Source organism: Bombyx mandarina, chromosome A1 (genome assembly GCF_030267445.1).
Source record: "Bombyx mandarina strain Sakado chromosome A1, ASM3026744v2".
Classification (NCBI taxonomy): Eukaryota; Metazoa; Arthropoda; class Insecta; order Lepidoptera; family Bombycidae; genus Bombyx; species Bombyx mandarina.
The window spans coordinates 18,763,142-18,880,672 of record NC_143234.1 but is presented as its reverse complement, the minus strand read 5'-3'; the positions used below and the strand labels follow the sequence as shown (position 1 = coordinate 18,880,672).

General features: G+C 37.8%; 1 protein-coding gene across 1 annotated transcript; it reads right to left on the bottom strand.

The window, feature by feature from the left end:
- Nucleotides 1-1,858: 1,858 nt before the first annotated feature.
- On the bottom strand, nt 1,859-114,141 carry Gycalpha99B (guanylate cyclase 1 soluble subunit alpha 2). The gene is made up of 15 exons (XM_089739822.1): nt 113,902-114,141; nt 78,703-78,991; nt 50,391-50,464; nt 49,272-49,354; nt 45,401-45,561; nt 44,988-45,199; nt 44,715-44,899; nt 31,123-31,301; nt 16,137-16,316; nt 14,976-15,114; nt 12,944-13,110; nt 9,766-9,909; nt 8,935-9,089; nt 7,852-7,993; nt 1,859-7,103 (listed from the first exon to the last, which is right to left on the bottom strand). Exons 2-15 carry the CDS (start codon nt 78,895-78,897, stop codon nt 7,014-7,016), a joined length of 2,106 nt encoding a protein of 701 aa, XP_089595948.1. The 5' UTR covers nt 78,898-78,991; nt 113,902-114,141; the 3' UTR covers nt 1,859-7,013.
- Between the last annotated feature and the right edge of the window lie 3,390 nt (nt 114,142-117,531).

Sequence of the window (117,531 nt, the reverse complement as noted above, 5' to 3'; positions counted from 1 at the left end):
CAAGTGGGCTGTCTCCAACCAAGCTCGTCCACCCATCTAAGCAATAAAAAAAAAATTGTACGATAAATGTTTATTTTTACTTTTACCTATTCATATACTTCCTTTTGATATTGAATCTGGAGTTTGTGTTCAAATTTTGTTTTCATACATCAAAATCCCGGCATCATGAAAATCAAATATTGATCAAGTCAATGTAAGCAAACAGGAAATATATTAAATTCTCGTAGATAATATTGAATAGCATGTACCGTGAAGCTGGAAGGGAGATAACTTCAAATATAATTTCGTTAGCTTGACAGCCAGTCATGGCTTCACGTTTAGGAGATCGCGGTTTTAAGCCCCGCTATATAAATAAAGATTTTTAACAAAAATAACCGACTCAGACTAGAATTCGAGTTTGGGAGACAGCTATTAAGGTAATTCACCACTAGAACAGCGAAGCGATTGTTATATAGCTTTTATCGATTTCATTTATCGGCGGTTTTGAATGTAAAAAATAATAGGCAAGAATGATAAGTATGATCGACACAGTGCGTAAGTTATTAGTTAGTACGTAATAGTAATTTTTTTTTATTGCCCTTGTAGGCAGACGAGCATACGGCCCACCTGATGGTGAGTGGTTACCGTCGCCAATGGACTTCAGCAATGCCAGGGGCAGAGCCAAGCCGCTGCCTACCGCTTAATACTCTCCACAAGCCTCGTTTGAAGAAGGACATGTCATAGCGCTCGGGAAACACCGTGGAGGGGAGCTCATTCCATAGCCGGATGGTACGTGGCAAAAAAGACCTCTGGAAATGCACTGGATGAACTCTACTCCGGTGGCGGGCGGTGCGATGGTAAAAACGAGATGCCGGTATCATCTCGAACAATTCCTCAGAGCACTCCGCCTTCCTCGCGTATAAATTTTGAGGCCTTCTTATAATTCAATAGAGGTCAAATTTATCGCATGCACTCCTTCTTATTTAGCGGAATGGTGACTAATCAGAATATACACTAAATTTCAACACTTTTAACGACAACGTCGATATATAGACTTAATTTTTAAAGGTGAATTTTGGTGTTTTCCCAATTCTGGTTTTAGTTTCAATAGGCTCAGGCTTCAGATAGTCAGGTAGTCCTGTCCACCTATGTCCTGTATCTAACACGTAGTCTTTTTAAGGTCCTATTAGTTATGTTTTTATCATTATGCTTGTTTATAGTACCTCTACATGTATACGTTGGTCGATTACTGGTGGTAGAAGCTCTTGTGAGCTCGCACGGTAAGTACCTCCACTCTGCCTATTTCTGCCGTGAAGCATTAATGCGTTTCGGTTTGAAGGGTGGGGCAGCCGCTGTAACTATACTTGAGACCTTAGAACTTATTTACATTATAGATGTCTATGGGCTCCAGTAACCATTTAACACCAGGTGGGCTGTGAGATCGTCCACCCATCTAAGCAATAAATAAAAAAGGATTGATGGTTTCATGCGCGATTTTAATTTATTACGTATTTTAATGCTTGGATAATAACACTAGCTATTTTTGCAGGAAGAATATCTATCTCTATCAAGTTAATTTTTTTTAAAACAAAGCATACTTTTTAAATAATTCTGAACAAAATACTAAAATCGGTACGGTTTTGAAGGAAAAATTCTGGAATCAAAATAGCACAGGTATTTTTAATCTGGCTTTCTTGTTTTATTGTACATAGGTTCGGCTAAGCAAGGAAACGGGAATTAAGAAAAATAAAGCCTTTCTTTAAATTTGGAGCTTGCGTTGTCTCTCAATGCGTATACCCAATAGTGTGAAGTCTGGAAGTCATTTGGCTAGTTTTCACGTCAGTTAAAAAAGGCTTTTAAATAAAAAACAATAATTTTATGAAAGAAACATTTTATTTCGTTTTCCACTAATAGTGCATTCACAGTTTAAATTTAACTTACAGCGAGAATCCAAACAAACATATAATAATATTATTACATCAATTTCGAGATAGCGTGAAGTACAAACAGCTTACACTTAGTGAATTACGTCAAAGATCAGTTATTTTGTAAGAGAAGCCGTTCTTGGCTTTCGTACATACATACATACATACATATACATAAAAAATAACTTGAAATATATAAATTCAAAACTACAAAAAACTACCATACGAATAGCCGAAGGTAAGTCTAGATTTAAAATTTCTTGGGTGAATATTTACACCTTAAAAACGACATGTGACGGTATGACAGTACAACAAAGACAAGCTTAGTTAAAATACTAATCACCTTTTTATACTTTGTTTGTTTGTTTCATAATATACTTTAGGCTTTTTGTATAGAACCCCTTTGAGGCATTTCGATGGATATATGCCTTAATATTTAAGACGTTAATTGCTTTCACAGAGTAACCGTTAGCCTCTAACTATTAGTGGCTATAGGAGTAATATAGTGTTCTATTTCTTTTATATTTTCAAACGGCCTAGGTCGGCGCCATTATCCGCCCTATTGCTGCGAAGTAACATTCCGCCTTCAATTAAGTGCCTTTAAGACCTCGATGTCATATTTCAATATGGCCGCCGGTAAATACGATTTTGTTATTTTACCTACATTTCCTGGCGATCTAATAACTAATCGCATCAATAATGGCCACAGCTCCTGATTCGATGAATTTGAAAGTGAGTATTGCAACTTATATTTAAATAAAGCCAACTACATACTTAGACGACATATACAATAGTATTATCACAACATAATATATTATGGAATTCGTCGATGCCAAACCAATACCTACTCTGTAGAGAGTAATTTGGTTATGAAACTAGTATTGATAGTCTAAATGTCGAAATCTCCAAAAAGTAATTATAGTAAATGTTTATCTGACAATGACGAAGCTTAAATTATTTTTTTGTAAGCTTGTCACTGAACTCTTTTAAAATGGCGGGACCAAATTCGATAATTATTTTTCGTGTTCAACTGGGTCAACCTGCATAGTTCAAATTTACATCTAAACCCGATAGGACGAACGAGTTCTAAATTTTATTTTGTATTTTATAGGTTGAATTTGAGGTTGATTTTGAGGTTGAATTTACAAGTGGACCCGTAAATGTCTGTCCGGTTCACCGGTATACTCAAAGAATATAACGTAGACATAATTTCCACATACATATACTAAGTATGCATTGACATATAAGTGTTATAGTATTTCAAGAGTTAAATTATAGTTTACTTTTACGTTCAACAAACTTTGCCAAAAAACAAATTCAATTCGTTTTATTTTAAAACTAGCGGACCCGGCTGAGTTCGTAGTGCCTCAATTGATAAATAAAAGACCTAAGTTTTTTATAAAATAAACTTAAAACAAACAAAATGAATACGTCCGACGGGCGACACATCAAATGAAAAACAAAATTTTTATTTAATTCCAAGCATTTTCATATTTATCTACCTTTTAAACCTTTTCTGGACTTCCAAAAATAATTCAAGACCAAAATTAGCCAAATCGGTAGTTTTCGAGTTTTAGCGAGACTAACGAACAGCAATTAATTTTTATACATTTAAGATAATATAAAGAAAAGGCATACTGATCTATCAGCGAATCTAAATTTTATAAACTATTATAATAGCCAAACTTATCTACGATTCTACTATCTAATAGAATACAAAGACTAGTATATTTTCATACTCACAAAGCAGTCAACTAACAATGAGATCAAAAGATTCCTTTAAGTCTGTTATTTACGTCCATTTTTATTTACTTAATACATATAATAGCAATGGTAGCGAATTAGTGGATTCTAGAACATATTTAGTGAATGCTGACGGACTCGCCATATCCTGATACACTTTTTGCGCCCGTTGCCAAATTGCTCACAGAAATTTCAGTAAAATGCTAACAATCTGGGCAAAGTACATATTTAGCATTTCGGAGTCGTTGGTGGTCAATAGAGTTAGAACGAAAATCTTATTCCAATGAATTTGTGGTTAAAAGATATTTTTCGCTTAATTTGGTCTAAAAATTAAGATTTTCATGTTTAATTAAGAACAAATCATTAATTTCGGGAATCGTATTAAATAAAATTATAATTTATTCTTCTATAATTAATTGAAACAATTATAAACCCGTATTAATAAATAAATCATTAATATTGCTATATAGTATGTGATTATAATAAAACAATTGAAATAACTTTTAATCGAATTTTGATTACGTATTTAATTTTAGCTATAAAACTCAATTAATACAATTGTATATATTCATGATCAACTATTACTGACACAAAAATAGTATTAATTTTAAAGGTTTGTGATAAGTAAAGCAGACTTTTAAATTCTTATAATTTTCTATAGAAATATAAATTGTATAGAATAATAATTCTACTAATTCTAATAACTAATTCTGCAGAATTCTTATAATTTTCTAGTTATTTCAATTGTTTTATTATAATCACATACTATATAGCAATGTTAATGATTTATTTATTAATACAGGCTTATAATTGTTTCAATGATTTATAGAAGAATGAATTAAATATTTATTTAATACGATTCCCGAAATTTATAATTTTATTTTAAGTTCTTCTTTAAAGAATTTTACATAGAATTAAATTAGTAGAATTTTACATAGAATTATAATTCAAAATTTTTACTTACGGAAAACATTTTATGTAATTCTTTGTCGACGACGGTAAGAGGTTTAGATCAAATTAACTACACACGATGTTAGATTTAAAGATTGGCGTAAATCATTTTATAACGTGGCTTTAACTATATTCGTTTGTTCAAAGTAAACAAAATAAGATTTTATCAAAACATTCTCTAAGGTTCATTTTCATTCGATCGACATAAAATGTAGAAAGAAAATCGCAAAGTCACCACGTGTGCCTGTATTTTACGTGACTTTCGTTCGCTTCAAACATACCTACCCATTTTTTTCCAGACAAATAATATCGTGGAAAAGAAACTAAATCCCAAGTTATCGTCTCGAATCTCACATTGATATTTGAAGCCTCAACTCAGCGACGTCAGAGCAAAACTACATTTAATATAATATATTTTCCTAATTAATGGAATGCTAAGTAATGAGAATCTAAAGCACTATCCAATATCGAGTATTATCATATACATAATATATTATATTATCAATATATTCTTAATTATCGACTAGATCATAAACTCATTACGCGATGTACTTAAACGTAAGCGTAATTAATTACTATGAATTGTGTTTCATTAATACTAATGACTATAATTTCACTAAACTAATCTAAATCACAACACTGAAAAATGTTTAATAGAAAGTTAAAATAGGTTTTTTTTTTATTATACGTTCTGTATAAATGTTCTAGAGTTGGAAATATTTAAATAGCTCCCGAATAATTTAAATAAAACTATTATTTCATTATAAATAAAAAGTCTACAATTCATCTAATGTACTTTTACTTTTAAATAACTATTTTTATAATTTTGAGATTAACGTGAGAAGAAGGCACAGCAAGGATTTCCGAAAAGAGAAATTATTTTTTCTTTTTAATCCAAGTTTTGAAATTGTAACAATTTCATTGCACTTAACAAACAGAATGGAAAAAAATATAGAAATATAAATTTTAATCTATCACTTACTTATTGCCAAGTACACCTACAAGCATAGTTTTTATTTAGACAATAGCCATTTATACATTTCTTCCGATATTCACATTTATAAAATGAATGTATCTCAAAATAATTATCTGTAGGTATTCTTAGAGTATTCACGCGAACATGATTACATTTTCGAGGAGGATTTTTTTGCAATGAGTGCATCATAATAAAAATTTCGCGAAATCTAGAAGACAGCGTGAACGAAGTCGTGGACATTGGCTGGAAAGGTATAAAGACATTTAAAGTACATAACATTCATATTTACTTACCTTAATTCATTTTTTACTGAAATTCGAAAAGAATACCTCGGAGTAATTTAATTTTGAAAAAATTAAGGTTCTTTTAACGTGTAAATCAGAGATTTATTGGATTTAAATTTATGTTCAAGGGAATATCGAGGATTAAAAAAATATACTTAAAAAAAATTTACAAAATTAAATTCCAAGACCTTTTAGTTGATTTATATGGTGTATCTTATTAAAACCAATCTAGGAATGTACCCTTGGTCGGCTGCTCCTTGAAATCGATTACTAAAATTATTTTAACTTAGAATTACATGATAGACATTCCGAAAAGTCAACAATATACTAAAGCCCATTACCTATTTTAGAACGTACGCTTTTGTTTTTATAGAATCGAAATTTATTTACAACGTCTAAGATGTGAATTACACATGTATGAATTTTATCACTAAATAGTTAAATTAAATCGATAACGTGAGATTACGATACAGTTCTTTATAAACAGTGATTCTACAAATTCGCCATTAACTCGTTACACAATATTATGCCTAATAAAATAGTAATCTAATCGTAGCGAAATTTTAACATTATTTTGCTTTATTTTTAAGCAATTCGCATTAACTCTAAGTAAGTCGTAATTATCCCGGATTCAATTTATTTACATTCCCTTACATTTTATTAGTAAAGCTTCATAAAGATTCTATTCTATTTCTAAAGAAAAAACTTAGAAACATTTATTCCCAAAGGCTGCTTATTTTCTTACAAACAATGACTAGAACTATTTTATAGCTAAAGGTTTGGATTGTAATCATAATACGCTCTACATTATTGGGCATAATATAACTCCAAAAAAGTGTTTTATTCTATTTTATTAACGAATAGATTCCTTTGTAAAGCTGAAAGTATTTCTATGCCGTGATATAGACGAACACTTAAACATTGAACATCGACACTTATTATAATGTGTTTTTATTTTATTTGAACAGCAAGTACAACGATCCCGTGATACACTAATTAAAATTACAAATAAATGTTTAATGGTAGTACTAACTTCAATTGATTCTCGTAACAAGACAAATACGAAAATATCTAAAACAATAACAAACGAAGCTCTAATTAAAGCTATGTACATTGTAGATAATATTAAAATTATCAAAACCGCTCGTGTCGTGACTATGTTGGCTCCGGGTCATTTTCAACTGGATTATTTTGTCCGAATTGTCCAATTTCATAATATTTTAACGCATCCTGTATATGTTTGACCTGTCAAACACAATGATCGCATTTTTTACAATTTCAATTAGGTAGAGAATGTTACGATGAATGACAAAAAAACTCCGAACTATTGATACATTCCTCAATATATTTCTTTTATTATAAGTTTTCTTGGAGCTGTTCATTTTTTATTACTAGTAAACAAATTTTGAAAAGTATTATATAAAAGAAATTATCACGTATTGGAGATACGTTCCAAACATTACGAAACTAACGTAAAAATATTATTTGAAACTTGTGCAACAGCTGTGTTTTGTCATTCATTTTAAGTGGTAATGAATATTCGAGACATGCTCCGGCTCGACCCAGCTTAATGAACACACTGCCCCAATTACTTGTTCAGTATTCAAGTGCTCAAAGTTTGGAGACGGTAAACCTAATATACAGCCTCTACATTTTGCCCGATAATTTGACGGGAAGAATCGTTGGGCCCGGTTAAAAATGGTTAAAATTGATTAGACTTAGATAAACAAAATTTCTGTACTGATCTATAAATGTAATGGAATCTTTGAGCGTTATTTTATTTTTCCACTGACTAACAGTAACACTTTTTCTTAGTACATTCTGTACAAAATAATAAGAAATGTTTCTGTTACATCAAATCTTGCAAAAAACAATAATCATGTATGTCACCCTTTTATTTATAGTCACAATTCCACTGCACGTATAATGTGAAACAGCAACTGTCACAGATCTCTAAATTATTACCTCACATTGTCCAGTGGGAACATCTTACCTGGGACGCCGCAGGGTCCGTTCCCGGGTGTACGTACTTGTGAAGGAAATAACATGTTCCCGGGATGTCCTTGGGGAATGAATTTGGGAGACAGGAACGGTCTCGCGATTCCATTTCGAAGCCCGGGAATTGTATTAGCCACCTGCGAGAGAATTTAGTTTTTTTTTATTCCGGCCCAATTCCTTTGTATTCCAGAGATTCACTCCAGCATCGGTTCATTGTGAGTATATCCGTGGGAGTTTAAGATCATTATTAAATAAGGGCCTGTGGAAAACTATTTTTACAGATAAACATTTTGCGTGGGTGATGACCTTTCATAAAAGAAGTGACTTCTAAGTAACCCCATATAATTTGAGGCACAAGCTACACAAAGAATCCCAATTGGGCTCCTTGTACGTTATGATCCATTAGTGTCCATGCTCCGTACTTGAAAAGGGCAATCTTTATAATATTACACGTCCTACATTTTTAAGGGCGTTTAAGTTCAGGTGGCTGGTCTCTATCAGGAATGTATAGCACGTTTCAAGAGGTCCATTTTTCACAAAATTCTGGTACAATATAAAAAGCGCTGGTCAGACCGCGTGAAGTTGGAAAATATTAAATATATTCTAGGTAATATTTCTATTGATATTTGTTAGATCTTTCAATGTAAAGTACTTAAGAATGATTTTTTTCCGCTGGTAATATATGAGATATCTATACAAATAAATAAAATTGGAGTGTCTGTTTGTAATATTGAAATAACCGCTTTTTGCTACATACATATGAATATATATAAGGTCCATACACCAAAATATTTTTTTTTACAATTTTTGTCTGTCTGTCTGTCTGTTTGTTCCGGCTAATCTCTGGAACGGCTAGACCGATTTTGACGAGACTTTCACTGATAGGTAGCTGATAATATAAGGAGTAACTTAGGTTTTTTAGACTAGCTTCGTCCCGCTTCGTCATCCGCGGTACGACAATAAACGCGGGTAGATAACATCGCGGGACTCAGCTGTCAATAATAAAACTTAACGTTTCCGAAGCGAAGCGAGGGCGGGTCGCTAGTCTACAATAAAATTAGCATTAGGAGTCACTTACTCGTAAGTGGTGGGACTGACGTTGATCTTCAGTGGCTCTGAGCCGGATTCAAATTTATTTGCAAGGGTCACGTTATGACCGAAAAGGCAGTATTTCTGCATAGTTTTACCGACGACTCCGGCTAGTACTGTACCGGTATGCAGTCCTAAGCGCATCTAAATAGAAAAATTATATTATCAGTTAACCATTGAACACTAAATAGCCCAACGATTTATGCAAGACTCTCTCTCATTTCACTTTACTATTTTGCGATTTGCAAACCTAAGCTTAAGCTTGTGCTATAGTAATTTAGGTTTTTTGAGAGCTAATACAGGCATATAATATACTGATAATCATTTTATATAAGTCACCTTAAAAGTTTTTTTACAGGTAATAACATAATACAAACAACGATATGGAAAAAATCATAAATGCATGTTCTAAGGTACGATATTTAGATTGTTGATCTATTGAGTAATAAAAACCGTCTGTTAAAGATTTTATTACGCAGGAAGATGGAAAAGTTTTGATGCCAGAATAAACTAAAAAAATGAATTTCCTATAATGAAAATCAATACGAGTAAGAAAATTATTGAATTTGAAATTGTGTTATCTAGTACAGGCTTCGCGAGTCGTAAGCATTATTACGCCTTATTTTATGGCTTGATCTCCTTTTGATTATATTCATTTCATTATTTTTGAAGTTTCAAATATTCCCCATTTTTGCGGTCATGGATGACATCATAGTCTGCAGACGCAAGATTTTACAATGAAACTGATTTTAATTATCACATAATCTCTTTTGAAATACTAAATTTTAAATACAAATGAAAATCTAATATTGCAACTTGCCTTGATGGGATTTCCTTCATGCGTCAAATGCTGTGCGCATGTTTCGACCATGCGTAACGCCATCCATGCGATCTGGGGTGCGTGCGTCTCGATTTTGCGGTGTAAGCCACTTGCAACGCAATATGCATCACCTATTGTTTCCACCTAAAGATAAAGCGATATTCGATTTAATCATATCCGTAGATTCTGATATTTTTGTAGGTCTCATTCTGCAATTTAACTTCGTTAGCTTATAAAGGATTGACTGCCTTATTTCTATTAGTAATAAGGGTAAATATTCTTCAAAATTTTAAATTATTGATCGTTATCGGATATATTAGACGTACATTAATCCACCGTATACATTTTTTACTTTGGGAAACGACGAAATTCAAATTGACTTAAACACTAATGCATGTACTTTTAAACATGGGATCAAGAAGGCACTTTATCTGCACATCAATTACAAGCTTCGTTAAGTGTCTTACTAATTCAGAAATTGTAATTTCATGAGCTTCCTTTGACGTGGGAAAGTTTTGTTTCATTCTGTTTGTGTCGAGAGCCACATTAAGCGTTAATTCCACAACGACTTAACTTCAAGCCGCCTAAATGAGTGTTTTCTAATTAATAAGAATATGTCACTCAAAGTTAATTTACCTCTTGAATAACAAACCTAATTAAAGTATAAATATAGAGTTTGTATGCTGTTTTAGTGAAACTTGTATCTTTTAATGATTCTTTATAAATTGGTAATTGATCGTTGGCAATACATGTATATATTGTAGTAATTATAGTCAACGCCAATATATTAAAGCCATTCTTAACAATAGCGATACTGCTAGACGACTTTTGACATGATAACTCTAAAAACGACAAATAGTATTTTAGCATATCAAGCAATTTACCTAAAAATAATAGGCAAACGCATGAGATGCACATTCTAGCATGACAATAATATGTCGTATCTTTGTAACAAGAATTTCTCTAGCAAAATTTGAATTTTAAAAGTATAATATTATCTAGTTTAACAAAATCAATATTTATATTTGATCTTTATCCTGAACTTTATCCAACTGAAAAAAATTTATTATTTAGTCTATCGCTACAATCAATAGATGATGTCAAGGGGCCGACACCTCAACAAGATCAAATAAATAATGATGGAACCAAACAAACAGCTTCCTATTTGTCCGAAGTAATTAAATTCTCGAGTATCTTCAATGAAGATAGCAGAATCGAGGTTCCTGTAAGCGTTCATTCAATTATAACGATTAATGACCCTGTTGCTTCGGTTATTGAGAAGACTTAAAAATAATTGGATTCAATTTATATAATGTTACCGTTTAAATTTATATAATGTTACCGTTTTTACTGGTGGTAGGACCTCTTGTGAGTCCGCGCGGATAAGGTACCACCGCCCTGCTTATTTCTGCCGTGAAGCAGTAATGCGTTTCGGTTTGAAGGGTGGGGTAGCCGTTGTAACTATACTGAGACTTTAGAACTTGTATCTCAAGGTGGGTGGCGCGTCTACGTTGTAGATGTCTATGGGCTCCAGTAACCACTTAACATCAGGTGGGCTGTGAGCTCGTCCACCCATCTAAGCAATAAAATTAAAATGTTGCTACGGAGATAATTTGATGTTTCATTGGAACTTGCTAAATTGAATGGATATTTGAAACTTATTAAATCTATACTATCTGATATTAACCTAGATGATTTAGTATTGTAACACGAATTAACCGGTTTTTATTGATATGCCCAAAGTGTTAAAAACAGTGATGTGACTTTTGTTAATACCAATCAAAAACAATTTCGAAATTTTTATTTTTATTTTTTATTAACGTATGCTTTCTCGAACGCTATTAAATCAACATAAATTTACCAGCAAATTTAAATGGGCTTACTCTTTTACTCCAAATATTTGAAATCAGTACATAATAAAATAAGTATTATAATAGAATCAGAAAATTCTGATCTTACCTGATTTTGAACATATAAACAACCTTAGGACCAAAATTCCAGAATAATGGATTCAATTCGTCAGAATTCACAAAAGGTGTCATCATCAGTACTCACAGGTATTTATCCCTATCCTATCCTATTCGCCAGCCCACAGACGTTCATTGCTGTAAACAACCTTAGGACCAAAATTCCAGAATAATGGATCCGATTCGTGAGAATTCACAAAAGGTGTCATCATCAGTACTCACAGGTATTTATCCCTATCCTATCCTATTCGCCAGCCCACAGACGTTCATTGCTGGATATAAGCCCCCAATTTTTCAGCCCCAGCGGCCACAGTTCTACGAGCAGTGTACCCTGACCACAGCCCCTTCAACGTCGCAACCCTTTGGGCTATATTGGTAACCGTGGTTTTAGTGCAAATCTCCTCATTCCTGATTTGATCTCGCATTGCTCATTGGGTAACCTTGAGTCTTCTGATAAGGCTCATTGTGAGCGACCAGTATATGAATCAAATGGTACACACAAGGTGTGACATCACTCCTTGCAAGAATAAGATATGTCTAGAATAAAATGAAAACGTATTTAACTTTAGAACTTCACTGATTCGGATCTGTTTCTTGCTAACTTTTATATGAAGCCATAAAACTCAGACATCCACGATATTCAGTACTTCATCTCCTACATCATAATATTATATGTTAATAGTATAGTAAAAGTTTTGCGGTTTCCTAGACCAGTTATTCCTACTGTGTGTCACCATTATCCGTAGAAGTGTTTTTTATTATTATAGGTTACTATTATTACTTTCTAGTTCACCTTAAATCTCCAACAGGAAGAAGGTGGAAACTATAAGCAACAAATCCATGCTATGTTGACTTGACCAAGGTGCATGAGAGCAAGATGAAAAATATCCTTGATGAAATTTATTATTTTATATTACTGGTGGTAGGACCTCTTGTGAGTCCGCGCGGGTAGGTACCACCGCCTTGCCTATTTCTACCGTGAAACAGTAATCCGTTTCGGTCTGAAGGGTAGGGCAGCCGTTGTAACTATACTGAGATCTTAGAACTGATATCTCAAGGAGGGTGGCGCATTTACGTTGTAGATGTCTATGGGCTCCAGTAACCACTTAACACCAGGTGGTCTGTGAGATCGTCCACCCATCTAAGGAAAAAAAAAATAAAAATAAAAAAAATACTCACTTAAATAAAATACCCAAAAATAAAATGATTACCTTATAAACGTCAAGCTCCTCACAGAATATATCAAATACGCTGTACAAATCCTCCAGCATCGCAATAACCATCATCGGTGTTGCAGTAGCACAGATGGATGTGAAGCCGACGATGTCACTGAACAGCATTGTGACGTCATCGTGGCTTTTCGCCTCTATCTTCTCACCTATGCAACATAAAAATGTTCTATTCAGTATAAAAAAAAATATGTTCATTAGATTATGACGTGTTTCCTCAGTCCGAAGGTATTTTTTGTAGATTAAACAAGCAAACTATAATACGTGGTTTTAAATTGCTATATTTTTACATAGCATTGTGTAAAATATAAAAAAAACACGTGTGGTACTCGGGGACTGCCACGGTAAAAATATTGCATAGCATTTTTTACAAACTTACGCAATTATAATTAGACAATAATAATTGAATATTAAAACAATAATAAAATAAGACCACGCTTTATTTATAAACATTAACAAAAGCAAAACATTAACTGTCCCCTTCACACTCATATGCTAGACCGCGCGAGAGAGAAATAAGCAGATTTTTATGATGAGCATGCAGTACGACGTCACGCCGCGCGTTTATTCACCAACACTAGATACACAAGCGCAACGTGTGAATGTGTTGAACGCAAGCTACACGGTAGGCGGAGTGCGGGGTGTTAGGTTTTGTTTTCGTTACGGAATTTCTTGATTTGGTCGCCGCGCTCAAAGCCCGCGATAAAAGCTATGCAATAGCTTAAAAATAACATGTATCCGTACCTGTATTATTATTTGTCCTATAGAAATATTTTTGTAAGTGTCAAAAGCAGTACTAATTGTAATAAATTTTCGAATACCAAATACCTAGGTTTCTTTCTACCTTATTCGATTTGGATTGGTTTATGTCGACTCCGAATGATCTAAATATGTAGATCTAAACCAAACAAATCCAAAAACCATTCGTTTTAATTACTCAAACCATAACTCAAATTGCGCTCTACTTACCCGATGGAATGATTTTATGACGTCAATTAATTCCGCGATGAGCAAATACAAAGTTACGAGTCTCCTGCTGCGTATTATCTAATCTATCTTAATTATTAAACGTCCCACGCCTTCTTTCCCTAATAAAAGTTTATGGAATTATAAAAGTTTTTACCGCACCTGTCGCTAGAGGTACCGAACATGTTGCGGCCCCGACTGCGATTAAAGTTCGTAATTAATTGGTTGACGAGCTTGTAGGTCGCTTAACTACTTTGTTAGAGGAACGTTTCAGGGCTACGTAGCTATTGGATATTCCTTTAAGAAGATTTATAGTATCTTCTAAATGCGACAGTTCAAAATTTCACAATATTTATGCCTACGAGATTCCCATTTCAGTTATGAAATGAAATAACTATCTTATGCCTATTTAATACATTTTCTAGTTATATTTGGGTCGCGAAACTATAGACTAAGTAGATCTGATAATGGCTTCAGGTGAAACAATTTTGTTGATAAACAACAAAGTAAAAGACACTTTTTTTAAATGAATAATAGCTCGAGTGTGGGTTTAACTAGACGCTGTTGCAATTCCCGTGAATCGTTATTAACATAATATTTTGTAACAATCCCAAGTTTCTCGCGTAGGCATTTATTTATTTATTTAATATATTTTGTACAAACAGCTGTTAGAAGAAACACAACAATAGGTATACAGAGTACAAGAGCACTACTTTTTTTTTTTTTTTTTAACACAACGCAAAGATGACCAAAAATTGTTTTTTTTTTTAATCATATTTCCTTATTATAAAGATCAATAACCAAGACTGACTCGGCGGTGTTTTAACTAGCACTCCTGACTGCTGAACTGAGAGCTCAATACCGACCCACACTGGGAAGACATATGGGTGTCGAAAAGGCTTCTTTGTGTTCCGTGTCTCTAATTAAGAATATTATTAATATCTAGTTCCCACAGAACAGAGAACCATAGTTTGGGGCTAAGTGACCATGTGTGATTTGTCCTCGTCTTTATTACTTATTTACACTCTATAAAATAAGCAGGACTTACCTAGCCACAGCCTTTTAGCGATGTGAGGTGGGAATATTAAATGCAGAAGACTGACATTCTTCTCGCGTTCTTTGTCTACCGCTTTACTTGCTTCTTCGATTGAGTTCTTAAGTTTGTCCATACGCCTTCGAAGTCCGTCCTGGTCGATAATTTTTGTTTATGTTATCCTCTTAGCAAATAGGCATTTCAAAGGAGCCTTTGATCAGTTTCTTAGAATTTATTGTCAGCGAATCGTGTTCAGACTAACAGCGTGATATTTAAGACAGTAATTTTACTACAATCGAATGAATACAGGATGGTGGAATGAGTGCTTTATTTTAAATGAGCTATTATCTGTAAAAAAGGGTCTCTATATTCAGTTTTTGGCTTCGTTGACTTTTTTTTTCTTTTCAGCACTCCAAAAAGCTCAGATACAAATCTGAACAAACATATTGCAACAGCTTGATAAAAAATCCTGTGATAAAAACCAAGCCAGGTACAGTTAGAGAAACTTCATCATCTAACAAAACACCGACATCCTTGTGAACAATCTAATAACTCTCACAAAGCGAGTCTCTAGTGTTGTGATATCGACATTCAGTCAAGTCTCGGTTCGATGCTGTTCAACAAGTGCACACATATGAAGCGAAGTTGTACAATTGCTCTTGAGCTACGAAGTGAGTATTTCGGCCAACGTTCTCAAAGAAATAGTGTTTATTCGTCTCGATTTATAGATGTGGAGAAATATAGATAGGTATCTACTCGTAGAACTATTCAAAAAAATTCTTCTCATAATGGCAGAGTGAAAGAAGATAGATTTAGTCGTTGGTGATTAGTTATAGTCATTAGAAACACTGAAGGTAGCTTAACTCATAGACACAGCCCACTGAGTTTCTCGCCGGATCTTCTCAGTGGGTCACGTTTCCGATCCGGTGGTAGATTCTGCGAAGCACTGCTCTTGCTAGGGCCAGTGCTGGCAACACTCCGGTTTGAGCCCCGTGAGCTCACCTACTAGTCAAGGTTACGCTGAAATAGCCTCTCAAGGCTATCGGCTTAGGTAGAAAAAAAAAAGAAGGTAGAGGAAGACAATTTCAAAAAGAACGAATTTTTACGTGAACGCTGTTTTTACAGCCAAAGACTTACTGAAATAAAATCTATTGAAAATCACGCTAGTAAATTTACCTGTGCCCGAGCCTGTTCTCCCACTAGAATGACATCCCTTGTTGCATCGTGGAGTGGAATATCTGATATGAAGAGGCCTCTCCCAGTTAAGCCTTCAAGTCCATCAAGGAACGGAGAGCCCACGAAGAGAAGGGAATCCGATTCAGAGCAGAACACCATTTGGCCCTTTATCTCTAAGCCCTGTAGGAGAAAACAGAACATAGGGAACACCATGATATATATAATTTAAAACAACGGTAATGTATTATTCATATTAAACAACACACACATCATTCTTCTCATAAAAAATTTTGCGGGTTACAATTTATTTACACAACTTATACAAGTACATGAACATTTAAATAGCATACGCTCCGAATCGATAGCCTCATCTTTCTTTTGTTTGAAGTTATTAATAAAAATACCAGAACTGCTCGGAAATTATTTATTTTAAACTCTTCGAGGCTAAATTCACTAAAAATTTCACTGGTGCTAGGACCTCTTGTGAGTCCGCGCAGGTAGGTACCACCGCCCTGCCTATTTCTGCCGTGAAGCAGTAATGCGTTTCGGTTTGAAGGGTGGGGCAGCCGTTGTAACTATACTGAGATCTTAGAACTTATATCTCAAGGTGGGTGGCGCATTTACGTTGTAGATGTCCATGGGCTCCAGTAACCACTTAACACCAGGTGGGCTGTGAGGTTATCCACCCTTCTAAGCGATAAAAAAAAAAAAACAGAGCTTTACCGGCAATTAAATTAAACTTAAAATTGCCTGCGGTCTAATTTCATTTCAGTTGTTTATTGAAGACTTAAGAAGATAATTCAAGCATAAAATGTATATTCAATCGTAATTTGAAACGTCTAAGTCGAGTTGTGTGGTGATACAACAAATCGAAACCGCTTCAAAGTGATTAAAACCTGTTTCTCAATCGAATCAAGAACTCGGTAACCTCTAAGGGTTGTGTCCAGCATAAATTAATTCAATCTCGAAATTTTAAAATTTTAAATTTTACTGGTGGTAGGACCTCTTGTGAGTCCGCGCGGGTAGGTACCACCACCCTACCTATTTCTGCCGTGAAGCAGTAATGCGTTTCGGTTTGAAGGGTGGGGCAGCCGTTGTAACTATACTGAGATCTTAGAACTTATATCTCAAGGTGGGTGGCGCATTTACGTTATAGATGTCCACGGGCTCCAGTAACCACTTTACACCAGGTGGGCTGTGAGTTCGTCCAGCCATCTAACCCATAAAAAAAAAACTGAGCTTTACCGGCAATTAAATTAAACTTAAAATTGCCTGCGGTCTAATTTCATTTCAGTTGTTTATTGAAGACTTAAGAAGATAATTCAAGCATAAAATGTATATTCAATCGTAATTTGAAACGTCTAAGTCGAGTTGTGTGGTGATACAACAAATCGAAACCGCTTCAAAGTGATTAAAACCTGTTTCTCAATCGAATCAAGAACTCGGTAACCTCTAAGGGTTGTGTCCAGCATAAATTAATTCAATCTCGAAATTTTAAAATTTTAAATTTTACTGGTGGTAGGACCTCTTGTGAGTCCGCGCGGGTAGGTACCACCACCCTACCTATTTCTGCCGTGAAGCAGTAATGCGTTTCGGTTTGAAGGGTGGGGCAGCCGTTGTAACTATACTGAGATCTTAGAACTTATATCTCAAGGTGGGTGGCGCATTTACGTTATAGATGTCCACGGGCTCCAGTAACCACTTTACACCAGGTGGGCTGTGAGTTCGTCCAGCCATCTAACCCATAAAAAAAAAAACTGAGCTTTACCGGCAATTAAATTAAACTTAAAATTGCCTGCGGTCTAATTTCATTTCAGTTGTTTATTGAAGACTTAAGAAGATAATTCAAGCATAAAATGTATATTCAATCGTAATTTGAAACGTCTAAGTCGAGTTGTGTGGTGATACAACAAATCAAAACCGCTTCAAAGTGATTAAAACCTTTTTCTCAATCAAGAACTTGATAACCTCTAAGGGTTGTGTCCAGCATAAATTAATTCAATCTCGAAATTCCAAAATAAGTTAGCGGCAGGTTCGTATAGTTGAATACATTATTTTCAATGTATTTTATTTGGTTTTCGCGAGACGTAAACATAATTAATAGTATTTTTACGGTTTATAATCGCGTTTTTTTTAATTATCTTTACATTATTTCCGAAGTTTCGGATACAGTTTTCGGGATCACGGACGACAGAAATAATATATCAGTCTATATATACTATATCGTGGTCGGTTTTTTTTTTCTTTCTTTTTATTGCTTAGATGGGTGGACGAGCTGACAGCCCACCTGGTGTTAAGTGGTTACTGGAGCCCATGGACATCTACAACGTAAATGCGCCACCCACCTTGAGATATAAGTTCTAAGATCTCAGTATAGTTACAATGGCTGCCCCACCCTACAAACCGAAACGCATTAATGCTTCACGGCCGAAAAAGGGAGGGCGATGGTACTTAAACGCGCGGACTCACAAGAGGTCCTACCACCAGTAACTCATAAGAGTTCCTACCACCAGTTACTACATTTTGTAGTAAAAACTTCACGAATTAAAGTTAATTTAATACCTTTTTCTTCTTTTTTACGCCTTATACTGTTTTTCAGAATTCCGTTGAAAACTTGTGCACTGGACAAAAAGCTACCAACAAACTAAGAAATAAATTAACGGAGTTCGCTTGACCAAGTTGGCGACTTCAAGAAGCTTCTCAAGTCTAAGTGAACTTGAGTACAAGTGGACACAAGGGTATGTTTCCATTGATTAAGAAATGATACCTTTAAATATTTATTGACAACAACTTTATTGCGTTTTTTTATTGATAGACGCGTGCACGAGCTCACAGTCCATCTGGTGTTAAGTGGCTACCGGAGCTCATAGACATATACAACGTAAATGCCGCCACCCACCCTCAGATATGAGGTCTAAGCTATTGTTACAACAGCTGCCACACCCTTCAAACCGAAACGCATTACTGCTTCACGGCTGAAATAGGCAAGGTTGTGATACCTACCCGTGCGGAATCACAAGACGTTCTACTACCAGTAATTACGCAAATTATAATTTGGTGGGTTTGATTTTTATTACACGACGTTATTCATATTTGTTGAGTACGTATTTCATTAGGAAAATTGGTACCCGCCTGCGGGATTCGAAGACCGTCGCAAGATACGAATGCACCGGACGTCTTTTCCTTTAGGTCACGATGACTTCAAAGTGAAGTGACTATGAAGTCGTCGTGTCGTCTATTGTATCTTCTAATAATATCTCTATAATGATAAAATGATCTCATTTTTCACTTGGTGCGAAACGATATCCGATACCAATAGATCTTATAACGTAAATGTCGCTACTAAGCTCGAGAAACGATATAAAAATTGGAATATGATTGCAACGACTATAATGATAGCCCGCTAATCCTTTGTGTCAGCGATATGAAGGATAGGAGCACGTATCCGTGGTGGTTAGCATATGGACTTATGATCACTATATCCGCACGTAGCAAGATAAAGATAATTGAAGAAAAAATACCACAACTATGGCTAGTGTAGATAATAATAAACGCATATAATAAAGTAACCAGGAAAAGAATTTACGGACTCCTAGAGTTAAATAATTACCTAAAATAAACAGAACAACAATCGTGACAATATAATTTACATTTGAACAAAAATAATCGTTAATCAACCCATATGGGTTGCGCCATAATGATCATCAAAATTGACATACGACAAAGCAAAAGCTGACCGAAAGACTATCGTGGTGTAACGCGAACGAGCTTCTAAATTATGTCACGTGTACATCCAAGTGCTGAGGGCTGAGTTTCCGGGTCACTCTTATTTATAAAGTGAAACACCTGAGGGATTTCTATAGGGCTGCTTCAACGGCACATTAACTTTTATCATTCGGTTGTACCATATTCATTACAAGTGTCATTTTTATGAACGTAAAATTTGATAAATATTCATCTTCCACATATTCGTCTTTAGTTATAATCAATCAGTAACTAACTAAACGTGACTTATTGAACTCTCTTCGACTATAAAAAAATGACCTGTTGTAAAAGCGTTTGTCCATGGAAAACAAAAATTAGAAGATAAAAGGACGACACTGACTTGATTATTTAGATTGTAGTAAAGAATGACGAACGAAGATAGATAACAGAAGATTAAAGAGGTAATATTGTAATAACGCAACAAGTCTATTAAAAAACCATAAACTGTAACTGTAACGGTAATTACTGTAAAATTGGTTAACCAGCTTTAGTGATTTATCTTAATAAAGAATACAATAAGTTCCATTCAATTAGAGAATAGTTTAAAATTATTACTATTAACAGATATACCTCGACAAGAGAAATTATATAAGTCTAATAAGCCTGACAAGTAGATTCGTACCAACAGTAGATATAAATATGTAGGGAGATATAAAATTAGAAATTTACTATTGTGATTTTGCTTAACAGTAAAATTTGTTCTCATATGTATATTCCAACTTGCAGGATTATTCAAAATCACTAACTTTGTTTTCGAAAAGGCTACCATATATATGTCGGAGGCGGCGCCATGGATGGCTGAGCGGTAGTTTCGTCATCACTCGTATTCGATTGAACTCAGTTTAGTCAATAAAACTTTTCAATAATAATTAGTGAAACTCAACACACACAACTTTCACAATGACAGGATAAACCGACAGTTTCGTTGCACATACCGACAGACCGACTGACTGACTGACTGACTGACAGAGACTCACTGACTGAGACGGACGGAATGACTGTCTGATACGGAATGCCACGACTCTGTCCACGTACCGCCATTTTATACTGTGGCGTTACGGAGTCTACCCTTCATTTTGTGATATTTATCAAAACAACATTTCATCATTTAAAATAATAATCAAAACCACCGTCTTAGTATTATTAAAAGTCGTTATCCACGACACGGCCATTCTGACACGTCACACGTCCTCGTGTGATGGTTAACCTACAATCAAAAACATCCACGAGAACACTTGTTCCGCTCGATCACTCCTGACTACACTTTACGACTTATCGGAAAATTTTAAAAGTCATCAAATAATTTTTATTCTAAACACAAATTCTATAACGACATTGAAAGATTACACAAACGAAAATAAGTGATTTACTACTGCTGCAAGTTCTCCCCGTACAATTCATGTACACAGTAACTAAGTCATCCCTGTGACTACAAGTGTTCAATGATAGTCATCCCTGTGACTACAAGTGTTCAATGATAGTCATCCCTGTGACTACAAGTGTTCAATGATAGTCATCCCTGTGACTACAAGTGTTCAATGATAGTCATCCCTGTGACTACAAGTGTTCAATGATAGTCATCCCTGTGACTACAAGTGTTCAATGATAGTCATCCCTGTGACTACAAGTGTTCAATGATAGTCATCCCTGTGACTACAAGTGTTCAATGATAGTCATCCCTGTGACTACAAGTGTTCAATGATAGTCATCCCTGTGACTACAAGTGTTCAATGATAGTCATCCCTGTGACTACAAGTGTTCAATGATAGTCATCCCTGTGACTCTAATCGACAGTCATCCCTGTGACTCTAATCGACAGTCATCCCTGTGACTCTAATCGACAGTCATCCCTGTGACTCTAATCGACAGTCATCCCTGTCACTCTAATCGACAGTCATCCCTGTCACTCTAATCGACAGTCATCCCTGTGACTCTAATCGACAGTCATCCCTGTGACTCTAATCGACAGTCATCCCTGTGACTCTAATCGACAGTCATCCCTGTGACTCTAATCGACAGTCATCCCTGTGACTCTAATCGACAGTCATCCCTGTGACTCTAATCGACAGTCATCCCTGTGACTCTAATCGACAGTCATCCCTGTGACTCTAATCGACAGTCATCCCTGTGACTCTAATCGACAGTCATCCCTGTGACTCTAATCGACAGTCATCCCTGTGACTCTAATCGACAGTCATCCCTGTGACTCTAATCGACAGTCATCCCTGTGACTCTAATCGACAGTCATCCCTGTGACTCTAATCGACAGTCATCCCTGTGACTCTAATCGACAGTCATCCCTGTGACTCTAATCGACAGTCATCCCTGTGACTCTAATCTACAGTCATCCCTGTGACTCTAATCTACAGTCCTTTTATGAGAACCATCGCATATAGATTTCTCGACAAGAGAACATTCGGCACCAAAATCCAAATAAAAATAATACGACTCACCAGATTGTTCTCATTTACCAAAAATACTCGATATTACACAGCTACCGGCATGTCGCTCCGCTCGGCCGGTGAATAGTTGACCCATCGAGCGCCGACAGACGGCGCTTGCGTCCCATATCTCGTATTGGCTGCAGCAATCACGTGTTGATTGCGACATGGTCTTCCTGGCTGTACACGTCCTTACCCACGAGAACGTCGCCGCGCTGTGACGCCGGCAGCGCGCGATCGCAGTCAGAGCTATTCAAGGATACCTCACAGTCTCCTACGAGGCGGCGCGCCCTAGCGCAAGTGTAGCCGGAGCGCGGGGGCTCCAATCTCGGCAGTCCGTGCTAGAGGCGTGGTGTCGTCGTTTGGCGGACCCGTCGGCCGGCCTCCGTACCGTTGAGGCGATCTGCCCGGTTCTCGCAGACTGGGTAGGCCGCGACCGCGGAAGACTCACCTCCGGCTACCTGTGCAGACTCACAAGACATTTTACCACCACGCAAACTTTTTACCACAGCAAATCTTACCAGCCACCACGCAAACTACAATTTGGCGGGTTCCACCTCTCCTACACGATGTTACTCCCACACTGCGGAAACCAACCGCAAACACTTGTCAAGCACGCACAAGCACGCACTTCACCAGAAAAACTTGCATCCGCCAGCGGGACCCGAACACCGCCGCGTCGCCAGACACGAACGCACCGGACGTCTTATCTTACAGGTCACGACGACTTCAGATGTGTCAATTTTTCTTCCCCACGGAAACTTGCTTGCTTTCTTGTTTGCTTGCTTGCTGGAGCTCGACGTCATCGAACGTGTAATGTTATTGGTATTGAATCTAGTAGATTCTAAAATTTCAGCGACGATTCACAGTCTCATGTCCTGGTTTACTGCACTAGTGCCATGTAACTCTAGCAGTAGTCATTGGCTTAAAAACGATTCGTGTCGGAACTACCCACTCGTCATGACAGATCCATTATTGCGATCGAAGTTTCACTTGAGACTTGCACTTGCCTTAATTTCTTGTAATAGCTTGTTACGTGTCGTATTTCCGCTAGTAAATGCGATGTGATAAATCGAGAGTCAACTGGGCAACATGAGCCAGAACGTAAGATGTGACGATTTATTCGTGGCTCAGATCTTCCATCGAGGTAGCAGACGTTATGACACGACTTACGTATGCTGCATTCACGCTCTTGTGGCGTACCACTACTAGTATTCTGATCTGCATCATGTTTTTTTGCTGTACTTCGAACATGTTCAAACACGTCACGCCAGTGAGAGTAGAGTCCTGATCTCACTTCTGATGTCGGAGGCGGCGCCATGGATGGCTGAGCGGTAGTTTCGTCATCACTCGTATTCGATTGAACTCAGTTTAGTCAATAAAACTTTTCAATAATAATTAGTGAAACTCAACACACACAACTTTCACAATGACAGGATAAACCGACAGTTTCGTTGCACATACCGACAGACCGACTGACTGACTGACTGACTGACAGAGACTCACTGACTGAGACGGACGGAATGACTGTCTGATACGGAATGCCACGACTCTGTCCACGTACCGCCATTTTATACTGTGGCGTTACGGAGTCTACCCTTCATTTTGTGATATTTATCAAAACAACATTTCATCATTTAAAATAATAATCAAAACCACCGTCTTAGTATTATTAAAAGTCGTTATCCACGACATATATATTTTTATTCTGAGTTATTTGTGGTTACATACCTACTATTAAGACAACAGCGTGTCTTCTAACAGGCTTAATTTTAGTGCAAGAGGATCTTTCTAAACAATAATTTTTCGCTATTGTTCAACAGTACTTGGGATGCGACCTTGGCTTCCAAACAACGTACTGTATGCGGTTACCTCTCCGCAGTGGTAATATCTTTTATCATAATTTTATGTCTGGCTATCTCTTTTCTGAGTATTTTGTCATACATATATATAGAATATGATTAAGTTTCAACCCTATCCAATTGTTCAGAATGGTCATTTAGTGACTTTTCAGAAATTTTGTAAATTACGCATCCCTTTTCTTTTAATCTTTTTGGTGATGACACTGTTTCATAAAACTGGACCCAATTATTTGAAAATCTTGGCAAGTTATTGTTCTATTATGCCGATATTTTATAGTTATAGGCAGGATATTGTATACTGAGCCGCTTATTGGCTAAGTCATAATTATAATTAAACATAAAGTAACTTAAAGAAAAAAATAATTAGGTAGTCTGTTTACTTTTCATTTTTGAAATTTGAAGTTTAACTCTTGACATCGCAAACCTTAATACTTATTAAAGGTAAACAAGTACCCGTGCAGAAAACTTTTGATTATAATATTCCCCAATTTCTAAGAATTATCAACTAATTTCAGCCAATTCAGTGCGAGAAATGACTAACTTTTGCAAAATGTTTAATTTGGATAACAATACGGACCTCATTAGAAGAACGAAGCTTCAAACTAAACTTTCGGTGAAACTTTCTCTGTCTGATTTTATGGAATTATGGAAGTCTATTAAAACATTTTTTTTTAATTCGACTTCTGTATAGGAGAGCCCAAGACCGGGTTCCGTGGTTTAAATTAGGAGAGGTATATAATAATATCCAGCTTTGGACGACTACAGGCTAGTAATATGATTATGACACCTTGTGTTAGTCATTATAGGCTATTTTTTTATTGCTTAGTTGGATGGACGAACTCACGACTACCCTGATGTTAAGTGGTTACCAGAGTTCATAGACATCTACAAAGTAAATTCCGCCAACTACTTTGAGATATGAGTTCAAAGCTCATCTCACTATTAATAAGACCAGGATTGTATTAACCCCTTAATACTTAAGGGAGAGTAAACTAAGTTATGCCCAAAAAATAGGTATTAATGTATCAATAACAATCTACAATTAAAATTTTAATTGCATTTGACTATCTTAATAATTGTCTTGTATTGTGCCTTTATTATTTTATTCCACAAAATATATTTTTTACTTTCTTTTTCCCAAAAGAAACTTCATTTTCACTACTCTCTTAACATTCAAATAGAATTGGAAACGCCCGTTGTAAATGGAATTAAATAACAAGGAACCTATAAAAACATTTTGTGGTATTACACGCAAAAAAGGGTTTTCCATTGAAAGATAAAGGGCTCTGATTTAAAAGTAAGCAATACTGTTTTATTGGATTTGTTGTTTGCCTGGACATCGTCACTCGACGTTTCTCGTTATTTTGAATTAGAATCATTTATTTTTGGTATTGTTATGATTTGGTAAATCAGGTTGTCTCGATATACGGTTACGTATTATTTTTTTATAATATATAAAAACAATTTTAATTTAGTTCAGTCATTTTAGTTAATCATGTTGCTTGCAAACACCGCCGAAATACTGGGAACTCATTAAATGCGAAAATCTTAATAAGAACCCGTTCAATAATAGTATGTGTGTGTGTGTACAGGCGTGCATATATAATTTAATAAATTTATCAGTTTGATAGGTAACATCATGGATATGCCCTTAATGGCTCTATGCCCGATTTTCATTAGTTTATAGTAGATTTTAAACGGTAGGTGGCGGCTTGACTCTGGTGGGTCGTATATCCCGGACGGAGATAGGACGTCGGGTGTAATAGTGCAGGGGAGTTGTTTAGTGCGGTAGGGTCCTAAAATTCCTCGAGCCTGCGGTCTGCTCCCAATACCTGCAGATCGTCAAGTCCCACATACCCCGCGCGACCCCTAGGCGCGGAGACCTCGTAGGAGGTTCGGCCCCCGGCCCGAAAAAAAATGGTGGTTCGTATACTCGTCTGCCTAAAAGCGCAAAAAATATAAAAATTGCACGTAATCCATCTGATGGTTCGATGTCCGGAAAATCTAATTTATTTCTTTTGATTTACCAAGCATTTATTTCTTTCTCAAGGAAACAGCGATGTTCTTAACATTGTTGATTTCCCAAGGGAACTTTCTTTTGTCCCTTGATGACTTATTAATTTGCTAAAAAAATTTGATCAGTTTAATCGAGTATGGTTCCCCGTAGTTCACGAATATAAGCAAAACTTTCTTCGCGACTAAGAGCTCCTTTCAAACCCAGTTTGAAAAAGTCATTAACATCACAGTTGTGGAGGCTTGCGTCACTGATGGAATTTAATTTGTGAATTTCACAACATCGCTGTATGTCTATATAAATACAAAACAAATGCACTCACAGTGGAAATAAATAAGTGTAATAAAAATATATAAATGTACTCCATTGTTTTGGTCTACGCTTCCTATGGTAAAAGTCGTATTATCAAACATTACGAAGAAATGTACAAACTTTTTTTTTATTGCCCTTGTAGGCAGACCAGCATACGGCCCGCCTGGTGGTGAGTGGTTACCGTCGCCCTTGGACTTCAGCAATGCCAGAGGCAGAGCCAAGCCGCTGCCTAAAAACTTCTAGAACAATACTCAAAATACTATATATTTTATACACGTATATATTTTGTAAATCAAATGGCTATGTACCTGTACTTTATTTAATTCGCGGCGCCACATGCAGACCAACATAATCCCGGGGCAAACGTTTTCTGGGAACCTGTTCAATTCCTTGGTCAAACATAGTTAAGGGGCTAACAAACGGACCGAATGTTTACATTCCCTTACAAATCTAAGTTAACGAGCTCATTTTGATACGGGTTTTACTTTTCGAACATTCTCTTCGCTTCAGAAAAGGTTTGTTTAAGTTGGGCGTTATATGATCGTCTTATATGGCATGAAAAGTTAATTCTGAGTAGTATAACGCAAAAAAAACAAGTCTAACTGCGGATCATTATATTTTAAATTAAATTGATGCCATTAAAGAATCGAAATACCTATTACTTTTTTATTCAACTTACATGTGTACGTTAATATTACGTTTTGTCAATAAAACAAACATTATTATATATCCCGTTATGTATATTAAATCTGGCTGTAGTGTTTCCCATTTTGCTCCCTTCTTGTGAATCCTCTACGAGTTCCAGTTTGAAGAGTAGAACGGCAAATAAAAAATGCAATTGAGACTATAACATAATTTTTCAAAATGTGTGACTGCGTTTTAGATTTGAAGTCTATTGGCTCCAGTACCAAAATAAAAACAATAAAAACAAGACACTAAATTACACTAAAAGCAATTAACACAAACAAAACGGAAAACACCAATAAACAACATTCCTTATCAGATCAATATTTGAACACGTACCATCGGAGTATATTTATCTTGTACTTATCCATGAAACACCTAAACCAATTTGGGCTTAATGTAAATAATTCTGTCGCCATCCACTTGGTAATATTGTTGTGTACACAAGTACAAAGGCCCCTCTTGAAATGGAAGTGTTTTGAAGTCCACTAAGAACGTTGGACCACAAAGGGATGAAGACGACCGGGCAAATTGCTGACATAGCTTCAGGGGATTGCTGGATGTGTGATGTAAGTGTATTGTAGTGGGAAATTATGTTATTTGAGTACGAAAACTATGTGTGAAAAATAGCCGTCTGCTATCATATTTTACGGGTTGCTATGTCTTTGAGTTGCCAGTCCTCTTGATGAAGATCACTTTGTGATACAGCCGTTCGTTGAGCTGGCTTAGTTATTTTGTTTGAGTTTAATATTATAGTTTTTACAACATAAAACCTTTTCTTATCTGCTATTATATCCAGATTATTATTATACTATGATTGGATCTTACCATTCACATAGTATAGTATAGTATAGATTGTAATTAATTCCTGTTTGAAGTTTAATAGATTTTTAAAGCTATTGCTTTGCTTGCTAAGATACAAGCAAGTTCTTTCTCAACATGCTGTTAACTAATTATGATTACTAGAATGTTTGTATCTTGTGCTTATTACCGCTCACCGTGAGGTGTAAAGTGGTGAGTGCCACTGGCAATCCCTTAAACTAATACGCATAATTAAGTCATGGCAGAAATAAAATGAACGCTTATACCAACAAATCTGAAATTAAAACCCAAAAATCTTAACGTTAAATATGTTGTATAGTTAATAATACGAACAAACATGAATTGGAATTAATTTTAAATTGATTGTTGTCGGCTGTGTAATTTTGATTCTACAATATTCCGAGCTTGGTTTTGATTTTAATGTCGTAAATTATGTGCCATAATTTCATATTTCATATTTTTGTAAATTACAAGAATCAAATATTCTGCTCTAAAAATGTTAAAAAGATTCTTTCGCAATTCATTCGCAAAGTTCTGAGTAATCCCGTAATTCGAGAAGCAATTACAAAAACTTGGAAACTTGAATTAATCTAATCTATAACTAAAAATTTTAATGTGATAAGTTGAAAATTTACACGAACTTGTAATTAATGGAGTGAACAATGATTAAGTACATAAAGTTTCGACAGCTAATGAAACAAGGGCTTATAGGTTAACTTTGAATACACTTCATTATGATTTATCACGTGACAATGTTGATGATAAAAATGAAGCTTTCGCGACTTAATGTTATTTTGAGTCCAACCACAAGAACGCTACTTTGAAACTGGACCCACAAGAGTACGTAAGTTAACGATAGGCCTACTTCTTTTGGGATTAATTTACATTTATATTTGTAGCTGACGAGGAAGAATCTCAAGAAAATCTCAAAGATCATAAAGGTCAAGCTTAGGACATTGAAAGCTGTAGCACCAATTATTTAGATAAATAATGTAGTGAAATAAGTTTTACTTGTACAATGATATTAAAGCGGTCACCCAAATAAAGACTCATAAATTCAGAGGAGTTATCTTAAATTGTAACTGAAAACATTTTCATAGTGTCAGACGGTGAGAGATTAACCAAAATAATGCCATTTTTATTCAAAGATTACATTTTCTTGGCGAATATTACTTATTCAGTAAGCTAGCGGGCGGAGAATGTCTTCATTCCGTGTCGTAACTGGAGGTAATGACAGTGGCTTAAGTGCCGCCGAGGCAAAAAGTAAATGCCTGATATTACAATATTTCTGATGTGGTTCTGGAAATTTTAATTCGTGTCGTTACTCTGGTATTAGGTTCGTTTTGTGCAACGAATATATTTTTTCATAGAAAGGTCAATCAAGTAAATACATTGGCCTATTTCTTCTGCATTATAATATTGACAAAAAATGCTATAAATATTTTTTGAGGCAATATTTGGTAGGTTTCAAATTTCGGCAATTTGGCATAGCCGTCTTTAAGGAGCAAATGAATGAAAAAATATTGTTCTGTTATATGATACATTGTATTTGTTATTGAACAACTGGATTATAACTAAGATTTTAAAATTCGCAAACCTGAGTATTACTCATTGAGAACGAGTAAAACTCGCCCTCTGAGGTTTCCGGGTGCAAGCTAAATTTCTTCGCATATGAATTGACGCAATCCTGCACAACTAATATTATTAATATTTTTTGAATGTGAAACAAGCATACCAAATATTAATTATAATTTTGTTATTATTACAAGATCAGCCTGTGCTTTCTATGTATTTTAATTTAAATTATCTAAATGGAGGGATGGAAACGAAATAAAATTTATAAGGAGCGTAACAGGAAAAACCAAATACCGAACAATAATAAGTAATATTATGAGTACCGAAGAATTCAGGACTTTAATTTTAATGAAATTCTTTTTAATTAAGAACCGAAATTACTGCATTAGATATAAACGATTTAGGCATTCTTATTTTGCATATTAGAATAATAGCATTTACTATTTATGACATAGTTGTTAGGACATTTTATTTTTACCATAATCGAAAATTTTACTCTTCTTTGCTCATTTTAAATGTGGATCTGGCGTATCAATATCACTTACCTTTTCGATAGTACTATACCTATAAATACATATTATCATAAGGTCTTATCATTTTCTCAAAACGAAAAAAATCAACTTAAGACACGAAACATTGACTTGGTTGAAAACAAACTCCACACATATAAATGCTCTTGGAACAAAATATTAAATCGAATTACTAAAGGTAATAATAATAATAAAGCTGAAAATCTTCTTGAAATTTCACAATCAAAGCTACCTAAAATAGGATTCCGAAGAAATAGCCTTTTTGTACACATCAAAGAGCTGACAAAATTAAACCTTATGATTAATCAAGATCTTATCAGGTTTTTGTTTTGATAACGAGATCTCTGCAACCTTTGAACCGTCTGAATATCCTTTGATTCAAAGCTCTGCTTCGTATTGGCTATTGAATTAAAAGATAGGAAATTCTTGTTCCATAATATTAACGATCATGCAAATTGTATTATTGTTTAGTCATATTATTTTCACACAGTTCATTATAGTGTTCAGATGTACAAAGCAAGTAGAAAATAACTTGTTATAATCATCACGTTAATGGTTAGAAATATACATACTACATAGGTATAGGTATGTATGTATCTTTCTAACAAACATAACCTAAAAATGATGTCTCTTTTTTTCCCTACCTATGCTAAGAGCCTTCAGAGGCTATTTCAGCTTCACCCTAACATGTAGGTGAGCTCACGGGGCTCAAACCGAAGTGTTGGTAACACTGGCCCTAGCAAGAGCAGTGCTTCGCAGAATCTACCACCGGATCGGAAACGCGACCCACTGAGAAGATCCGGCGAGAAACTCAGTGGGCTGTGTCTGTGGGTTAGTTCGCTCGTCGAGCCCTTCGTCGCAAGCGACGGGTTCGACGAGGACGGTGACCGGATTATGTCTCATGAAATCTCCGATGTAAGGGATCTTTAAATTGCTTGCAGAAATTTTTTATAATTTGTTTTGAAATTAATTTTCACTTACCTCAGCCAAAGAAGTGGACCCCGGTATCTTCAAGCAAAACATGAAGGGAGTATTGACCCTTTTCAGTATCTCACGGAAATCTAAGGGGACTCCACGAGGACGAAGCAGCCTGAAGAACGTGTTGAGAGAGGAACCATGAGAGGCGAGGTGCATTCCGAAGAGACGCATGAAACCTCCACCTGAGCAACCATAATCAAATCAGTCATGGATGTAAATATTTTAGGGAAAGAAATTAACATGGAAAGAACTTCTTCAAACGAGGCTTGCGGAGAGTACGGCAAGCGGCTTGCCTCTGTCTCTGGCATTGCTAATGTCCATGAACCATGATAACTACTCAACATCCGATGGGCCGTCATCATCATCAGCCTGCGGCAGTCCACTGCTGGACATAGACCTCCCCCAAAACTCGCCACTGAACCCGCTCTTTGGTTCGGATCTCAACTATCTGACTATAGAGGCAATAAGAAAAGACAAAGGGAATATCTTTCACCCAGCAAATGAAAGCGATTGGCTTTCAATTATGGCAGATATTCTAGGGCGGATATTTTAGAGGAATCCACAAAGGGAATATCTTCCACCCAGCGAATAAAATTACTTAGTTCTGAACTGACGAGTAACGGCCAGTATTTCATTATTCGGAACTTTTTTTTTTTTCAAAAATCTTCTTTCCTATAACAGGTACCGCCATAATGGTTTTAATAATATGGAAATATTATTAAGTAAATGTAAAGCTGGAAGATCATACATGTTTATTATCTTAAATGTTAAAGTAAAAAAGGGTGCGTGTACTTAAGTACGCGCGTAAGAAATTATACTTTATTTTCATTAAATTTATTTCTTTTTTTTTTTTTATTAAAATTTTAATCAATTTGAAAAAAAATCGATTAAACAACATCTTCAAAAACGCATATTGGACATCCCTTTTCTTGACATCGTATAAATTCAGTAATTCTCGGTACGGTTCGAAAATCATTCCGATAGAGGCACCCGTCACGTGCGGACGTGCTCATCGTCCACTCGATCGCCCGGTCTTTGTTCGCCCGGCTTTTGTTAGCCCGGCCATTGTTCGCGCGGCCTGTGTTCGTGATACATCTGCCGACCAAGTGTGTTTCCTGGAAGCTTTTATTTGTTTTGTTTTAGTTATTTTTGTGTTCGTGGAACATTTGCCGACAAAGTGTTTTCCTGCAAGTATTTATTTGTTTTGCTTCTTTTTGTAATTTCTGTTTTGTTGTGCTTTTTCTTTGTCCTGTAGTAATCGCGCCGCATTGCCACCTGTGTTCAATAGAACCGCTCAGGTCCGAGAAGTTGGGGCCTCGCCGCAAGGCGAGTGTTTTCAAGACCCGGGGCCGCCCCACCTGGGTACTCAGCGATCATGGACGCTGTATTCGTGGAATTCCTCCGACTTCGTCACCCACAGCTCGCCTCAGAGTTTCTGGCTTTCAAGGCCAATCACACTGCGAGCTCTCTCGAAGACTCCGCCGTGCTCGCTGCTCCTGCGTCGCCTTCGTGCAAAGCGTCTACATCGAGCACCGCAGCCTCCGTCGTGCCTGCCGTTCCTGCGTCGCCTATACTGGCGAGTAAAACTACTGCGTCGTCCGCCGTGGCCACCGTTCCAGCAGCGCGATCATCCGCGGCCTCCGTCGCGCCCTCCAAAACTCCTGCTTGTAGGTCACCTGCGCCCGCCTCCTCGTCCTCCGACTCTGACTCGGAGATGGAGGTCGACCTCGCCCCCGCCTCATCGACGGATGGATTCACCCTGGTACAAAAGGGTAAGAAGCGTGCCGCGGAGTCTCGAGCTCTCGCGGCCGCTAAAATTAGCAAAGCCGCGAACGCGTCGCGCCCCCGCCCTCAGACTCCCGTTGCGCCTCCAGCCCGTGCCACTCCGTCGCCGCGACCGGTGGCGCAATCTAAAACTCAGACCCCTCCCCCGGTTATCCTTCAAGAGAAGGCAGCTTGGGACCGAGTTTCCCTGGCCCTTAAGGCCAAAAATATTAATTTTGCCAGCGCCCGTAATCTCGCCAACGGGATTCAAATAAAAGTAACGACACCCGACGACCATAGGGCCCTCTCAAGTTACCTCCGAAAGGAGCGTATAAGTTTCCACACTTATACGCTCCAGGAGGAGCGCGAACTCCGCGTTGTCATACGTGGAATCCCGAAGGAGCTAGATGCCGATCTCGTCAAGGCAGATCTGATAGAACAAGGCCTACCAGTAAATTCCGTGCACCGCATGCACACCGGCCGCGGTAGGGAGCCATACAATATGGTTTTAGTCGCCCTCCAGCCTACCCCCGAGGGTAAGCAAATTTTTAACATTCGGACCGTCTGTAGGCTCTCCGGTATTGCCGTCGAAGTCCCCCATAAAAAAGGCACTCCTAGTCAGTGCCATAACTGCCAACTGTACGGGCACTCTTCCCGTAACTGTCACGCGCGCCCCCGATGTGTTAAGTGTTTGGGCGATCACGCCACGGCCCTCTGCGCTCGCGACCAAAAAACCGCGACGGAACCGCCTAGCTGTGTCCTGTGCCGAACACAAGGTCACCCCGCGAACTACCGTGGATGCCCCCGAGCTCCAAAAATAAATCGCCGCGTCGCCCGTCAAAACCGCCTCCGAGCTTCCGGCCCAGACATCAAAGCCACGGTACCCTCTGTGCCGAAGGCTAAACCTGCTTTCGTGCCGGCGTCGGTGCCCAGCGTCTCGGCTTGGGCTAAACCGTTGCCGTACACGAACACGGCTACAACTCTCTCCCCGACTCGTCCCACCCCCGCGACACGTCCCTCCCCCGCGACCTGCCCTCCGACCGCGTCCGAAAATCTCGCTCTAGCGATTGACTTTTTTCAGTCGATCAACTTTGAGCGTGTTAACGCTTTGGGTGACGCCATTCGCGCCGCCTCCACTGCACAACATTTCATCGCCGTTGTGCAAGAATACGCTGACGTATACGCGTCGTTAAATACGTACGTCCTCCCCTCACTCCGCCGGTAATCAATGGCGTACATTAGTAGAATAAAACCCTTATCCGTAACAATAGGATTTTTTTAACGCTTACGGTCTCGCAAATCAACGTGATCAGGTTTGTGATTTTTTGCGTGACCATCAAATTGACATTTTCTTAGTGCAGGAGACCCTACTTAAGCCCGCGCGCCGTGACCCTAAAATCGCGAACTATAACATGGTCAGGAACGACAGGCTCTCTGCCCGTGGTGGTGGTACCGTTATTTACTATAGAAGAGCCCTGCATTGCGTCCCGCTCGATCCTCCCGCGCTCGCTAATATCGAAGCATCAGTGTGCCGAATCTCACTGATGGGACACGCGCCGATCGTTATCGCGTCCGTTTATCTTCCACCGGATAAGATCGTTCTAAGCAGTGATATTGAGGCGCTGCTCGGTATGGGGAGCTCTGTCATTCTGGCGGGCGACCTAAATTGTAAACACATCAGGTGGAACTCACACACCACAACCCCGAATGGCAGGCGGCTTGACGCGTTAGTCGATGATCTCGCCTTCGATATCGTCGCTCCGTTAACCCCGACTCACTACCCGCTAAATATCGCGCATCGCCCGGATATACTCGACATAGCGTTATTAAAAAACGTAACTCTGCGCTTACACTCGATCGAAGTCGTTTCAGAGTTAGATTCAGACCACCGTCCCGTCGTCATGAAGCTCGGTCGCGCTCCCGATTCCGTTCCCGTCACGAGGACTGTGGTGGATTGGCACACGCTGGGCATCAGCCTGGCTGAATCTGATCCACCATCGCTCCCGTTTAACCCGGACTCTACCCCGTCTCCTCAGGATACCGCTGAAGCCATAGACATCTTAACATCACACATCACCTCGACATTAGATAGGTCATCGAAACAAGTTGTAGCGGAGGACTTCCTTCACCGCTTCAAATTGTCCGACGATATTAGGGAACTCCTTAGAGCTAAGAACGCCTCGATACGCGCCTACGACAGGTATCCTACCGCGGAAAATCGTATTCGAATGCGTGCCCTACAACGCGACGTAAAGTCTCGCATCGCCGAAGTCCGAGATGCCAGATGGTCTGATTTCTTAGAAGGACTCGCGCCCTCCCAAAGGTCTTACTACCGCTTAGCTCGTACTCTCAAATCGGATACGGTAGTAACTATGCCCCCCTCGTAGGCCCCTCAGGCCGACTCGCGGCCTTTGATGATGACGAAAAAGCAGAGCTGCTGGCCGATACATTGCAAACCCAGTGCACGCCGAGCACTCAATCCGTGGACCCTGTTCATGTAGAATTAGTAGACAGTGAGGTAGAACGCAGAGCCTCCTTGCCACCCTCAGATGCGTTACCACCCGTCACCCCGATGGAAGTTAAAGACTTGATCAAAGACCTACGTCCTCGCAAGGCTCCCGGTTCCGACGGTATATCTAACCGCGTTATTAAACTTCTACCCGTCCAACTCATCGTGATGTTGGCATCTATTTTTAATGCCGCTATGGCGAACTGTATCTTTCCCGCGGTGTGGAAAGAAGCGGACGTTATCGGCATACATAAACCCGGTAAACCAAAAAATCATCCGACGAGCTACCGCCCGATTAGCCTCCTCATGTCTCTAGGCAAACTGTATGAGCGTCTGCTCTACAAGCGCCTCAGAGATTTCGTCTCATCCAAGGGCATTCTCATCGATGAACAATTCGGATTCCGTACAAATCATTCATGCGTTCAACAGGTGCACCGCCTCACGGAGCACATTCTTGTGGGGCTTAATCGACCAAAACCGTTATACACGGGAGCTCTCTTCTTCGACGTCGCAAAAGCGTTCGACAAAGTCTGGCACAATGGTTTGATTTTCAAACTATTCAACATGGGCGTGCCGGATAGTCTCGTGCTCATCATACGGGACTTCTTGTCGAACCGCTCTTTTCGATATCGAGTCGAGGGAACCCGCTCCTCCCCACGACCTCTCACAGCTGGAGTCCCGCAAGGCTCTGTCCTCTCACCCCTCCTATTTAGCTTATTCGTCAACGATATTCCCCGGTCGCCGCCGACCCATTTAGCTTTATTCGCCGACGACACGACTGTTTACTATTCTAGTAGAAATAAGTCCCTAATCGCGAAGAAGCTTCAGAGCGCAGCCCTAGCCCTAGGACAGTGGTTCCGAAAATGGCGCATAGACATCAACCCAGCGAAAAGTACTGCGGTGCTATTTCAGAGGGGAAGCTCCACACGGATTTCCTCCCGGATTAGGAGGAGGAATCTCACACCCCCGATTACTCTCTTTAGACAACCCATACCCTGGGCCAGGAAGGTCAAGTACCTGGGCGTTACCCTGGATGCATCGATGACATTCCGCCCGCATATAAAATCAGTCCGTGACCGTGCCGCGTTTATTCTCGGTAGACTCTACCCCATGATCTGTAAGCGGAGTAAAATGTCCCTTCGGAACAAGGTGACACTTTACAAAACTTGCATAAGGCCCGTCATGACTTACGCGAGTGTGGTGTTCGCTCACGCGGCCCGCACACACATAGACACCCTCCAATCCCTACAATCCCGCTTTTGCAGGTTAGCTGTCGGCGCTCCGTGGTTCGTGAGGAACGTTGACCTACACGACGACCTGGGCCTCGAATCAATTCGGAAATACATGAAGTCAGCGTCGGAACGATACTTCGATAAGGCTATGCGTCATGATAATCGCCTTATCGTTGCCGCCGCTGACTACTCTCCGAATCCTGATCATGCAGGAGCCAGTCACCGTCGACGCCCTAGACACGTCCTTACGGATCCATCAGATCCAATAACCTTTGCATTAGATGCCTTCAGCTCTAATACTAGGGGCAGGCTTAGGGACCCCGGTAACCGTACTCGTCGAACTCGACAAAGAGGTCGACGTGCAACCTAACCCATGCATCAGCCCGCTGAGTTTCTCGCCGGATCTTCTCAGCGGGTCGCGATTCCGATCCGGTAGTAGATTCATTCGCGAAACAATTGCTCTTGAGTTGTTAGGTCTCCTTCGGAGGCGCTCGGGCAGTTGTTAGCAAATCCCACCCCTCTTGGCTGAGCCTTAGCTCGCCCACCTATCCTGGTGAAACTGGAAAGGCCTTCGGGCCACCAGTAAACTTTCAATCATAAAAAAAAAAAAAAAAAAAAAAAAAAAAAAAAAAAAAAAAAAAAAAAAAAAAAAAAAAAAAAAAAAAAAACGGTTCGAAAAGTTCACCTGCGGTTATATTCAGACTCGCCAAGTTACGTCGGTCGTATTGTAATGAGCGATTTAGTGGGCAACTTCATTCTGTTAATTTTGTGTCACGGTGCGCGCGCATCGTAAAATTTCACTCTCATAAATTTTTCATAACGCGCTTAAAGAAGTATAACTTCAAAAATATTTTCAGAAACTCGATGATGGCTTGTCTTGGTTATTTATTTCGGAACCAATATACTGAAAAAAATTGGCTGTTGCTGTCAATAATTATTCCACCGAACAATAATTTTAATAGTTCATTATGTATTTTTAAATAGTATAATTACATCCGAAGTAAAGCGACTGTGTCAACGTTATTATTCATCTTGATAAGTATCTGCATTTGTAATGGAAGTTTGATTAAGCTTCGTCTGATCCATTAACGGTGCTTTTAGGCACCACAAGCACCGGTCACCGTCCTCGTCGAACCCGTCGCTTGCGACGAAGGGTTCGACGAGTGAACTAACCCATAGACACAGCCCACTGAGTTTCTCGCCGGATCTTCTCAGTGGGTCGCGTTTCCGATCCGGTGGTAGATTCTGCGAAGCACTGCTCTTGCTAGGGTCAGTGTTAGCAACTCTCCGGTTGAGCCCCGCGAGCTCACCTACTAACGTTAGGGCGAAGCTGAAATAGCCTCTCAAGGCTATCAGCATAGGTAGGAAAAAAAAAAAAAAAAAAAAAAAAAAAAGCTTCGTTCGTTGACCCCCGTCTAAAAATTCCCGTTTCTGCTCAATCATCACTTGGCTCGTTAATTATAATGCTATTATCTAGGTCAGAAGGAAACACTAATGAACATTTCTAAAACAGTATGAAACGAGCAAAAAAGCCAAGTTAGTTTTGTTAGCTACCGATATTTTTCGGATCTTCAATACATCATCACGGAAAACTTTTAAATAAATTTTGTTGTGGCAAAACACTAATCAGTAACAGTCTTCCAGATACTGTATTTAACGATAGTTTAATTACATATTTAATTCATCTAACATGTACTAAAAAATAAAGGTTGTAATTATAATTGATTTTTCATACTCGACGTTGTTGAGATTTTTTAGATTAACGATATTTACTGTGTTCTTAAATTTAGAAAATATACGATAGTGAATTCAAAATACTTTTATAAATTACCAAATAACATGAATGTCACACAATATTAATCCTGTCAAAGTGAGAGCGAAAAGTATACAAGCTAAATCTTTCTATAACCTATTAAAAGTCCTAGGCTTGTCAAGAACTTCCGTAAATTGTATACTTGAATGAACATTTAAAACCAGAATTGTAGGCGCCTATCAAGTTTGGATAGGCAGGGAGAAGAACACGGGGAACACGGGGACTCAAACCAGGGTCGCAATTTTGTGCGATGAAGGTATTACCAAGGTATTTATCGCTGTCAGTCAAGGGTCTATCTTTAAAATTTCATGGTTTCCTGGACATTATTCTAAGAGGTTCTTTGAAAAGTTCCATCGTGATTAACGAAGGAGCTGATAGCTCATCAGATGCAATCATAACCAGCAGACGTCACTTGAGTATCAATTGCGTTGTTAAGTATCACAAAAACTGTTGTGCTCTTCAAATTGTATTCCATGGTTGGTAAGATAAAAAAGGATATAAATGCCCTCCAATGCGGGTTGTAACATGCTACCCCACGAAAATTAGTAACATAGTTAAAATATCAAAAGTCAGCTCGGAAAATAGATCAAGTATAAACAGGGAGACGATAGAAGTAGCCTTTTTGTTTTCTTCTCCTCTTACATGCCATACGAAACCTAGTGTTTTCATTTGAACTATCACAGTTTTTTTGGACTATGTGATGTTGACCTAAAATGCACCACCCCATTCCTTTCGTGGGTAAAGAGCGAATAAGATTAACTAGAGACGCAGCAGCATTTATACAATACAATCCTTGTTTTAAAGTGGGTGGTGGCAATCCTGTTGTGATCTCTAGGATTCCCGGCAACTATAAAACCGCGAATGAACTCAGATCTCATTCACCCATGTACGTAGTAAATAAACAAAATAAATTCGTGATAAAAAGAAAAAATGTGAACAGCATTCCAGATTTCTATCTCTACATCTTTTAGTTTTCAAGTAACTTTTGAATAAATCGCTCAACGATTTGTTCTGAGTAATGTCTTCACATTAATGTCCCATTCTATACCGAAACCAGCTGATTCAACTGACGTGACTGTGATGTATGTAAATGTTCGCAAAAAGTTGGAACACCCACATTTATTTTATCGTATTTTAGCTAATGGCGAGATATTTGCAACCTCGTAAAAAATGCTTGTAATTTATTTTGTGTTATTGAAGGACTTAATGTCGAATCGTGCGTACATTTAATAATATTTAATGCGTGAGTTAGTTTTTAGTGTGCATGATGAACATGTTTTTAATTTCGCCATAAAACGTAATGTAGGTATTGTTTTTTTTTTAGATAAGAATACAGTGCATTTCCTCTCCAGAATATCAATCCAAATAATATATAATTACTTATGTTTCTCCATTTTAGTCATACGAAAATTTAACAATCAACATTAATATGGTGATGAAGCCAAAAGTGGCTCTAAAGACCAATAAGTAGGGAATAACAAAGGAGTGTATAGCCCGTCTTTGATATAGTGGATATCAGATGCCATAGCCATCAGAGCGTAAACGCCAACTTCCTTAAGAGACCAAGTCGAAGTTTGTATGACAGTGTGAACGAAAGCAGATAGTATGCGATTTTCAGAACGCACCACCAGCTTTGAAGATAGACTTAAGGGCATAATTCGATAGATAGGTAGATAAATCCTTACTGATCTATATTACTATCTATTAAGCTGTAGTACCTCATAACAGCTACTACTACGGAGAGATAGTGTGGGATTATTAACCTTAGCACCAAATAAATTTAACATTTGCACAGAAATCATATTATAGGAACAAGGCACACGCTGATAATTTTTTTTTTTTTTTTTTTTATTGCTTAGCTGTGTGGACGAGCTCACAGCCCACCTGATGTTAAGTGGTTACTGGAGCCCATAGACATCTACAACGTAAATGCGCCACACACCTTGAGATATAGTTCTAAGGTCTCAGTATAGTCACAACGGCTGCCCCACCCTTCAAACCGAAACGCATTACTGCTTCACGGCAGAAAATAGGCGGGGCGGTGGTACCTACCCGTGCGGACTCACAAGAGGTCCTACCACCAGTAATTACGCAAATTATAATTTTGCGGGTTTCATTTTTATTACACGATGTTATTCCTTCACCGTGGAAGTCAATCGTGAACATTTGTTGAGTACGTATTTCATTAGAAAAATTGGTACCCGCCCGCGGGATTCGAACACCGGTGCATCGCTTCAACACGAATGCACCGGACGTCTTATCCGTTAGGCCACGACGACTTCAAAGCAAGTCAACTTACATACAAGTATTCACCCAGAAGCAATTTATAATTTTATACATATATTGCTTGTGCCATAATCAGATTGGAAAATTTTAATAACCCATGATCAGGTCATAAGGTTCAACAAAAGCTTCATTGCAATTTATCTATGATGAAATTCAAATCGAATCTCTGTGAACAGCGCAGAGTTGCCGCTATCGTTAAAATAAACGGTTACATCATCGTCTAAGAAAATGGCATAGACGTAAAAACCCTTCGATAATCACCTGCCAACATTACCGGCGAATTTAACGGCCCTATTTCAACATCATTAAGAAACGTCTGAGGTGGGAAGGAAAAGAATGGTCCCAGATGGGTTGAGGTGGTCAAAGTGGAATTAGGGGGTTGGGTTGATTGTTATGTTTCGTTCAATTTTTTTTATAGAGATAGACTTTGTAAGAATTTCACAAGATGTAGGTAGTCTCAGATATTTGAAATTTTCTCGGTCTGATACCGGGCATATTTCGCATTCTTTTAAATTGCGTAATGTTTTAATATTTTTTTTAATAATTTACATATAGAAGTAAATCCGGCAAACGCATTGTGGTTAGGCCAGGCCAGCCACCAGGTGGAACCAGGACCTGGTAAAAATCGCGGTAACCCGCTTGATCTAGACTGCGTAGGACCGATTATTGAGGCGGACTTTGGGGGTGACCTATGTCCAGCACGAGACTTTTGTTGGCGTCTAAAAAAAATTAAGAAACCTAGTATTTTGTTGTTTTTGTGTTTCAGCGATATTTTCAAATTTGTCATACATTTGGGTTTGAAAGGCCACATGTCTCGAGGTAGGTAGCGAATTGGCGTTTATCAGATTTTGATGAAAAACATAAATCAAATGATACTGTTGCTTGGGTTATTTGTAGAAAAAAATATCATAGTGGAGCCTGAGAACATGGCCCAGTCCTTTCTTCAAATATCAAATTACTTTAAAGGGACACTTATGCGATAGTTTTGTAGCATCTTTAGACATCCGTCAAACATATTCTGTTTTGGGACTCCTACACAACCCAAGCCATAGACTTGTTCCAGAGCAAGGGTTGTCAGATAACAAAGTCTTAAGGGCTCTCTTATTTATTGGTAGTAGATAGCCGGATAAGCTACACGAAACTATTTAGAGACACACCACCCGCCTTGAGACATGAGTTCGAATACAAAAACGGACGTCCTACTTTTCAAAGCCAGACCAAGCGAATGCTTTAAATAAACTTTGCATTGCCTAAATAATGCAAGCGTATATTTAATTAATTAGGAATAAAGAGAGAGAGAAATAGAGAGAGAGAGAGAGAGAGAGAGAGAGTATTCTTTATTGTACACCAAAAAACAAATAAACAGTGCGATACATTAAACACAAAAAGTACAATTGGCGGTCTTATCGCTAAGAGTGATCTCTTCCAGCCAACCATCAGGTGGACAAGAATCATTTATAAACTCCAATTAGGTTTACTTAATGAAGAGTAAATTATCTGTGAGACAGTAAATAATAAGGGCTTAACGTAAAGTGAATCGTAAATTCAAGGAGCCTATTTAATGTGATGTAATGGAGGTGAGGCGAAAATAATGCTTAACGAAGGGATTTCATTTAATGGTACATTATCAAGGAAAAAAGCTTTCAGTACGGAATAATACTAAACCAAAATGCTTAATCGAGTCATTGGCGCATAGTGAGAATAATACACTGAATTCCTGAAATTACCCACGATTTTGGTTTTCAATCTTGTTTTCACTGCGCCTCTCCAAAATAAGTCAGACAAAATTGACACAAAATCTTTTGAGATATCGAATGCAGCAGTTTCAAAAGCATTAATTAAGTTGACATTTCACTAGTAAAAGTCTGCTCTGACTATCGTTAATGTCTCGCATGCCTTCCTTCATTTTTCACTGGTGGTAGGACCTCTTGAGTCCGCGCGGGTAGGTACCACCACCCTGCCTATTTCTGCCGTGAAGCAGTAATGCGTTTCGGTTTGAAGGGTAGGGCAGCCGTTGTAACTATACTTGAACTCATATCTCAGGGTGGGTGGTGCATTTACGTTGTAGATGTCTATGAGCTCCAGTAAACACTTAACACCAGGTGGGCTGTGAGCTCCTCCACCCATCTAAGCAATAAAAAAAAATCTCCTTTTTCATGTCACATTAACTTTGGCCATTACCATTGGCGGACACTTAGCCTAGTCAACCTGGATGTCTCAATTTAATCGGAGAAGCGATGCCTCAATAAATACGAGTAGATACATAACATCCATATATTCAATTTGATATTTAAAGTTATTATTCCTAATATAATAAATAATGAATGCTGATTTAATTATTAATCTTTTATGATTTTTATGCTATAAGAGCATTTATATATAAAGTCACTTCTGCCTTAAACTAATTCATAAACTTCAAAAATTCAATGTCAGCTTGGATCTTTAAGGATTTCTGATTTATTCATTATATTATCTATATATGATGGTAAGGTCTAAAGTATTATAATGTATTATGTATATTTCAGTTAAAATTACAACAATAAAATAAAATATATAAAAACCGACACTACTAGACTGCTTTGCTTATAAACTCCTTGTAGGATTCAATAGTATTGAATTAACCCTGTAAACTTAATACGAGTTGGAATAGTTTAAACAAATTTTTTATCCCTAATCAGTTTTTTACTCATTTTTCTTCATTTAAATAGGTAAATTTAAATCTGCGTTCATTCAACAGTCTTTTAGGCTTACGCTGGTAAATAAGCTGAAGTTTTAACGCTAAGTGGTTGCCAATTAACTGAATGTTAAAGCTACACGTGTCCAGCATCGAACCTACAGACTCGCGAATAAGAGGCACATATATGATGCCGCTGTGTCTTGTGGTGATGGAAACTTATTATTATCGACATAGAACAAGCAGATATTGAATAAATTATAAACGAGAATTCTAATTTTGTAGGTACTCTTGAATCTTGAATGTAGATAGTAAGTCTCGTCTTACATAATACAAAGCCTTTCTAGGTCAGCCAGAAATAGTTCCAGCTTGGAATTAGAATTCTATTCACAAGTTCAGATTTCGAATCCTATGCAGCGGTTTGCGATTGCATTCGACATTTATTCATAGTTCTACATTTCTATTCATTTTTTAGCATAATATAGGTAATTAGTGTTTAGAGAAAAAATATGACAGTGTGTGATATATCACAGTAAAATTTTGAACAAAAAATTCAAACCGCCTACGTTATCAGCAGACTTTTTTTATTTTTTTTTATTGCTTAGATAGGTACACGACCTCACAGCCCACCTGGTGTTAAGTGGTTACTGGAGCCCACAGACATCTACAACGTAAATGCGCCACCCACCTTGAGATATCAATTCTAAGGTATCAGTATAGTTACAACTGCCCCACCCTTCAAACCGAAACGCATTACTGCTTCACGGCAGAAATAGGCAGGGTGGTGGTACCTACCTGTGCAAACTCACAGGAGGTCCTGCCACCAGTAATTACGCAAATTATAATTTTGCGGGTTTGATTTTTATAACAGGATGATATAATTCCTTCACCGTGGAAGTCAATCGTGAATATTTGTTGAGTACGTATTTCATTAGAAAAATTGGTACCCGCCTGGGATTCGAACACCGGTGCATCGCTCAACACGAATGCACCGGACGTCTTATCCTTTAGGCCACGACGACGTCAAATCAGCCGATTTTTTTTGAAACAATTGTGTGGTTTATTTCCAAAAAGCGTTTTCATTTTAACAGTAAAGCTGTTGAAATGTTAAATAAATATATAAAATGTACAATTTCAAATACTGCTGGCAGAATAAACTGTTATTTCATTGGACAGTGAAAAACATAATTAAATAATTCGAGTCACATTAAACAAAAAAGGTACTTTGGAACAACGAAGATGCCAAGACTAAACCACATTCCGATAAAATCTATTTGGCTTTCCAAAAAAAATTATACCGAAAACAAAGATACGTACCGAGCTGGACGAGTTCCAAACGCTTATCTGTAACAAAATGCCAAGGGAAGGCCTTGCAGAAACTGGCGACGCCTATCTTCAGATCTGTCACTTTGGTTGACGTGGCAATTGGAGCAGGTTCATTCGTTGTATCGCAGTTTTCCTCTTTGGTTTTAAGGTTTAGCGGGGCAGCGTTTATTTCGTATCTGCAATTAATATTAACAATATAATACCACGACAAGCTTGGTAACTTACCATGAAAGCCTTGATTTCACCATCGTGAAAGTTCAGTACCTAAATCTTCTTGGGTCGTTGGTGTAGCTCATCAGTCTTATATCTGTCTGTGTATCGTACAGCCTTCGGGCTATCGCTCTAAGACTTCCCACCAGTAGGTAAGCGACCGGCTCGCTTTCTGTTGTGAGATGAAGTTGTATCTTCCCCTCTTGTGATGTTGTGCATACGAAATTAGCTTCGTACTCAATAGTTTCGTCTTTGAGTGAATCGTCCTAAAAGAAAATGAAAATATCACTATTACTATTTCTTCCTCATTGGTACTCTTCCGTTTAACTTTTACAATTAATTACACAGACCTACTATAAAACAAATTCTATAAATCAATACTAAAATTTGAAATAAAATTCAAGTAATTCAACCCGCTCTTGCTGCAAATGTAAACAACTAATTTGAATTACAAATTTTAAGCTAACCTGGTCGTGCAATACGTCATGTACACTGTCTAATGTGGTCAGGAATTCAGTCAAATTGGTGCCTAAACATTTGAAAGCCCTCTCCAATCGGCAATTGTGCGAGAACGCTGTTAATATTAAATATTCTCCTAATTTCGCCATAAAATCTTTAGTGCTAACACCTGTAACAAAATTTCCATTATGATACGACACCTCGCCAAAAGACGAATTTAACTTAATTAATTTTAACAAAAGATATTATCCAGAGATTGTAATTAACGAAGTTATTCAATAAGGCTTTTGGAAATCTTCGCGTTAATTTTGCTTTGTTTAATTTTCTGTTTGATTTACAGGGTGACTGATTTGACAGGGAAACTGGTGAGTAGATTTATAGGCCTGAATTTAATGGATCAGAACATATTTTAAGATTAAACGTTCTATTAATAGTGAAATCTCGTTAGTGTCAATAGTCCTTAAGTTTTAAGAAACTAAGCTAATACTATGTTTAGTGCATAATTGGAACGAAGTTCCTTATCGCGCGTTGTGAAAGGGGGCTAGACGGAAAAAATTCTTACGAAAAGTTGTCACGACACTTTTTGCTACAAATTCTTACGAAAAATTGTCACGACACTTTTTGCTATAGTAAGCTATTGTAAGCTGTGCGGCGTCGCATGTTTCTCTGTCTGTCTGTCTGTCTCTCTCTCTCTTTCTTTCTTCATACCTCGAATAGAACTTTAAATTAATATTTTTATAATTGGGAACTTCGTTTCTATCCGGTGTCCCACGACACCACACATCTTTTTTTATTAATACTAAGTATCTTAATTACGTAACAAGGATTTCAGTAGTTTTTTGTTACTATTATAGATAGAGTAGAGTAGAGGGTAGAGTTCACGGTCCAGTCGGTGTAAAATTATTGTGAATTTCAAAGCTCCCTTCAAGACCTAGTCTTAAAATTCGACCGAGCCTCAGTTACATTGGAATGTCATCATAGTACTGACCTTCAAAAACGAAATATATTTTGAAGCTATTTTGAAATTGTTCTCGAACTGACCTTCTCTATTTTTAGTAAACTCAATTTTTAGTAAAAAAAATACAAATAAGACAATCTAATGTTCGTGGTAATTTTTTGTCCATTTTGCAAAACACGTTATTGGAAAAAATATCACTAAGATTCAAATTATCCATTAAAATGTTCCAACCATAAGTATTCATAAGAAATAAAAAGGATCGCATCTAAAAGTTAAATACACCTTGAGAAGGGTTCAAAGAAGTCAAGCGTTCATGATATAAATGAACTTTTTTGTTGCTCTTTCGGAAATCTTCTTAGGCTGTGTCAGAGAAATTGCTATTGTGAGATTTATTAATGACATCAATCTATTCAGTTGGAAATCTGAGGCCATCGAAAAAATTCATATTACATTTGAATAGATTTTTTTATATCATTTAGATTGAGACCTATAAAAAGAAGATCAATAACGCTGAAACCTTTGGAATTCAACTTAAGGGATTTTTCCCAGTATTTTAACTTTCCTCAATATACGCCTCTGTCATTAAAACACAATAATAAAGTACATAGAGTAATTAAGTAAAATAGCAGTAAATTAATGCCAAATAATATGCAGCAGAGGACACACACTTTATTTAGAATACAATGGCATTCAAAGATCAATGGAAATGTACTCTCCGATGATTAATTATACAATTAAATTTAAAATACAAGCATGAGGTCTACAGTTTTTACTGTGTTTGGATACCTCCGGAAGTATAGTAATAACAATGGCAAAGGTTTACTTGATGAAGGTCGCTGCATGATAACTGACAACTACTACTCGAGCGATCCTTTGACAGAATTTATGCTTTCTCGCAATACAGACCTCTGTGGCACAAGCATATTGCGTTGTTTGTTTTTCTAAACTTTTAGTTCACCAATTAAAATTTGTATCTTTTTTTCTAAGTTTTTTTATGTCGTGTTGCTATACTAAGAATTTAAAAAAAATATGACATGTTTTCGACTTTTTCCATTTATTAGATCCTTGGCCACAAGTTCACAAAGAAAACACTAACTAATTTGACAAGTCCGTGGATCTAGGCCCCGTAGAGAAACACATCGGCTCGTGTACCTCTTAAGGAACACGAACTCGGCGGCACCGCTCACCGTGTACCACATACGTAACACCGGACTGTTAACGTGTTAATTGGCTCAATGATCGTCTGAATCGACGTTCTTGGTGAAAAATGGTGCTGCTGAGCATTAAGATTAATTTGAAGAAGCAGAAGAAGAAACTATTAAAACTATTTTAGCGGTAGGCAGCGGCTTGGCTCTGCCCCTGGCATTGCTGAAGTCCATGGGAGACGGTAACCGCTCACCATCAGGTGGGCCGTATGCTCGTCTGCCTACAAGAGCAATAAAAAATAAAATAAAAACTATTTTTACGGTTTAATCTCCGGTTTCATTATTCATTTATTTTATAATATCCAACATTTCAATTTTCTTCATCGTAAAGATTTTCAAAGACGGAAGATTTTTTTGATATTTTATTGTTGCACTAATGATATATTAATTTTTATTTTCGGTGCAATTTCACGCCACGTCTAAACGTAAATCCTTCCTAACATCCGTTTTGTTCCCAACAAGGTCTACATCAACCCGCGTCATATACAATTTGTAAGTATTTCAAAGCCGTCTAGAAACCCTAATCTGGCCGACCCATTTACGTCTGTGAGATAAATTTTCCTTAAGATTACACCGCTCTTGTTTTGCTATACATCTTAATAAGTTCTGTAGTTTGGTGTTTCTTTAATTAATATTTTACGACGATCTCTCCCTACTCTATCACTCCCTAATCCCATTCAGGATCTTGGAACTCTTTAAAGTAACCAAGTTTCAGTTTCCTTTTGTGTCTCAAATCTAGTCATCAAATTAAATTATTAATATTAACATCTATTTTGGCTTATTTATTAGTTCTGTGGTTTATCTATTAGATTTATTTAACGCTGGAATAGCCTGGATGATACAAAAGTATGTGAATAATGAATCAATTATTTATTTGTTACAGATCAAATAATAAGATCTGTTTTAACATCTTGAACAACTGCTCATTGATAAAATCGAGGATTCCGAATAATGAGCACTAACAAATATTTCAAATAAAATCTAATTAGGACATGCAAGGTTATTTTTATTATAAATATTCTAAAATTGGTAGGTAAATATAATCATCTTATTTGAGCCTTGTGGGTAGACTGAAATTATAGGCATTGTGACATGTAGGCCGCTATCACATTTGAGACATGAAAGATCCTTTACTAGATAACGGTAAATCAGTAGACATATCTTGAATAAGTGATAGTCGTATATTCTAATATAAAGCCTTTATAATAAAAAGATATATATATTCGTAAAAACTATATTCATAACTAGCGACCCGCCCTCGCTTCGCTTCGAAAACATATTTTATTATTGATAGCTGAGTCCCGCGATGTTACCCGCGGTTATTGTCGTACCGCGGGTGAAGCCGCGGGGCGAAGCTAGTCTAAAAAAGTAGCCTAAATTACTCCTTATATCATGAGCTACCTATCAGTGAAAGTCCCGTCAAAATCGGTTCAGCCGTTCCAGAGATTAGCCGGAACAAACAGACAGACAAAATTTGTAAAAAATGTTATATTGGTGTATGTACCGTATATATATTCATATGTGCATGTAGTAAAAAGAGGCTATTTCAATATTACAAACAGACACTCCAATTTTATTTATATGTATAGATTTCATAAGATACGTATGTATATTACAACAACCAGAATTCCCAGCAAACTCATTCACTCGGTTTAAATTAAATAATCACTAAAACCGCGCGTAAACTCAACATGCGATGAATTTTGTAACACTTACTGTCTGTCGCTCGCACCGCGTCGTAAATTTCTTGGAGATACGCATAATTTCTACAGGTCTTCACTTCATCGGGTAATCTGCGTCTGTGAACAAATCAATTTTGGTTTCACTCGTGAATTCCCACCACAATGAACCACTGTAAACATCCTTATATATTAACTCGTCTGGTCATAAATACTATTACAAAAATAAAAATATTTGTTTCAAACTTTTTAATAAATTTGAATTTTTAACAAAACTTATGGCTGGACTTGACAAATTTGGAAATACAGCCTTCTCTTTTAAGCCCATGTGGCCATATAGCCCATATATGCAGACGAGCATACATCCTAACTTATGGTGTGTGGTTACTATCGCCCATAGACGTTATCAATGCCAGGCACGGACAAGTCGCTAACTACCGCTAAGAATTTTCCGAAAGCCTAGTTTGGAGAAGGATCTGGCGTCATGTTTACTTTTCATCTCACGGTTGAGCTCGGTTACACACGATATAGTTGAAGACGGGAAACTAGTAACCTATTTCTTTTACATAATATGTCTGAGAAGAAAAAAAAAGTTGCACCTGGCTGTGAGATTTTTGAAGTCGTCGTGGCCTAAAAGATAAGACGTCCGGTGCATTCGTATCTAGCGATGCAACGGTCTTCACATTCCGCAGGCGTGTATCAATTTAACAAATGTTCACGATTAGCTTCCATAGTGAAGGAATAACATCGTGTAATAAAAATCGAACTCGCAAAATTATAACTTGCGTAATTGCTGGTGGTAGGACCTCTTGCGAGTCCGCACGGGAATGGTACCACCACCCTGCCTATTTCAGCCGTGAAGCAGTAATGCGTTTCGTTTTGAAAGGTGAGGCAGCTGTTGTAACTATACTGCCACTTTAGGACTCATATCTCAAGGTGAGTGGCGACATTTACGTTGTAGATATCTGTGGGCTCCGGTAGCCACTTATCACCAGGTGGGCTATGAGATCGGCTATCTATTTAGGCCATGAAAAAAGAGATTTGAAAATTGACATAGTCGCATAGTTCGATACGAATAGAATACATTCAGATTTATTTTAGGTCACGACCTCTTCAAATATGTCGAATTTGCTAGTAGTATCATTATTGTACTTACAAACAATTGTATTTGTCGTAATGTTCCGCTTGGTTCTTCGTAAGAGATGTTACCGCAGCGTGTAAGCACTCATTCTGTCGACAAAGAAATACACATAGTACAATCTCTCTGTTAAAATCATTTAAAAAATATGTGATTTCTCTTTCCGTGAGTATGTTATTGAACTTCTAAACGGATGGACCGATTTTGATGATTTTGTTTGTATGTGTTCCAGTTAATTGGAGAATGGTTTAGATTCACAAATGGGTATTGTAATAGCTTCTTTTTTTTCAATTTCTTCAATACGGTCCAGATTGTTAAAACTTACTTAGAAGAAGTTTGCAGTTTTTAGTTATAAGACTCTGCTAGTACTGTGTAGCTTAAATTTCATAAAAATGAAAGTCTAGAAAGTGAAAGTCCCTTAATGTTCTAATAGTCGTTACTTTTGTTACGATAAAATATACAAATATCATAATCAATTCCCAACTCACGTTTTCACTGTTTCATCTGCTTAATTTCAACTATCAAACTTAGGACGGAGATTTGTGTGTTTAACAAAATACTATATTTTTGGTTTATAAAAGTATTAATAAAATCTAGATTATCAGGAAATAACTTTAATGGGTATTATTAATATTCATAGTATAAGACAGTGTAACGATAAACCCACAAGTGGTAACACATAAGATATTCCATAAGTGAATAATAAATGTGATAAAATGAAGTAGCCATCTTAAATGCTACCTGATACACCGGAATCTATCATCAGTGTTTTTAGGAACATTATATCTCCAAAATTTTTATTTGTGGGTTTTTTAATTGTCTTCTAAGGTAGACGATTCATGGACAGCATAAGCATTTGCCATTTGGCATTTGGCCCATTTGATAGTGAAACATCACCGGAAGTCATCAATCATAAATTAAGTAAGACCGATCATGCACGGTCCTTTGAACCCAGACCCAAAAATAAATTTTATATACTGTAGGGACCATAGACTTCCATATGAGGCCGTCAGCGCAAAAGTGGCCTAGCCCACAATGTTTCATAATCATGCTTATAATTATGAATATTGCAATTTATTTAAAATATAATAAATTTTGAAGCAAAACCAGCCTATCCATAGTTTCACCCATAGGTAACAGATGGCTTTGTAAACATTATTTTTGCGTGTATTTTTTTTTATAATCTATAGATTTATAAATGAATTGCTGTTCGTTAGTCTCGCTAAAATTCGAGAACGGCTGGACTGATTTGGCTAATTTTGGTCTTGAATTATTTGTAAAAGTCCAGAGAAGGTTTAAAAGGTAGATAAATATGAAAATACTCGAAATTACATAAAAATAACAATTAATTTTGTTTTTTCTTTGATGTGTCCCCCGTCGGACGGATTCCTTTTATTTGTTTTAAGTTAATTTAGACAAAGGCTTACGTTTAGGCACTACGAAGTATGCCGGGTCAATTAGTAATTATTAATTATTAGTATATCTCTGCCGTGAACTACTAAAGCAAACGATACAAGGAATTTGAAATTGAAAAGATTTAAAATTGTTTCTACCAATCTAGGGACCGAAAGTATCAAGAGCGTATCTTGCCTTTTCGCACTAAATGGTCTAACCTGAAAAAAACAGGTCTGGAAAACGTTATTTAAAAATATATATACTTTACGTAAATACGAATTAATCCTTAAGCCGAACGTGTGACGTAAGCAGCCTAGTCGCAGAGGCTGAAGCCATTCCAATGCAAGCGGGGTTACAGCTATATTACTAACCTCAAGGAAATAATTTTAATATCCATACTAGTGATCGAAAAATTCAGTGGTTGAATTAAAATACACTAGAGGTCCCGCAGTAGTCGAAATTCGACTATAATTAATTGGAATTGTAAGTTTGTACACTATTATGATCGTATTTTATACTTCTATAATCACAAATTTCGCCAAGGCTACACTATAAAAAAAAAATTATAAAGACAAACAATATTTAATCTATTCTCAATTTGACCACAGACGTCAAGAACAAAAGTTTGATAATAAATAATACGCATGCGTGGGTGCGTCAAAAAAACTTGGTATGTAGTGTGTGTAATGTTTTCTTTATTGATTTAATATATCTTTTATGCATTATTTAAAAAAAATATTACCATTGTGCACTTCTTCTCTATATTCTCTATAAGTGTGGAAAATTTCATACTCCTCCGTCCGCGCAATTTTCGTAAAAAGGGATACAAAGTTTTTGCTTCACGTATTAATATATAGATAACTTATACTTTTCACGCTGTCACTTGCGTTACTCACGTGCACACGTGAACACCATGTAATTCACACAAACACACAGCACATACTCATCTACACATATAATTCATACAGAAATATATGCTTCTGTAAATATACATATCACTTCAATGTATTTTGGTAAACTCATTGCATTTGTTTATTATACCACAATTAACTCAAATTAGTGGCAAATATAATTTTCATTTGTTGTTTTTATTTCTTCGATAAAAAAAAATTTTCAGCATTGTTCTTCTGCGGTACTAGTATCACCTGATGCGGGTCAATTGTAGGAATTATCAATACTTCTGTACATTTTCAATCTATTTTTTTTATTGCTTAGATGGGTGGACGAGCTCACAGCCCGCCTGGTGTTAAGTGGTTACTGGAGCCCATAGACATCTACAACGTAAATGCGCCACCCACCTTGAGATATAAGTTCTAAGGTCTCACTATAGTTACAACGGCTGCCGCACCCTTCAAACCGAAACACATTACTGCTATTTAGGCGGGGTGGTGGTACCTACCCGTGCGGACTCACAAGAGGTCCTACCACCAGTAAAGAATATATTAATAGTAGTATTAATATTAATTATATTTATTATTAGATTATGATTATATTAATAATTAGTATTAATAGTATCTTAAACATTTCAAGTTTTAGAGCTAAAATCAAGTAGATCGAGAGACGGCGAACTCGGGATAAATTTGACACACCTACCGACGTGTAACCATTTATTAGGAAAACAAAATCTGAAGTGGTATATTTATATTACAGGAAGCGTGTCCAGGGCGGGCGCGCGATTTGCAACCTTTTAACGGCGTATTTACTTTGTAAATGGCTTGCGTTCGAGCCGGAAGAGCGTCTCTTTGTGTTAGCTAAAATAGAAAAAATTTCAAGGAGAGAAGTGTAGAAAATAACATCAGAACTGAGGTTTTGTGAAATCGAATAAAATGTTAAATTTGTTTAGTATTTCATTACAAATACAATAAAAAACAATTTCAATCGAATAACGCTACTGAGAGACATGTCTCTTTTAATCTATACTAATATATAAATCTACAGTGGTTTTTACGGATGTTTCGTTATAACTACCGAACTATGCATCTAATTGACTTGAAACTTGATATCCATGTAGAAAATACATTTACTTAATGCATAGGCTAATATTTATATGAGTGTTGGACTCCCTACACCAGTTGCGGGGGCGTTAATGATGAGAATCTTTGTGGGGGTGAGAAATAATAATGTTCATTTTAAATGCCCAGCGAAGCGAATGAGTACAGCTAGTAAATAATACTGTTCAAAGTCAGTCTACAAATGTCGGAGAAATCCGTGACAACATCAACGCATTTCATCATTATTGATCTTTATACGATTTCTATTAACACAAAGTGAACTTCCACAAAGTGTTGAAATCTTGATGAAAACTTTAACGAAAATCATAAACTAAAAAGGGTTTAACTTAAACTAGTTAATTAATGTCAAGACCAATAAAGCCTATCCCAATAAAACGAGAGAAAATTATTTCCAAAATTGAGTATCAATCAATGTCTTGGTTATCGAAGAATACTAACTTTGTTACACTGTTCGTGAGGCATAATTTTGAGACGCAAATTTATAAATCTAAATTATCAAAATGGACGTCCCTGTAATTAAAATGAAAGACAGCAAACAAGAACAGAGTGTGCTTGATGTGTGGTCTAAAGTATAAGTCGGAGCGTTTCTAAAAAATCGATTATTAATTTATTAAGGTAAGTGGACATTATATCGGTGGAGGTGTACTCTGCGTCATCTTTCGTACGTAGTGGAACGATACCTCGGTCAGTACCAAGGCCCAGGCGCCCGTGCTTGAGGCTTAGTCGGATCGGCGACATATCCTACTCTCCTTCCGCCTTTCCACAGGTTGAGCACTCGCGATGACATCTAGTCGCAGATGCTAGGACAGGGCGACAAAAAAACATACACCCATGAATTCATACCAAAATAATCAAACCAGATAATTTTACTTTATACTTAACAGTGCGGACGCAGCTTAAATCATTTTCTAACTGAAATGTCTATGTTATGTGCACAAAATGTAACGAATCAAACAAAAATAAAAATAAAAGAACACAATCAACTAAAAATATTTTTGCATGAAGTTTTTAAAAAGTTTATTAGAAAAGGTACAAATATAACAAATCTTTAAAAATAATACAATGCGACGACATACGAAATATGGAAGATAAACAAATATATGGATGATTTATACACAAGATTATATTTTTTTTACTAGTGGTAGGACCTCTTGTGAGTCCGCGCGGGTACCACCACCCTGCCTATTTCTGCCGTGAAGCAGTAATGCGTTTCGGTTTGAAGGGTAGGGCAGCTGCTGTAGCTATACTTGAGACTTTAGAACTTATATCCCAAGGTGGGTGGCGCATTTACGTCGTAGATGTCTATGGGCCCAGTAATCACTTAACACCCGGTGAGCTGTGAGGTCGTCCAACTATGAAAGCAATAGAAAAAAAAATAAAAAAAATATATTTGCATTACTCGCTCGCAATGAAACTCCGACCCAGTAATATTACACCTTAAGTGATCGCCCCTAGAGGCGGACGGATAGTGTTAGATGAATAGTGCAAAGTCTACGTTCAGTATACGGTATCTAATGGATGTATTCTTTAGCTTAAGTTTATTTTGATTGCTTTAGGTCACTATTCATAGTGTTTTACTAATGGCACTAGGGATGTTCAAAGTTTTAGACTAGAAATTTCACAGAAGATACTGTAACTTTTTCTATGGATATTTTATTCTGGTTAAGTGCTTAATAGCATTCAGCGCCGTAATTTTAAAGTGAAATGTATAATAGTGAAATAGCGACCGAAATAAGTAGGAACCGGTGTAGGTAAATAGCACCAACATACTAATACTTTAAGTAGCAATTAGGGAGTCGTCGTGGCCTAACGGATAAGACGTCCGGTGCATTCGTATTGAGCGATGCACCGATGTTCGAATCTCAGGCGGGTACCAATTTTTCTAATGAAATACGTACGGTGAAGGAATAACATCGTGTAATAAAAATGAAACCCGCAATATTATAATTTGCGTAATTACTGGTGGTGGGACCTCTTGTGAGTCCTCGCCTATTTCTGCCGTGAAGCAGTAATGCGTTTCGGTTTGAAGGGTGGGGCAGCCGTTGTAACTATACGTGAGACCTTAGAACTTATATTTCAAGGTGGGTGGCGCATTTACGTTGTGGATGTCTATGGGCTCCAGTAACCACTTCACACCAGGCGGGCTGTGAGCTCGTCCACCCATCTAAGCATTAAAAAAAAAAAAAGAAGGGAGATATTTAGTGGTTATGTAACTCGTTCTGATCCTTTGTGAATTCTCTAAACACCTGCCTATCTTGTAAGAGGATATTGCGTACTTTCCAAATGGAGGTGTCCGTTCTAGAAACCCTACGGGTTAATTGCTGGAGATTTTACACTCTCTATTTTTCGTTCAATATTTTATTACAGAACAAATAATGATAATTACAGTAGACTTATCAAATTGTTTTTACGTAGTCTATTTCATGTGTTATGTATATTATATTATATTCTTCCTTCTTCCATCGTCTTCTTTCTGCTCTGATTTGACTAAGCGTAATTAATGCACTCTATTAAATATTTGTTTATAAAATCATAAATAAAATTAAAATTATCCATTATTAATAAGTTTGTTGTTCCTTTTCACCAATAAAGATTTCATGTTTTCCAGATGCAAAACACTATTTCCAACGCACAAAGATATTATAGTTAATATTATTTCAAACCATTTTCTATCGCATACGTCGGCAAAGGCTGTACCGCTCGAGAGACTTATTTGCAAGCTTACTCTCTGAATATCAAATAAAGCCGATATGAAGGTTTCCGTCGAGGATCCCGCACGACATTTAGAATTCAAAAATATCCCTTTCCCGGTGCAAACATAAAATCCACAAGATGCAGTCACGTAGAAAATTCTTCTCCGTTTGAATTCCGTGGAAATGTTATTTGTGCATGAAACAAATACGTTTCGCGACTCCGCATTATTATATTACTATTATATGTATTTTTAATGCAATTCTGATACCTTGACAATAAGGATTATTTTCCCATAATTCTAAGAATCTAAATACAGAAGTACCTAAATTGTTATATTTGTTTGTTATATTATTGTTTATTGTTGAGTTTGTTATATTATAAAATTATGAAGTACCTAATATACGAAAATTATCATGTATCGCTTTTACACTTCTAAGTCTCTTTATAATTAACCATTTATAACCGGGTGGGCCGAGAGCCCGTTCACCTCTCTCATAAAAAAATTAAATATCTCAGTAAAAAATTTAAAAGAACCTTTTCAATTTATGCACGACAAAGAACGCAATGTTTTGTATAATGACGTCAGCATTAAAAATTCAAGAACATAGCATTCGCATTGCGTGAAAGGGACATACTCCATCTTAATCGCCAATAAATCTGTAAACGCATTTATTAAATAATTTCAATTATTTATTTCTTCAATAAAATATTACTATTGAAGGATATATAGATGAGAGGGTCACACCACCGCTAGGCACGCGGAAGCATGAACATATAAAGAATCAACATAAATTAGGTGGCCGTATAATGTAAACATCTTATATCTTCTATCCTCTAGCGAGCATTACAGTATGTAGAGCTATAGAGCTATGTCATGCATATCGTGTAAGATTTTTTGAAGAGTATCAGGATCCATGCTACGATACACTCCTGTATTACTCACTAGTGAAGCGCTCATGTGATAAAAATAAGTACGCGCCCTGAATTCGAAATATTTTTAACAAAGACGTCGTCTTTTGTCAAGAATCGATTTTGCTTCCCATTGCATTGTTAAAGCCACTCACGCCCTCTCTATGCTAAGGCAGAACTATGAAAGGTAATGTATTAAATTAGTTCCATCTATACCAAATTTTGCTTTACTAAAGCTAACATTAATGTACCAACAGTATCATACTGAACTTAATAGGCCGTCTTGTCAACCGACACGGGTAGGAACCATCCTGCCTCTTTCTGTCGTGAAGCAGTTATGCGTTTCGGTACAAGAGATAAAGAAGAATTCACGGCGAGAACTGAACTCAATTCGAGAAGAAGCGTTTAAAACATTTTTTAATGTTTGAGCATTCGTTGGCGTAAATGTATCGTTTGTAATGGAGCATATTTTGAAGGTGATAAAATAAATTTGGACGAACATAAGATTTTGTGTATTATTGATATTTTCCCGGTACTTTCTTAACAGAGTACCTATATCGAGAAGTCGTCGTGGCCTAGAGGATAAGACGTCCGGTGCATTCGTGTTGAAGCGATGCACCTGTGTTCGAATCCCGCAGGCGGGTACCAATTTTTCTAATGAAATACGTACTCAACAAATGTTCACGATTGACTTCCACGGTGAAGGAATAACATCGTGTAATAAAAACCAAACCCGCAAAATTATAATTTGCGTAATCACTGGTGGTAGGACCTCTTGTGAGTCCGCACGGGTAGGTACCACCACCCCGCCTATTTCCGCCGTGAAGCAGTAATGCGTTTCGGTTCGAAGGGTGGGGTAGCCGTTGTAACTATACTGAGACCTTAGAACTTATATCTCGAGGTGGGTGGCGCATTTACGTTGTAGATGTCTATGGGCTCCAGTAACCACTTAACACCAGGTGGGCTGTGAGCTCGTACATCCATCTAAGCAATAAAAAAAAAAAAAAGTAGTAAGTGCTAAATTTGACGAAGGTTCAAATATTCGATTCATTGTTAGTTATTGGCCCATATCGATATTATAGTCTGTTAAAAACATGAACATTTTACAGAAACATGTAGAAATAACGCTTGATTTAGGGAACTAACAAAATTAAGAAATAATAAATGCTCTCGTTTGAAATCTGCTTTAAAACGTGAAAATCTACATATCCCTTTTAATTGGAACGACTGAAAAACTCTATTGAATTACACGTACGGGGGCGTATCAATTCAGACGAGACCCACTTTTCCCGTTATCGCAAGCATTGTCGCAAAGCGCATGCTCAAATGGTGTTCTCACCTTCCGCTTTTGAAGCGACACTTTATAGCATTGCTGACACTTTGTTTTATCTTACATCACAGCTCGGATGCTGACGGGTAGACTCAGACAAACCGAAATACCGTATTTTGTGAAAGTAGACCTTTCAAAACGTATTGTGGGTGGGTGCAATGGTAATTAGAGATTAGGAAAAAGAAAGAAGTCGAATGGAGCCATATCTGGCGAATCTGGATAATCTATGGTATCCTTGAGTTTTCTTTTTTTATAAAAAATTGTTAACAATGATGGCCTTCTGCAAAAGCGCATTGTCGAGTGGCAAAATCCAAGAATTCTCTTTCCACAAATCTGGCATTTTTCATCGAGCTTGCTCTCTTAAACGCCGCATATAACTCAAATAAAATTCTTTGTTTACCACTCGACCTTGTTTTTGGTTACCACTTGACCTTCTTTTTGTTTACCAGTTGACCTTCTGGCAAAAATTCCGAGTGCGAAACACTGAGATAGCCAAAGAAAACAGTCACATGACTGACTTTTGACCGACTTTGGCGTGGTTTTTCTCGGTTTCGGTTCAGTTGAAAGGTGCCATTCCGAAGCTTGTTAACTAGTTTGCATGTCATACTCGTAAACCCAAGTCTCGTCACCAGTAACAATGCGCTTCATGAAAGTTAGGTCGGAATTGACTCGTTTTAGCACTTCCTCAGTAACTCTAATACGATTGAGTTTTTGGAGAAGATTGAGGCCTTTTGGGACCAGCAGAGGGGCAAACAAGTTTCCTAACCCAATGATTATTTAAGCTGTACGGATCGACCCGTGAGACACAGAAAGTTCGGCAGCTATCTATCAAATCTGAATGAGGAAGTTCAGCCACTATTTGCTTCACTTTTGCGATGTTAACTTCAGTTGCAGACGTTGACAGCCTACCACAGTAAGGCAAATCTTCCAACGCATCTCGATTACTTTTAAACGCTTTGTACTACTTATAAGGACGTATTTTGAAAAAGTCGATTCAGTAAGCCTTCTCTAATATTTTTAGCGACCCCCAACACGAAATTCCATAAGCCATGCATAACTTAAGACAAACTCTTTGTTCGATGTTTTTGTCCATTATTAAATTCGCAATAGACACTAGATATTATATAACTAAAAACAGCGCTGTATTTAATCTAAATAACAGATGTAACTCTAACTCCGCACCAAAGTGAAAAACGATTGGTCCAATCTAACAACAACAAAAAGAAATTGAGTTTGAAAACCACAAAGAAATCATCCTTTCTAGATCATTTGTAAAACAAAAATCATGAATCTCTGGCGAAATATTTAACTAGAAACCATTCAGATACAAACGTATCAGTTAAATTACTGACATTATTATAAGCCAGTTGCAGAAACCAAAAATTCAAGAAAACCAATTGTACAAACCACAAAAGTATTATTTTAGGAAATACCTATATCTGACATATTACATACAGACAGATAAAATATTTTTAACGCACGACTGTTATTCCTTTTATAAATTCGAATTTAACCTTTGTTTATCGAAGGTAATTGCATCCCACTTATTAAAACTAGTTTCCCCATATGGAGCAAATAAAAATCCATCGCGCACTGAATACTTCAAAATCCTGTAAATCTCATATTCAATTGCTCCATATAATACAGCACTGTGAGTGGCATCCACAAGCAGGATTAATGGTAACAAACGAACACAAACAGAGACAGCCATTAGATTAATGTGTGCATGATTCAATCTGTTGACTTTTACTGTGATAACATTAACGTGTTCCTTTCATCTCCTCTCAAAATTTTTACGTTTATTTTCTTTAGAAAGGGTCTTATGGCTTTCGGAAGTGAATTCGTTTGATGAGAAAGATATTGCTTTGTATTATTATCACCGTACTAAAATACAGTCGATTTGACTGCGATTTCCCTGTTACCGGTGGATGAGTCTTGGCCTCCGACAATAAACTGTGCCATTCGTCCCAGTGCTACGCAACACCTTGCTAGTCCGAAACTTGGAGCTCACGTAAATTTGAAGGCGGCTGGCAGTATTTATGTGGTAATGTCTCTGGCCTCCACGCAACACCGCGTAGTTAATAAACTGGCTTGGCTTTCAAGAGCAGACAAAATATCATTTAATTGTTCGATATAGGAGATTTTGACAATCTTACTACAGTCATCCACATAATAAATTACATTCAATCCGTCTAAAACATTATTCCGGCTTCAACTTAAACAAAACGATCTCGATTGTTTCTTGAAATGTAAGAGTACAAAATAGAAACACGCAATCCAATAAACTCGACGGTTTCACTAAAATAAAAACTTAATCTCTCCCCTTGAGTTTGCGGAAACACAGAAGTATTCGACCTCGCCAAAGGAAAACGTTCATTTCGAACAGTTACACAACTATTTCAATCATAGAATTCCTTATGGGTACGATGTTTCACGGTGCTCTCATAAATTTTGTTATGTTATTCTTAGAAATTCTTCATCAGTAATAATAAATAATAAATCTATTAGATGGTTAGTTAATTAAATGGATTGATGGAGTTATGTCTTCAACATTCATTGCAATAATTTTCACTGAATTGCCTCAGAAACACGCTAAGGGTATACATCATATGTCTTCATTGTGAGCTTCAGAGACGAAAAGTCTTAGCAGTAAATACTACCAACACGTATGTATTTTGATGGCCAAAAGGTTTCAATATCCAGCAAAAACCGGACTATAGGCGATATGGTTTGGTCCACTACTTTTTGTCAGATGCAGCTCTCAACTTATGGCCAAATTGTAAATGCAGCCAAAGCTGAGACTTTTTGAGGTATACCGGCTTCCGAATTTTCCTAATGGGTTTTAGAGAGCCGCAGGCCAGTTTTAAAGGCCCTTTTTGGCAAATTTAAACGGTTTTTCATTTTTATAAATTCCAATTCACTCTCTTGTGTTCATACTCTTAAAATTAATTCAAATAGTAAATTAATTTCGCTGATGTGTATGTCAATATGTAAAATGCGCATAAAAATCGAAACTTGCATCGATATTTCGATAACAAAAGGCCTAATAGATCTGAAACAATACATTCTCATTACATTTTGTCAACCAATTTAAATGTAACAAAACAAAAAAATTATCAAGATTATTTCTATGTAGTGGATCACTTAAAACATCAAAATTGGTTCTGTCGTTGTAATTTAGCTTTATTTGTGAAAACACATTGTTAATTATCCGTAAGGTAAATCAGAAATGAAAAGGATAAACTAATTGCCTGTGGTAATTTGAGCAGTGTAATTAAAGCTTAAAGCTAATTGAACCAAGATAATTACAGCTAGGGACTAATTTAGTAATAAATTACGTTGAGGTACAAACCTTTTAAAACTCTTTTTACTTCAGTTCAGTCATATTGCAATGGTAAAAAAAGACGATTACGTAAATAGGCTTTCAGTCTACCAAAACCCGTTGAGGAATATTTTTAATAAAGAATATTAAAAGAAATTAATGACCCTGACTGTCTCATTAATTACATTCCCCAATTAATGTAATGAAATATCGATGCCGATAATTAAGCAATCTACGAGTAATAATTAGATGTTAACAATTTTCCACGCTTTCTGTTCAGAGATTTACATACGACACACATATGTCACCCACTTTGCCTTCAAATTCACGTGAAATACTCGTACAACTCCGAATTTTTCGCGCCACACAAGGGGTGGTAAATGACCCGTGAATGGACGTGAAAAGATTGATTAATTACCCTCTTTGATGACCCGATACGCCGTATATTACGAGAATAAATAAAGTCAATTATTTTATGATGAATGAAAGAAAAATGCCTGATAGAATTTATTATTCGGGCCTTTGAACTTTGTTCTTGAATGTACGCTATCTTTTTCTCATTTATAATTGTTTATTGATGATGTGACTTTTGTAAATGGCTTTGCACGAATAGTAATATTTATTGTAAAACACTTACTGTTTTAGTGGTATTTAGTGTTTTCCCTGGTACAGTCAAACGTTGAAATGTTTTTAGAAGAAAACAAAAAAAGGATATTATGTCTCTGTGTACCGGACCCTAAACGACTGATTTTATTTAGATGGTTCGTTCGACTTTATTTCTATTCGTCCGAGGCGAAAGAAAAAACTACTTCAAAACTGATTTATACTATGCTAGATGTTTTTAACGTTGTACTTACTTCGGTAATAGTGAAACACGTTGCATTTTCTCGGAATTATGAGTTACTTACTGTCTCTCTGGTCTATACCCAATCGATTTGTAGATGAATTGGCACGAAAAATTATGATTCAGCAAAAACAATGTCATATTTATTATAGAAGATATAATTGGCGTTTCTCGACTCAAATCATTTACCATAAATATGCCGCAAGCAATAAAAAAGATCCTATGTGCGTTTTAATCCAGCTATACAATAAATTGTCTTCGAGCGAAACTTCCTCAAAATCCATAACGCCATTTTTGCGCGAATGAGTGAAAAAAACGTTTACAGTTAAAACTTAAGTACAGATTACGGACGCAGATATAAAATTAATGTTTTCCAAAATTAATGTAATCCACTATAAGATGAACTGCTACAATTACGTATATAGTAAAGTGTCATGTATTATGTCAATACTCATGTCAATACAAGATCTACGACAACCTGACATAAGTTGTCGAAACAACACCGCGTACGTCTCAGTTGGCTCTGAAACTGTTGAATATTAATGTTTTACAATTCTGTTTGTCAAATAAACATTTAACACACGTTAGGTACGTGTGTGATTCAATTTTAATGGACCAGCATATACATTGACGCTCTTTGAACCGAATATGTTAATTTAGTCAATGCACTACCAAGAAAAAACGTGTAAGCACGTCGTTCATCCTAACTGATCTGACATAACAAATGCTGGCAGCAGCTCGGCTCTGCCCCTGGCATTGCTGAAGTCTATGGACGACGTTAACCACTCACCATCAGGTGGGCCGTATGCTCGTCTGCCCACCGGGGCAATAAAAAAAAGCTTCTAATGCTTAAGTTTCTGATGTCCAACCGTATGCTCGTCTGCCCACCAGGGCAATAAAAAAAAAGCTTCTAGTGTTTAAGTTTCTGATATCCAAACGATAGGTTGTGAAATACAAAAAATGCAAAACATACATAACTAAATACCGATTAAGGTCGATAGTACCGGTGAAGAGTTAAAGACAAAGTTATCAAAGTTACTAGTGCTTTCCTGAAAGTTTCTGATGTCTAAACGATAGGTGGCGAAATACAAAAAAAATACAAAACATACATAACTAAATACCGATTAAGGCCGATAATACCGGTAAAGAGTTAAAGACAAAGTTATCAAAGTTTCTAGTGCTTTCTTGAAAGTTTCTGATGTTCAAACTATAGGTGGCGAAATACAAAAAATGCAAAACATACATAACTAAATACCGATTAAGACCGATAATACCGGTGAAGGGTTAAAGACAAAGTCATCAAAGTACCACACTCACGCTCCAACCATTCCATTCGGTAACAGCTCGCTCTAAGCCGTTTCAATTAAATCGTTGGCGGCGCAATCAGCCGAGTGGTACAATAAAACGACGTCAGCACTATCAATCTACAGGCTCGATTCATTAGTCTCAACCATCCTTGATGGTGGGGAGGTAAAGCAAAAACCTGGTACTTTCTGTAAATTTATGGAACCACATTAAGGGAGATACCGCCATCATGATGTCTTCTCGTTTGAAGGATCCGAAGGTAGAAATATAGCTCATATCTTAAAATGTGCTGAAAATTTGATAGATTTAAGCTAAAGATTGCGATTTAGCTTAGTTGATAAAATGCAACCAACTTGATATCATATAAACAAAATTAGATCCACCATTTACATTTTCTAGTTTAATATAGAAGCCAAAAAATAGAATTAATATCGAAAGATGGGTGTAAATGATTTACATGACGCGAATAATTCAATAAATTCCATTCTGGACTCTTAATTACTTTGTCGCTCGTTGATTGAAAGATAACACGAAATTAATTAATATAAAGAAGATTGTGTCTCCAATTTTTGCAATTTGCGCGTACAGTAATAAAATTATTCCGACACAAAATTACAATTTGTCTGCTATAATGATATAATGCAAAACAATCAGTGTACGGGATTACTTTTAAAGAAAGCTTTGGTGTTTTAAGCTTAAAAAGAATGTATGAATTTCATTCTGATTAGTTTGAATTTCAATTGAATTCTAAACTTCTGGAAACTTAATTTTCATGGCAAAAATGGGCAAGATACCAAGGGCTTATATGATGCTCTATCTAATTGGCAATTGATATTGGGATTTAAAGATCGGTGTAGTCCAAAAATTAAGTACACTGGGTGTGATATCGGATACCGGTGCGATTTTTGTCCCACAATACCCCGTTGGTCCAGAACCAAACAGTCAGCAATACACTGCTAACTGGTTGCTCCTCCAGAGCAGTTCTGTAAAATTGCAAGTAGAGTACTAGTGTAGTGGTAGTGGGCCGCGGAGCCTACAAAAATAAAATGTCCTGCACTGTGTGACGCTAAGGCCTTCGTTTTTACAGGACAACAGCTTCCCCACCCTTCAAACCGAAACGCATTACTGCTTCACGGCAGAAATGGGCAGGGTGGTTGTATCTACCCGTGCGGACTCACAAGAGGATCTACCACCAGTAATTACGCAAATTATAATTTTGCGGGTTTGGTTTTTATTACACGATGTGTAATATAAATCTGTATAATATAAATTATATCTCTCGATGGATATTTGCAATGTATGTTCCTCTTACTCTTCTAAGGCAAAACAGTAACTTGCTCATATAGAATGTTATCGTACCGAATTGTGTTCTGCGAAATCTGTGCTCTTTTTGGATCAATCTCGGATTACGTTTAATGGAGAATGTTTACTAAACGTCTTTGAGGATCGTGTTTGCGTTTAAGTAACGAGAATTCCACACAAGTTTGTAGCCAAAGTCTTTCAAGTTGACTGACGTGATCATCTTTGTTTTATAGCTGTATATAGAGATGAACTTACAACTTATAAGAATTCGAGTGTTCTTTAAAGCTTATCGATATCAGAACAAGAATGCCGGTACCTACTTCGAAACATCAGGTCGAGGCCTTAAATATACCATACATGTATTTTCCCATTCTTCAAATTGGAACACCTCCTTTAAACTGGAATGACTCAACTGTTCATCTTCCCGCAAAACCGGGTTTGATTCATAATTTATCATGTTGCTCCTTCATCATTAAAACCAACTAACCAACCAAATATTATCATCGAATATTAATTATCCGAGTAAATTCTTAAAGATCAACAAGATTATAAGTCTTCTTTTAAAATAGTTAGGTATCAGTACAAGTCACCACCTGGCACGCCAGTGAAACCTTGAAACCTTCAAGCCAGACTTGTGTGGGCTTGGAATACTATAAATATATTTCTTTCTCACTAGGTTACGTTCAAAGGCATTTTCTTGGTATAAATGGCAGACAGCTTACAACCCACCTGATTTTAATAACGGCGATGACATTGCAATTAGTATTGCTGTAACATTTTTGTGGCTATGATTTTGTACGTAATAGTATCACATTTATTCTGTAGGCCATTTAAATTATATTAAGCTTACTGGACCTCTTACCTACAAATAAAATATTGGATTGCATACTGATATATAACAAAAACATCCGTAATCAGTTTACAAATAAGCTTCACTTATTTTGTTCTAAAATTTTGTTAATAAGTAGCACTTCTAATAGTATAATAGTATCATGATATAGAAGAACTACATTTAAAACCTGTCTACCATGAAAATATAAATACAAAATTCACAATGAACGATATACACAAAACTTTTGAACCTCTGAAACCCGATGCTCCCGCAATACGAGCAGTCTATGTTTGTTCCGTCGCTGGGAACATTTTCGTCGTAATAACATTGAAAAGGCTAAGTCGAGAAGGGTGTTATGAAAATCCATTGATGCTCGTATCCATGCAGCTCAATCGTGCAGAATTTACAATGGCGTAAAGTGGAAAATTTCGTATTCTATTATATATGGCGCTTGGCGGTTTTATTGCCGCCGACAGAACGTTGATATTTTTAATTTAACGCATTTTATGTAATACATTTAATGCGACACTTAGACACTGCATTCATATATTGCCACGTACCATAAAATGACATCATTTTTCAATAAAAATAGAACTAGTGTGATGTCATCCATTTTGTTAAAGTCCTAACGTCGTTTGCCTTTTTGGAAAACACTTTTTGCCTAGTACTACGATTCAGGCGAGGTGGATTGCTTTAAATTAAGTGGTTACTGGAGCACATAGACATCTACAACGTAAATGCGCCACCCACCTTAAGATGAGTTCTAAGGTCTCAGTATAGTTACAATGGCCGCCCTACCCTTCAAACCGAAACGCATTACTGCTTCACGGCAGAAACAGGCGGGGTGGTGGTACCAGATTGCTTTAACGATTGCGTGACAAAATTAGACCTGGATTGGTTGGTGCTATACTTCATGCTATTGATAGCTCTGCCATTGCCGGTCCCAAGCCCGGATGAGAAAAGAGGAGGGTTGACCTTGGTATGCCACCTACCCAGCCGTAATAATATAACGCCGAGCAACAGGCGGTAATCAACTAACCCGAACTAGGGCTTCAGTAGCCCAGAGGAACTAAATCACCTCTGAAATTCTGCTGTGGAAGGACGCGTTAACCCACTAATAGTAATTTTCCCAAAAAAACCTTTACGTATTTACTCCGTAAAGTTCACGATCCTCACCACTGAGGAACACGACGCACGGAGGGATACTTTTTACAATCTCATTGTAAATAAGCATACTATTTCTAACCAATCGCTTCGTATTCTATCAAATTATATTTATAATTCTCCGTTGATAAATTGTTCAGAATCTGGTATAGACGTTTTACGTATAACTATGGATGCATTGTTTCATATTTCAATTTATCATTACATTAAATGTACTAACGTCGAGGTAAATACTGAAAATTGACCAATTGTTATGTTGGTATTAGTATGTAACCCTATCAAAGACCTTTCTTGAAACATAAGGGTCCCTGTAGCATCTTGTTTATACTCACAGTACCTTGTTTGATTTAGTACAGAAATTACAGTAAAACAAAATTCGGGAGTCCCAAACATATTTCAAATAGTTGCCTCGTTTAATCAGGAGCTTGTGTTAATATGACAATTCAATTTAAATACACTATTTATAGCTAAAATATATTAAAGATTTAGTTTCGGTTTTTTTTATTACTTTGTTAGGTAGATGAACTCACGGAGCACCTGATATTAAATGGTCACCGGAGTCCATAAACATCTACAACGTAAATGCCGCCACGCACCTTGAGATATAAGTTCTAAGGTCTTAGTATAGTTACAACGGTCCCACCCTTCAAACCGAAACGCATTACTGCTTCACGGCAGAAATAGGCAGGATGGTGGTACCCACCCGCGCGGACTCACAAGAGGTCCTACAACCAGTAAAAAGTCCTTCATCGTGGAAGTCAATCGTGATTGTTAAGTACGTATTTCATTAGAAAAATTGGTACCTACCAGCTGGACTGGAACACCGGTGGTAAGGGAAAATAGTATGATAGAGAAAAGCAAGATGGCGAGGACGATTGTAAAAAAGGTGTCAGTTAATTTATAATTACAATAATAGAAAAGATTTGGGATGACAACAATAAAGCTGCAACAGTGGAATAGTTTTATTTTATGCGACACGATCCAAATTCAACATAAATGATACTAGATTGACACTCGAAATAAGAGATCAAAATCGTGCCAAATGTAAGTCCTGCGCGATATATCATTACAACGGCCCTAGATATTGAAAGATTCATACTGGGTCGTCATGAATACCTATTGAGTTACTGCGCGACTCCGAAGCTCGAAAGTGTAGAACTGTCATCGTTTATCTTCGAAATGAATGTATTGAATTAAACCTAAAGCCGTAGCGTATTGGAATTGGAATTGTGAAGTTTCACTGGGTTGAACGGAGGCTCTAAGACGGTCGGGATCTGTTTTAGTACAATTAATTTTGGGAAGAATAATATTGTGGAGATAGCTGTTTGAGTTTGTAATTGGAAACATAATAGTTTTTTTTAATTAATATCTGAATCTGAGGCTAAGTTTAAAGTTAAAGGCTAAAGTTGTGTTTCATAATAGAAATGACTGTTGAGTAGAAGAGAAACGAATCATCATTCATCATCATTATCCTGCCTTTCTCCCAGTCACCTGGGGTCGGCGCAACGTGTTTTCTCCTTCCATACTTTTCTATCATATATCATTTCTTCGCTCATTCCCCTCTTACTCATATCGTCTTTCACGCAATCCATCCATTTCTTCTTAGGTCTACCTCTTCCTTTACATCCTTCCACATTCATAGTTAATATTCTCTTACCAACCTCATTTTCATTTCGTCTTGTCACATGTCCATACCATCCCAAACGCACACTTCTAAGCTTCTCTGTCACAGGTGCCACTTTCAGACTTCCTCTAACATAATTATTCATTCCATATTCTATCCATTCTCGTTACTCCACACATCCGTCGCAATATTCGCATCTCTGCTGCATGCAATCGCCTTTCATCCGCCACTTTAGTTTAGAAGAGAAACGAATGTGATATGTAAATTCATGACCACTTTCCAGTTGGTAAACTTCAATCAATGATCTCACAGGACTTAAAATACGACAGCATTCTAGGTAAGTTACGGTCGTGCAGTTTGCTCATTGCTCTTTTGCTAATCAAATAGTTATAGTTTTTTTTTGCTTAAAATTTATTGACAATCTACATTTTTATTTAATTAGATATTTGTTTTGAGTCATCCCCGACACTAAGCTTTTGCCTGTTCAAAATTTACCAAATTACTGATCATCATCACCATCATCATTTGGGGCACTACATCCACCGCTCTGCCTGACACAGTCCTCTCCAGGCGAATTTATTCGTTGCTTTCCCTTTCTAACTTATAACCACTTAAGTCTTGGTGTCTTGTTCGACCCTGTCCAACCATTTGAGATTCGGCATGTCATTACTTCTGCGACCTTCTTTCTTGGAATATACTGATGCTCTACTTTAATTATCGTCTTCTACGAGACACCCACTGACTTCCACGAGAATAAATTTATCATTACAGTTCCTGACGACGTTGGCTTTACACTAATAAACGTCAAACGCACTTCAAAGTTCGCCTCAATTTACAAAGCTGCTACCACCTCGCTGAATATTTAAAAGCGATCGCTTTGTGCTTTGTTAATATTATTTTTGCTTGTAAAAGCTACGCTACTGAGAAATTTTATATTCTAAACCTTTATCAATAGGACCGGAATATTTAGAGAGGGAAACACCATAATATTTATGTATTTTGTTGGGTAGTCAACCTGATATTAATTTAATGTTGTAATTTAATATATACCTACATAAAATTGTAATATTATAGATTTTCTTATGATTCGTCCACTGGTGCTATGTTCGCGGGGCTTGACTTTTACATTTTGTGTAAGTGTTCCAGAAAAATGGTTCCTGCTGCAATACTACTAAACGTATAGCAAATTTAAATATGTCTATTTCTATGTATATCAGCATATGAAGCAAAGATTTGGTTGCAACGATCGCTGACTCAAAATACCATTTAAAAAATTAAATATTGTTTATTTATATGTATATCAGCAAACGGAGCAAATATTTCCTATCACCAGTAAAAATAAGAAGGCCTCTCATGATTTCCCGGAAACCAATCCCGGAACAAAGTCTCGCACTGGGTACGCTTGATAAGATCGTGTAAACTTGCTCTACAATAAGTCACTATAAAGTTCATTATATTCTACGACGTGACACAACAGGATGTTCCACAATTCGCCCACAACTGTTATAATTTCACTCATTCAACGTTGACGCACGTATCGGACTATTGTGACCGGTAAGGAGCGGTTTTATAATCAATCACACCACGCTCTAGAGCAGTGATTATCAAACTTATTTCTTTTACCGCCCCCTTTGAAAATCAATTATTTTTCAGCGCCCCCCATTTTTTATATACCCCTAAAACTTCATTAATTAAATTAATAAATGTTGTATTAATTTTAGTAAATGTACTACCACGTAGTACATATGTATTTGTAGATGCTATTATTGTTTCTTCATATTATTATATGTCCGTACATTGCTACAGAGCGTGTATTTACAAATTTGCAAAGTAAAAATGAATTCTTCTCATCAATATGTTTGCTTAAATTCAGAATTACCAAAATAAATTGCTAGTTCACTGTACTATTACTATGCTAATTTATTAGAACGAAACTATTTTTGTTGAATATCTTTCTCATTAATATAAGATTCTCATCATAAGATAATTAAAAATTTATACTTCGACTAGTAAATAATACTACTAACAATAATAACTTATTAAACTACGAATAAGCTAAACCTGGAAGTTGTAGAGGATTTCATTTATCTGGGCTCTGTCATAGCTAGTAATGGACCCTCCGAAAAGGACCTCAGAAGGCGAATCAGAATGGCAAAGAGAGCTATGTCCCAAATGGACCGTGTTTGGGCGGACAGAAACATCTCAAGGAATACCAAAAAGTAGCTCGTCGCCTCCCTTGTCTTTTCCATTTTTCTCTACGGCGCAGAGACTTGGACCCTCAAGAAAGCCGACCGCCAACGCATCGACGCATTTGAGATGTGGTGCTGGAGGAAAATGCTCGGGATTCGTTGGACAGAACACAGAACCAACGAATCCATTCTTACCGAGCTCAAGATTCCAATGCGCCTTAGCACTACATGCGCGCGGAGGAGTTTCGAGATCTTTGGACATATCGCCAGAAAGAGAGGTGACAATCTGGAAAAGCTGCTGGTAACAGGCAAGGTATGCGGGAGAAGGCACAGAGGCAGAACTCCAATGCGCTGGTCGGACCAAATACGCTCCACTCTCAATACCTCAGTCCACGTTGCTATATGCACACAGCCGAGGACAGGCAGGAATGGCGCAAGATGTTGCAGCAGAAAGTTATTAGAGGAGGCCACGATCCTCATCACTGAGGATTATCGACGCAAAAAAGAAGGAAACTACGAAAAATAAATTAATATCATTTCGTATTATAAATAAATATGGGTAATTTTTCATAGAATTTTAGTTTATAATTTAGAACTAGTTCAAATAAAAACCGCCGCCTAAGTCTGCGTTTTTATTATTTGTAATAATAAAGAGGAAATATTTGTTTGTTTGTTTGTATTCAATAGGCTCCGAAACTACTAAACGGATTTGAAAAATTCTTTCACTGTTTGGAAGCTTCACTATTACCGAGTGACATAGGCTATAATCTTTTTTGAAAATAAAAATAGGTATCCTTACTAAAATTCCCATAATTTAACCCAAGGTGTAAAAAAAATTACCTAACATATTCTTTACGTCGCGTGCCCTTCGAAAACTATTGATGATAGAATAAAATAATGTACTCACTACGACTTTGTAAAAAACATTATTATTTACAAAAAGTGTCGCAACAGCATATGTATGTCTAACTATTATAGTTATGCCGCAATAAGTGTTCTTTTATTTAAAAAAATGCCCCTGGTAAGACACGGAGTGCCCCCCTACCTTCGCCGACTGGTGGCTTCCTACTTGGAGGACAGATCGGTCACATGTACTGGACACGGTGGGATCGTACACAGGTTCCCGGTCGTGCGCGGTGGTTCCACAGGGGTCGGTGCTCGGCCCCCTTTTGTGGAATATCGGGTAAGTCTGGGTACTGAGAGGTGCCCTCCTCCCGCGGTGCGGTGCCCCCTCCCGGCCTAAGCGTAATCTGTTACGCAGACGACACGCTGGTCGTGTCCCGGGGGGGGAGTTTTGCTGAGTTTGCTCGTCTTGCCACCGCTGGGGTGACGCATGTCGTCGCCAAAATCAGGAGATTGGGCCTCACGTGACACTCAGTAAATCCGAGGCAATGTGGTTCCACGGGCCCCGGAGAGTGCCACCTGTCGATGCCCATATCGCGGTTGGAGGCGTCCGTATCGGGTCGGGGTGCAGTTGAAGTACCTCGGCCTCATTCTGGACAGTCGTTGGACCTTCCGTGTTCACTTTCAGAACCTGGCCCCTCGTTTGTTGGGGGTGGCCGGCGCGTTAAGCCGGCTCCTTCTCAACATGGGGGGGCCTGACCAGGTGACGCGCCATCTCTATACGGGGGTGGTGCGGTCAATGGCCTTGTACGAGGTGCCCGTGTGGCGTGGCGCGTCCCAGCCCCAGTGTGGTCAGAGCGCGGAGGGCCCAATCTCGGCGGTCCGTGCTGGAGTCATGGTCCAGGCGGCTGGCCGATCCTTCGGCTAGTCATAGGACCGTCGAGGCGATTCGCCCGGTTCTTGTGAATTGGGTGAATCGTGACAGAGGACGCTTCACTTTCTGGCTCACGCAGGTACTTACTGGGCATGGTTGCTTCGGTGAGTTCCTGCACCGGATCGGAGCCGAGCCGACGGCAGAGTGCCACCATTGTGGTTGTGACTTGGACACGGCAGAGCATACGCTCGTCGCCTGCCCCGCATGGGAGGGGTGGCGGCGTGTCCTCGTCGCAAAAATAGGAAACGACTTGTCGTTGCCGAGTGTTCTGGCATCGATGCTCGGTGACGAGTCGTGGAAGGCGATGCTCGACTTCTGCGAGTACACCATCTCGCAAAAGGAGGCGGCGGGGCGCGTGAGAGATGCACCGGCCCGCCGCCGTCGAGCGGGGTCCAGGAGGGCGGATCTCGCCCAAGCCTTGGCCCTCTAAGTGTTTCGGGTCTTCCTCACATGTCGGCCTGGGGACCGGCGAAGGGGGCCTAGGAAGACGACGTGCAAGCTGCTCTGCACATGTTTTACGCATGAGCATCCGGGCGATGGAAGGCTGGCTATCCTCAACCCACGCTGGTTCTGACCCAGCGGGGTATTCCGTAGGATAGACCATTCTATCCGGCGCCATCTAGGCGGGCTTCGGACAGCCTGCCGACCGAGAGCCTTACTGGTGGTAGGACCTCTTGTGAGTCCGCGCGGGTGGGTACCACCACCCTGCCTATTTCTGCCGTGAAGCAGTAATGCGTTTCGGTTTGAAGGGTGGGGCAGCCGTTGTAACTATACTTGAGACCTTAGAACTTGTATCTCAAGGTGGGTGGCGCATTTACGTTGTGGATGTCTATGGGCTCCAGTAACCACTTAACACCAGGTGGGCTGTGAGCTCGTCCACACAACTAAGCAATAAAAAAAAAAAAACAGTCCGGCGTCCCGAGGTGATATGATGGGAGAGATGTGCTCCGCACTAAACGCTTCACTTTCCCCCCTTTGACTTTTCATGAGCTCTGTCTCATGCGAGGTTTGGATGCTGGTTGTTGAGCGACAGGAGGTTTTAGTCGGTTCGACTCCGACATGCCCCGCCCTCCATCCCCAGTGAAGGGCGGAAGTCCGGTGATTTCCTCCTGACAAAAAAAAAAACGTGTGGCACTCGGGAACTGCGGCGTTAAAGCTATTGCATAGCATTTTTTATCAAATTATGACATTATAATTAGACAATGATAATTTAATATTAAAACAAGAATAAAACAAGACCACGCTATATTAAAACTTAATAAAGGCAAAATCTTAACTGTCCCCTGCACACTCATAAACTAAGCCGCGCGAGAGAGAGATGGGCAGACTTTTCATGATGCGCATGCAGTGTGACGTCACGCCACGCGCTTATTCACAAACACTACACAAGCGCAACGTGTGAATGTGTTGAACGCGAGCTACATGGTAGGCGGAGTGAGGGATGTTAGGTTTTTTTCGTTACGGAATTTCATGATTCGGTCGCCGCGCTCAAGGCCCGCGATAAAAGCTATGCAATAGCTTAAAAATGTATGAACATGTAATAAAATCTTTTTGGCTATACTATATGTATCTGTCTGGTTTTGGTATCATTAAAAGTTTAAATTCGAAAGAAGATAATTCCAAATTAAAATTATGAAGATGTGTGATTTTTATTTATTTTTCGTACTGTGAAGATGAGTGAATCTAATGAAGATATTCGATACATTTTAAAATTTTACTACAAAAAAGGTAAAAAAGCAACGAAAGCCGTGAAAAAAATTGCGATGTTTATGGACTTAGAGCCGTGTCTGTGAGAGTAGCACAAATTTGGTTTAAGCATTTTTAATCCGGAAATTTTGATGTCAAAAATGCACGTCGCTCTGGTCGCCCTATTACGGATAAAATCGATGCCATTTTTGAAAAAGTGGGGCAAGATCGGCATATCAGTAGTTACGACGTAACTGAAGAACTGGGAATTGACCACAAAATAGTTATGGCGCATTTGAAAAAAACTGGGTACACAAAAAAGTTCATTGAAAGAAACCTAATGAGCCGTGTACTCATTTGTGATTCTTTATTACGACGTAATGAAACCATTTTTGAAGAAGCTGATAACTGGTGATGAAAAGTGGATCACGTGTGACAAGAACGTACGAGAAAGGTTGTGGTCAAAGGCCAGTCAGGCTTCACAGACTTTGGCGAAACCCGGGTTAACTCGCAACAAGGTGATGCTGTGTGTGTGTGGTGGGATTGGAAGGGCATTATACATTATGAGCTCATTATACATTATGAGCTCATTATACATTATGAGCTGTTACCACCAGACAGGACCATCGATTCTAAACTCTACTGCGAACAAGATTAAAGCAAGAAGTTGAGAGAAAGCGGCCGGAATTAATCAACAGAAGGGGTGTGGTTTTTCATCACGATAACGCTAGACCTCACACATCTTTAGCCACTCAGCAAAAATTAAGAGAGCTTGGCTGGGAGGTTTTAATATATCCGCCGTATAGTAATGACCTTGCACCTTCAGATTTCTACCTGTTTCGGTCTCTTCAGAATTCTTTAGGCAGTGTCAGGTTAACATCACGAGAGGACTGCCAAAACCAATTGTCGCGGTATTTTGATCAGAAGCCCCAAAATTTCTATAACAATGGGATCATGTCCCTACCTACAAGATGGCAAAAAGTTATCGAACAAAATGGTACCGACATACTTTAGTTAAATGTGAATAAACTATATTAAAAAATGTTGTGAATTTGCTTAAAAAATGCGAAGAAACTTTTTCCCCAACCTATTTATTATTATATAGAAATAAAATAGTAAACAATGTTTACAATAAGTGAGCTGTTTAGGCTTACTATACTATTTGACATTGGACGGTAATGGGTAAATTGTAAAAAATAATAATCTAAGACAAGTTTTTGAACAATAATTATATACGCATTTCCATTTTATATAAAAATTATGATTCTTACATCAGTAATTTCTTATAAAATGCTAGGAAAATGCTGTAAAATGCCCTTATGTTAAAAACAAGAAAGAAAGTAAAGAAAGCCTCAATTTGTGTTAGTTAATGTAATATTTAGAACTGCATGGTAGTTTTTTTTCTAATGTTTAAAATAATTTCTGGTGCAATATAATTAAGGTAAAATTGCTCTAATTTTTTAACTATCATCGATCATGTTCCGCAGAAACTTGTTGCAACTTGATTGCGTACGGTGTGTGGGCTATCCTACGAAATCTATGTTAATTATTTTAAGTTTTTAAAACATCATACAGGGTAGAAATATAAACTAATTATTCGTTATTGTGTAGTAGGTGACTTTTAATTTTAGTGAAATTTAAAATACTATAGAGTAAATGAAATTACAAATTTTACAGCGCCCCCCTAACCCACATCAACGCCCCCCATTTTTTCCTGGGCCCCTTAACGCCCCCCTCGAGGTTTCAAACGCCCCCAAGGGGGCGTTATCACCCACTTTGAGAAATACTGCTCTAGAGTACCACGAGCCAAAATTGCGAATGATCGCATCGAAAAACAGACGCGCATTGAATTTTAAGCGTCTAAGCTATAAAATGTTCGTGTTGTTTATAAATGGCGCCATGGACTTTGTTAATGGCGTGTGAGCTCTTTAAATCGAGGCTTCCATACCATAGCTCAACATTTTTAATTTGGTCATTATTTATATATTGTACTAGCCGTACTCGTCTGCTTCGCTGGGCATTTAAAATTAACATTATTATTTATTGTCATTATTATTAGGGAGTCCAACACTCATATAAATATCAGCCTATCCATTAAGCACATATATTTTCTACGTGGATACCAAGTTTCAAGTCAATCGGATGCACGGTTCAGTAGTTATAACGGAACATCCGTAAAAACCACTGTAGATTCGTATATTAGTATAGATTCATTAAAAAATACTGGCATCACATAATGATATCAATTTACAAACTAAGCATCGAGATTCTCTTCCCAATACACACCAAAGTTTACTCATGTAGTACAAGTTAACAGACTTGTAGGGCTTGATAACTGTTAGCGTATAATCCACTTGTGCGGTCCTGAAGTCACTGAAGTCACTACTCAAATTTGTTTCGCAAAATTAATTGTTAAGGTTACCGAACGTGGTAAAGATACAATTAAACATAGAGGTGAATAAGAGCAAAGGATTTTGTTAAATAAAATCTTCCATTTACATCGGATGGCTTATTTAAAATAAAATAAAAATAAATAATAGCTTAAAAAAACTACAAAAATACACTTTTGTAGAAAACGCAACTAAAAAATATAATTTAAAACTAAAAAAACTAAAATAAATTTTATTAAATTTGAATTAAAAATAGTGTAAGAAAAAATGAATTTATTTAAAAAAAAGCGTGGGGTGCTGAAAAGCACCCCACGCTTATATAATCTCAATCAAAATATTTTTAATTCAAAATGTATTAAAATATATTTTCTATTTTTTAGTTGGACCTTATAGAAAAGCGTATTTTTTTGTTTTTTTAGCTATTATTTATTTTTAATTTTTTAGTTGAATTTCCATTTTAATTTTTTTTTTATTTTTCAAAAGTTTCATCTGAGCCAATCGGTAACTTATCCGAGAAACAGGTGATCGGTGTGCCTGGTAGTTTCCCTTCTTGGTCTTGACGCAAACACTCCGAGTCTCAGGAAAACAAAAAAACGCTAATCCTGATTATCCTAATAAGGGTAACGGATCAAACTATTTAAAATATTGAATTATCATCGGTCCTTAATAAGTATGCCAAACTTCGAGTTAACCCCACGTTTTGAAGGGGGTCAAAATCATGTTCAAAGATTGCGCTACATACTAATATACGTATGAAGCTATATATTAAAAGCGTATTAATAAATAGCGGATTCAATATGGAGATGTTTTGCAGTTGAAAATTAAGAATATTTTAATATTTACTGTAAGTAGTATTTACTGATGGTACGACCTCTTGAGTCCGCACGGGTAGGTACCACCACCATGCCTATTTCTGCCGTGAAGCCTTAATGCGTTTCGGTTGGAAGGGTGGGGCAGCCGTTGTAACTATACTGAGACCTTGGAACTTATATCTCAAGGTGGGTGGCGCATTAACGTTGTAGATGTCTATGGGCTCCAGTAACTACTTAACACCAGGTGGGCTGTGAGATCGTCCACGAATCTAAGCAATAAAAAAAAAGATGTGTAGTGTCGTGGGATACCAGATAGGAACGAAGTTCCTGATTATAAAAATATTTATTTTAAGTTATATTCGAGGTATAAAGAAAATAAAACTGGAGGTTTCGCAACAACCCACGGTCATTCGGTAACGTGCGAACTTATTGTGGTATACTTCATTCACGCTTGTTTGCATAAGAGTTAATGTATTGGGCAAACGAACGCTCTGAGATCGTGGTCAGTGAATGATAAAAAAATATGTTATTTTTTGTACGTTATAACAAAGTTAAGTCGTACACTTTGTGCATTACTAATAAAAATCTTACGTTACGGACGTTTTTTCCCGGTTAGGGTACCCCTCCGCATCGTCCCATAAGGAACTTCGTTCCAATAAAAAAAAAAGTATATGTATCATACAATATCCCGACTAATGACAGGCGACAGCGAACGTCGTGTCAATCGAGAATTATGTACTTACCGAAGGCGCAGTTAACAGTTGCAGGGCTTCACTTAGATGTTTAAGCGTCAATGTGTTGCGTTCGTTGTCTTCTTCCTCGGGGCCAGGCAGGTGCACTGACGAAGTGCGGGAACGAAACTCTGGCCTCTTGCTCGTCGAGCCGGCGCCATTTGCGAACTGATGTTGCGACGAGGCGCGTCGGAACGGACACGTCATTTTTGAATTTCGAATTGAGGTTATTCGATTTCGAACGTCAAGTCATTTGATTTTCAAATTTCACACAGCGTCAGTATTGTTTTCAGTCCATCGCCTGTAAAGAAAAATGTTTGCGTTTCAGAAAAATATATACTTACATGTATTATTATAATTATATCTAAATTACATTATTTTCCTGTAGTTAACACGAAATATCCCGATTCACAATTGTTCAGCATTCATTCAATATAATTAATTGTCGTAATTGTCGATCGAATTTTTTTGTTAATGTTCAATAAATTTATTTCACATACAGGTTTTTTTATAAATAATTTTCTGCTTTACTTAATACTTTTAATTGAAGTGAAACTTCTTTAGAATCTTTATGATTTTAAACTCGATGAAACGAAAAAATTAGTCCATAGAGACACAAACACATAAATGTATAGGATTCAGCCGGCGAGAGAATGAGATAGAACACATTAGACGTTCTCGATCTCCTCTTTGTGCGTCTCTTCGTAGCATCCCCACTATCGTCTACTAAACATTGTCCATATGTATGCTCCTGTGTAGTGGGATAGTCAGTATATCTATATCTATATCTTATTTATAAGTTTCATTTCTACCGTGTGTGACTTGCACACACACACTTTTTTTTGTCTGTTTTTTATACAGTAATTGCGACTATCTCTATCTCGCTTCCCAGCTATTTATCACACATGGTGGTGGAGTCAGCTTTCCTTACTTTACCCCTCCACTTCGCTCTGGCTTCGACATCCTCGTCAGCATCATTGCATTCCCTTTTGTCCTTCAGCACTACAGTCTTCCACCTTGTCTTGGGTTTACCTCTAGGTCTCCGACCGGGGAGGTTTTTTTTATTGCTCTTCTAGACAGACGAGCATATGGCCCATCTCACGGTGAGTGGTTACCGTTTCCCATGGACTTCTGCAATGCCCAGCCGCTGCCTACCGCTCATAGATCGTCGATGGTCGGAGGAGGTCGAGTGGTAGTGCCAAATTTCCGAAAATATTAATTAATAAAAATTTGATATCTAAAATTGCAACATAATTATATAACACTAGAGTTTATTTATCTATTATATATCAGTTTTAAATTCTCACCACGAAATATATAGTTGTAGAGGTATACTGTGTAGATTCAAGACAGTGTAACAGTTATAAATCGTAATATGAATAGCGTAAACCATTGGAAGCCGATCTCGCCTAACAAACTAATCGTAAACAAACAGCTTAATCTGAATACACACAGAACTACAATATCAATTCAGTGTAAATTTCTCTCAGGCTCGGCATAAATTTGCGAACAAAGGCCGAACTTGGAACATTAGTTTAGAAATAAACTATTATTTTATTTGTTTTTCGTTATTCTGAATATGAAAATAATATGTGAAGTTCATTTTAGCTTGAAAAAAAAAAGCATATAAGAGTCACGATGAAATTACAAGTTTTTTTTTGTTTGTTTTTCACCATTCTTTATATTCGCATTATTGCTACGATATTCATATCTATGAAGTTAAAAGAAAAAAAAAGTCCCATAAATGGATATTTTATTGCCATCGACATAGACATCTAAACGGCTAGTTCGACTTTGACCATGCCAAAAACATCGTTAGCACTGACGAAAAGTATATGACAATAATCTACTCCGAATAAATACTATGAATAAACACATCGGTTCTAGAGACTTGAAATTTTGATTTATTATTAAAATGAACAGGCTCACGGATCATCTGACGATAAGTGATTACCGGAGCCCATAAAGTGACAACGCAAATGTCACAACTTCAAACTTAGTTGTTGTTTTTTTTCTTTCCTACCTATTCTAGTAACCTCGAGCGGTTATACTAGATTCGCCGAGCTAGTAGGGGAGCTCACGGGTCACCTGACGACGTTGCTAACACGAACCCTAGCAGGAGCCGTGCTTCGCAGAATCTACCACCGGATCGGAAACGTGACCCACTGAGGAGATCCGGCGAGAAACTCAGTGGGCTGTGTCTGTGGGTTAATTTACTCGCCGAGCCCTTCGTCGCAAGCGATGGGTTCGACGAGAACGATGACCAGAAAACTTATATCTCAACTGTATAGTAACTACGCAAATTCTAATTTTGCGGGGATATGGATTTTTTTCGCAACGTTGATGTTCCATGTTGGGAAAAAGGCTAAACGTATGAAAACTGAGCATCGTAATTAGAAAGAGTCAGTGGTGAATGAAATTCTTTATCATATCTTCATCTGACAATCCTTTCAGGAATACATCTTTCTATTTGACAATATTCTTATTCAAGTCTTAAGTATGGTGAGAATTTCATCAAACTCTGTCCTCAAAATCAATAGATCAACAATTAGAATTAGAGAAATAAAATCACTTACACGTGGTAAATTCATTTTTTATTAAATTCTGTGCATAGACAAATTAGCCCATAGACAAGCTATCTGATACTTGCCGATGCCATAAAATTTAATATCTAAGTAACAAAAGTGTTATTACATCTTCAAGAGTACCTAGTTTAGATACGAAATGCAAATAGCGGAACAAAACATTGAAGGACACGTCACAAAAAAAAAAATTAGAACAATAGAATGAATGGAGTCAATGTCGATATAAATGATGCATGAGACAATCATTAAGACATTGATCGTGAATACAAATCGTTCTATTTTTAGAAAATAATTGATTCATAGTAATTGTTTTTGCATTGTGATAAACGAAGTATTGCTTAATGGTATCTATCATTGGTGACACTAAATTCTTTTTGAAGCTAAACGGATTTTATTTTTACACTGCATGTCTGCGTAATCATGTTATGAAGTTAAAGTTTATCAGAATCCTATCACATAATTATGTGGGTGGGTAGTTTGAACAAATAGTTCTAGATATTAGAATGCCAGCTACCCCGTATGCCTTATAGTTAATTAACATTTTATTAGATAAGTAGATAGATAGTACCGTCAGAGCAGGTAGCTAGCGTTCGTCAAATCTGTCTTAAGTTCAGTCAAATCTGTCTTAAGTTCATCACATCATGTCTGGATGTGGTATTCATACAATATTCCCATATATCTAGTAAAATCTAAATACATGAGAGGGGAAAATAGCTTTTTTGGTTTAAAAAAATTAAAACTAATTGCTAAGCAGGTAATCACACACGAATATAATTACGATTTTTTTTTGGCATCTTGTGACCTCTTGTGAGTCCGCGCAGGTAGGTACCACCACCATGCCTATTTCAGCCGTGAAGCAGTAATGCGTTTCGGTTTGAAGTGTGGGGCAACCGTTGTGACTATACTGAGACCTTAGAACTATATCTCAAGGTGTGTGGCGCGTTTACGTTGTAGATGTCTATGGGCTCCAGTAACCACTTAACACCAGGTGGGCTATGAGCTCGTCCACACATCTAAGCAATAAAAAAAAAATCTACTACACCAAACTCTTCTCTTTTTTATCAACAAAATTTAAACGAAAATCTATAAGTAGGCGTTTCCAAATTGCTTAGGGCAAATGACATAGATATGTCAGATATGTTGCTCAGATGAGCAATGAAAAAAAAATCGAATATTGATCGTTTGTTGGAACGAAGTTCCTTATGGGACGATGCGGAGGGGTACCCTAACCGGGAAAAAACGTCCGTAATGTAAGCTTTTTATTAGTAATGCACACAGTGTACGACCTAACTTTGTAATAACGTACAAAAAATAACATATTTTTTTATCATTCGTTGACCACGATCTCAGAGCGTTCGTTTGCCCAATACACTAACTCTTATGCAAACAACCGTTTTTTTTTTTTTTTCCATAGGAGAAAATCGCCGGATCCCCACCCGCGCGGCAGGTGGGGTATGTGGGAGTTGAACCTCACTAAAAACTCCTGCCGCTCACAACCGGCGCCCTACCTCGGACCGGGCCGGAGCCCAGTCGGGGCTATTGAAACGGCCGGACAGTGTTGACGCAGAGCACATTACATCCATCCCACCGTCCCACGGACGCCGGACCGGTGGCCGCCAGCGACACGACCACCGGTTCCCTCGTTCAGCGGGCCGAGAGCCCGCTTTGATGGCGCCGCGTTACACCTTCCCCCAGAGCGGTCGGGAGAACGCGGTCTACCATCACCCGGCTTCCTATTGCGGGTGAGCGTGCAAGCACGCCACCCCATGTCTGGGTCTCTCCCCGCACAAAACGGGTGGGACCCTTAGCTCTTAGGGGACCAGGTCACGGATACGACCCCGGTCCCGACCCCCTGCTCGGCGGCGGCGGGTTTCTGCGTAGTGAGGAGAGCTTTCCCTCACTCGCCCCACCGCCTCCTTCTGCGAGATGGTGCACTCGCAGAAGTCGAGCATAGCCTTCCATGACTCATCGCTGCCAAGCATCGACGCCACGACGCCAGGCAGCGACAAGTCAGGTCCTATCTTTGCGACCAGGACACGGCGCTGCACCTCCCAAGCGGGGCAGACAGCGAGCGTATGCTCCGCCGTGTCCAGGTCGTGTCCACAATGGTGACACCTCGTCGTCGGCTCAGCCCCTATCCGGCGCAGGTACTTCCCGAAGCGTCCGAGCCCGGTCAGCACCTGCACCAGACGAAAGGTGAGACGTCCTTCGCCACGATTCACCCAGTCACCAAAGACCGGGTAAACCGCCTCGACGGTCCGTAGCCCCCACGTGGGGTTGGCCAATCGCCTCGACCACGACTCGAGCACGGACCGCCGGAAATGGGCCTTCCGCGCCCGCAGCTCACTTTCGGGGAGACGCGCCACGCCCCGAGCACGAAGCTCGCTGCGCCACCGATAGTCGGCAGCGAGCGACTCCGCCTCCAGCTCCCACGGCGGATGCAAACAACCGTGAATGAAGTTTACCACAATAAGTTCGCACGTCACCGCATGACCGTGGGTTGTTGCGAAACCTCCAGTTTTATTTTCTTTATACCTCGAATAGAACTTAAAATTAATATTTTTATAATAACGAACTTCGTTCCTATCCGGTGTCCCACGACACCACACATATTTTTTTTCCACCTTTGAGGTATCTAAGCACTTCCGCACGGTATTTCTTGGTTATCATTAGCATTCAGGTATCGTCTTGACCCGGCAAATCGATCGAGCGAAGCTTGCACTGTGCCTTGTTTGGAATGTTTGATTTATACTGTAACTGTTTGATGTATTTCGGAAATCATTTTCGATTGAATAGCTCAATTCGATTATGCTTTTTGACAATTGATTGATAGATGGTATTCAGAGGTTTTCTTGGGTTTTCAAATCAAGATAGATGAATGTTTTGTTTTTATTTAATTTTCATAATGGACAAAAACATTCGAAGAAAGAGTTTGTCTTAAGTTATGCATCGCTAATGGAATTTTGTGTTCGGGGTCGCTGAAAATATTAGAGAAGGCTTACGATGACATAACCAAAATAGTGGACGCTCTCAAATATGCTCAAAGATTGAAATTTAAGGGGGATGGCCACGTAGCACGACTCGGGGATGGGAGATGGGCATGGGACGGTCCACAGGGCAAGCGGCGCGTCGGTAGACCGTATACGTGTTGGGAGGACGACATTAGAAAAGTTGCCGGACCACACTGGATTTATGTCGCCAGAGACAAAACAAAATAGAAATCTTTGGAGGAGGCCTTTACTTGAGGGGGTCCATGCATATAATATATATACTAAATATATAAAAAAAAATGGAATTGCATGGAATAAAAGGCTTTATTATTATTACGATGAATCGACTTTATTAAAAACACGTGCTCATGAGTGGTACGAGGGTTCAAAAGCGGTCGAGATGTGATGGAAGATTTGCCTCGCTCTGTTAGGCCATCAACATCTGCAATTGAAGCTACATACATACTTCACAAAAGTGAAGGAAATAAGGACTGGAAATCCTCCTTGAAATTTGAACTGCCGAACTTTCTGCGTCTCACGAGTCGATCTGTATACCATTTTAAATAATTACTTGCGTATGAAACTGGTTGTCCGTTGGGCTTGATCCAAAAGGCTCGAATTCTCTTCAAAAACTCAACGCTTAAGAGTTGCTGAGGACATGCTAGAATAAGTCAATTCCGACCCAACATTCATGCAACGCGTTGTCACTGGTAACATGATCTTCACGAGTTTTACCCGCATACTAGTCAACAAACTTCGGAGTGGCGCCTTCGAAGTGAACTAAAACTGGAAATACCACGCCAATGTGATCAAAATACAAAGTCACTGTTAACTGATTTGATTTGATTTAACTGTTTTCTTTGATTATTGCGGTATTGTGTACTCGGAATTCTTGCGGAGGTCAAACAGGAAATAAATAATATTATTTGAGCGTTATACGTAACTATTTATTACTCTGTGGTTATTTATTTATGTAAAAAAAATATTGCTACATCACAAACATTTAACATTGAAAATAACTTAAGTTATTTAATTCATGGCCTGATGCATGTGACAACAGTGGCGTACATAGCGTTGGCAATTCATCGGCTCGAAGATGGAACACAATAATTAAAAGTTTACAAGTCTGTTTCTGTTTTTAAATACAAGGTCTACTACTAGTTGTTACTAATCATATTTTGTATTCAAGTTTAACAATATTTGCTATGTGTATGTGCATAACTATAATTCTCATGTTGTATTTGTTATTTTAGTTATATGTTATTTGCTCTACACACACTCATCACTTTTAATTATTATTCTCATAACCCTCTCGCAGGTCTGCTGGAAGAGATTTCTTAAAGAAATAAGCAGCGCCTTTGTACATAATTTTCCTATTACTCTGTACTACGACTTCTTTTCTGTGTGTACATAAATAAATAAATAAATAAATAAATAAAAAGAATACCTAATGAAAAAATACTTTGAAATTCAAATTTAACACAGTAATATAGTAATTGTTGTAATATTAATATGAATGTCTAATAAATGTCATGTCATGGTTATACGTTCAAAAGGCGTTTTGATAATTGAATTCTTCGTACCCGTAAACGAGTGAGGTATGTTTTGAAAAAGCATACTTTGCAGGTAATAAAATAAAGTTAAATAAATAACTAATATTTTTATTAATTTCCACGATAATTACTTTAAAAAAAAGTAGTTCGTTTGATTATTGGCATATATTAAAACAATAATTCCGGAATTCAATCGAAAACTACCTATTAAACTACTAATAATACTAATTTTAGTTACGTATTATAATTAAAGTAATATAACAGCCTATTCTTTACAGTGAAAGCGTATTTCAATCAAGTATAATATATTATATATTTCAGAAAAATAAACACACATAAAAGGTACCGAGGAAAACGTAAAAAATTTACTCGATACGGTGTTGATAAAGCAGGCACATGTCGTAAAAACTGGAGTTAGGGGCACATTTCATTCGCCTTATGATATCTCGCCGTCAACCGGGTGCATTCACATAAAGGGCGACTCATAGCAGATCAAGTTTGGTAGATCCATTTCATATATCGCTACCACAGAATCTAGTGCCTTCTACCCTGGCCAAGAAAGCGCTCTAAAGAAGCGCCCAAAAAAGCGATTAAGCGAAGAATATACAATATACTTCGCTTAATCATGAGTCCTAAACAATGAATATAAAGATTTGCCTTTCTTTAATGTTCATGAACTCAGCCAATGGCAGTTCAAACATACATCTACTGGTGGTAGGACCTCTTGTGAGTCCGCGCGGGTAGGTACCACCGCCCTGCCTATTTCTGCAGCAGCAGTAATGCGTTTCGGTTTGAAAGGTGGGGCAGCCGTTGTAACTATACTGAGATCTTAGAACTTATATCTCAAGGTGGGTGGCGCATTTACGTTGTAGATGTCCCAAGGCTCCGGTAACCACTTAACACCACGTGGGCTGTGAGCTCGTCCACACATCTAAACAATAAAAAAAAAATCTCCCACATTTTCACCGTTGATTTTTTTCTCTACACTTTCAAGCAGTCCCGATAGCTTAATACGAGCAGAGTTTAGTTTTTGTCTCCTTATCAAATACGACGAATCGGTTTATTTTCACTGACAAAAACTTTCTTAAAAACAAGATACCGTTGTGATCATAAAGACTCAAAGATCAAACCTTCAATCCTATAACTACAAAAGGAGGACTTTCCTCCGGTATCCCAACTATCATTTCGTTGTCCATTGAGATAGAAATAAGTCAACACTTGAACAGTTAAGCGGAAAAGAGGACAAACGTGAATTGACTATACTAAATATTCTTCTTTCTCGTAAATCAGTTGTTATTTTCGCTATTTCCCGATATATTCGGTCTATGTCTCCCAAAAGAAAGATTTGTGGACCATTTCAGACCCATTTTTGTTTTGCTCACTTAGAAATTATTTATTAGGATTTTCTTTTCACGCTCTTATTCATAGGTGGTATTTTGACGATTAATGCTATGTGTACATTCAAGCTTTATTTAGTACACTTTATGTAAATTTTACATTAGCAGTCTGTACACAAAAACTGTAAGGTATTCGTAAAAAGCGATATAATATATTGCGATGACAATGAAAAACGAAAATTGAAGAAAATACAATTTGACGTGGTTTGTTGATCCCAGCACAAATTCATAATATCTGAATATACATGTAATGTATTATTTTATTTGTATCAAAATACAGTTTAGCTTTGTAAAACTATAGCAATTGAGTTGCTCTTATAAAGAGAAACAACATTTAAAGCTATTGCTTCACCATTATTTTTATATCTTTTTTATATTTTAATATTGCAAAAATGCTCTTTATATGTCTAATGTTCTAATGTTTCAATAATCGAAATTCTATTTATGTCATCTATCGAAGAATGATATAAGTAACATATTAACCTCTTTAAGGATTAATCGTATAGAGGTTACATACATTTTCTGACAATTCAATTTTGTTGTTAGCGTAGATGCTCAGCCGGTCAACCACAGCTTATTTGACTTAAAGCGGTTACCGAACCAAACGCACGTCGAGTACACATGTCGTGCCTTAAGACAATTAAAGAAGTCAGTTTCGAACAACAGGTTTCCCTTCCAGATCTGTGCGCTTAGTGCGAGTTTTTTAACGTTCTCGACAGCGTAAAAGTTAAATCAAATTTGTATGCACTTCGATGGTTTGCCTACGTTTGCCGCTAGGGGCGCTGTTCCAACTCCATACAAATTTAAGTTAACTTAACACTATCAAGAACGAGAATGAGAACACACTGAGTTTCTCACCGGATCTTCTCAGTGGTTTAAATTTCCGATCTGCGAACCACTGCTCTTGCTAGGGCTAGTGTTAGCAACGCCGCCAAGTGTGGGCCCCGAGAGCTCGACTACACGTTAGGTTACGCTACCATAGCCTTTCAAGGACACCAGCTTAGGTAGAAAAAAGAGAACACAGAATTAGGCAGAATGTTAGTACTTAGCCAACAATACTTCATTTTATCATAAATATATGGTAGTACTTTTCTTAAACGCTATGAGAACATCGCGTAAGGAAGGTAATTCTAAAAGCTGTTAATGTGTTTAGAAAAAATGTCTACCATTATAGAAGCTTCTCGTAGCAACTCTGAAGATTCTAACTCAGTTGAAGATAAGGTAAACCATGACTTCCTAAATTTTTTTATTGCCTATATAAATAAACGAGCATAAGGTCCCTATGATGATGAATGGCTACCGTCGTTAGATGTCAGCAAAGTCAGGAACTAAAACAACTGCTGATCAACCTCAAAGCTGCTGCCTACTTTGTGTATTCCAGGTATTGTGGTAGGACATCTTGTGAGTCCGTACGGGTAGGTACCACCGCCCCGCCTATATCTGCCGTGAAGCAGTAATGCGTTTCGGTTTGAAGGGCAGGGCAGCCGTTGTAACTATATTTGGGACCTTAGAACTTACATCACAAGGTGGGTGGCGCATTTACGTTGTAGATGTCTACGGGCTCCAGTAACCACTTAACATCAGGCGGGCTTTGAGCTCGTCCACCCATCTAAGCAATAAAAAAAGGTATGATCAAATTCAGCTCTAGTCTTATCTCAAGATAGATCTCAATCGCTGTTCTAACAGTCTAAAGATCGTTATACCTGTTACCGAAGTTTCGATCCGCCTCTGTGGCAACAAGCCGCGTTAATTCCATGAATATTCAGTATTAATTCTATCGTTTAATTGATAACCCTTTAGTTACCGAATCACAACGAGTTGTTTCGTTTGAATAATTAAACCGTAGTTAGATTGTTAATCTGTGTTTTAGATTCGAACGGTTGTCGTCGATGGGAGTAGAGTACAATTGTAACCAAAACAGTAGCTTTCCGGGAGGTGGAAACTGAAGATCGTTTTACAAGATTTTTTTTATTTATTTTTTTATTTTAAATAGATGGACGAGCTCACAGCCCACCTGTTGTTAAGTGGTTACTGAAGCCCATAGACATCTACAACGTAAATGCGTCACCCACCTTGAGATATAAGATAAAGATATTCAAGAACTGATTTAATTACGAATATTCATATGAAACACGCTAAATATGTTTTTTTTATTGCTTAGATGGGTGGACGAGCTCACAGCCCACCTGGTTACTGGAGCATACATCTACAACGTAGATGCGCCACCCATCTTGAGATATAAGTTCTAAGGTCTCAATATAGTGACAACGGCTGCCCCACGCATTACTGCTTCACGGCAGAAATAGGCGGGGGGGTGGTACCTACCCGTGCGGACTCACAAGAGGTCCTACCACCAGTAATTACGCAAATTATAATTTTGCGGGCTTGATTTATATTACACGATGTTATTCCTTCACCGTGGAAACCAATTGCTAAGTACGTATTTCATTAGAAAAATTGGTAGTCGCCAACGGGATTCGAACACGGGTGCATCGATACATACGAATGCACCGGATGTCTTATTCTTTAGGCCACGATGACCCTACTGCATTAAATTAAAATGTAATCTGATGCGGCTCACTTAAGTAAAATAGTGATTGAATTTAAACAAAGATTTATTTAATATTCTCTTTGGTTTCCGCGTGTCGTGCACACAATGAAAACTTCTTTTACGGTTTAAATTTACCTTTTTGACTGTCATTATATGTATTTAAGTCAAGATTTACTTTACTTAGCTTTGGTTCTAAAGATTAGATAGTAGGCGCACAGAATATACAAACGGAATAATTTTAATAATTTAATAGTAAACCATTCGTCAATTTGCCTAAAATATTCGTGAGGTTATATGACTAGCAATGCAGCAGTCGTGACCTCAAATATGAATAGGAGATGAAACGGAGTGTCTGAATTTATTTGAATTGAAATTTCAAATCACTGACGCTGCGGCTTTTTCTACGGCGTAAAGAACTCAACCTTATGATAATTTTCTAGCTTAACTAGCTTAGCTAATGAACGTACCACCCATATGATCGACTGTAGCTACTGATCATAGACATTAACCGTAGAAGCACAGCGTTACTACTGCCTACTGTTAGAATTGTGTAATACCTAAACGCATCTTTATATCGATATCAACTGACAGCTGTCACTCGCCTAATGTGTGTTTTTTTCTTGCGTAGTCGTATGACCTCCTCTTTGCGTCGTATTCCTCATTGCTGAGGGTCGTGACCACCCTTTTGAATCACCTTCGCACGCACGATCTTTCTCCATTTATTCTTGTCTCTGGCGTGTCGTATGACCACTGACACAAATATGTGTGTATCGCCGTTTTGAATAAAAGCTATCCTTGCAAATCTTCGTATTTGCATACGAAACCCAGACGATCACTCCAACACCTACGACATACTTGACTTTGCGTTAATACTAAATAATGAGCAAACATGATGATAATGAGTGTTTTTTGTATTTAATATATCGCAATGTTTTTTTTTTATGGTGTACAATAAAGATGCCCTTTCTCTTTTTCTCTCTATCTCAAACGCAACCTGCTGACATGATTTGAGCACATGAAATAGTAGTAACTGTTATTGGGGGATATAAGGTGATTGAATTGTTTTGAAGAAGCCCTCAGGTTAGAGCCCCGTGAGCTCACTTACTTGCTCGGTTACGCTGGCATAGCCTCTAAAGGCCATCCAAGCTTAGGTAAGAAAAAAAATTAAGAAGACGATTGCATATATTTTCAGTAAATACAATAAGATGATTTCTTTGGTGTTATTTAGGATAGAAAAGCTTAAGAAAACAAAGTATTTTAGGCAATCTCCATTAGTAAGTAATAAGTAAGCAATACATCAGAAATACAGAGTTTAAATCAAGATACACTAAATAGCTGACTAATTTTAAAGGAAGTGATAGTTAATATTATAAACATAAAATCTTGGTGATCTTAGTTTTCTAGATACTTTAAACAGGATATATTAAGTTAAAGTTATTTTAATGCTGAAATGTATATTCCTCATCATTTTAAAATTCCGTTACCAAATTAATTGCAACATAATTGCTACCGGGGCCATTTTTATTTCATTATATTTCTACCAAGTAGTCCGTAACAGCTTAAATCAAGCAAATGAAATCCAAATTACATTGTCAACAGCAATTTGCCTGATACCTACCTAACCCGCCTCCGTCATACGTGAACGCAATCTGTTTACAGTACATTTAGACATATACTAACGAAAATAACTTCTATTACAACTGTATAGGGTTGAATCGAACTTTAGTTGTAGCGACAAATTTTGTTAGATCAGGATTACTCGTGATTTCGTTCCGATGTAACCTTCGAGATTTTTTTTTCTCAAGGCTCGAATTTATTGAGCCATAAATTGGGCTATATCTGTTGAGCATACAAATAAAATAACGTTTTATTCCACGCAGACGGCCCTAAAGTGTATTTCGGACTACTAGAGGTCCCGCAGTATTCGAAATTCGACTATAATTAATTGGAATTGTAAGTTTGTACACTATTATGATTGTATTTTATGCTTCTATAATCACAAATTTCGCCAAGGCTACACTATAAAAAATATTAACAAAGACAAACAATATTTAATCTATTCTCAATTTCACAACAGACGTCAAGAACAAAAGTTTGACAATAAATAGTATGCGTGCGTGTGTGCGTCAAATACATGGTAGGTAGTGTGTGTAATGTTTTCTTTATTGATTTAATGTATATTTTATGCATCATTTAAAAAAATATTAGCATTGTGCACTCCTTCTCTATAAGTGTGGAAATTTTCATACTCCTCCGTCCGCGCAATTTTCGTAAAAAGGGATACAAAGTTTTTGCTTCACGTATTAATATATATATACTAAACTATGTACGTATATTTAAAGTGCGGTAGAAATAGACTATTCCATAAAAAATACAAAGGTCTCCCTTTATAAACCTTTTAGAAATGTGTTTGGCGTCATTAATATCTACAATAACTTAGTAGGTCCGGTGGTAGGCCCTCTTGTGAGTCCGCACGGGTAGGCTGGTCCACCACCCTGCCTATTTCAGCTATGATGCGTTTTGATTCTAAGGATGGGGCAGCCGTTGTAACTATACTGAGACCTTTGAACTCATATCTCAAGGTGGGTGACTAATTTACGTTGTAGATGTCTATGGGCTCCAGTAACCACTTAACACCAGGTGGGTTGTGAGCTCGTCCAACCAACTACACAATAAAGAAAAAAAATTATAAATTTTTGGCTGTATTTAAAATTTCTATACAAAACCATCTGGAATTCCTTCAAGACTTTTGATTTTGAACAAGCATTGTGCGACTGATATTTTAAACATAAAGTGTTTTAAAGAAATTATATTATGTCATTAGCCGTAATTGTGATTTTATAATGTACGTATAAATTAATAGCACTTGACCGAAGCACTTAGATTATCATACCTCTCACGCTTCGAATACATTGCCATAATGTGACCGTTAAATCTAATGGGTAATTCTGCAGACCGTTCAGATTCAATGGCTTAGTTGAAGACAACGATTATAAACGTGACGTCTCAGCTGAAATTTGAATTTGTAGGAGATGAAGACTTTTTTTTATTGCCCTTGTAAGCACTCTAAGTGTAGGACCTCTTGTGAGTCCGCACGGGTAGGTACCACCGCCCCGCCTATTTCTGCCGTGAAGCAGTAATGCGTTTCGGTTTTTTTGGAGTTTACTCCTTTAGAATCGATTTACATATATAGGCCCGGGGTATGAAAATTATGGGGACCAAAATCGTACTAGCATGTCACACGAAATGCGTTATGCGCATGTCACACGAAATGCGCGCCGGGCTGCTGCGCCGGCAGTCCGCCACAAAGCCTCGTACTGATCGCGCGTTTCTCTCATTATTGTATTTTCATATATTTGTTAGTCGTTTGTTTTGTGTCTCGTTAATTTGTTAATAATCTGTAGTGTATCGTGTTGTCGTAATATAGAACTATTTCTCGTATTGTTTCGTTTAATTTTTTATATCCAGTAAACTCCAGTCGTGCGTCGGAGCGGACACACACACTTTTTTTTTTTTTTTTTTTTTTTTTTTTTTTTTTTTTTTTTTTTTTTTTTTTTTTTTTTTTTTTTTTTTTTTTTTTTATTGCTTAGATGTGTGGACGAGCTCACAGCCCACCTGGTGTTAAGTGGTTACTGGAGCCCATAGACATCTACAACGTAAATGCGCCACACACCTTGAGATATAGTTCTATGTCTCAGTATAGTCACAACGGCTGCCCCACCCTTCAAACCGAAACGCATTACTGCTTCACGGCAGAAATAGGCGGGGCGGTGGTACCTACCCGTGCGGACTCACAAGAGGTCCTACCACCAGTAATTACGCAAATTATAATTTTGCGGGTTTCATTTTTATTGCACGGTGTTATTCCTTCACCGTGGAAGTCAATAGTGAACATTTGTCGAGTACGTATTTCATTAGAAAAATTGGTACCCGCCTGCGGGATTCGAACACCGGTGCATCGCTACATACGAATGCACCAGACGTCTTATCCTTTAGGCCACGACGACTTGAAGGGTGGGGCAGCCGTTGTGACTATAGTGAGACCTCAGAACTATATTTCAAGGTGTGTGGCGCATTTACGTTGTAGATGTCTATGGGCTCCAGTAACCACTTAACACCAGGTGGGTTGTGAGCTCGTCCACACATCTAAGCAATAAAATAAAAAAAAGCAAACGAGCATACGGCCCACCTGATGGTGAGTGGTTGCCGTCGCTCATGGACTTCAGCAATGCCAAGGGCAGAGCCAAGCCGCTGCCTACCGCTTAATACTCTCCACGAGCCTCGTTTGAAGAAGGGCATGTCATAGCGCTCGGGAAACACCGTGGAGGGGAGCTCATTCCATAGCCGGATGGTACGTGGCAAAAAAGACCTCTGGAAACGCACTGTCTATGAATGCAGCGGTTCCAGATAATATGGATCAACTCTGCTCCGATGGCAGGAGGTGCGATGATAAAATCATCTGAAACAATTCCTCAGAGCACTTTTTTCATCATTTTTGTCTTGAATTTACATTATGAATTTCCATATTACTTAACTTGAATTTTATAATGAATTACTTTCCACAGGGTATCACATGTCCGCGGGCCAATGCACACGAGGTCAAAATCTCAGTTTCAATCACGCTCGCTTGTGCGATAGACCATCAATGGCCATCGAATTTTCAAATCGGCACGGTACTACGTTTATCTTTGGCGCTACTGCTTAAATGGGGAACGAGTTTATGGGTCCCCGGTGTCAATAGATAGATCCAGAGCCCATAGATAGCGTGAATCTCGTCATCGACTTAAGACATGGGGTGGAAGTCTCAATTCCATAACGGCTTATCCACCCTTTAAGCCGGTTCGTGCTTGTTTCACGGCCAAAATAAACAGGGAGATACCTATTAGTGCGAACTCACGACAGGATACATATTATATATAAAAAAATTAAGCATATTTATAAATTTGGAAACTTTTCTTTTTCTCGCACGATTCGATTTGTTCGTCGTGGAATCTAGTCACAGAAAAAATAGGTTTTGGAAAGTGAGTAAAAATATTCTAAATCAAATTTACATCAATATGAAAAGCTACTCAACGAAAGTGCTTTATAATGTTTTTTTTTAGATACAGTGTCCTCTAAAGAGCTTTTCAATTTACCAGGAATTTGCCATGTGACGTCGTCTGTCTCTTGGGTAATACAAAAATGTACATACAAATAATGCCATTATGAGCTAGGCAGCTGTGGGCTTTAGTTAATTAAATTCCAAAACAACGTAGAAAATAATATAAAGAAGAGAATTCAATTCATAAAATGGCGAGTGCAGTAAAATACTTATTGAATTTTCAGTTGTGTAATATGAAACTGTAACAAGTTTGTGTCTCGATATTGATAAAAATATCCCGATTTCAGGTGATTATAGAAGTCCGTAGATACTGCAACCGTAAATGCCAATCTCCAGTTTGAAACATGAAATCGAAATCTCAATGACATAGCAACTCTCTTACCCTGCGATCTGAAACACATTACTGCTCTACCACGTTTTGTCTATCAGCTACGAGTGGTAAGATGTCTTGTGAGTCCCCATAGGTAGATACCACTATCCTGCATATTTCTGCTGTGAAGCAGTAATGCGTTTCGGTTTGAAGGCTAGGGCAGCCGTTGATACTGAAAAAAAATAATCTTACCAGTCTATTAATTTTGCAAGATGCATTCAATATGGCATAGGCTTGTTGCTTAAAATTACGTCAATAACTACTAAGCTGGTCTGTGAAATTTGTTTTTACCAAGAATCCCAAAAATCTAGCATAGTCCATCCGATTCCGTAATGACCTCTCCACCTCAGAACATAAACACATAACATATTCTCAAACGAGGCTTGAGGAAATTTCTCGGATTAGGCCGTTGCAGGCAGGAATTTGGTTTTGGGTATCTATCAGTGAAGGTAGTTCACAATTCCTTTGGCATTCTAAGTCAATAAAAAAATTATCACAGAAACATTAGGTCACACACATTATCTTTGCTATCATTCAAACACTTTTTAATTGTAGATCATTCGACATCATCATCGTACAGCTGTATTAAAGCAGTAATGCACTGCTTCACGGCAGAAATAGGCATGGTGATGGTATTTACCCGTGCGAACTCACAAAGGGTCCTACCACTAGCAATTACGCAAATTATAATTTTGCTGGTTTGATTTTTATTACACAATGTTATTCCTTCACCGTGGAAGACAATCGCGAACATTTGATAAGTACGTATTTCATTAGAAAATTTGGTATCCGCCTGCGGGATTTGAACACCGGTGCATCGTAAGATACGAATGAACCGGACGTCTTATCCTTTCGTCCAAGACGACACTTTACATCATACAGCTGTATTTAGGTCTGTGCTATAGAACGCCACAGTGGCAGTATGGTGGCTGAATTATTAGACCCAATACCTTCCCTAAGTCACCTGTCTACTAAGCAAGAGTTCGTTCTACAATGCATGCAGCGTTTCATGATCTCCAATTGTTCAACCACGATTTAATTCTCTTTAATTACCGAAAGTGCGAAAGAAAGTCATGGATTAATCCTCTAACTTAATTAATGTGAGTGGGTACAGTCTCCGCGTCGTCTACCCTCGGTGTGTTCACAGCTCATTAATTACCTTGATTGTACTTTTTGCGTCTTCGTCCCTACAACCACAAAAACGTTAAGGAACGGCAAGATGTAAACGAGCCGTCAACTTGGAAATTCTGTTTGACGAATTTTGTCGTTTATTTTTATACTAGTTGTCACCGCAGTAGTCGAAATTCGACTTTAAATCAATTGAAATTTTACGTTTAAACATTATTATGGTTCTATTGTCAAATACTATTATACTTATTTCGTATAATCTCAGATTTCGCCAAAACTACACTATACATAAATAATAATAAAGACAAACAATATTCATCTATTCTCAATTTGACCACAGACTTTAAACACTAACAAAAGTTTGTCAATTGACAATAAACAAAGAGTTTAGTTATATATATGTGTGTTGTGTCAAATACATGGTAGTGTGTGTAATGTTTTCTTTATTGATTTAATGTATCTTTTATGCATTATTTAAAAAAAATATTAGCATTGTGCACTTCTTCTCTATATTCTCTATAAGTGTGGAAAATTTCATACTCCTCCGTCCGCGCAATTTTCTCAAAAAGGGATACAAAGTTTTTCCTTCACGTATTAATATATAGATTATTCCAATTAGATTTTAATAATCATCAACTATAGCTATACGCGACTAAGGTTTACCGAAAAAAATGTTTTTATATTTCTTTACCAATACAGAAAAACAATTTTCGAGTCCTCAGACGATAAGATGTTGTGTGCTTCAAAAAATCGTAAAAAATGCCACACCGTCTCTATAAATGGCGGGATAAGTTTAAGTATCTCCAAATTGTATGTTCATGTATAGGCAAAAATATGGTCTGAAATAAATGATTATTATTATTATTATTATTTAAGCTTTCGAGTATTAGATTATACGCGTATAACTTCATAAAGATACGTCCATAATAGAATTAAATATTATACTTCTAAATTGTAGCGTTAAAGCTTTATAAGTAATAACAAAACTAGGAATTGAGAAATAAATGTAAAGGCGACAATTTTTTTCGTTTGTGTTGAGATCGAAAGGCGGCGATAGTAAGTCCATCAATCATTACGACAAACACGGATCCGTTTTGACTATCCAAAAGTATTTAATGTCTTCTTCCAGGTCCAAATAACGCATAAGATCAATTACTTTCCAGGGACAGATTTAGCCGACCTTTTTTTTTATTGCTTAGATGGGTGGACGAACTCGCAGCCCACCTGGTGTTAAGTGGTTACTGGGGTTCATAGACATCTACAACGTAAATGCGCCACTCACCTTGAGATATAAGTTCTAAGATCTCAGTATAGTTACAACGGCTGCCCACTCTTCAAACCGAAACGCATTACTGCTTCACAGCATAAACTTCCCGCACCCGTGCGGACTCACAAGAGGTCCTACCACCAGTAATTACGCAAATTATAATATTGCGGTCTTGATTTTTATCACTACCTACCTACCACCAGTAAAAGCCGGGACGAGAATGTGCTCTCCAATCAGTCACTCTCTTTTGTCAAAAAATAGCAGTTACCGCCTTGATTGTCAAACCCTAATATCATAATAATTAATTTAAATGACATCCCTGAAATGTTCACGCCCAAAAATTATAATATAAAACTCGCGTTCCGTTCAATGAAAATTGTATTTATTTCATCACATCTCTTGGAGCCTCATCGCTTCGCTTTAAGTGAAATACGTCATTTTTAATTTAGAGCAAGCGAGGAATTTTTATTCGTGGCATCGTATCATATTCTAAGCGTGTTTTAACTGCCGAGGGACGATCATTTTCGTTCTTTTATCCTTAAAAGGATAAATCGAAAGTACCAAAAAAAAACATTGTTTTCAGGTGGTTACGATATTTTTACATCACCAGTTTCGGTGCCAAACATCAGGTCATATTGGTTCAAAGTAAATTCATTACAAACACCTGCATTGCATATTTTTTTCGTGCATATTCTCCGGTAGCCTTTTTTTTGGTGAGGAGGAAATCGCCGGACTCCAACCCTCCACTGGGGATGGCGGGCGGGGTATGTCGAACCGCCTAAAACCTCCTGTCGTTCAACAACCCACGTCCGAGCCTCGCATGAGATTGAACTCATGAAAAGGCAAAGGGGTGAAAGTAAAGTGTTTAGTGCAGAGCAAATCTCTCCCATCACCCTCTCCCTCGGGACGCCGGACTGGCGGTTGTCGGTGCCACGACCGCTATCTAGTTTTTTGGTATAATGACATCGTCGTACCCTGAACGACAAAGCGACTGTTCTACTTATCAAGAAGTCGAAAACTATGACGTTGTTAAAATCCCGCAAACAGGTACCAATATTTCTCACGAAATACGTTCTTGTCATATTCTCACGAACGAGTTCCAGGATGAACGAATAATATGGGGTACTAAAAATAAAAACCGTAAAAATTTCAATTTGCGTGATGCCTAGTTTTCCGCCAAGCAGTAATCTCTTTTTCGTTTGAAGGATGGGACAACCGTTACACAAGTGAGGCTCAGATCTCAAGGTCTCAAGGTGTGTAGCGATATCCACGCTGTTATGTCTATGGACCCCAGTACCAGATTACCAAATATGCCTCTCACAAAAATAAATAAATATAAGAGAGGTGTCTCGTGAACACCTGTTTAGAATGGAGTTTTATTATGAAATAAAAAAATAAAGAGTCCAGTATAATAATTAAACGGATAAAAAAATGTCAGCGTTTGTTGTCTGTTATTCATTGTTACGCTTATTTCTGTCTAGCCCGTCAGCCCGCAAACCAAACGCGCGATAAGGAGCTCCGTTCCAAAAATGGTACTACAAAGTATTTTAAGTCCACGTAAGTTAAAAAACCTGCCGGTTTCTGTTTTTGGGGTAGGAAGGCACTATTCAACTCAACTTCAAACTTCAGGCTGATATCAATGTCGTTTTAAAAATCAACTTGGCACAATTTTTGTTACCAAAATATTGAAGGCCTTGTAGACAATTGTGTAACATAGATCCCATTCCGCCAGATTACTATCATTACTATATCGTGGACGCTTCACCTTATCCTGTGATACAACGCTGGAGTCGCACTAAAAATAACAGTGTTCTTCAGACAGGAAAATCTTGTTGCTTCACGGCAGATTCAAACGTCTTTACCGACATAAAAAGCTAACCACAAGTCCTCTGAATAAGAATTACGAGTAATATGCTTAATAGGAAAATAGTCAAGATATTTTTCACAATGGTAGCAGATATATCGTGGATCCTTTGATCCATTTTAACGAATCAAAAAAATCCAGTTTACGTAAGATCAGAACGGAAAATTAATAACATTAACATTTACTGAGTAGACTGTATGTTTCTCGATGAAAAAACATACGTGCACGATAAAATTTCAAGCATCATCTGTGAATAAATACTGTGCTGCACTCATTGAAATTTTATTTGCTGTCTGATCGTTCATAACAAAAATACACAAGGAAATGTTTTGTAATAATTTTTTCATACGCTTTTATTAGCTTCAGACGTATGTATGTTAGTATGTAACGGAATCTGTGAACATGATTTTGACCCCCTTCAAAACGTCGGATTAACTCGAAATTAGGTATACGTATTAAGGATCGATGACAACTCAATATTAAAAAAAAAAAATTGGACAAATTGAAATTCAACTAAAAAATTAAAAATAAATAATAGTTTAAAAAAACTAACAAAATACGCTTTTATAGAAAATCCAACTAAAAATAGAAAATAAATTTAAATTAAAAATAGTGTAAGAAAAATTGATTTTATTGTAAAAAAGCGTGGGGTGCATGGTATCGGTAGTTATAAATATTTTATGAACAGATATGAGTAGAAGGGTTATTTTGATAATATCCTGAAAAGCACCTGACGCTTTTTTACAATAAAATCTTTTTTGTTAGTTTTTTTAAACTATCATTTATTTATTTTTGATTTTTTATTCATACCCTGTTTGCTGTTTGGGAATTTTCAAGATTTGTCTGGAGCAGCACATGTCATATTATACAGCCGGAATGTATATGGCAAAAAAGATCTTAAGAAACGCACTATAGATACGTATAATAGTTCTCTAGGTACATGAACTACTAATGGTAATGGTCATGGTAATGGTAAAATGAAAATAATTAAATCATCACAAACTATTCCTGGGTTTTTTTTTATTGCTTAGATGGGTGGACGAGCTCACAGCCCACCTGGTGTTAAGTGGTTACTGGAGCCCATAGACATCCACAACGTAAATGAGTCACCCACCTTAAGATATAAGCTCTAAGGTCTCAAGTATAGTTACAACGGCTGCCCCACCCTTCAAATCGAAACGCATTACTGCTTCGCTTCAGAAATAGGCAGGGTGGTGGTACCCACCCGCGCGGACTCACAAGAGGTCCTACCAGTAGGTTTTGGTTGACAAACCAAACAGCAAAATACTGAATCCATTGTATTTTATCAGGTCTGTTTCTTAAGTTAGTCTTTCGAAAATAAAAAAGAATTGTTCAGCAAACCAATATCAATTAAAAATTACGATACGAAATTGCCTCGTATTGTTATAGCATTGTGAGAGAAACAAAATTGTACAAATAACAGTCATGATACATTATTAAGTCTCTCATGCGAGTTTTTCATTTGACCGGTTCTAAAAAAAAAAAAAATTGCGGCAACGAGTTTCGATGCCTGAAGCCAACATTCCAAAATTGATTTTTAAAATATGTATTGTTCGATATCGCTTTGTTTGGACATGGTTCTTTGATTGTTGTTCTTTTTTTATTCCATTAAGGACTAGTTTACTTTAAGCATATTTTCATTCTCTGTTTCCGTGTTTTGTTTATGCTGATCAATCAACGCGATGATCAAAATTTGACCTAAATTTATATTTCTCTGTATTGTGTACGTAATTAAGGCAAATATTCCATTCGTAAGGGCCAACTTTTGTTTTAAGAGTTAGCGTTGGACATTCTTAAAAATAATAACCTAAGCTACTATGTAACAGAAGGATGCAATTTTTCAATCCTAACCCAACGAAATTCTCAACTACTTTAAGTAATTTAAGAAAGTAAGTAAATAAGAAACAGAAGACCGTAGTAAGAGTAATTAAATATTTTTTCTATCTCAGCTCCTACTCACTAGCTTGTAGTCGTAAATTAAGTACCACACTAGTGTCGCAAGACTGCGCTTTTGCAATCGTCATAAAAGCTTAGGACAGAGACTCTACCAAAGCAATGACCGACAGCAATCCAGTTGTATTTAAAATAAAAAGCGTTAATTCTAACAGATATTGCAATGATAAAAACTAATTTCATCCACGCAGCAAACAATAAAAAGGCATGGATGAAATTAATCTTAAACACAGCAAATAATCGTATTTTTAGCACCGAAAAACGTCACAATGGATTTTAACTAAGTTATCTTACTCAAATACACTAGATACAGCTAAATCATCAACAAAAATACGAGGATCACAAACAAACCCTAGAGTCTCTGTTCCAAAGCAATACTGATCGACTTTTCTTTAACACAAACAAAAGCACCGCTGAAGTTCTTTTAATGCTAGGAACAAAGGACTTGTCCCCTGAAAGGACGTGTCGTTAGGCAGCTGTTTATAAAGCTTTAAATTTAATTGAACCTCGTGTTTGTAAAGTCAAAGTGCAGCTCCTTATTAAATAAAGTTTCCGTGGGCAGTCCTGAATCGCCAAGAAGCACTCGGAAAGTTGTGAGAGTAATGAAATGAAAGCCAACAATACTCGGAATATCGTAGTCAAAAACCGAAATAAAATAATGTTCTTATGGCTATGTATGTTTTTTTTTATTGCTTAGATGGGTGGACGAGCTCACAGCCCACCTGGTGTTAAGTGGTTACTGGAGCCCATAGACATCCACAACGTAAATGCGCCACCCACCTTGAGATACAAGTTCTAAGGTCTCAAGTATAGTTACAACGGCTGCCCCACCCTTCAAACCGAAACGCATTACTGCTTCACGGCAGAAATAGGCAGGGTGGTGGTACCCACCCGCGCGGACTCACAAGAGGTCCTACCACCAGTAATAAATGTACTACAAATTACAATTTTTGTCGGTTTTGTACTTTTAGATTCGAACACCGGCACAGTCGTATCACTTACGTTTTTACTCATGCTAAGACCTCTTGAGAGTCTGCACGGGTAGGTACCACCACCCCGCCTATTTCTGCCGTGAAGCAGTAAATGCGTTTCGGTTTGAAGGGCGGAGTAGCCGTTGTAACTATACTGAGACCTTAGAACTTATATCTCAACGTGGGTGGCGCATTTACGTTGTATATGTCTATGGGCTCCAGCAACATCAGGTGGGCTGTGAGCTCGTCCACCCATCTAAGTAATAAAAAAAAAATCTTAATAATATGAATGCACCGGTCATCTTATCGTTTAGAATAAGACGATCTAGTAAACTACTTAACACTACCAAAATATTATTCGGCCATTCTTACATGTAAGAGCTTCCCTAACAAACACTTCCAGGAAAAGTAATAAATAAAGCCCTTATATTGGGAGAGTCAAGGCTTCTGGGAAAAATGAGAATCATCCGAAACCTCGGCGACTTAATAAAACCAGACAAATAATGTCTAGACACGAATTCAGGAAATAGGTCGATCTTTACTCGATGTACATATAAACCCTTGTAATTTGGGGTTTACGACTAAGTTCCTCAAAAACTACAAACACGATCATCATCAATTTGATTCAAATATTAGGGACTAGCGGCTTCTACAGTTTTTTTTTTCTTAGATTAAGTCTCTTTTGCGAGATACAAAGAATAGACTAACATTAATATTTTTACTGGTGGTAGGACCTCTTGTGAGTCCGTGCGGGTAGGTACCGCCGCCCTGCCTATTTCTGCCGTGAAGCAGTAATGCGTTTCGATTTGAAGGGTGGGGCAGCCGTTGTAACTATACTGAGATCTTAGAACTTATATCTCAAGGTGGGTGGCGCATTTACGTTGTAGCTGTCTATGGGTTCCAGTAACCTCTTAACACCAGGTGGGCTGTGAGCTCGTCCACCCATATATGCAATAAAAAAATACTAGATACAAAAACAAAACGAAAACCACCAGTTCATAAATAAAAATACCAGATGTACACGACAAACAAAGCGAACAGCCAATAAAAATGTTCAGTTAAAAACAACATACTGTAGTTGAAAAAAAAAACTGCAACATTCAAAATGAGAACAATAATTAATATATCAGCAAAGCGATATGAAACGGCGTGCTAAATAAGCGATTTTACGCTGCATCAAATCACTATTCATTCTACAGCGTACGCTGACAACTCGTTAAAACTTCCAGTGCCGGTTATAACCGCTGAACTATTATCAGCATTTCAATAGAGTTTGTTGAATTCTGTAAGTTGTAATTGCTGTTTAGATGTGTCTATTGAAACGCGAAAGCTATTTGAATGTAGAACACATTTAATGGGATACGTAGAGGAAGGAAAATGTTGATTGAGGTTTTCTTTGTGTGAAATATTCCGAAAATGATAATGAGAGTGCGATGTTTCGCAAGTCAATTTAAATTTTATCCTGTAAATTAATAATTCATCTGTATCATTACTTTTTTATTCCCTCGCAGCAACTTCAATCGGATTTTGAATTATGACTGTCTTGGGAATCCTCTTTGCTACATTTCACTAGATTATTCAATTCATTCTCGCTTTCAACGAAAACAGTACGAAAAAGAATATTTTAAATATCTACTCGAAAAATATTTTTCCTTCAGTACAAAATTATCATTTTACAAAAGTGGAATTTTAATATTTAGTATTTTATTTACTTATATGTTCAGCTTGGAGCCATTATGTTTTTTTTTTAATTACCATAGACAAACCGATGAACTGAAGGTGTTGATGCCCACTTGACGGTGAGTTGTGGCCGTCGCTAATAGATGAGACATCATTACATGAGACATGAATGATTGATGAGACACGATGACGTCATTACCTAGAACACCGTCAAGTCGTAGCCTGCCCCTAAGGAGCATCAGTGAGCCTAGTTTTAAGAATGTCATGTTACAATGTTCAGAAAATACGGTGGAGAGTAAGATCATATGAAAACTGAAAAGTACGTGCCATAAAATGTCTTTGGAACGCACTGTATATGAGCCCAGCCGCTACTAGCGATCGTGATGAGGTCGATGATGAGTGAAGCATCAATCTAAATTTATCTAGCCTACTTAATGAAATAGAGGACATTTCGATAACGACTGGACTCAATTCTGTGTTTTCCGACCCTATACACGTATAAGTACGTAATAAAATATCATCTGGCAGCGTTAACTCTTAATCTAACGAAATATCAATGACATTGTTCATGTCAAAAACGTCTGTACTGAAAAAACAAAACCTTTCATATGAAATCCACAAAAAACTTTTCAAAGATGGAACGAACGAAGATGCAGTGATATGGCTTGATAATTACCACATGAAACAAAAGATAATGAGTTTTCTATAGATTCTTAATGAAACGGCTTTAATATATTACAGTTATCCGATGCCCATTGATCATGAAGTGAATTCTACTGCCAATCACAAGACCCAAGATCGAAGTTTCAATTTTATTGGTACAAAGGGTTCCTTCAAAGATAAGGTTGTGGGTATCAACTTGGACTTCCAAAACTCAAAGAATCCAATACTTGAGATATGTATCTGGGGCTTAGAAAATATGGAATTAGCAAGTAGCATTAACTATAGAACATTCAGGCCAAATAAATACATACAACATACAGATTCAATGTGGAAATTTGTATTAATACCAATTAGATAGAATAGGTGACGGCAGTGATGCCTTCTTCATTGTCATGCACACATTGAGTGACTGCTAAAATAACAATCCGGTAACTGATCAATTTAGATTTATAAGCCTAACTAAGCCAATTACTATTATTGGATAAGTTGTTAGAACTTGGAAACTAAAAGCGAAGGACTTTGAGGTAGTCCATAGTTTATTTGCGTTAGATTTAGCCTTTCGAGTAATTTACTTCTGACGTTGTCGATTTCAATTATATATATGTAAGCTTGAGGGTAGATATTATCTTGTTGAACACCAAGTAAAACGAAGTCACCTTTGGTTTCTGATTTAATCAACAATATGTTAACTTGACAATTCACTTTAACACTTGTCCAACTTTAACCAGTACGTACAACAGTCACTGAATCACACAACGTAACAAGGATATAGTAAGTGCACCGGGCAAACGCAGTCGAACGAATGTTCATTGCGAGGCACGTACCGCCTTTTTATACTGGCCGGCGCAGCTGGCTTATTTATGAGTCACTTCTGTTGCACCTGTTGTTTGTGAGTCGAACGACACGGCCGGCGCACCTGGCTTGTGTGAGTCACTCCTATTGCACGTGCTAAACAGAAATATCGTTAACGCCGTCACGGCCATACTGACGTGCGCTCGTCCTCGTGCGCGCATTCTTATGGTATGTCTGTGAACAACAAACGTGTTCGTTCATCCTGACATTAACGGATGCAACTTAAAACGTGGTCTATGATATTAACAATCTAGTACGGTTCGGTTCGCATAATTCTTCAGAAAATCCTATACTGGCTATAAATACTGACTGCTTATATACCTGGGTCAGTTCATTTAAAACTCTTCAGGTATGTAAGTATGTCCCTTTTAACTTTATCTCTTCAGTTTTTCGAATTGGACCGAATAATGCTAGACCGGATCGCAATCCCTGTAGCTAATTGTTGTGGCTAGTCCGGATGAAAATCCCTATAGCCAAGCCATTGGACCGGACAGACCCTTCAATGACTTCACACTTTTTTTTTTTTCTTTTTTTTTTTTTTTTCTTTGCTAGTCCGGATCAACATCCCTTTAGCCAAGTCGTTGGACCGGATACACCCTTCAACGACCTACATTTTTTTTTCTCTTTTTTTTTTTTTTTGCTAGTCCGGATTAACATCCCTTTAGCCAAGTCATTGGACCGGATACACCCTTCAATGACTTACAATTCTTATTTTTTCTTCTTTTTAATTTTTTTTTTTTTTTTTTTTTTCATTTTTTTCTCTCTTTTTTTTCACTCTGCGTGTACGGTAGCATTTGTTGAAACATTTCTTAAACTAGAACATTTATACGGACTTTCTTCAGAAATAGTGCGAGACCGACCATCGTTTTCTACATTTCCAACACCTGCACCCGAGGTGCCTGACCTAACAGACATTGTATCACCACCCACAGATATAGTATCGCTATTTGCGGATAAAAATGTCGCTTCTATTGTCAGTGATAGAGTCGTCATCATTAAGATCAGTTTCATGAACAAGATTAATTAACCCATCAGTGTACGCCGTCACGTCATCGTCACTATAATTTTCAGAAATTTCTAGTAGGCCTGACGGGCCTCGAGGTATTTCACGTAAGTTTTCATGGGGAAATTTGTACACTCTATTAGAACTATTTACATGTCTCAATTTATACCTATCGTTTTCCAAAACTGCAGTAATGTTGAAGGGACCTTTACAATTTCGGTCAACTTACGAAAACAAGATCCCCAGCGGAAAAGAGGTTGGCTTTAGCTTTGCCTCGACTAAACCAAGCTTCTGTTTGTGCCCTTTTTTTTTATGTTTTCGCCGGTCTTCGACCGTGCTAAATCAAGATCTAATCTAGAGGGATTATCACTCTGTTGAAACTTTAAGATATTTCAAGTGAACTACCCTGAACGGCAAACGTCTATTCTATTGGAGTAAACCCTGTTACTCGACAGCGTGCACTATTAAGGGCGAGTTGAATATCCCCTAAGTGCTCTTACCATCATGATTGGTCTAAGTTACTTTCAGATCAAAGAGTGACTTGTTCATGAAACCGCTTACCATTGAATAAATTACTATGACTTTGTTTTATAAGACTACATTCTGACCCTGAATGGAACATAAAGGGGAAGCCAAAACCACTTATCTGTAACACACTGAAGCTCTGGAACACACGTTGACGTCTCTGGTTGCACCTGCCACAGCACCTGGAGCAGTGTCGTTTTTCTTCTTGTAGCGTATGGAACACCCAGAAGCTACATGACTCGCATCACCGCACACGTAACAGCTGACTTGCAGGCGAGAGCCGGGCGCCCACGGATGAGGAGGTTGTTCAGGTTTTGCTCACAGTCTCCTACGAGGCGGCGCGCCCTAGCGCAAGTGCAGCCGGAGCGCGGGGGCTCCAATATCGGCAGTCCGTGCTGGAGGCGTGGTCTCGTCGTTTAGCGGACCCGTCGGCCGGCCTCCGTACCGTCGAGGCGATCTGCCCGGTTCTCGCGGACTGGGTGGGCCGCGACCGCGGAAGTCTCACCTCCGGCTACCTGTGCAGACTCACAAGACATTTTACCGCCATGCAAACTTCTTACCGCAACAAATCTTACCAGCCACCACGCAAACTACAATTTTACGGGTTCCACCTCTCTTACACGATGTTACTCCCACACTGAGGAAGCCAACCGCGAACACATGTCAAGCACGCACAAGCACGCACTTCACCGGAAAAACCTGCATCCGCCAGCGGAACCCGAACACCGCCGCATCGCCAGACAGGAACGCACCGGACGTCTTATCTTACAGGTCACGACGACTTCAGATGTGTAAATTTTTCTTCCCCACGGAAACTTGCTTGCTTTCTTGTTTGCTTGCTTGCTTGCTGGAGCCCGAAGTCATCGAACGTGTAGTGTTATTGGTATTGAATCGAGTAGATTCTAAAATTTCAGCGACAATTCACAGTCTCATGTCCTGGTTTACTGTACTAGTGCCATGTAACTCTAGCAGTAGTCATTGGCTTAAAAACGATTCGTGTCGGAACTACCCACTCGTCATGACAGATCCATTATTGCGATCGAAGTTTCACTTGAGATTTGCACTTGCCTTAATTTCTTGCAATAGCTTGTTACGTGTTGTATTTCCGTTAGTAAATGCCATGTGATGAAGTCGACAGTCAAACTGGGCAACATGAGCCAGAACGTAAGATGTGACGATTTCTTCGTGGCTCAGATCTTCCATCGAGGTAACAGAGACGTTATTACACGACTTACGTATGCTGCATTCACGCTCTTGTGGCGTACCACTACTAGTATTCTGATCTGCATCATGTTTTTTTTGCTGTACTTCGAACATGTTCAAACACGTCACGCCAGTGAGAGTAGAGTCCTGATCTCACTTCTGATGTAAGCTTGAGGGTAGATATTATCTTGTTGAACACCAAGTAAAACGAAGTCACCTTTGGTTTCTGATTTAATCAACAATATGTTAACTTGACAATTCACTTTAACACTTGTCTAACTTTAACCAGTACGTACAACAGTCACTGAATCACACAACGTAACAACGTTAAAGTAAGTGCCCCGGGCAAACGCAGTCGAACGAATCTTCATTGCGAGGCACGTACCGCCTTTTTATACTGGCCGGCGCAGCTGGCTTATTTATGAGTCACTTCTGTTGCACCTGTTGTTTGTGAGTCGAACGACACGGCCGGCGCACCTGGCTTGTGTGAGTCACTCCTATTGCACGTGCTAAACAGAAATATCGTTAACGCCGTCATATACACACTCTACTAACTAAAGACTCATTTGGTCTGATCTTGGTCTGACTATAACTGAATAGAGTACTTAAAATATTACCCATAATAGTCATAGGACATTTGGATGTGCCTGAATCGTCAATGCTGCACATAATAAACATATTAAAGGCAAACATTTTTAGATCTTGCTGGAAGCTACTTAAGTTACCATTAATAGCTTACCTACAAATGTCTTGGTTCAACTGATAGTTTGTAAGAAAATTAAAATAGCTAAATAAATAAATAAATACACAACAAGAAGTATTATTAAAGTCATCCTTTACAACTCTGCTATTAAATTAAGAAAAAAAACTGAGCCTTGAATACCGACTTTCTGGTATCTATTCCCCACTGACTAGTTAGTACCACTACATATTCTGCGGAGCCAGTATGGTTCTCTATCTGAGGGAAAATGGTATTGTTCCTACTTTCTCTGGTGTTTATGACCAACGATTTTCCCTATCAAATTTCAGCTACTACCGAAGGCAACAGAAATTAGTGACTTCGAACGACCTGTGAGACCACGATTGTTACCGCATTAATACCTGTTCACGTAAGAAATGCAAATGCTGTATAAGTAAGTAAGCACGTTGTGGGCTGAGACGGTCCATTAACAGTGCTTTTAGGTACCTCAAACACTGGTTGCCGTTCTCGTCGAAACCGTCGCTTGCGACGAAAGGTTCGGCGAGTAAATTAACTCACAGACACAGCCCACTGAGTTTCTCGCCGGATCTTCTCAGTGGGTCGCGTTTCCGATCCGGTGGTAGATTCTGCGAAGCACTGCTCTTGCTAGGGCCAGTGTTAGCAACGCCCACAGATTAAAGCCCCGTGAGCTCACCTACTGGCCCGGTGAATCTATGATGACCCCTCGAGGTCAATAGAATAGGTAGGAAAAAAATTACTGATACGTGGCAGACTGGCGAGAGTTCAAATATGTAATTATCTTTGTATGCTACGTTGAACTAGCGGCGGAATGCGCGATTTACATGCAGCGTATAAATTCAACCTGGTGGTCGACGTGACACGAATTCAGCAAGAGAACCGCATTCACCGCTAAATCATTATTCGGCTAAATTAAAAAATAATAATATTAAAACCGTACCTTTTTTTATTAATGCTACACTTCTTTACGCACCGTAAAAAATTAAACTTTCATGATTACACGAACCTCGCGTGTATCGAGGGTCACACGTTACGCAAGCCACTCTGAAGTTTTATAATTATAGGGCCCAAAAAAAAAAAGTTTAACTTAAGGAAATGAGGTCAAAGTCCACACGAGTTTATAACGAGCTTAAAAAATCACGTTCCTTATTTGTAAATGAGTTAGAAAGTTCGTTTTGCGGGAGAATAAGTTCAGGCTTTTCAATCGTTATTTGAAGAGCGAGCCTTTTACATACTTAATTATAAGTCCAGCAGCAACCTAAGCAAATATCAGAACCATTTATACCTTTAAAGGCCACGACTTTTTATCTTTCGTCTCGTTTTCTGCCTCCGACTTTCGCCGTCGATTGCAGCAGTCGGTAAAGTCATAGGTAGAGAACATCAGGAGTCGCGGAGTCTGCGGTAGGAGCATCAGGAGTTTGCGGTAGGCAGCGGCTTAGCTCTGCTCTTGGCATTGCTGAAGTCCATGGGCGACGGTGACCACTCACCATCAGGTGGACCGTATGCTGGTCTGCCTACAAGTGCAATAAAAAATAAAAAAGAGTCGACCGGAACGCCCCGTGTAGAGCAGCTGTTTCACTTGCCAATAAGAAACAAATATGTTTAATCAGTCGTATAACTAAACCTGAATGAAAATGACGTTGTTCTACCTTTAACTATATTTCTATATGTAAAGTAATATTATCATTATATTGTTCATATATAATATATATATATATATAAATTTTTGTTCAACCGCTGTTAATTTAATTCGTGTAATGGTTCTTGTTAATCTGATGATTGTCTGAAAGAGATCGCTGTTACCGATAAGACCACCCATTGTACTTTTATTTTTCATGCTTTGCACTTATGTTTATTTTGGTGTACAATAAAACATACTCTATTCCCCATTCCACCACTGCTACTTAGTCGTATGATAGAATTCTGGGTACTTTTTACTGTTTCATAGAGAGTGCTCTACAAAATTGCCTCAGATGGCTCCATGTACAGCCGTAGTCGTTTTCGATGGCAGTTGTCAATGGTAACAAAAAACTATTGAAAATTGTCACCGTCGTAACACAAACAAAGACAATTTCATGTTGATGCATAGCCCACTGAGTTTCTCGCCGGATCTTCTCAGTGGGTCGTGTTTCCGATCCGGTGGCAGATTCTGCGAAACACTACTCTTGCTAGGGTCAGTGCTAGAATCACTTCAGTTTGAGCCCCGTGAGCTCACCCACTACTTAAAGTTACGCTGAAATAGCCTCTTAAGGCTATCAGCTTAGGATGGAAAAAAAAGTTGATGCATTCCTCAGAAGTCTGGGACAGCCATCTCACTATTGGCGTGGAGTAAACTTTCTCTAAGCTTAGTGACGCCTCAATAATAAAAAATAAGATTCATACTCAATTAAAAAAAAAAATACCTATGAAGTTGGGATTTTAGAGTACTGACCGTTTTACTAAAGGTAATTTATGTGTGGCTGGCTAAAAAAATTAAATTGAAATTAATCTTATTGTACAATTATAAAATTCTATTGTCAAATGTAATTATTTGTTTATTGATTAGTGTTTTATATTCACTACATTTTAATCTTTTTCGTCGATATGGACACGATAAAAATACAATTACATAGCACGAGATCCGCTGCGGTAGAAATCCCACAAAAACGGCTCACGGCATTAATGAGGTGTACGGAGTGAAAACTACTTTAGGTGAAAATTTTAATCCCTGTTACACATTGTATCAAATATATTTCAGCTCACAGTTGATGAGCATCAAAAAACATTCATATCTCATTTCGCCATTTTATTTAAAGATGACAATATATAGAAAATAATATATGTACATCTATAGAAAACCTTATTAGTTTTTGGAAATAGAACCGCTATAGAAACCTTCGAAAATACGACGATCTTTTCTTTTTCTTTTTTTATTGCCCTTGTCGGCAGACGAGCATACGGCCCACCTGATGGTGAGTGGTTACCGTCGCCCATGGACTCCAGCAGTGTTAGGGGCAGAGTCAAAAAGCTGCCTAACGGGCCAAGCCGCTGCCTACTGATCTGAACTGCTCCTCCGATCGTGCTCTTCGTATCTGAGTGTGACCTCCATCCATGACTTTGACCTTACAAGCTTGTGCCAACTGTGCCACTCTTCCTGTCTTCGATTACTCTGAGAGCATCTAATCATATGGCATAAAATCCACCGAACACACAAATCTGTGATTGTTCAAATCTCCAACTATCAGCTTTAGTTACGCCAATGAATAAAATCGAATTACAAGCTGAAATGTTAATATCCACCTAGTCTCATACTGACCGAATCTCGAATTTGAAGTAAGCAAACGTCTATCGGAACGTACCTACGAACAGACTTATAACGGCTCTACGACGCAATATTAAAAAGAAACAAATCTATTCAATGGAATTTTCATGATAACACACTATTGTAGCAAAGAAGCGATATATTCACGAATAATATCCACGATGAAAGAGTAACATTGTGTAATAAAAATCCAACCCGCACAAAATATAATTTGCGTAATTACTGGTGGTAGGACCTCTTGCGAGCCCGCACGGGTAGGTACCAACACACCACCTATTTCTGCCGTGAAGCAGTAATGCGTTTCGGTTTGAAGGGTGGGGCAGCCGTTGTAACTATACTTGAGATCTTACAGCTTATATCTCAAGGTGGGTGGCGCATTTACGTTGTGGATGTCTATGGGCTCCAGTAACCACTAAAGACCAGGTGGATGGTGAGCTCGTCCACGCATAGCACCAATATAAAAAAAAACGATCAGGTCGAAATCTAAAAAGTATTGTATTTTATAACCTGTTATCTACCCTGTTATACAATACAATTAAGATTCCACCGACCCTTCTAACCGAAAGGCATATCTGGCTCGCGCTAGATACAAGCGAATGGTGTAATCTACCCTAGCAGTAATATATATCTCAAGTACTGTCGATTTCAATAAAAACTTTTCACAGGAACCAATTCTGGAGTCGTACGTAACCAGAAGAGAAAATACAATAAAATCGTAAATGAAACTCGGAGAACCTTTAATATACGGAGGCAAAGCCAATTTTACGGACGCGAAAGAAAAAAATAAATGATTTTCCAATTTCATGAAAGCCGAGCTTCACCTTACAAAACGAAATTAATATTTCATATTATCATTCCTTTGTAAAGTGACTGGACCTTTTAGCTTTCGCAATAAAAATGCCTTTAAAATTCGTAGAGTCGAGTTGAAGTCTCTAAGGATTTATGCGAAATTAACCCTCAGCCCACTGAGTTTCTAGTCGGATCTTCTCAGTGGGTCGCGTTTCCGATCCGGTGGTAGATTCTGCGAAGCACGGTTCTTGCTAGGGTTCGTGCTAGCGACGTCGTCAAGTTTGAACCCCGTGAGCTCACCTACTACTTAAGGTTCCGCTGAAATAGCCTCTCAAGGATATCAGCTCATGAAGGAAAAAAAATAGCGAAATTGGAAAATTGAAAATGAAAAAAAAATTGTTCGTGGACTTAAACTTGTACCGAATTGAAATCCGATTAAGCGGATGTTTCAGTAATGAGACCGTTACTTAATTGACCTACTTTTATTATTTTTCAGCTGCATACTCTACGTACTAATCGTGTCGAAAATATTTACTAAATTATACGTAAAAGGATTACTAAACCATATTAGTGAATAAACAGTTTATATAATAGCAAAACAATGAAAACTCTTTGAAAACTGAAATAATATGACTAAAATAATTTATATTAAGTCATAAATTTCTTAAATAAGTAATATGAAAGAATTCAAAACTAGTGAGTGATTTAATAAAACTGTCCACAAACCTGAACTTCGGAGTAAATTTTTGCGAAAGACAAAAAAAAATTACTAGAAAAAAAGTTCGTTCACAACACACGATGCCAGAAACAAAATAAATAAATAAATAAAACTTTTATTCGAATTTAGAACACTGCACTGAAGTATAGATTCGTCTGTACAAGCATTGCGGTAAGAATACGAACGCGGTACGTAGCCAGTCGGACGTAGCATCCGTCGTGAGGTCTACGCGGCACTGCTGCTACGGCGCTGAGCGAACGATGTGCGCAAGCTTAGGCCGAGTACAGACTGCACAAAAGATACCTGCCGCCGTGAACAAACCGAATTTTCACACGTTCGATTTTTTAAATTACAAATTAAAATATGCCTAAGTTAAAACTATGTTGTGAACACTATTTAATTTAGTTTTTTTTTATCTTCCCTATGCTGAAGCCTTCAGAGGCTATATCAACGTTACCCTAGCGTGTGTGAGTTCTTAGAGCTCAAACCGGAGGTGCTAATAATACTGGTCCTAGCAAGAGCAGTGTCTCGCAGAATCTACCACCGGATCGGAAACGCGACCCACTGAGAAGATCCGGCGAGAAACTCAATGCGCTCAACATTTCGTATTTTAGTACCGCAACAAACATTTTTATTTAAATTTTATTGTTTGCGTAAGCTTGTCAATAGAGTATTTATTGAAATTTGAGTAAAAATTGAAAGGTTGTTTTGTATTTACAGAATAGTTTTGTAACTCTAATATATATTGCTGATAAGTACGGGACACGCACTGCGGCACAATGTGGACAATATTTGTAAAAGTCCCAGGTTAATTTAGTAATGGCGATGTACAGTCATTTAGAAAAGTTTTATTGATTAAAAAAAATTTATATGATTTTTTTTGTTACTGAGCCGAGTGAACAAGCTTACAGCCCATTTAGTGTTAAGGGGTTATCGGCATCCTTGACTATGAAGAACGCAAATTGTCGCCACCCACCTTAAGACATGAGTTCTCAGCTTTCACAGTACAACGACTGCCCCAACCATCAAGCGGGAATGCATTATTGATTGGCGGCAGAAATAGGTGGAATTGTCCCACATACCCGTACAGGCACATAAGTTGCCATGCCGCCAGTGATTACGCAAATAATAACGCTTTCATATTTTATTTCAATTAGCAGTGACAGCCCTATTTCAGTCACCAATCAATCTTGTTATAGGGCAATTACAATCTATGTCAATAATAATGTACCTACATAATTATAAACATTAGTGTATCACAATATCAATAGTGTACCTTATGATAACGAATTTATAGTCTATAATCGAAGCCATCCTATTAAAATATGTCCATTATCAATAATCATGTTTTAATCCGACAGCCATCAAACTAAGAATGCCAAGAAAGACATTTCCAAAAACATCATACATACGATCGTAGTATAAAAGCAAAATATTTGTTTTGCAGTCATTTGAAATTTCAGTATTTAAAAGGAACTAATTTGACATTGCGACTGAAATATATTGATATGTTTCGTGTCCACACTATTCCATTTATTTGTGTACTGCTGAAGAGAAAAGTGCCTCCACTTTCGCGATTTAACTTATTCTAGTGACTTTTAATTTTCTCATCAACTGTACATCACACATTTAGTAATGAAATTATGCCTTCGTCAATTCTCATGTTGTATTCCATAATATTTGCGTTCGTTCTACCTGACACACATTTAAACTAGAATAGACGACCACTTCAATGTATCACGGATTTGTTTTTTAAATAATAATCGGCATTTTCATATAATTATGCTACGACTTTTTGAATGTATACTAAAGTATAACTACTTAACTTTTTTCTATTAACTTGAATTTTCCAACGATTTTTTTTTAATACAAAACTTCGCCCTGTCATATTTACTATGACTTTTTGAATATTTTAAAGTATAATTTCATTTTTTTTCATTTCATTTGTCAGTTTTGTTTGGTAAAACGATTAGTGACTACAAATGAATTCAACTTTTTCAAATCAAAGATAACCTATAACGCCAAGCGTGATGTGCATGGGTCCGGCAACCGATAAGCGCTAAGTAATGCGTTGACCTATTTAAGCAATACCTTCGTTTCCCGGAAGTAAAACCACAAAAGCTTCACTATCACCGCTAACTTCCCGATGCTAGCAAACTACTAAGCTATTACCTCTTACACACAGCTCTGCCCAAGCATATCTTAAGCGTATTCTGTATACCGAGAATGCTTGCGGCGCAATAGTCTTTCTAGATTTTGTTGGCCAAGTCACGTTCGAAGTATGGAAGAGTTTTTTCTTCCTACCTATTCTAGTAGCCTCGAGGGGTTATTCTAGATTCACCGAATTAGTAGGTGAGCTCACGGGGCTCAAACCTGACGACGTTGCCAACACTAACCCTAGCAAGAGCAGCGCTTCACAGAATCTACTACCGGATCGCAAACGCGACCCACTGAGAAGATCCGGCGAGAAACTCAGTGGGTTGTGTCTGTGGGTTAATTTACTTGTCGAGCCTTTCTTCGCAAGCGAGGGATCAACTTAAGTGATGTCCGACGACTATGCCAGAGTTGTGATCCTATAGACATATACCAATTGTTCGAAATAAATACATATCCAACGCACATGAAAAACTCGGCAATGAATGCGTAATAAAAATAAAACCCGCAAAAATAATAAATATGCGTCATTATGGATTATCTGGTTTTAAGTGGCTACCTTGACTAGGTCATAAATTCTGTCACATGTTTAATGTAAAATAATTGAAACAAGTTTATTCATTATGTAACCATTCATATACCAAAATGAACTTAGCAAAACATAGATTCTTATGACACTAAAGTTTATTCAAAATGACCTCCGTGATTTTGAATACAGGCCTTCAGTCTGCGCGGCCAGTCGTCTATCGCAGCACGAACGAGGTCCATGTCAATATCGGCGGCTGCCTTAATCAAGGATGTCTTGAGTGACTCCAAATTGGGATGAGGCTTTGAGCACGCCTTTTCCTCCAAGTGTTGCCATATCTTGTAATCTAACGGATTCAAATCTGGACTGGAGGAGGGCCAGTCTTCGTGCCGGATGAAGTCGATTTCACGCGCCGCCAACCAGTCTTGTGTGCTCTTCGCTCTATGAGCTGGCGCCGAATCTTGTTGGAATACCCAGTGCCTGTTATTGAGCATGGTATGAGAAACAGGTTCCACAAGGTTCGTCAGGACTGTGTTTTGATACACAACTGCATTCGTTTTTACACCTTTCTCACAAAAATGTACCTCTGTTAAGCCCCAATAAGAAACTCTCAACCATACCATGAGCGAGGATGGAAAATGACCTCGTTGGACACGCGGAATACGGTTGCTCGCTTCTTCACTACTGTGTGCGTACACCTTATCATTTTGTTTGTTGTAGCTCTCTTCTACGGTAAAAATTTTTTCATCCGAAAAAAGAATTTCCCGATATTTTTTTCCCGCGTACCGCTTCAACAAAGCGCGGCATCTCTTCAGTCTCAGGTCCATTAGACGAGCATTCAAACGATGTCCTGTTTTTCTTCGATATGCCCGAAGCCCTAAAGTCTTCATTTAACACCCTTTTCACCGTGGTTCTGCTTAACCCCATCTGAAGGGCCAACAGTTTCTGCTTACGTTTG

What these genes read in the sequence shown, in the direction of transcription:
- Gycalpha99B (XM_089739822.1), bottom strand. Translation starts at nt 78,897, where the DNA reads ATGACGTGTCCGTTCCGACGCGCCTCGTCGCAACATCAGTTCGCAAAT. An exon ending in AACTGTTAACTGCGCCTTCG is followed by an intron (nt 50,465 to 78,702) that starts GTAAGTACATAA and finishes CTTTGTCGACAG; the next exon opens with AATGAGTGCTTACACGCTGC. An exon ending in CGCTAAAAGGCTGTGGCTAG is followed by an intron (nt 13,111 to 14,975) that starts GTAAGTCCTGCT and finishes TATGTTGCATAG; the next exon opens with GTGAGAAGATAGAGGCGAAA.